Source organism: Triturus cristatus, chromosome 3_1 (assembly GCF_964204655.1).
Source record: "Triturus cristatus chromosome 3_1, aTriCri1.1, whole genome shotgun sequence".
NCBI lineage: Eukaryota > Metazoa > Chordata > Amphibia > Caudata > Salamandridae > Triturus > Triturus cristatus.
Window position 1 is genome coordinate 995,363,899 of NC_140583.1, and position 144,179 is coordinate 995,508,077.

The 144,179-nt window shown below is 47.3% G+C and overlaps 1 protein-coding gene across 1 annotated transcript; it reads right to left on the reverse strand.

Annotated features, from left to right (window-relative positions):
* Positions 1-33,237: 33,237 nt before the first annotated feature.
* Positions 33,238-91,876, reverse strand: LOC146861377 (digestive cysteine proteinase 2-like). Its single transcript, XM_085645681.1, has 11 exons — positions 91,741-91,876; positions 76,049-76,129; positions 75,503-75,595; positions 58,627-58,799; positions 50,782-51,022; positions 49,843-50,041; positions 49,218-49,411; positions 48,572-48,663; positions 37,445-37,606; positions 35,483-35,672; positions 33,238-34,280 (listed from the first exon to the last, which is right to left on the reverse strand). The coding sequence occupies exons 1-11, from the start codon at positions 91,790-91,792 to the stop codon at positions 34,093-34,095; spliced, it is 1,665 nt and encodes a 554-aa protein (XP_085501807.1). The 5' UTR covers positions 91,793-91,876; the 3' UTR covers positions 33,238-34,092.
* Between the last annotated feature and the right edge of the window lie 52,303 nt (positions 91,877-144,179).

Sequence of the window (144,179 nt, forward strand, 5' to 3'; positions counted from 1 at the left end):
GACAATTATGCAAGTCATGTATGTATGCGGTTCAATATGTATAAATGTAATTTTATCATGTTTTAAGATGTCACTCACCTTTGCACCATAACCATTGACGAATATAATTCATAAGTCACCACCCTCCTTTCACAAGCGGTATGCATAATCTCCAATAGACATAATAATTCTCATTTTCCTAAACAGACAGAATTTCTATATACAGGTTTTGCCCTCTTTAACCGGTATTTTGATATAAGTCCTGCAACCTCTTGGGCATTATACCTACATTTCTCAGGGCCCATGTATTCCCATTGTGAACAGAAAATTAAGGTTCTGGTCTCGATTTAACAGACCAAACCTGCATGATGACAATAGATATATTGCCTGTCAGCCCCTATTCATGTTTATGCTGACTACCTATGACGCAAATTTTAGATACTATACATAGCTGTCCTCGCCGATTTTCCCAATTTGCTCTCCGTGCTAACTGGAATTCACCCGTTCGAAGATGGCCGCCACTTCGTGGTATTACAAGATCCTAATACGTCGCGGTCATTCTAAATTACTTACTGGTTTGGCGTCATAGATTTGGATGTCGCCTACACATTACTGTCAATATTTACCCTTAGCCTATATCACTAACCCTAACCCGATAATTACACAGACATCTGACCAAACGCCGTGCGTATTTTTCCAGCATCTATAAGCACATATACACGTGACTCTTATAAATTGGAAACTAGCAACAGGACTGGTGTTAACCATTGTGTACCCCACAAAATACGGTGGGCATTACGTTAAGTAACAGCCTCAAAGATGGCGCCTACGTTGACGATGAATTAGTAATGAATACACATGACAGATGGTCACGTGTCCTCCGATCACGAGTTATAAACATGCCGCGCGAATTGTACCGGCAACTCGAATTGGAGCCAGACGCGGTTGGGGGCAGTTGCAGACTACGGACACACTCTCCTCTACTCGGAGGTAAGGAACACACCACGAATACTGAGGACAAACATATTTGTATCCTATCCACCGTCCCCTTTATGGGGCTTCTGCACACTGCTGTTCACACTAAAGTTCCTCATACGGAACCCTTCACTTGTCTTGTTGATCCTTAGATGGGAACCTCACACAAATACTGAGGACAGCTACTGATGATATACGTCTTCCTAACAAGGATTGGGCCCCCCCCGTCGATTGACTGTATGACCTGGAATTATCGTCATACATAAAGTATGTTCTTTTCGGCACAATGCCCGCAATGAGCATAATTACATCATATTACTTGTTATGTTCCACCTCGTGGTTACTAACAGTTACGTGTACAATTTCTTTCCTTTGTACCCCTTTTTTTATTACAGTGACTGTTAAATATACAGTGTTCAGGTCAGTTTATTTTCTCCACACTGAACAAATAACACTGTTACTTAGATGTTCTCACTGTACCCTATACTAGGCACCCACCTACGTACCACCCTTCTCAGAATTGGACTCTGCATACCGCATGACTCACTGAGTTTGTCAGCACACAATAAAAGGATATAAATCACATATGAAAGATCTCACAATATATTGCCTTCACGCTAGAGCTACATGTTTCTGGTTGGTCACTTATTGATGTAAGAAGAATAGTTCTCACCTGAACTCACGGTGCATGCTATATACCATAGCCTTGTGATAGCACCTCCCACGTAGAGAAATCATAAGTCTAACACCAACCCTGGGAGCACATTTGTTTATAGTATCAACAAATGTATGCAAACGTCTTGAGATAACAGCTGAACTAATGTAAATTTATCATATCAATTTGTACCTAGCCGTGAACAAGTCGCATGTACAATAATACTAGAGGCGACGAAACACGTGTTGGCTTGGGAACCACTGTGAAGACTGCAAACTTACTATGAGAACTTGAATATTAAATTGAAGAAAGAAACGGAGATTCACCCATTGTGTTACATGTTTTAATCAACGCATTAATTTTTGTAAACTTCATTTTTGCGTGTGCTTGGGTACCTTTGTTGTTGACTTTTGTGGCTCTGATCACAATCCTTTTGGGAGGCTAGTGGTTCTCCCCTACCCTTGAGCACCGCCACTGATTCAGGACGTCACTAATATTAGGTGTACTCGCTACTAGCGCCTAGTCTCTATTGAAAATACCACTGCCTAGTCGAAAACATTTCTATAGTTTATCAAGCTATGGCTGCGTCACGTCCTCTTGTGTTTGACTCTCCCCATAAAAATGGACTATGTACTTGTGTCAGGCGCGCAACATCCATTGGACTCACAGGGCTTCAGCCCCCCCGTCGCGTGTGGAAGCCCGGGATGAGACAGCCTCGCGGCGCACACACAGCCGCACCCGAGCACTTCACAGGTCTTTAAAAGACCATTTGCAGGTTAATGAGGCCTCGCTGTTGTTTCACCCCTTCTAAGAGCCCCTGCAGCTCCACTCTGCCTATGGCTTAAAAGATTCAGCCGCCCCCGAAATTTTTTCTTAGCCCCCCCCCCCCCGAAATTTGGCTCTAGTTGCGCCTCTGACTTGTGTCCTTCCACTGCTTATGTCTGGATCTACTTTTTAATGCTCCAGCACAGTACTCACATGAGTGGTTGAGTTTTCCCCACTGCCCGAGGCAGTTTCTTCCGATCTCCCCACCCCCTGCATTAGAACAGGGAGGAGGTAGTCACATGATAGTTCCTTAGTTTACAGCAGGTAGCAACTGCTACGAATTCGCTTTCACTTTTCTGCCACTGCCTGTCTCCCTCTACCCAGGGTATGGCATTCAGATCAAAGCTTCTAACTGGAGACCTAGGTTTGAGTCTCGACATAGGCTCAACATTATTTGAATATGGGCACTTCTTAATCTTCCCATGCCTACAAACAGAGGCGCAACTAGAGCCACATTTTGGGGGGGGGCTAAGAAAAAATTTCGGGGGGGGCTGAATCTTTTAAGCCATGGGCAGAGTGGAGCTGCAGGGGCTCTTAGAAGGGGTGAAACAACAGCGAGGCCTCATTAACATGCAAATGGTCTTTTAAAGACCTGTGAAGTGCTCAGGTGCAGCTGCGTGTGCGCCGCGAGGCTGTCTCATCCCGGGCTGCCACACGCGACGGGGGGGGCTGAAGCCCTGTGAGTCCAATGGGTGTTGCGCGCCTGCCTACAAACAATGCTTTTGTAACGTAACTAGTACTCATGTACCCAGTGGTCGAAGTGGGGGGAAAAAGTAGGGAAACTGTGGGCAGAGCATCAGAGAGCGGGAATAACCCAAGGATTGGATCAGTGGGCGGAGCCAGAGGTGTGGCCAGAATGCACAAACATCCCAATTTTTAGGTCTCGCCTTGCTATCGCATAAGCGATCGCAAAGCGAGACTACAGTCTCATTTAAAAGTGGTCCGAAAAACGGATTGCATGGCGAGCACGCGCACAATCACGCGCATCGTGCCGCCATGCAATGTGTTTGGCATCGCACTTCCAAGGGTCTGCTCCCCCGCCTGGAATGCGCTCCCCCGCCCCCGCCAAGCGCGCGCTCCATGCTCCGCCGGGCTGGTCTTGTTTTGCCTTTACTTTGGGTCTTCTAAAGAAGCCGATGGAGGTAATTCGCACCACTTTCAACCAGGGTGATATTTTATCGGGGAGCCAGCCGTACTTTCCTTTTGTAACCTTGCGCTCACTGTCAGCCTTTTATCTCTGGGCCTGTATTCTGGCTTAAACAAGATTGCTGCCATGCCCACGTGTTTATGATGTTTATGTTAAACAGCAGATATCGAACACTTAACAGATTTGCTTGTTTGCTCCTTTCTTCCATCCACAGCGAGAGTAAAGTGCACGGAAGTTCCTTTTCATTTGATGTCTGTAGTGTCATAGTAAGGCCACATCACCCGAGTGTGTAGGTAGCCTCGTATGACATTAAAATGGTGGTGGTTGTTAGTCTTTCAATAAACAGACATCCTTGGCTTGCGCAGAGCTGTAAAAGTTGTGGGTGAATGATGTTACTAGCCGTAAGTTTCAGTTACGTTTGTACAGAGATTTCGGCCATTACAATTCACATTTCTTTCCAGCAGCGTGTTTCCACTCTGGGATGGCTAAACCCATCAGTTTAACACCATTATTGAATATGGACAGATGTGCCTCAACAGTATAAAATATGATTTAGATCTCCAATCTTCACACATTCCAGCGGAAAGAAGTGACTTTTCTTACACACTTAACCTTCTTTCATCAACAGCACGTGTGTTTTTTTTCCTAGTTAAGTGCGTTTACCAAAAGCAGTGCTGGAGAGGTGTTTCCGCTGATCACTGCCCTTTTACAAATAGGACAGACTGTCCTGGAAACCCCCACCAGTTCACTTAAAATCATTAAGACCGACTCCCTTCTCGACTCTTGTTTAATTCTTCCGCTTTACCCATAAAAGTAATGCATCGGTTGTCTGAAATGCGTCATAGATGCCAAGCTGTGCGTGCATTCAGCACCACATGCACGCGGGTCTTTAGTTCGTACAGAGACTGGAGCGGAAATATGTTGAAGCAGAGTTTAAAATATCCAACTTGTGACCGACTTCCGATGTTTCTGCTTCCACGTCAGGCGCAGTTTATTTACTCCAATTGATACACTGTATATGTAGGAAAAATGAATGCACGCGCTTTAGAGATGAAATATTAGCAGCAGCAGATTTGTTTCTAAGAAGGATGTTTTCACGCCTTACACGTCTATAAACTGAACAATTCCAAGCCAAGAGTATCAGACTATTTCAAAATTAAATAAAAGGACTACCCTGGACTATTTTAGATAGATGTATGGGCAAGAGGCGACTTTCTGGATTGAAGCATGCCTCTTTTAACTTCTTAGTAGTGTTATACCAGCATACGACAACACCCGGTCCTTTACATGCATTCAAGGAAAACCTTTTCACAGCTCTTCCACGCTCTGGACACCGTTAGACCTGACAATGTGCGCGAGCGCCGCGATTTATCCTACATATAGCTTGCCGTACACCCATAACCCGCCCGAGGCATTTAGTGACTTTACAATTATTATTTAACATGCCACTAATGCGATTTTCTACCTACACTGAAATTGTGAGTTATTATTCACCAGCTTATTTCAACCATTGTCTTGACTTCTGCATTATGCTGCCAGGCTCGAACTTGTAACCTGCAGGTGCACTGAATTAACTGACCGACCCTACACAAAGGATTCCCAGGAAGGGACACCTCAACCCACGCCTGATCTCCTGACTTAATCAAAATGGCTGCCACCAGAATAACTTCTGATGACGCTTTCATTCATCATCACAGTGACCCCTAGCGACAGCACTGCAGAAGGGGCAGGACAGTCAGCGTCCAAAACCGATATTGTGGGATGAGAGGAAGAAATAAATCAAAACCACAACCCAGCTATGTGCTCAACTAGAAACACAGGCGAAAAATGGAAGGACTGAAGAAAGGATGAATGAAAAATTAAGAAAGGTGCTTTAGAATTTGAAAGAATGAATACACCCCTAACATCCCTGGTGAGGGTTAGACACGCTTGACACACAAGGACAGTATTGGACCATTTCATGCGCGCTCAATGGCATAACATAACTTGAGGGGAACCCCCTACAAAGTGCATAGAGGCCTTTCCAACAAACACTCTGGACCCAGTGAGGAGCTCTCAGGCCAGGTGCCTGCACCCTGTTCTCAGTACAGGAGGGGGCCCCCTGGAGCACATCTACACCACGGGATCTGTTGCTACGCCACTGTGCAAGCTCTTATTACTTAAGCCGGTTGAGGAACAAACTTAAATTCTTAATTGGCCCCATTTTAGCATTTTTTAAGGTTAAGCCTGAGCAGCGCATGCGCTGCTCTGCGAGGCATGCCGTGTTAAGGTACAGACATGAAGCTCCGCCCACTTTCTGCCCAGTTTTTTCAATGGCGTGTCATTGTCCATTGTAAACTGTGGCTTTTCATCAGTCAATAGGCTTAGTAGTCCCACCTTAGTACCACCTTTTCCCATTTTGTAACCTCCTATGAGGACACCCTCTTCTACGTGTGTTGCTCTGTAGGCTTTAATTACAGCCTCTGAGCACTATTTTCTCAAGGACCTTTGTCCTGCTTGCTCTTGCTGGCAGGAAAAAGCAGGACAGCTCTCTTCTAACGCATTTGCAATGCAATAGCTCTGACATTTGCGATAGTTCAAGCTATTGACATTGCAAATAACAATGCCTTTTGTTTTAAAAACATAAATAAAAGGTATTGTCATTTACAATGCCAATAGCTCAAACTCTCGTAAATGCGAGACCTATTGCATTGCAAATGCGTGTTAGTATTTGTTTGGCATTTCACTGATCAGTTTAATCAACCAATGGATACACAGGATTATTTAAGGTTACAATGAGTTATTGACATTAAAACATTCACAAAGGGGGATATGTTTTCAATCACAGAATGTCGCAAATATGATAAAATGTGGAAGCACAAGCCATTTGTCTCCGAGCCATGGAGTTTATCAGCACTTCTCCCTTTTTCCACAACAGCAGTTCAAACATGAATGGCAAAATATCCTAGTTTGTAAATGTTTTCTATATAATTATGGCTCTGCCATATTTGCCTCCTAATGCAAGATCTGCTGCATGATCTGACCATTTAAACTAATAAATTGTTTATAGCTCAAACGTATCAAACATTAATTAAAAAAAATTGACTTGTTTTGCTGCAGAGTGGATGGCTTATTGCAAAGGTTGACTGGTCACCTTTCTCACTGCTGCAGTTGTATGTTCCACTGGTACTAATAAGGCAAAATCTTTCCAGAGACCGTTACCCTGTACACGTCAAAAATAATAAAATATCAGAATATACTGCATTACTCTGCAGCTTTTTAATGAATAGTTTAGTCAACACTGCAGCATAATTTTGTCCTCCTTTGCTTGCTGCATAATTCCAGTGGCCCCACAGCAAGCACCACATGTTAAAAGTGCTTGTGAATAAAGCAGAGGGACTGGAGTTTGAAAACTTTATTTGGTGTGCGTGCAAATTCTGCATTGCCAATCCCTGGTGAGTAGCAGCTACTACCTCTGAAACAAGGCCAATAGAGATACCTATGGGTGAGGCAGACTAGCCTCAAGGGCAGGACCGGATTTAGCACTGGTGGTGCCCTGTGCATTAATGTTTGTTATTGCCCCCCCCCCCCCCCAATGACCACCTCTGCCTTGGATTCCCTCACTACCACCCTTTAACAGTGCCCCCTCAAGTCTCCATAACCACACTCTCCCTCAGATGCATTTGATTTACAGCGCCGCTCATACCAGTGTAGGGTGTCAGCACTTTACATCCCACACATTACACAGACAATCAATGTGTGTAAATCACTATAGAAAATGTTACACAAGACTAAGGACTACAAGGTGTAGGAGTCACATGACAACCATACTAGTAGGCCATATAGGTTAATAGTGATTGGTCTGGAGAAACACAAACTCAGAATTTAAAACGTAACACCGTGGTTGGGGGGGTTCTCTTTAATAATCAGAATTGATTTCTGCCCAAAAGAACACTTTTTGCAAAATTAGGATAACCAAAGACTGGGGGGGGGGGGGGACAATGCTCTAATTTATATCTTGCAGTTTGTTCGCAGCTCTTAGATGACAGTTAATAGCACACTGTTCTGTTAGGATTTTAACTTATAAACTTAAAGCAACAGAAGGATTTCTCTGACAAAATCAGTAGCCCACTGACCTATTTACATTATGTTCACTTTGTGATATGCAAGGTACATGTTCTTTGCAGCAGGCACATTAACCCTATGTGCTACCTTTCCAGGAGTCAAAACTTTCACTAGACAAAACTCTGATCTCTCTAGGAAGAACATTAAACACCAGAGTCCTGACATTTTTATTGTTGCCAAAATTGCTGAAGGCCAGGAAGGAGGCAGCAAGCGCTTTTAAAACAATACTTGCAAACATAATGCCTCCACCCAAAGTCAGTGCCCAGTCACACTGCCCTAGAGCTGGCCCTTCAAGGGTCCTGTGACCGTCACGGTTGCTCTAGGGTATGCTGCTTCATAGGCCTGATAGCAAGACTGGAGGTGAACTTCAGTATGGATTGTGGTGGACAAACCTTGAAGGTTAACCCAGACATGCCAGGGTCCACCTGCTGGTGCTAAGACACCAGCACCTCTAAGGTCTTGGAAGCCTTCTAAGGTCTAGCATGGGATTGTGCTCTCAGGAGAGTCGTCTGGTGGACTGGTTGTTAAGGCTGAACCTGGTTCCCCAGATCCAAATTCAGCAGCTCTGGCCATAGTGCCACATCCTCTCCCCCACTGAACACCATACTGCCTCCGTGAGAAAAACCTCACTGCCTTCAACTACAACCCAATTGCTGCCGGCTATAAACACCTGGATGAAGCTCAATTTAAATGAAGAAATAGACAAGAGCAATATGCGGCCTACAAAGAAAAGTAACATCATCCTGGAAAAAGCAAACAATCATAGGGAATGCATAATTTAGCAAACCATGTGAAATGTAAGCAGGAACATGGTTACTTTAACTCTCTTACACTCACTATTCAGAAATCAGTGAGTGCTCTTGCCTGAAAAGTTAAGGACATGACTACAGGGCCCTGAATGGACCCATTTCAATGTCCATTGCTTATATCCTTACAAAACGTAAGCAGTATGGTAAAAAGACCACATCGCTGGACGCAGAGCCACAGTACACATTTGGTTTTCCAACCCACACTTAGCAGTACCTCCAGGATTGGAGCACTAGTTCCAAGCCCAGGGAAAACAAAGACAAGAAAACAAAAATAGCGTTTCACTGGCAAACTCTGTAAAAGTGGCGCTAATGTGTTTGGGTGTGAATAAAATCAATCTGTCCAGTTTGCTACCACCCTGTCTTACTTTAGTTATCTTTCATATTTTTAACCTTTTATTCCAGATGCTACACTTTGGAATTAAAATACGACATTTCCAGCAAAAGTGTTTTTTTGGATCCATTTCACAGGACGAAATAAAAGAAAGGAGAGGAAACCGTGTGAGAACCTCGTCTTGAAGTCACGGTTTTCAGTAAGAGAAGAACTTCTGGACAGAAAGAAGGAAGAGGGGGGGAGAACAGCTGAAGCGGCAGAGCAGAAGTGGACGCTGTATTTTACTTCTCTGGACAAGAAGAAAAAGACAGAATCCTGTTACTTCTCTGCCGCCCGTCCTCGATCGCCAGGAAACGCCGAGCTTTATTTAAAGGCGATGGTGATTTCTTGCGTCCTGGGACGCATTTTCAAAATAAACAAGCATTTGCAATGCAATAGGTCTCGCATTTACGCAAGTTTGAGCCATTGACATTGTAAATGACAATGCCTTTAATTATTGTTTTCATTTTTAAAACCGATAAATAAAAGGCATTGTCATTTGCAATGCCAACAGCATAAATTTGCGTACCTGTGAGACCTATTGCATTGCAAATGCTTGTTAAATAAAGGTACTGCACAAGAAAGTGCATTAATTTGCTTATCTCCATTCAACTGTGATTCACAATTAAACACAAAAAAATCACATACGAGATCCTTGGCTCTGGGCCAGTGTGTTTTTGTATCCTGCACTTCATATGCAGAACTTAAATGATTGATCTTTCCAGGGAAAATGAAAGATTGTAGTGGCCAGGAAAAACAAACTCCTCAATTTAGTGGGAGGAAAAAAATTGCAAAAGATTCTAGCTTAAAGTATAGCAGCCGCATAAACCATGAAAATTACCCTTAAATCCTCCTTGAGAAGACTGTTACAATACATCGGCTCCACCTTAAATATGTCCTTCCGAGTAAGAGGTACAATTTTACTTGGCAGGCCAAGACCCGTTTCTCTTAGCCCAAACCTCAGACCTGAGCCTACCCTCTTAACATGAAACAAACTGTCTTGCTGGAGTCCTGCTCAGAAAACTTACACCTGCCAGCCAATCTTTTCAAAACAATTCACTCATTAGTTTCTCCAATTTCTTTTAAAACCGCTTTTGCTTCAAATCGTTTTGAAGAACCAAAAACGGGATGATGGTGGTGGCCAAAGTAATATCTAATACTGCGCCTGCTTCACCCACGTGCTGTCATTTTACAGTGAAAGAAATTTAAAAATGCACGTGATAAATCACTTACCTCCGGGTCAGCTTTATATATATATATATATCTTCACTGAAAAAACCATAGGTTTCACACACGTTATAGTTAGGAATTATCATTTACAAAACCTTGCAAATTCACTTAAAAAACCATAGGTTTCACACAGGTTATAGTTAGCTGTACATTTCACTCGTAAAAAACCAATGAAATTCCACGTTATAGTTAGATCAGGTAACTATAACTTGTGCGCCCACAATAAACTGCTGATGACGTCACATACTACATCACTCATGACATGGTCAGTGACATCACTCATGACATCAATGATGACATCTGAAATTACACATTGTGGATTGCGGTCGCGCAAGTTATAGTTACCTGATCTAACTATAACGTGGAATTTCATTGGTTTTTTACGAGTGAAATGTACAGCTAACTATAACATGTGTGAAACCTATGGTTTTTTAAGTGAATTTGCAAGGTTTTGTAAATGGTAATTCCTAACTATAACGTGTGTGAAACCTATGGTTTTTTCAGTGAATTTGTACGGTTTTTTAAATGCTAAGTTATGTATTTATTTTTTATTTTTTTTTCTGGTTTTTCACTATGCGCACACCCTGCGCGCACGTTTCGCGCACCGTGCTCGCGCTGTGGGCGCTCGGTGCGCTTCGCGCCCCAAGCACCCACGTTGCGCGGTCCATGCCGTGCGCGCCTCGCCTTTTTTTACGCCGTTACATTTGTTTTTTTCTCCCTTGTGGGTCCTTTAATTTATTTAATAAATGTGATTGTTACTGCTTTTTGTTTTTTTTTTGCCGTGCGCGTACGGTAAGCTTACCGTACGCGTACCCCGCGATTTTTTTTTTCAATTATTAAATTTATTTTTCTGACTTTTGGGTCCTTCTTGGACCCCCTGACAAACACCAGGGGGTCTGCAACTCTCTTCGTTGCCCCCGTTTCACGTTCTCCACCTTTGTTTCTCAGTGCGAGAGACAGAAAATGGCGGCCGACACTTCCTGATTTCGACCGATTCGAATGTTTACAGTCATGTAACCACCAATCAGAATTGAGCTCGCGCACGTCACCGTACGCGTACGGTAAGCTTACGGTAAGCGCACGGAGCGCGCTTACAGATATATATATTGATTTAAATGCTATTTTCTCAGGACCTACTGAACAGATTTACACCAGACCTACAAAAGGCACTTCCTTGACCTTATGGCTACCTCTCTGCCAAATTTCAAGTAATTCTGTTCAGCCGTTCGGGCTATAGCTGTGTCTAAAGGTCCTATGGAAAAATGCATGGGGAAAACGCGTTTTGGGACCCCCTTTTTTCTCAGCCCCCGCTTGACTAATCCCCCCGAGACTTTCAGGGTAGGAGCGGAGCGTAGCGCCCCATTAGTTAGAAAAATTTCGCGAGGATTCGTCGACCGGCGCCAAAGTTATTCCAAATAGAATGTTGCGGATTTCCTATGGAAACATGGTCCTAACTATAACTATCTACTGGCGACCGCCAGTAGATAATTCCTATATATATATATATATATATTCACTGAAAAAACCATAGGTTTCACACATGTTATAGTTAGCTGGACATTTTACTGATAAAAAACCAATGAAATTCCCCCGTTATAGTTACTGTAGGCAACTATAACTCACGCGACCGTAATCCTCTGCTGATGCTAATACTGTATTTAGACACTTATTTGCCCATGTCTTCTTCCATTAAATTTTAGCTATACATATATTACAAATATTTTTTTTTCATAAAGACACATATGTCATCAGCAGAGGATTACGGTCGCGTGAGTTATAGTTGCCTACAGTAACTATAACGGGGGAATTTCATTGGTTTTTTATCAGTAAAATGTCCAGCTAACTATAACATGTGTGAAACCTATGGTTTTTTCAGTGAATTTGCAAGGTTTTTTAAATGCTAATTCCTAACTATAACGTGTGTGAAACCTATGGTTTTTTCAGTGAATTTGTACGTTTTTTTAAATGCTAAGTTACTTTACGCCATTTGTGGCGTGCGCGCCCACTTAACGCAGTTCGTTCCGTGCGCGCACGGTGCGCTTCGCGCACCGTGCGCGCACAGTGAGCACGCGGTGCGCTTCGCGCACCGCGTGTCCACGTTACGCTAGATGGGCCCTGAACGCACGATGCGCTTTGCGCACCGTGCGCACATGGCGGAAACATATGATGAGCATCGTTGTGACAGGTAAAATATATGTTTTGTACTGTCTTCAGAAGCCATGCACAACTAGTGCCCTTCGGGCACAAGTTGCACACGGGGTGTGGAGAATGTGGATATTTTTATTTTTTTTTAAGATTGGCTACCGTACGCGTACGGTAAGCGTAATCGGCGAAATTTTCGAAAAAATTAAAATTGCTTTTTTTCACTTGGGGGATCGTTGAGGACTCCCTCGACATGGCGAGGTGCTTTGGAGCTGTCTAAACAGCCCCTTTACATGTTTTTTCACTTTGTTTTTCAACCCCCTGTCAGAGTCCGAGAGAGAAAATGGCGGCCGCCGCTTCCTGGTTTAGACCGATTCGAATGTTTACTAAGATCTAACGGCCAATCAGAATCGCGCTCGCGCACGTCACCGTACGCGTACGGTAAGCGCACCGTAAGCTGGCTCAGATATATATATTGATTTAAAGGCTATTTTCTCAGAATCTACTGAACAGATTTACACCAAACCTACAAAAGGCACTTCCTTGACCTGGGGGACTACCTCTCTGCCAAATTTCATTAAATTCTGTTCAGCCTACAGGCTGTAGCCCTGTCTAAAGGTCCTATGGAAAAATGCATGGGAAAAACGCGTTTTGGGACCCCCCTTTTATCTCAGCCCCCGCTTGACGAATCCCCCCGAGACTTTCAGGGTAGGAGCGGAGCGTAGCGCCCCACCTATTTTGAAAAATTCGCGAGGATTCGTCGACCGGCGCCAAAGTTATTCAAAATAGAATGTTGCGGATTTCCTATGGAAACGTGGTCCTAACTATAACTACCTACTGGCGACCGCCAGTAGGTAATTCCAGGAATTTTAAGAGTATGATTTAGTTGACCATGTCATCATTCAGATCCCATTCATACAGCTGTAGAACGGAGCAACTCGTCATGGCAGACTCGAAGTTTGAATGTTGAATTCGAGGAAGTGGAGGAAGACAAGGGAGCACTGTGAAGCCAGGACAGACAGGGGCGCACTATGAAGCCAGGGCAGACAGGGGCGCACTGTGAATACAGGACAGACAGGGGCGCACTGTGAAACCAGGGGTGCACTGTTAAGCCAGGACAGACAGGGGCACAATATGAAGCCAGGACAGACAGGGGCGCACTGTGAAGACAGGACAGACAGGGGCGCACTGTGAAGACAGGACAGACAGAGGCGCACTGTGAAGACAGGACAGACAGGGGCGCACTGTGAAGACAGGACAGACAGGGGCGCACTGTGAAGACAGGACAGACAGGGGCGCACTGTGAAGACAGGACAGACAGGGGCGCACTGTGAAGACAGGACAGACAGGGGCGCACTGTGAAACCAGGGGCACACTGTGAAACCAGGGGCGCACTGTTAAGACAGGACAGACAGTGGCACACTATGAAGCCAGGACAGACAAGGGCGCACTGAAGACAGGACAGACAGGGGCGCACTGTGAAGATCCAGTCATTCCTTTTCAAGGTCTTCAAAGTGCAAAGGCCGGTTGCTGCTAGGGGGTGTGGCATATCTACCGGAAAGTCCGTTTGCGTGCTCGTTCCTACCACTTCACTGTTAGCAGAAAGTGCCTTGACTTTTCTTCATTTCCGGTCATTATTCACCGGTTTGTATTGAGATAGCATTAGCCCTGCCCCGGGTGGCTGCACCGGACCCTGGCATTGTGGGCTCGGAAGGTGGGGGTGGTTTCACGGAATGTGGGGGCAGGTTTTGTTTTTGTGGGCCGGGCTGGCCACATTACCAGCCTGCAGCACTCTGACACTACATACAAGTCCAAGCATTCCCTTTACACCGCACTCGGATCTAAACTATTTGGTTTTGCACTGGGTTGCTTGCTTACACCTGCAGTGTTACCACACGCCGCGCGGACACTCGGGGCTTCAGGAGGAGGCGGGGCAGGGGGTGACTGGGTTCCAGAAAGTCCAGTGCATGCAACACATTTCAATTTAGTATATTAAGTTAGTGGGGTGGTAATTGTTATACGTGATAAATTGTAATCAGACTTCTAAACATGCATGTTCCTTCGACCACCCTGATGACGCATTAGTACGCAGATTAGAGGGGGTTGTCTTTTGCCCCCTATTTTACTATTGTGTAGCACACACCCTAAACTGATGTAATGATGAAGGAAAAGTAGACACTATGAAAACAAGCATTGGCCGCGCGGCCGTGAAAGCGAAAGTAATAGCGATCGCGATCAAAGTGAAACTGATCGCGATCGCTAGGAGGGGGCGCGCTGTGTGGCAAGCACGCGAGTGGTGCGCGTGCAGCAGTGATTGGCGGGTGCACGTGCGCGTGCACTCAAGCTTTAGGCCACAGGCAGCACTTTAGAAATCCCAAATACAAAATGTCTCTCCGAGCCAGCTCAAGCGCTGTGGCTCAGCGAGACCTAAAAAAGTAGGGGAATGGAACCCTTGGAATTGAAGTAGGGGCACGTCGTGCCCTGCCGTTCCCGCCCACTTAGACCACTGCATGTACCTCATGGCCGAAAGACTTATTTCCTAGCTGATTACTACAATGGAAAACCAGAAGCAAAACAAAATATAAATGGCGGCTTCCCTGCATAAATTGTGCACTCTTGGGCTACAGGAGTAAAATACATTGACAAAGCCAATCACTCTTGCAATGTTGAGACCTATTGGCTTTGCCGATGCTTGTTCTTGAAGCTGAAAACATTAGGTGGGCAAGCCACTTAAAGCTTGAGCCAGGCTAGAGCTTTAAGCCTGGCTCTGCTAGAGGTCCTGTTGTAACCTCGAGCCCATGATGAGCTGAGCTTTCATGTGGCTGCTGCCTCGAATTACCCTAGAATGTAGTGTTACAGCTGCAGACTTTGGAACTCGGAAACCGGGTTAAAGTCTCAGCGTCATGTCAACATTGTCCGACTCCAGACCAGTCACTTAATCTCCATGCCAATTAACACTGCATTAGATCTTTTGTAACGTAACTGCTGCTCACATAAAAGGACATTTGCGCTATATTCAAGCTGCAGACAAACGCACTAAGACGTAAAAATAAAAACATTAACATAACTACAGGAGTGGCTCGCTTGTTTGATTGGAGGAGCGTCGCTCCACAAAGAAAAGCCCCCAGGCCATAGCTGAAATCTATGGTAATAAGATGTATAACTATTTTATTTTTCAGCAACCAACCCATCGCAAATTGAGCATCAGGACAGGGCCATTGCTGCGGAGTGGCAGCAGGAAGTGCTCATTTGAAGTTTAAAATGAGCATGTCTTTAGCTGGCCGTCTTGCAATGGCCAGCCAGACATGCCCCTTTTAAACCTTTAGCTGTGTTAAGAGAAAGCAAAGGCCTCCAGGGCTTGTGAGCGCCAACAGAGCCCGCTCCCACCAATCCTGGAGCGGATCTCAACTGCATGAGAGAAGCGCCAGGATTGGCAATTTGGAGCCTCCGAGCACTCCCGTTACAGAGTACCTAGCGAGCAGCTCCAGACAAGTGTTGGCACGGGACTGATGACTCCGTAAAAAGGTTGGAACTAGGAGAAATGCGTGGAATTTGGGTACACCCAAAATGGCCACGCCCAGTGGGAGGATAAAGGGGCCTTCGTGAAAGACCACAGATGACCCCCTTCACTACCCAGAGTGCTTCTACCTGCTGGGTCTCCCTCACATCGCAGACGTGCACTAGTTTCCTGCAAAATATTTGTGCAGATTGCAGAACCTTTTTTTCTGGTGTTAGAGATATACGTATGTGAGACAGATTGTCACAAAACACCTGATTTGCATATGAAAATGACAGAAAAATATTTGCAACCAAAATGAGGCGAAAATGTCTGGAATTTAACAATGGTTGCAACAATCTACTACATGCACGTGGTTAAAGGGAGTATCAGATGGCTAAAAGCAGAGCTCACAACTGTGGTGGCCCGGTGCAGGCCACGCGTGTTGGAGCTCGGACAGAGGCACAGGTAGGCTAGTTGTGAGTTAAACCGGAAAGACCCCGAGCGGTCTTCCGTATCTTTATTTATACCCTCGAGGCGAGCCCGCCTCGTGGAGTGGGGATGCATGTATGGATGTATACAATGTAGTGTAGAGGCCGAGTGCCTCTCTACATCCCTCCAACATTTTAGATAGTCACCCATTAAAATTCTCCCTCAGGGCGAGGGGCACACAAAGTCTGAGTCTTTGGCTTGGAGCAGGATTACCTCACAGCCGGGAGCCTGCTCCTCTGCTGGAACCACCTCTGTCCTTCAGGTTCCGGGAGGCAGACTCTTCTCCTTGAGCTCGGTTTTCCTGGCGGCTTTCCAGCGGCAGGCTCTGGTTCGCCTGGCGGTCTGCCTTCGCTTCGCCTTTGGGATCCCCGCTCCGGGGCGGCCGACCAGTCTGGGGCCACGCTGTACTCCATTCCTGCTTCTTCGCTGTCCTGTTCTTCCGCTGGTTCCCCGTCAATCTTCTTGAAGTACGATGCATTCCTCATCACTCTCACATCGCCTCTTCTAGCCGTGATCATCGTTCCTTTCGTTGATAGCACTGTCCACACCTCTGGTTCGAAAGGTGTATGGAACTTCCAGCCAGGGTGCCGATCTTTTACTACCACCTTGTCTCCAGCCACTAGGTGGTGTTCTCGGGCTCTCCGGTATTCACTGGCCTTGTTGTTCGTCTGTACCCTCAGATCTTGCACCGCTTCATTGTCGTGTGCCGGTGGACTCCAGGACGGATCGGTCAGTATCCAGTCTCGCGGGGCTTCTTTGAAAAGGAGATGGGCTGGTGCACACTTCGTCGTGCAGTGAGGCATGTGTCAATAGGCGTCGAGGAACTTGGTCAACGCTATCTCCACATCTTGTCCTTGTTCGACCGCAATGTGCAGGGCTCTGTTCAGAGTGTGCATCAGCCGCTCGACGTCCCCATTTGCCTGCGGCCACAGGGGGGGTTATCCGCCTGTGTTTGATCGCTCGCTTCGCCATGTACTCTCTGAACTCTTGGCCGTGGAAAGGTGGACCATTATCCGATCGGATTACCTTCGGGTTCCCCAGCATGGTGAAAGTCTTTTTCAGAGCCATCCGTATGTGTTGGAACTTCGTGGATTCCACCACCTCCACCACCGGGAATTTTGTGTAGGCATCCACCAGTACTAGCATCTGTCTTCCATCCGGAAAACTGCTGAAATCCACACTCACATTGGACCACGGGTGATGGCATGGTTGCTAGGTGATGACCGGCGCTGATGGTGGGTCACCTCCTGTGATCGTGCATGCTCTGCACCGCCGTACTAGCTCTTCTACTTTTGCGTCCATGGTTGGGAACCAGACCTTGTTCTGAGACGCGCCTTGGTTTTCGCCATGCCCCGATGGCCTTCATGTGCCAGGTACAGACAACGCTCTTGAAGCGCTCTTGGGACGACCAGGAGGTGGCCTCTCAGGACTGCGCCACACTCCCCTATGCTTAGCTCATGACGAACTTGCCACATCTGCTGCTGCGCGTGTTTCTCTTCTCCCGTGAGCGCCTGGTTAACTTCCAAGAACCTCTTCCAGTCGTGAAATGCCAGGGCCTTCTTGACTTTGGTCAGGGTCCCGTCCTAGTCCGTGGCTTGACCAACTTCTTCCAGGGTCATCGCATCTGGGCAGGCGTCCCGGCCAATCATCTGCACGTAGGCGTCGGAGTATCTGACGTCCGTGGGGACGCATGCCGGCGGAAGGTCTTCTGGGTGCCTGGATAGGTAGTCTGCAGAGTTGTGTGCCCCCGGGCGAAACAGTACCGTGAACCGGTATTGCTGCAGCTGGACTGCCCACCGTTCAATGCGGGGCGGTGCTAGCTGCGTGGTGCCTCCAAACAGTGGGACCAGAGGCTTGGGGTCCGTGATCACAGTGCAGTCTTGTCCAAACAAGTACAAATGAAAATGTTGGCATGCCCACTTTATTGCTAATGCTTCCCTTTCAATTTGTGCGTACCTCGTCTCCGTATCAGATAGCGCACGGCTGGCATATGCAGCTGGTTTCCACGTCCCTCTTTCGTGTTCTTGTAGCAGCACTGCTCCAAGGCCCACCGGTCTGGCGTCCACGACGAGCTCAGTCGGCCTTCCGGGGCGGAAGTATGCCATGACAGTCTTATCTTGCAATGCCGCCTTGATCTTTGCAAACGCTGCATTGGCTTCCACCGTCCATATCCAGGGCTGGTCACTTCTTGTGAGGACGCGAAGGGGTTCAGACAGGGCGGCTAGGTTTGGGATGAACCTCCCACAATACGTTGCCATCCCGAGGAAACTCATCACTTCGGTGACTTGGGGATGCTTGCCGACCGCAGGGCAAGTGCCTTCTTCCGATACACCTTAAGACCTTCTCGCGTGAACGTGTAACCAAAGAAGTCAATCGATTCTTGATAGAACGCGCACTTCTCCTTGTGTAGGGTTAGGCCGTGGTCACTGAGCCGTTGGAGTGTTGCTCTCAGCTGGGCATGATGGTCTTCTAGCGTACACGAAAATACCAGGATATCGTCGCTTAGATTGATTACCCCTGTCAGGCCCGACAGGGTTTCCTTAATGGCGTTCTGAAATACCTCCGCCGCCGAGGATACTCCAAAGCTGAGTCGCTTATACCTTTTGAGGCCCACATGCGTGGCGAAGGTCGTAATGTACCTGCTGTTCGGTTCCAGCTGGTGGTACCCCGCATTAAGGTCTAATTTCGAAAACCATTTAGCGCCGTTCAGGTCCGCTACGATGTCATCCATGGTCGGCGTTACATGGCGCTCTCTTGACAGCCGCATTGGGTAGCCTCATATCGACGCACAGTCGAATCGCCCCTGGTTGTTTTGGCTTAGGGGCGACCACAAGCGGGGATACCCAGGGCGTGGGACCCGTGACATTCGATGACGTCCAGCGCTTCGAGTTTTGCCAATTCCGCTTCGACCTGGGGCCTAGAGTTGTACGGTACCCTTCGGTGCCGCAGGGCTACCGGTTTGACTGTAGGATCTATGTGGAGCCGAAATTGTTTTCCTTTCAGCTTCCCTAACCCTACGAACAGTTCGGGGAACTCCATCATGTCCTCGGCATGTGCTTCATGCACTTCTTTCGTGAAGAACACAGGTCCCAAGTCCTCGGCGGTATGGCAGCTCAGGAGGGTGCCCTTCCTTCTGTTACATGAAATCTGGCCGCGGTGGTGAGAGAACAGCTGGTGACCGTTGTCTCAAAGGTACCTCTTAGGGGAAGGGGGTCGACTCCTCCATAGGCGTATATTCTCACTTTGGTTGGTAGCAGGGGGGGGGGGGGGTGGTCGGTGTGCCAGTGCTTCGAGCTGTTGGGAGTCCATGATGTTCACCATTGCCCCGGTGTCTATGAGGGCCCGGAGATCAGTACCCAATATCCTGACTGAGCACATGGGTGGCGGCCTTCGGCAGCTCCCTGAGTGGCCCACAAAAGAGACATAGTAGACCTAGTCGTCTTCTTCTAGGTCAAGGTTCGGGTGGTGCGTCGCCCCCTTCTCTGTGTCACCTGGGTCGGCTATCGACAGTTGCTGGACTCGTGTGAACCCTCTCGGTCGTCTTGGGGCAAACTGTTGTTGACCACTGCGGCACACCTTGGTGTAGTGGTTCAATTTCCCGCAACGGGAGCATTCTTGCCCTTATGCTCCGCACGTGGCCGTGGGAGGGTGATCTTCTCCGCAATTCCCACAGAGTCCTCCCGGTGGCGGTCTTGCCCTGACTGGTGCGGATGGATGGATTTGTATCCCAGTATGGTCTGGCTTCTTATCTCCTCCCTCTGGTCAGCAAATCCACACGTGGCCGCTAGCTTCCGCAGGCGCGCGTGAAACATGTCAACGGACTCGTCCTCCAACTGAAGGGAGCGTCGAAATTTGAATTTCTCAAAGTCTGGGTTGAGTTGCGGATCGAAGTGTTGATAGCGCCACCACTGCCGCGTTGTAGTCATCCGCGGGACCTGTGTTCGGAAGAGTCTCAAAGAGATCATATATCTCTGGTCCCCCATAGAAGATTATAAACAACCGCAATGGACCGCACTCCGCTAGCTCCTCCCCCGGGTCGCCCCAAGGGAAGCTGGTACATGAAGTTCTTGAGTGGTTCACCCCAGTGGGTGCAAGTAAGTACTTGTTGAACTGATGATCTCTAGACCCGATACATGTCCCGGGTTTTAAAATATCGCCCAAGACATGGCTCGGGTTTCGGGATAACTTCCCTCCTCAGTAGAGAAAATAGTTAGGGGTGGAAGAGAGGGCCGCCAAGCAACCGTCAAGGGCCTCAGTGCCCGCACAGGCACGCAGGTCCGTCGTCCAGGAGCTCGTCAGCTCAAAGCTCGAGGGAGCCATTTTTAAAAACAATCGCAATGGAACGCACTCCCAAACAACCGCAATGGAACGCACACTGCGCTAGCTCCTCCTCCGGGTCGCCCCAAGGGAAGCTGGTACATTAAGTTCTTGAGTGGTTCACCCCAGTGGGTGCAAGTAAGTACTTGTTGAACTAATGATCTCTAGACCCGATACATGTCCCGGGTTTTAAAATATCGCCCGAGACATGGCTCGGGTTTCGGGATAACTTCCCTCCTCAGTAGAGAAAATAATTAGGGGTGGAAGAGAGGGCCGCCAAGCAACCGTCAAGGGCCTCAGTGCCCGCACAGGCACGCAGGTGCGTCGTCCAGGAGCTCGTCAGCTCAAAGGAGCCATTTTTATAAACAACCGCAATGGACCGCACTCCGCTAGCTCCTCCTCCGGGTCGCCCCAAGGGAAGCTGGTACATGAATTTGAGTGGTTCACCCCAGTGGGTGCAAGTAAGTACTTGTTGAACTGATGATCTCTAGACCCGATACATGTCCCGGGTTTTAAAATATCGCCCAAGACATGGCTCGGGTTTCGGGATAACTTCCCTCCTCAGTAGAGAAAATAGTTAGGGGTGGAAGAGAGGGCCGCCAAGCAACCGTCAAGGGCCTCAGTGCCCGCACAGGCACGCAGGTGCGTCGTCCAGGAGCTCGTCAGCTCAAAGGAGCCATTTTTATAAACAACCGCAATGGACCGCACTCCGCTAGCTCCTCCTCCGGGTCGCCCCAAGGGAAGCTGGTACATGAATTTCTTGAGTGGTTCACCCCAGTGGGTGCAGGTAAGTACTTGTTGAACTGATGATCTCTGATGGAGTTCTTGAGTGGTTCACCCCAGTGGGTGCAAGTAAGTACTTGTTGAACTGATTATCTCTAGACCAGATACATGTCCCGGGTTTTAAAATATCGCCCGAGACATGGCTCGGGTTTCGGGATAACTTCCCTCCTCAGTAGAGAAAATAGTTAGTGGTGGAAGAGTGGGCCGCCAAGCAACCGTCAAGGGCCTCAGTGCCCGCACAGGTACACATGTCCGTCGTCCAGGAGCTCGTCAGCTCAAAGCTCGAGGGAGCCATTTTTATAAACAACCGCAATGGACCGCACTCCGCTAGCTCCTCCTCCGGGTCGCCCCAAGGGAAGCTGGTACATGAAGTTCTTGAGTGGTTCACCCCAGTGGGTGCAAGTAAGTACTTGTTGAACTGATGATCTCTGATGGAGTTCTTGAGTGGTTCACCCCAGTGGGTGCAAGTAAGTACTTGAACTGATGATCTCTAGACCCGATACATGTACCGGGTTTTCAAATATCGCCCGAGACATGGCTCGGGATAACTTCCCTCCTCAGTAGAGAAAATAGTTAGGGGTGGAAGAGAGGGCCGCCAAGCAACAGTCAAGGGCCTCAGTGCCCGCACAGGCACACAGGTGCGTCGTCCAGGAGCTCGTCAGCTCAAAGCTCGAGGGAGCCATTTTTATAAACAACCGCAATGGACCACACTCCGCTAGCTCCTCCTCCGGGTCGCCCCAAGGGAAGCTGGTACATGAAGTTCTTGAGTGGTTCACCCCAGTGGGTGCAAGTAAGTACTTGTTGAACTGATTGTGAGAAGTTGGCCTGATGTATGATGTCACTAGTTCTAGTGTACACCTTATATCAGTCCAAACAACCCTTATGGTGATTGGTTGTAAAGTCAACCTTATAGACCAGCTATCCTAGTGGTAGCATGGACAAGAGCAGTCTTAGGCTAAACTCTGAATGGCATGTGAAGCCAGCTGTGATACCATATATAATCCCTTGAATACCAAATGAAAGGACACCACAACAGATACATATATATATATGAAATAAAGTGTATTTATTTCAGTCAAACCCTCAGCACTCTTTATGAGATTAGAGGTAAGTACAACACAGTCTTATTTATTGTTAGAAATGGGATTTCTGGTTGGATAGGGCTTGCGCCAAAGCCAGACAGAAACCACCACTCTAGTCAGGGCTGGGGAGTTACACGCCAAAGATAACCCCTGCTCACCCCCTTGGTAGCTTGGCACGAGCAGTCAGGCTTATCCCTGAGGCGATGTGTAAAGCGTTTGCGCGCGCACCCAGCAACAACACCCAAGGCCCACCACACAGGAAACTCCACACAAGGTATTCTATAAAAATAGCCTTTGTATTATACACAACACATTAGATAAAAACACACTCTACAATGTGCCAACAGGCACGGGCAGAATTTACAAGGGATTATATATACAGGGGACAGGGCCACCTGGACCACTGTCCGGGATTAGCACTCTTAGAACATAGGAAATAAAATTACTGTTGCACAAAATTACACCTAGCACACAACCAGTCACTACTGGTATCAGGTAAGTACCACCTACGCAATCCTAACCACCTTAGGAAAATATTGCGCAGGGAATCAGGACCTCACTGGCACCACCTGTACTAGGGAGAAAACAACCACCTAAGTATCACTATACCTGTAGGGGTCTAAGCACATAAACACATGATGCATAACATTCAGAGGTGTAAAGCAAAGCACATGACGCATAAAAACACATTTGGCGGTGCAGGTTAGGAAGAATAGCGCCAAACTCACATTAGCCACAACCTGTGGCAGTCCCTAGGCCAACTGGCCGTGAAGGGGCAAAGGCGCCCTGTGTCCAGCCAAGTCAGGGTGCGCCTGCGCAGGCTGCGCCAACCAAGGTGCACAAAGCACAACCTACACGTAGCAGTTGCCCACTAAGTGCTGGGCAACTGGAGAGATGCTGGGACACCACTGTGCCTTCCTAAATAAATATGGCAGGGGTTGGAGCCTCTCCTGGGCTCTAAGAAAACACTTGTGGCCCCCTGAGCCTCGCAGGCTCTGATCAATATTGTGGGGCAAGGTGGGAGTGGCCCGCTGCCATCTGGGGCCACTCAATCGCCAAGGAAATGCCCCCGTATGCGTTTGGAGCGTGCACTGCGCTCTCCACAACCAATGCGCTGCCGTTGGAGTCCCTCTGGACTCTGAACATAAATATGCCCTCTGCGTTGGAGCCTCGTGGGCTCGACAAAACACAATCCCCACGTTGGAGCGCCTCGCGCTCAAAGACAATCGCTGCCACAGTCGGTGGAGCCTCGGGGCTCTAGTGACCCCAGAAATAATGCCCCCGTTGTGGGAGGGGCCGAGCAACAGGACCAGCGCTGGGCGCTGCCGGGGAGGACCGAACCCAGGGCCCCGTCACACCCCCAGTAGCGGACACTCACCGGGTGAACACGCAGGTCCCGGCCGACGGCAGCGCTTCGTGGAGTCCCGCTCAGGGACTCGGGAATCCTTCGCCAGCACCGATCCCCGGATCCGCTGGCTTCCTCCGGCGATGCGGGACTCTCCTTTGCAGGCGGAGGCGGGGTAGGCTCCCGCCCTCGTCTTCTGGGTCTCCGTCACAGGAGCGCGGGGTAGGCTCCCGTCCGCTTCCTGTTTGAGGCAAGGCCCCGCCTACGTCCCTCACAGTTTTGCCTGACTTCCTGTGCGTCCCAAACCGGGCTGCAGCGGTGATTTTTCCCGTCACAAGAGGGGTAGGCTCCCTCGTTACAGTGGATGTACGGCGGGGTGGGCACCCGCCGTAAAATAAACAAATAAGCGGGGTGGGCACCCGCCAACGAGCACGGCAAGGTCCCTGGCAGGGTGGGCACCTGCCAGGGGATTTCAGGATTGGCACCGCACGGGGGAAATGCCGGGTGGGCACCAGCTTGCAGCAATAAAGCGCTCCTGGCGCTAGGACAAATAAAAGCGCTTCCAAGCGCTAAAGGAGAATAAAAGCGCTTCCAAGCGCTTAGGCCTAACAAGCACCACAAAGTCCAGCAAAAGTTCTTCCCTGCAGGCAGCAGGGCAGGGGTGGGGGGCAAGGCTGGACCCAGAGCCACCTCACTGGGCCTCCAGGCAGGGAGGTAGTCCAAGTGGCGGTCCTCTGGTCCAGCAGCAGCAGCAGCCCCCCTCAGGTAAGATCCTGGCAGAGAACAGTTTCTGTGGGGACACAGCCCCATTTTTATACAGGCAAACCCTTTGTTCTGGGTTCAGGGTGAGGGGGAAAACCAGTCGCAGCTGGTTGGGGAGCACCCTTGATGTGCTCAGCCCCTCACTCTATTCACTGGCAGGGCTAGGGTCGTCAGTTGCACCACAGGGGGCGGGGCCAGCATTGTGTGTGGAAAACCCTGTCCTATTCAGGACCCAGGTGTACTCCTCCCACCCATCTAGCTGCTGATCTCCCCATTCACCACTGGGTGACTCATCCTGACTCTGGGGAATCCCTAGCCCGTCACATGACATGACCAGCCAATCACGCGACAGACACACTGCACACAGAAGTGCCCACTTCTAGAAGTGGCACTTCCACACTAGGTACATGCACGCCGCACACATCATCGCGCAGCATTCACTCCGAGTCCGCACATACCAAACTCTGGCCTGCACACCCCACGCATCAGGAACTACTAGGGACACATACATTCCCCATGCATTCCTATGGGAGGGCAGGCCTATCTCACCACATGCACTCAGAGCACGCACGCACTTTACCCTGGAACACAGGGAAAGTGCGCAGAGACCAAACAATCACCACACCAAGTCACCATAAAAAGCCAAAAAGTCCAGGGGTGAACCTGCCAGAAGGGCCAAGTCCAACATTTATGCATACATTAAGTCAGTTAGGCCCTAGGGGCCACGCAAACCATATACTAAAGAAGTGGTATAAGGACCACTGTCACGGAAATGGGATAGGCCTAGGGAATCGCTGGGGCTACACTACACTATCAACAGTTAGGAAGTGGGAGGCCCACAGGATTCAGGTGCAGAGTGGAAACACTCACGCGTAATGCGTAAAAGTCGATAGAATTACTAGCAGTTAGAAATTAACAGTTTAAGGACACTTCTGAAGCAGCTAGAGAGTCGAGACTCGGAAACTAGACCCTAGGATAGTCACTACCCTTGTGAGCACCGAAGTACCCAAGTTACCTAGCCCACGGACTGCGGGTGCATAGGTGTGAACTTGCGTCAGGTTTCGTCGTGGACTTATATGGATGCCTGAAGGAAAGTTGCTGACAGGCGGTCAGTGAAGAGTGTCCGGTGGATCCCAAGGCTGGGATCAAGAAGAGAGGATACCTGCAAGCAGAAGGGACAGAGTCAAGGTCACTAGCCAGTGACCACGTGGAACCAGGAAGGAACCAGGCGATGTCGTGAAGATTGCAGGTGAAGGTTGTCGCTGCAGCCATGGGTACCAGGAGACGTCAAGGACGACCAGGACCAGAAGGCGAGCTGTCCCACGAAGGCTCTTGCTGTCAGCGGCGTCGAACTAGGACTCACCAAGCCTTGGCAAGCGGAACCCACAAAGAATGGAGGACTTGCTTCTGGTGCAGACCAGGGAGGTCTGGGGGTGCTTCTCTTTTGCAGAGGCGCGGGAGCCAGTCTGGAGGAGCCAAACCAGCAGTGAAGATTTCAGGGTGAGTCGTCACAAAGGCCACTAGCCAACGGGCAAGCAACCGGACAGACGCGGCAAGCAGGAAAATGCAGAAGGGCCCCACGCAGGACTCGTGGAGTGTGGGGGGCTGATCTTTGGTGCAGATGGTGCTGGGGTTGGGGCTTCTCAATCCCTGGTGCACAACTTCGAGGGTGCCTCAGAAGCTGCGCTGGAAGGTACTAGCCACTTTTCCCAGGTAGCCAGTCCCACGTCTCTCGTCGACTCCACGGATCTCAGATCAGCTGTGGACGTGGATCAGGGTCGGAGAAGTCTGGAAGTCAAGGCTCTGCAGTCGGTCCCTCGTAGAACTTCAGCAAAGCAAAGGGTAGTCTCTTGATGGTGCCTGTTTGCACACGGTAGCCACTCCTTGGCCACAAGGGAGATTCTTCAGTCTTCTTCTTTCGTCGAAGGTCCAGAGTTTCTGTTCAAGTCGCAGGTTCAAGATAATCTAATCTCCTGGGGCCCAGCTACCACTCTTATACTAATCTGAGGGGCTGGGTTACATGCTAGGTCACGCCTTATGGGTGGGACCTGGGAGGGGGTGGTTACACCCCCTTCCCTTTGTCCAGTTTCGCACCAGGACTGGGGCTGGAGTGCCCCAGCACCGGTTTGAACTGGACTATGCATGGGACACCTTGTGGGCCCCAGGCATGTCTCATTCCTTTCAGCCCTCCCTGCCCCAATATACTAAAGTCTGTCTGGGGAGGTGCTAGCATCTCCCCAAGCAGGAAACCTATTGTCCAAGCCTCCCTTGCCGGGATCACTCCCAGCAGCAGGAGGTCAGACTTGTGTCTGTGGCAGCAGCATCCATTTTGTGATGCTGAGGCTTTGGTTAGAGTTAAACAGCAAAGTAGGATTTTAACATGTCTCTCCCTCTAAAAGGGGGGAATAATATCCTCATCACCAGAAATGGTATGGGGGTATTATTCCAAAGTGTTAGACACCTTACACGACATGTTTTGATAAAGCCAAACCATAGTTACCATAACCGTTTAAGATTATAAGGCACTTTAAGAGTATATGGTAGGCTATATCATAGAACAGCTATAAAGACATGGTTCCGAAAGCTGCAGACAGGCTCAGCTCATGCTAGAGCACCATCTCACATGTTACCAAGCACTCTGCCTCCAGGATTGTTAAGGCCTGCCATAGGAGTGGCTGATAGGTACACATGTGTCTATATTAAGGGTAGATATAGGTATACTATATCTAAGCAAGGGGTGATTACACGACCTTGCCCCAGCTGGGTGATCAGCCAGTTGTGTCTGATTGGAAGGCCAGACCAGGGGTGGCATAATACATGCTGCAGCCCCTGGGAGGCCTAGGGTACACCTATGCCCTGGGTACCTAGGGTACACTGTACAGGGTCCAATAAGGTGATCCTTACCAATGGTGTATGTACCTAGGGTACATGGAGTCCATTTTAAAGAGAGCGCAGACAGCCTGAGACCCTGAATGGCAGGATCTCAGGCCAACTAAGTCGAAAAATCAGCTAGACACTAGGCAAAAAGTTGGGGGTAACCATAGTCAGATATCCACCTTCCTACACAGATCTCTGATGGAGTTCGAGTGGTTCACCCCAGTGGGTGCAAGTAAGTACTTGTTGAACTGTTGATCTCTAGACCAGATACATGTCCCGGGTTTTAAAATATCGCGAGACATGGCTCGGGTTTCGGGATAACTTCCCTCCTCAGTAGAGAAAATAGTTAGGGGTGGAAGAGAGGGCCGCCAAGCAACCGTCAAGGGCCTCAGTGCAATAGGTTGAGCTGGCTGACCCACGCTCTCCATCGGGGGCTGCAGTGGCTGGGTCCACCATCTCGCTGAAAGGCGGAAGTGGGTTGACTGTCGCAGGATTATCCCCTCCTCCTTGGGCCACTTGCTGGGGCGTTGTTGCCCGCTGCTGGTGGGTTGCTCATGCTCTTTGGCAGGTCGCGCCTGGCGCCGCGCACGTGCTGAGCGGCTGGGCTAGGAGATGCGGGCGGCTTCCGGGCGTGGCACGTGCAGGCTGGTTGTACTCACTCAGTCTTAGGAAGTTCCGAAGCCCCTCTATGCAGTCAGCTCCTGGCAGCAGGCAGGGAGGGTAGAACACCCCCACACCCAGCCGGTGACGTCCAGCCAACCAGAGGGATCTCACAGCAGCAGATGGGGATTTGCCGTTGCCAATGTTTGTTGGAAGCAGGGTTTCCAGCATTCGCCAATGCTTGTTTAAAGGAGAGACTGCACACGTTCCCTCAGGTCGTCTTGGCTGCCTGCCAGTCAGTCACCTCCCAGTGCGCTAGAACACGCGGCCTCCACGCCACTGACATCGGGGGCGGGGCACCCAGGCAGCCACATGGTGAGGCAGGCTCCTGCAGGAGAGGATCCCGGGGCTTCAGCAAGGCAGCCGGTGTCGCTGACGCAGCGCGCCGGGCACACCACGGAGCCAGGAAATAATGCGCCCTGCCCCCGAGCGTGTTCCCGGCAGGAAGAGAGACAAGTGGGTAGGCGTGAAGGAGCAGGACGGCTGGAGCGCCGTTGGTGGGACGCACAGCCAGGCCGGATGAGCTCCGGCCACGATAGAGCATCTCGGGTGGGCTCCACTGACGCCGCGGTAACAGCTGCACCTCGCGGGTGGCACGCAGCGGGACTTCTGGCCTAGTCGCCAGTGTGGTGGCCTGGTGCAGGCCACGCGTGTTGAGCTCGGACAGAGGCACAGGTAGGCTAGTTGTGAGTTAAACCGGAAAGACCCCGAGCGGTCGTCCGTATCTTTATTTATATCCTGGAGGCGAGCCCGCCTCAATGGGTGGGGGGGGGGGGATGCATGTATACAATGTAGTGTAGAGGCCGAGTGGCTCTCTACAACGAATTAGAATCACTTCCATAACATTTTCACGCAGATTAGTAAACAAGGACCTGTAGCCCTGATTGACAGGTGCTACTGGAGAGCTGGATGATGGGCCGCCTGAATTCAGCCCCGAGACAGCCATCTGCTGAGTTCTGCACGTGGTGAGATGGGCTAGGAGATGTGGTCCGTCGACTGGATTGCCGACTTTGGTGCTGAAACCAGAGTTCGAGCCTCGGGGTCACGTCCACATATTGGAATTCTGGGCAAATCACTTAATCGCCCCGTGCCTGAATGAGTAACAACCGGTGCTCATGTAAATCGCTCCAATACCTTCGGGTCGAGTTCGTGCTAAATAAAATCTGCAAAGACCACACCGGGCACCTGCACTCCCCTCCGTGCCCTGATGAAGTACACGTGCGACAGTGGCAGGAGCTGCTTTTCACAGCGCCCTGAGGCCATTGTGCGAGCGCTGTGTCTTTTGGCCAAGGGTCATATGCTAGCAGCCAGAGCCGGTGGCAACCGGGTCAGACCGGTTGTTTAACCGTAGCCCGCCAGATTAATGCCAGAGAGTTTGCAGCCTGGACTTGAAAGGATGCCACCTTTAATGCAAATTGCACCTCTCGCCGATCTCGTCTCGCGCACAGCTCGCATCACAGGTACTGCAAATCATGACATTTGTAACTAAATCCCCGCAGGTCCACACACGAGGAGACATCACTCCTTCCATCACTGGCCTCCTAGACTTCTGTGGGTACCCCCTCGTTAAAAGGTCATCGGTGATGCTTAAACTGGCATTACATGGTTTACTGGTGTTCAAAGGGAATTCATGTTGCTGCATACCCCTTCTGACGCCCTAAAATAGCCTTGAATAAAAGGCAAGGAAGTACACCTCTGGTGGGCCAAACACCTCCCCCCCCCCCTTTAAAGTCAGCATTGACTCAGAATACAAGGTAGTACCAGGGACTCCAATTCTGTAAATACACAAAAAAGTCCACCAAATAAGTGACCCTCCATTAGCGAGGGAGATAGCCCAAAACAGTGGCCCACATTTGAAAACCAGGCCAGATTAATTTGTAAATATGCCATACCATGAGGAGACAACATGCACTGGTTTGCTGCAGTCAATGCTTTTGGTACTATAATTGAAATCAGTTAGACTGGCCATAAAACAGGCACATAATCTGCAAAAACAAAAACATGCACTGACCAGACCATTGGGCACTGCCCAATTGCCCTGTAGGCCAGCCAGACTGACAGTCTTTTACACCTGGGACCAGAACAACTTCATTTCTGAAGACCTTCAATAACAAATTAGACCGGGTCAGCAGACTGACTGGGAAGTAGTTTTTGTGAAACCCTTTTAAATGCGACAAAACTTTAGTCAGAATACATTTATACTGAGTAGGCCAGCCTGAAGATGATGGCATGGGACTTTTCCACAGAAGCATTTCTCACAGAACACACATTTGCTTTGGACATTCCTAACTCCCTCGTTTCTGCTGTCCAGGTGAACATGTAACAAAACTTTACATTAGTAGCACAGGAACTGCAGGCGCGCGAGCGGATTCAATACAGGACAAGGTGTGAAGAGACAGCTAAAGTCATCAACTCTACCAGTGTGGATATGTGACTCTTAAGCACTAGGATGAGAGTCAGCCCTTTTGTTACCAAGAGGTATGTATGGACCTCAAAGTCCCCGCTTAACCATATCAGTTTGCTGCAACTTCGATCCCTTCAACTTTGTTGGAAAATATGGACTACCACGTCCTCAGGCCAGCGATCAGTTACCATCACAATACTGCAAGTGGCAGAATCATCGTTGAGACCTTTGAGCCACAAGCTTCCTCAATCAAAAGAGGGATGAACCACCTAAAGGTAAGCAGACAAACTCCTTGCTTTATTAGAAATGTTCTGCTTCAGTGCGCAACATCTTGTTATCTTGACAGAGGTTCTGCTAAATAATGAGCGATGAGGTATATTACTCCAATGAAAACAAATTCGAGGTTTAGCTATTTTAGGTCCTGTTTGGGGGACCACACAAAAAAAAAATTATTCCCGCCGAGGCTTGCACATAAACAAGACCACTAGTTGGTCCCATTCCACTGATGCCCACGTGGATCCTCACCTAAAGGGTCAATAGGATTTTTTTTTAAACTTTCTGAAATCCACTATAGTCAGGAGATGGGATGTCAGCACTCCACAGAGGCAGGAGGAGAGCTTTGCAACACGAGGAGCCCAAGGAGGGAGGCAGTGAAAGGGAAATCAAAGTTGTGATTGCTGGAGGAGGCCCACGCCTCAGGCTCATCATGTGAGCTGGCAGTCACTATGTACAATGGAGAGACATTGGGAGGGTCACTAAGGCACCACTGGTACCTCTAGGCATAGCAGGTGTACTCATGGGGAGGGTTGATCCTGGTCTGCAGTGAGACCTTTAGGTAAGAGTGGAACCAGGACCACCTTCCCTGCGCGGATCCAGCTAGCAGGATTAGTGCAGCATTCGAGTCTTGTACTATTGCGTGCTTCGAGATCTGGCAGCGATTGAGTTGAACTATTTGTTTTCCCTTATGGTGAAGGGTCCTCAAAGACACTCATTCCATGATGCTAATGTCAGTTTTTCTTGTGCTCATTAATACATAAGGCAGTGGCGGCTGCCTTCACTAGCAAGTGGTAAGGCAGGCATAGTAGTGAACTACATTAACTTCTATTTTGCAACAATCACGCTGGCATAGTATGTTAACATATGAAGCAGAGCATGAGGGGCGGCTTAAGGAGCAGTGGAAATGGAGTAGTGGCATTAAGATTACTTATAACCCATTTTCTAAAATGAAGATTTAAAAAATAAAAAAAAACTCTTCAGAACAGGAAAGTAGTTGTGTGTATGTAAAACAGGTGAGCCGCGACAGACCTCACAATACCGGCCTGAAAGCACCCGTACCCAACTATTTATAAAATACATTTATTGGGATGTGTAGCACCCCAAGCCACAACCCCCCCCCCCCCCCCAACCCATTGCAGCTACGCCCTGAGAAAAAGGGCTATGCCCAATAGACTATGATGAAGCTGCCATCTCATAGCCAAAGAGGCTTCTCTTTGAGCAGTGCAGCGGGGAGAGGGTCGGAGTGGAACACAGATTTCTAGGTTAGCATTTAGGGCAGACATTGTGGTACTTACTGCTTGGAACATGGTGGTCGGGGGGGGGGGGGGGAAGGTGTAAGATCATAACAAGGACCTTCAAGCAGTTTGTCAGAACCTGAAGCAAGAAGGATTTCTGGTGAACTGTACTTTCTTTGCTCATTCACAGCTGCAGTGCAGATGGTGCCAGTGCCACCCCCTTCCCTCATCCAGAATAAGGTGGGTCTCACCAAGGACCACCCCCCACCAAATCCAACCTCCACCTAGGAATGAAGGCCGTTGCCGACTGGATGAAGGAAAGCCGACTTAAGCTGAACTCAGACAAGACAGATACTCATCCTCAGGCCCAACCCCTCAGCATGGGACGATTCCTGGTGGCCCGCATCACTGGAGACACCCCAGCTCCTATCAACCACGCATGCAACCTGGGAGTCATCCTCTACTCGAAACTCACCATGACCAAACAAGTCAACGCAGTCTCCTCTACCTGCTTCAACACCCTCCATATGCTCCGCAAGATCTACAGATGGATCCCGACAGACATGAGGAAAACAGTTACCCAGGCCCTAGTCAGCAGCAGACTAGACTACAAAACGCCCTCTACACCAGAGCCCCGTCCAGGCTCATCAACAGACTGTAAAGAATCCAGAATGCCTCTGCACACCTGATCAACATCCCGCGCTGTGACCACATCACCCACCCCACCTGAGGAACCTGCACTGGCTCCCCGTCAACAGAAGAATCTCCTTCAAGCTCCTGATCCACGCACACAAGGCACTCCACAAAAACGTCCCAGCCTCTGTCGACTCTCCTTCTACATACCCAACAGGAAACTCTGCTCCACTGACCACGCACTGGCCATGGTCCCACGCATCCGTAGAACCACTTCAGGAGGCAGGTCTTTCTCCCACTGCACTGCCAGGTCTTTCTCCCACTGCGCCGCCAATATCTGGAACACCCGCCCCCCTCTACCTACAACAAACCAAAGACCTGCTGACTTTCAGGAGAAGACTCAAGACCTGGCTTTGACCAGTAGCAGCACCCCCCCACCTCCAGCACCTTGAAACCCTTTAGGGTAAGTAGTGCGCTTAACAAATTGATTGCATAATTGACCACAAATAAACTCCTGATCAGACATGTGCTAGGTCAGGAGAACCAGCCCTCGCTGTGAAAGGAGAAACGCTGACCAATCGGGGGCAGGGTTAATGCATTCCAAAGAGTCATAAGAATAAATACACAGACCAACTCCTGTTCAATCATGGGATGCTTTATTGCATGTCAAATACACATCCTTGATCAGACCAGTTGTGCACCACAATGCCCCTCGGTTGCTCATCCAGGTTACTTGCAACGCAGGTGTATGAATACTAGCAGACAGGATAAAGAAACAGCACAGGGATTGCCTGCATCCCCAAAGGCCAGTGGATCAATTTAATAAATTGATCTATTGGAGACACGTGTTTTTGTAGAAAAGAGCTAGCCCAATTTCTACTGTTTAATTGTAGGAGAACAGTGTGTACAGTGATATAACATGCAGCTTGTGTTAAAGAGCCATGTTGCAACACTGTGGCATACAATGCATCAGTGTGTTTAAGTTCACAATCCCCCCCCCACCCCCAAATGCTTCTCCAGACAGACCTACCAAACTATGCTCCTCTCAATAGTGCAAGTGAGGGGAGGTTTACATTCTGCACAATAAAAGCCAGACAGTTGATTTAAGCCTATGCCAACAAGGAGAAAGTCTGCCGTGTGCCACCCAAGAGGCTACCAAGGAATCCAATTTTCTTTGGAGGCTGGTCCACAAAAACAGAAGTACAAGTGCCACCTGAATTTACTACTCAGTGTAGTTTAAGTAATGGGAATCAAATAAAGTCAAAGCCGAAACGGGAAACTCAATGGGTCTCAAGTGCAGTTGAACTATGTGGTCAAATTCAAAGTATTCATAAAAGTTGCTCACACCACAGACTACCAAGTTCGGCCACATACTCATGGATTGAGGTGTGAATAACTCCTTCAAAGGAATCACCCCCTGCTTCCCGATCGGAAAGTTGTGGGAGGCTCCTGCCTCAAGCCTAGCACTTCATCCGTCATCCAGAGACGATGAGATCAGTCAAACGTGGGGTAGGTTGCATCAGTGGCCACACCACAGTTGTTGTCCTTCATGGACATTAGGATATAGCCATCATTGCCCCAGTAGGTGGACCAAGAGTTCTTCACCAGCCAGTAAGGATCTCCGTTCAGCACACCATATCCAACAGCAAGCACCGCATGGTCCAGGTTTTCAGTCTTGTTACCTAGAGGCAAGGAGACCATTCAAACATTTAACAGCAAGAACAGAACCGAAGTTGTTAAACCACACACTCCCTTTAAACATTGAGCATTAACTAGACACAATCTGGACTTAAGATTGACATGTTCACTAGCGTACACATCCCCCCCCCCTCCCACAAGAGGAGCAACAAACCAAAAACCCACCTTACTTCTTTCTAAGTGTCAATGTACCAAAAAACACTTTGAATACAAGGAACCATATGACATGCTACATTTATTTGTTTTCTGTAGAGCTGAGCAGAGTTCCCTTCAAATGCTGTGGAAGGAGTTTCAGGTTACTACAGTTTCCACAACTCACTGGCCCTCAGAATAGAGGATTGTACAGCGATTGAACTTACTTGGATCACAGCTCCCCAAAGTCTGCTCAATCCCCGTCCCTGCCACACACAATTAAGACTACCACCATGCTTGCAGACAGGGGCGTGTATGGCTCAGTCAGAGTTAAGCTTTTTCAGAGATCCCAGTGTCAGTGAGGGGTCCCAGGTGTACTGAACACCAGGCAAACCTGGCCAACCCATGAGGTATAGAAAGCATTTGCCTATGGCACTAGCGTTGGGGGTCACCATCGCAGCAAGTAGAACTGTGGCCTGAATGCCAAAGTAACAAAATCACAACAGAAGAACTTCTTGTACCATCTACATACAAAGTAAAGTACCAGAAGGCCTACGTATGATAAAGATGATGCCCTATTAAGCTTCCCGGTCAGAAACCATTTTAAATTACCCATCTGTTTCACCACTCCTGACAATCACGAAAACGATAGATTAAAGATTACAGGTAACCCCCGGAAGAGCTTACTCCTCAGACTGATTAGGACTGAATTATCATGCAATTTCCAGAAGCCCAGCATTCAGCCTTGTAACTGCGCCAAACAAGTCATTTGAACTGATGCCAAACTCCCAATATACAAGCAATTTGAGCTTTGTACCAGATCTATGCCATATGAGACTTGTGGCATGCATGCTCACTACACAGGCCATTCCTCTGCAATGGGCCATTTCAAACATAGGGGCGAGAACAAAAAAAGTTGAATTAAAGCCACTTTACTTTGGTCATGTTCTGGACCATTATGCCACTTGCACATATCCAAGGTGGCACCAACTAAGTAGATTTTTGGTGCTTCAACTGTACCATCTTGCACTTAAAAATGAGATCTGCGACTTACCACACTCCGGCTCGTAGTACACCCCATTGGCATAGAAGGAGAACGACTTGTGAGCAGCATCAATGCTAACAGCCACTGGACCCCTCTTAAAAATGGCAGTCTTCAAGGCAGTGATGTTGCCAGATGTAACATTAATGTAGCCGGCAATGTTGGCAGTCATCTCCGATTGGTTATAATGACAAAATCCATTCTAAGGAGAAACAAAGTAGGGTTACCCAACAAAATGATTAAGTCTCCAGTTCTAAAAAACACACTTCATGCACTCCTCCTCCATTGATGAGCAGCAATCAAACGTGTAGTCTGGGTGCTGCACCAACCAACGCCTGAGCCTTTGCAGGGCTTGTGATGTTGACATCAACTCAAGGGTGGCAGAACGTTTGTGAATGAGGAATGCAGAGAAAGATGCCAAAGATAGTATTAATTGGAGTTGGTATTTTCCAGATGGCAGCAACTGGTTAAACGCACACACAAGTTTGCTAAAGTGCTGAATTCAGCTGGGATCTACACTGTATCCTTCAGTTTGTATTTTTGCTGTAATTGAGAGCATACACCCTCTAAACAAGATTAAGACCTTTGGTTACAGTCTGGATTAATCCCCGCTAGTTCCATTTGTTGCACTAGAGGTACAGTACAACATGAACTGCTCAGGTGAGCGGTCCACGATATGCATGGCTATAAGGTATCCTGAAGCAGACAGTTTAAATGCACACAACACAAATACAACAAGGATGGTTGGTCATGTGAAAAAAAAAACCTAACATTTCCTTTAACGTTTACTCATTTGGAAGAATTTCAAACAACCACTGATCACCAGCTGTGCAAGGTCCTCACAGGCACAACACCCCGTCCACTTCAGACTCCCATCTTCACTTGGTCCGGTAAAGTCTTCAGCTTGGCCACAGGTGGAGACACTCCCGGCTCATGGTAGTCCCCAGCATCCTACAGTTTATTGGCACCTCCTAGCCATTTCCGGCCGAGGATCACTTACATTGAAACAATATAGCCCATGCAGTTCCAAGGTCGCATACAACATGTCTGCTGTAGGGGCCCAGATAATGTTCGGTTTCTTGTGAATCCTTGCACCTACTGTTAGGAGGCTGGCACGAGCTCTTGAAATATTTAGACCAGCCACACATGCGGGGCATGTGTGTACCCCAAACCATGGGAGAAGCAACTAGACCTCCCCTTTAACCTGCAAGGACTTTGGTAAGGGTCCTATCCTGGACATGCAAAGCTTTATAAAAGCAGCACCTAAAGGCAGTACCGCCACCCATTCTTCACATGCAATTTTTCCACAACACATGACCAAGAGCAGTGAACCTAAGCAGCTGCAGTCCTTAAAAGGCCAACAGAACATCTGAGTGATTGCTCACCGCACACAGCCAGCAGAAGATTCCTCCCCCAGGCCTTTATGCAACTTGGATAACAAGAACATTTATCAACCAGCCACTCGATTAAAATCTTAGTCCATTTGAGTCATTCTGCTTATTTTTGATTTTTCTGTAGAAAAATCACTGTCATATCGGTGTTCAATCAAAATGTACGTCTGTTGATTGTTCTCTTTTGTCCACCTTGTGAGTTAATTGTGATGTTACTGTTTAGCACTAGGTTTGTGGAATTATTTAGACATTCTCCATGATAATTGAAATGAATTTGTACTATCAATGGTTATAATGTATTTAAGTGTACACTGAGTCCCCAATAGGTCTGTTGGATTAGGTCTTATATATTGCTTGGACCAATTGTTGCCTAGGGGTTTTGTCTTCCATTATTGTATTTTCCCTACCCTAGGAATCTACATTAGTAGCAAGAGGTCCTTGTTTGACATTCTACAATATGCACCTTACATCAGTGCACAGCAACACATGGGTGGAGACTGAAGGAGCACTTCCATAGCCATCTGTGTCCCTCATTGATCTCAAGATACTACTTCATCTCATCCAGATCCCTGCTCCAGCTCACCTGCCCCATGTAGGAACCATAGGATTCTGCAGTTGCGATGCCGCCATGCTTCATGATCCACTCGTAGGCCCGCCACTCCTCTCCACCATCACAGGCATTGTTGCCAAAGCCCCAGGTGCAGTCTATGAGCATCTGCTGGGACAGGGATACCAGCTCTCCCGTCTGGATATAGAGGGTAAGAGAAAAAGGAGGTACAGAGTCACTTATGTGCAGCAGCATTGGCACAAACTCTGGTGAAATAACAGTTTGGAACCTGGACTGCCTAATCTGGCTAGCAGCCGAGGACAATGCCCGTTTACCTGACATGCAAATAGAAACCCATTCCTCTCATCACTCACTCCTGCCGGAGGATCATTGGTACCAGATACGCATAAAAACAGAAAATGACAATAACTGGTTAAAACCTGAACACCTGGTTTTGTTCAACCAGTTACAAGAATTGACAAAGCAAGCCGGTCTCATCTACTATAGGAGTGCCAAGCTGTGGGGTTAGCCAATATGTCTGTAAAAATGTTCCTCTCAAACCCTATGGGCACGAACATGTTATGCATCTCAAAACTGTACATAGACCAGGTTTATCAATTTCATAGCTTAGGTCGCAACCACGTTGTCACTCAAAACAGACGGGGGGATTTGGGGTGGTGTTTGGGGAAATGTGAATGTCAGAATAAAAGGGAACGGCTTGCCAAGGAATAACTTACGTTCCCTAGGTTTCAGCCATTTGCTCCCCTGTACTTGCCTAAAGAAGAAATGTATGGGCCTCCAGGTGAAGTGTCATGCTAAGTAGATCTTCTGCCTCAGTTGTCAGCTGAGAATGCAGCAGATGGTCCTTCCCTGTAATGCCATAAAAGCACGTCTGCCAAAGCTTGTGCCCCAAATGCAATATTTGTGGGTGATTTAAATGTAATCGCCTGCCTTCCAAAGTCTGCTCTTCAGCCATACAGGAGCAAACATTCCTCTTGCTGCACACAGTCAAGCTGGGTAGCAACATAGCACAGAGGGTGTGGACACTAGGGAGAGAGAAGCAATGCCATAAGTGTTCAATATTAAAACAAATCTCGAAATGTGATCAAAGGAAGGATACAAGTCAGCCAATCTAAAGCATTGTAAAGAGACAATGCTCCAGGGGCGGGACAAAAAGGGGGTAATGCAAGCTATCCAATAACCAAGGAAATTGACTACAGTGAAGCTACTCAATGGTAAGGCTGTAAGCTTACAATAAGTCTCATCCAACAAGACCGTGAAAGTGGGTAGAGTGCACTACTAGCATGTAACCGCACCATTACCCCATAGCAGCTTGTTAGTTTTCATTCAGTTTCACACAAAGTTCATATTTTTGAGCTAATGCAGTCTTTCAAAATAATATCCCTAAACACCAGTGTTTGGGGATTCCTACCTCAGTGCGCTCCTACCCCCTTTCACTGATTAAAGGCTCATGAGCCGCCCCCAAGCAGACAAGCTTTGGCACGCCTGCAAGCTATGAGTGGGATTATACCGGAGAAAATTGGCAGCATGTTCAGCAACCCATATATAGTCTGATGAGGGAGGAATCCCGAAACAATGGTGTCTAGAGATACGATTTCGAAAGACAGCATTAGCGGAAAAATATGAACTTTTTGAAAAACTGAACTACAACTACCAAGACACTATGGGGCAATAGTGCTGTTACATGCAAGCAGTGCGCTCCTACCCACTTTCACTTATCCAACAAGACAGCTTGCGGTCTCATTGGCTCAATTGACCAGGGTACCAAGCTGAAATAATTTTTTAAACCAACCACATTAAGTCCTCCTGAGTTGGGAAATGTAACAATCAGTAAGTGTACATATATGAATGTTACATTACAGATAATTCTTGTGCAGGGGCCAACTCTTAACTTTCTTTCCATTACCTCACCAGTGCGAAGACGCACGTCTCGACCAAAGCATAAAGGCAAAAATCCTACAGTTGCGGGCACCAGAGGGATTCTTTTGGCTTCAAGACAGCTATAAGGGAAGAGCTTCCCTCACTGCCAGAAATGTTTGGTTTTGCTCCAAGTGTGATATCCTTGCTGCTAGCAGGATGTGGTTCATGAGTGCTTGTGATGGTCACGGACACATGCTACAGTCCTAAGTTTCCAGTTTCTCAAGGACTAAGATTCAGTCTGTTAGTCCGTGACCAGTAGTTTAAGGGCTAGAGTACTTCCAGCACTGCAAAGCTCATCTGAGTGGTGGGAGTGCTGTTGGCATTTGTTTTTCTGCCATAAAAGCTTTGAGAGTTCTCGTTTACATGGAGGCAGTCGCTCAAGTCCCAGTTTAGGACGATTGCCTTGTTCTTGACAGAATGCTATAGCAATTGTTCTTAAGCCCGTTTGCTCTGCTGGTCAGCCTTTCTTCCATAAGGAGGCTTCTCAAACCTGGTTAGAGGACATTACGGACCCAGGTAGTCCATTTACGTTTGAGACTCCTCTGATAAAGGATTCTCCCTGATCCAGACAGACCCATTCCCGGAAAGGAAAGTGCAGAACAGTTTGATATCACCAAGCACCACTGAAAAGTCATGGCCTAGCCCCAGATCTCTCCATATTCTTTGAGAAGCAGCACCCCGGAACAGCACAAACGGGAGTTTAGTTTTAACCATAAATTAGTGTATACTACACATCACCAGCAATATGAAGATTAACTGCCTAGAGCTATCCGAATATATTAATTTCATTCTTGGATGCCCTGACAGAACATGGGGTCTATCAATTGATCACAAGGCCATGCTACATGGTGTACACGCTTTTTACGAGCTGTTGGTGAAGTCAGAAATCCCTGGACTTGGAGGGTTATTAAATTCTCAAAGTGGAACATCCACGCATCCCAAAGTTCTACCTTGTACCCAAAAGTACACAAAAATGCTGAAGTTTCACTAGGACGTCCGATTATATCTAAATAAGGTCTTCTGGAGAATGCATCAACTTCTGTGGTCTTTCCTGTTCTTCCGTAAGGAGAAAGGCTCATGACTCCATGATAATTGAGTCTATTCAATGGGAGGAAAAGTTTGTTGATAACCATGTTTATACATGTGTATTTTACATGATCAGGGTCTTAAGGCAGTAGATTTTTTTGGAACAGTGGTCCACTCCCGTACCAGTAACAACAATGATTTTAGAGAGGATTTTATTCTGCCTACATCAGAACATTTCGTTGCAGGACAACTATCAGAGGCAAGGGCTCTAAATAGTAGTGTGCTTTGACCCAGCTACTATTATTTGTGGGCTGGTGGGAGATGCGCGTGGCCTGGGTGGAAGAGAATGATGAATGGTTGAAAGCTTCGCCCTTTGGACACGCTAGATTGATGATCTGTTTTTAGTTTGGAGGTGCTCCCATGAAGCAGCTAAGAGGGGTACATTGGTAAATTGAACAACATCTTCAATCTGCATTTTACCAGCCAGATTAGCAATTATTCAGTACCTTTTAGACTTAAGCCCAAGTGCAGAAAGAAGGATTGTTTCCTAAAAAGCATGGTCTGCAGACAGCTGGGAATTCAATCCTGCATGCTAGAAGCCACCCATGCAGTCTGATCAAGAGTATACAGTATGGCAAGTTGTTGCGTATTAAATGCAACTGTTACTCGCCCACTGAACATGCACAGGCAGACGCACTAAGCAGGTTGAGTCGAGAGGGTACTCTTGTAAAATACCCAGCCAGCAAACAAGGTCCAGCCAATTGTTAGGTGAGAGCTGCTGGTAAAGAATTGTAGCCAGAAGGAGCAGAAAAGATGTGACATGGTGGATTACAAGCCTCAGTTCTACAATATTTTAATGAACTGTTAGATATTACAGATGATCAGGTTATAGGCCATAGTTAATTGGCTGCACCCCAGGTGACCAACAGACACCTCCCTTAAGGATCTGCTAGTTCATAGCCATTTTACAAACCAAAAAAACAGGATTCTGTCCTTGTACTTGCTGTAAAGCTTGTCAGTGTACCAAAGTAGAAGACTTGAGTTTCCAGGGCAAGAGACAAAAACTAATTTATAAATTTGCGGAACTGTATTGGAGTTTGTAGAATGTCTTATGTCAGTGCAACAGACAAAGCAGTGCATGAAAAAAAGAACAAAAAACACACAAATTACTGAGCATATACATGTGATAACCAATGGAGAGGCAGCATATTCAGTGGCAAGGCACTTTCAAACAGCTCATGACCACAATAGGAATCGGTTAAGATTACTTCGCTTAGACCAAGTCCAGAAAGCAAAGGAACAGGATCTGCAAGCTTTAGTCAACTGGACTCAAGATGCAAACCAGGACCCCGAGAGGGATGAATACGGAAAACTATGGACACATGGAACATTAACTATGGTCAGACATTGGTGGGTAGGCATCATACATTGGACCATACAGGGCAGGATAGCATACACCAGATTTGAAGCACATTGAGGACACCACTGGCCCTTCCATCAGTTATGGACATGTTCCCATTGCAGGGGGTAATGTTTTGCATGTCCCTGGTGCAAACACATGGCACCATTGGTTAATTGACAAGGGTATGCCTGAAGACGGCAGTAGGAAAAATCAGAGATAAAATGAATGATTCTTTGGAATTCTTATGCAACTGCCAAACTTCTAATGGGGAGCTGTAACTTATAAACAGTAGATTTGCCAACATACAGTGCAATTCACACCATGGTATATGATGCAGTGTGGGGAGATAGATTGCCTTCAGGACCTACAGTCTCTGGTTACTAAAATGCCATCAGCTTCACTACTAGGAAGAAGCTAAACAATTTGCTGTCTTCTGCAACCGTAACTAATCTAAAATTAGATACCAACGTAGTTACAAAAAAAAGTATAACTCCTTACATATCCTTAACCCAGATAATTCTCCATGGAGGAAAAACCTGATAAAATGCCATATAGGAATTCACTCTAGACAGTAAACATGACCTACAACATTGATACATCTCACTGATTAAGTCATGTTCAAGTGGAGTAGCATGCACACTCACATGTACTGGGAAAACTAGTCTCAGAAATAGTACAACCCACGACAAATTCAGAAGAGGCTGCAAAAATTCACTTCTGAAAAAACTAAAATAAAAAAATTAAATATAACTTGCTAAAAATATCTAGTTTTTTTGCTTGGATTTAAAACCAAACATGCATACAAGTAGTAAAAAAAAGTAGACTAATCTTACTGGGGTAGTTGCTCTGTTGTCACCAAGTGATTATAGGTACATAGATATTCATAGCATCTCCCATTGTTTTTTGGGATGGATTAATACTTAGATAATTCACTACCACGAAATTTGTCTCAAACTAGAGCAATGCGATAGTCTCCTTACTTGTACCCATACTTAAAAGAAAATGCCCTTCGCGTTACAACCTTGTATGGGTGGTAAAAACAATAAAGAGTATAATAAGTTTAGGGTCCCAACCCTTTTAAGGAATAAAAAGCCCTAGGTCACCCCACTTACAAATCCAGGAGTCTGATGCTGCCAGACAACGCCGGGGAGTTCCCGCCGCCAAAAGGTTGTGCTCGAGCAGCCATTTTGACTGCCAAAGCCAGAGGTGCATGCATCAGTGTGGGTAGTTGTGTATAGTCCAAGTCTCGTTAAAAGTTACTCAAGTTGTGTATACCCACCCCCCCCTCCAAAAAAAAAAAAAGAAGAAAAAAAAAAAAAAAAAAGACTTTAAGAGCCCTATATGATCTTCAAAATAATGAAAGCATAAGACAAAAACGCATGTATATAAAAGCAATAAGAGGTTTGAAAGTACAGACAGTCTAAAGAGATGTAAATCGGGGATTCAATCTTATTTCTGGTAATCCAGACCTTCTTGATGATTATAGGGAAAGTATAAACGTGACATGGTAGATCAATATCATGATGTATGGCATTGGGACCAGGAACAATTAGATCTCTGCCCTACACACAACAGAATGTGCATCACATCTAGTTGAGCTGGTGCCAAGGAATTTCTTCATTCAGCCCTTGTAAATGGGTTGAAGCGATTTGCCCACTCTTGTGCTCTGCGCAGTAGAATCTCCTACAGTCCTGAGCTTCCATTCAACCAGAGTTTGTCAATTACTATCCAGTAATTGGAAAAAACATTGGAAGAATAGGTTGATGCACAAGTCCCGGCACTGAGTGCACGGTTTACAGCGGCTATAAATGTGATTTGGCAAAATGACTCACAATGCAAAACAGTCAAGTGGGCTGAACCATCGCCTCATGATATATGCAGTGATGGGCAGGAGTAAAATATGAATGACGTGAACAGACCAATAGCTGAATGGCTGACCAAAAACTTCTATACATGTATAACCTTGTTTATAAAAACTTGATCTTGCGCCGTTTACACAAACTATGGAATGAACTCAAAAATACGAGTGATAGAAAACCATCTTAGCTGCGGAAGAGCCAATAGCTGGCTCTTCCCTACGTGACAATTCTCCTCAAAACACCAGTCTAGCACTTAATTATACTCAGACATGACCAACCATGCTTCCCACAATAAAGAAGTAGTGGTTACACATTAATCATAGTACATTGAACTATACTCCTCATTGTAAGGAGATCTATTCCTGAGCCAAGTAGGTTACACCCCAAGATATGTACAACAGTCATAATCACCGCTACTTGTACATATATAGAAGTTTACTCTTGCTACTAAAGCTTTAAAATGGCATGAAATATTTGCATACCTCACAAGATAAGTTTAAGACCATGTAAATATTACTGAGTCTGTGTATGTATGGGTATTTATATAGATGGGTTCTCTCCAGCCAATAAAACCTTAGCAAGTGTCATTCATGTAGAAGTGAATCTTATTTTGTTTAAGAAACCCTCAGATGAATCCCAAAGATTTGACTACTACAAATCCCAAGCATCCTTCTCAAACGTCCCCTCCCTTTTCAGCCACGTCACCCAGCTAAAAAGCACACAGCCACTACATCCCAATACAAGCATTGGCATAGCCAATAGGTCTCGCCTTTCGGATCTTATAAGTGTTCAACCATGCAACAGTTGAGGTTGCACCAAGGATATTGTGCTGGATAACTAAACACATAAGGTCTCAAAGGCGAGACCTTTTGCCTATGCCAATGCTTGTTCTTTAAGTAGTGTTCTCAAGGCCAGTACATTGAATTACAGGGGTTAACACGTGCATCAAGGCTTGTTCTGAAATTAGGCAGATTTGGGTGTTGATGGGGATAGTACAGCTTGAGTTGCATACCAGAAGTTGGAACAGTTGGTTTCTTTTCTCAAGGCTGGGTAACGTCTGTTTCCTGATGGCTGTATATTTTTGGGAAGGATCTCCTGCATGGTCTGTATTGTGTTCGAGCTTTCTAAAGGCCAGAAGGTTGAGTGTTGCTTGGTAACAGGTGTATCTCAAGTTAGTTGTTGAAGGCATGTTGCCTGCTTCAGAAGGGTCGGCTTTTCGCATGGGCAAGCTGGGTCCAGGCCAATGGTGACATACTTCAGAGAGGGCGTAAAAAGCTGTCTGCTTGCATGCAGCAAGCAGAGTGCCTAGCACCTGGCTTCAGGAGCTCAAAGCCTTTTTATAACTCATTCATACAGCTTTATCCTCCCTTCACCCTCTCACTCCCTGCTGCCACTCACCAGGGGTTCAACTAGAGCCACATTGGGGACAGGGGCTAAAAACATTTTTTGGGGGAGGAGGGTGACTCTTCCAGCAATAGTTAGAGTGGAGATGCAGGGGCTCTAGAGGGGTGAAACAATAAGGCCTCATTTACAAGCGAATGGTCTTTTAAAGAACTGTGAAGTACTCAGGTGCGGCTCTGGGTGTGGTCAGGAAGCTGTCTCAGCCTGGGCTGCCACACATGACAGGGGTGGGGTGGGTGGAAGAGGGCTGAAACCCTTTGATCCCAATGGGCGTTGCGTGCCTGCCACACACAACCCCACCCCCTCCAAAACACATGCTCCACCAGCGGGAGGCGCTAGCTATGTGTGATTCAGATAGGCGCTGGAGGTGCAGACGTGTTTGTGTTCTGAAGCAAGTAACAATTCTGGTGTAGTTTAGACATTCAGGGGCTGACCCCTGAACACAACAGTGCTCCGATGCTAATTGTATTCACAAGCAGCAGCGAGAGCACCAAATGTTTTTCCGCCCAGGGCGCTATCCTAGCAAAGGCCTACTCTGGGTTCAGGTGGTACAATACACTGGTCTTAAATAGTTCAGGCAGCTAGCCGGTCGTGTCTTAGTGTTACAGCTCCTAGAAAAGACGTTCCAAGCAGTAAGACATGTCCCCTGAAGGTTGTGAAAGTCAGGTTTTATGCGGAATGAAACTGCAGTTCTGTCACCACACAAGCAGACACGTGTTTATTTTGTAGGTTACACCATGTGGTAGAGATTGTAAGGTGCACACTGAAACAAGCAGTGGTTTCTAGGCTTGCGCGTTGTGCCTTGTTGAACAGCGCTGCGAGATAAGCGTAGTTTCGTGTGTGTTGCTATGCATTTCCTAGCTGCCCATTAGTTTTCTGGTTATCAGTGACAAACGCGGCCACGTAATTTGAAACAAGTGGTCCACGTGTGCGGATGCTCGCTACTGCGAGCAGGCAAACCGCTCTTCAAGCACTCTTGCTGGCATCCACCTTGCGGAAGTGAGCAGCAGCGCGTCGGTCATCTGTTTTCAATTAGCACACGCGCCGCTGCTCGCTCCCCCAAGGTGGATGCCAGCACAAGCACTTGAAAAGAGCTGACCAATGTCTAAAAGGTCATCTCCTAGAGCAACGCATGTGCGCTGCCTAGGCGAGACCTAAACAGCTTACTACGCTCCCCTTTAAAGTTAATTCCCATCATTCTAAACTACTAAACACATAAGAATTCAAGAGTATAAACCCAACTAATGCACAAGAACACATTCTAATCTACCACCTACTAACCTCAGGTTCTGGAGTAGCGTTCTACTCTTTAGAAAGCACTTCAATGTCAAGGGTAGGAAGTGCTATATATAACAATCCTAGCGGATGCATATTCACTCAATTCCTCATTGTCCAAAAACGTAGTATTATGTTAGGTTATTTAAATTTATTGAGCGCACAGATACTCGGGAGTGTCCCGGCGCTAGCAACAGAAAAAAGGCAACAATCCCACAAAATTCATCAGAACAGCAGGGTCTTCAAGGATTTCCTGAACAAGAGAGGATCACGAATGGCCCTCAAAGACAGAGGAAGGGCGTTCCAGGCAAGGCAAGCTCTACGGGCGAAGGAGTTGCCCCCCCAAGCGGGCCCGCTCAAATTTGGGGGTCTGCATAAGCAACAATGAGGAAGACCTCAGCTGTCTCCTAGGGATGTAAAAGGAGAATCGGACCTGAAGATATTTGGGGCCAAGACCATAAAGGGCTTTTTGAACAATAGACAGCATTTTAAATTTAAGGCGAGACTGAACTGGGAGCCAGTGAAGAACCCGCAGTTGGTCTCGGGCACTTTGCCGGGAGGACAGTCCGCCCAGAAGTCGGGCTGCTGAATTCTGGACCACCTGTAATTTCGATACAAGGTAACCAGGGCTCCCTACCAAGAGGGCATTGGCATAGTCTAAACGGGATAAGAGCAAAGCGCGCACCACCGTTTCTCTAGCCCTAACCGGGAGCATGGGAAGGAACTTCCTAAGACTCCGCAAAAGCCCAAAGCATGTGCCGGTAAGTTTAATATGAGAGGCAAAGTTTAGGTTATCATCAAACCAAACACCGAGGTTTTTAACGGCTCCATTAATCGCTGGGGGGCATGGAAAGCCCGAGGGCCAAAGTTTTGTTCTAAACTCAGAGGGAAAAGAGCCGAACTTCTGACTTAGCCTCGTTGCATTTAAGCTGTGCATTAGCCAACCACTGAAATACCGAAGACAGACACTGATGAGGTTTGACCATCGAGTCATCTGCTTTGCTCCAGGTAAACAAGCAGTTGGGTATCGTCGGCGTAGGCCATCACTTTAGCCCCCAGGGACTCCGCCAGGAAAACCAGTGGAGTCATAGATATTAAAAAGCAGAGGGCTGAGTGACGACCCCTGAGGTACCCCCGTGGTGACATTAAGGGGAGCCGAAGCGCACGGAGGGAGCCAGACCTGCTGAAACCTACCCTCCAAAAAAGACCTGATCCAGAGCAGCACATTCCCAGACACTCCAAAGTCCGAGAGGCGGTCGAGGAGCTTGGCGTGGGGCACCGTGTCGAACGCCGCCGAGAGATCCAGCAGTATAAGTGCCGCTCTCCCGCTGGCGTCCAGACACTCGCGAATTGACTCCGAGACCTCCAACAGAGCGGATTCGGTACTGTAGAAGGCCCGGAATCCAGACTGCGCAGAATGAAGCACGCCAGCCACCTCCACATAATTGGTCAGTTGAAATGTGACAGCCTTCTCACACACTTTGGCCAAACTAGGCAGGAGTGAAATAGGACGATAGCTCTCTGGGAGCAGAGGATCCAGGGAGGGCTTTTTAAGAAGTGGCAGAATTAGAGCACGTTTCCATGTTTCCATTATGGCAGCACATGCGAGAGAAAAACAATAGAAACCACGACAAAGGCATACAGTAAAGTGTTTTACATATTTGGTGCCTACAGTGGACCCAGAGGTTGGTACATGTGTCATACGACAAGATGATTCAGCTACATTTTTAAAAGCCCAGCCTGAATCCCTATTAACACGGAAAAGGTGTTTTCCAATGTACCGAGCCAGATCGAGCCTGCCCCCCCCACATACTCACTTTAAATACGTGATGTTTGAAACCCTAGTAGACTTCAACCATGCCATTGCTTTCTCCATAGCTATGCTGCATAATGCGCCCTCAAACTTTGCACCTAGGAAATTAAAATCTCAGCTCTACCTACAGTAACTATAGGTTACTCTGGGCGAGGGACCTCAAAAGAACAGCCTTTGAGTTTCTTCTGCTGTACTCCAAGAGCACAGTAGACGACATTCAATATTTTCCCTGTAGCAGCAACATGCAACTCCAAGAGCTTATGATCTTATCAAGCAAAAGTTCTCATGACTGGTCACACGTTCCAACTTCAAATGGGCATACTGATGTCTCCCTTGCTCCAAAGAGGTTACATGCAATATCACGTGTTAAGCAACTTCTGTTTTGTTGAAGTTTGTGGTGTCTCCTTATTAGATACTGGTCTTTTTTCTACATCCTTAGCACTCACCTTCATGAAGAGGGCCCCCTCCAATGCTCCAGTGGTGGCAAAGCTCCAGCAGGAGCCACAAACCGCCTGGTCCTTCACAGGAGTCACTGCGCCTGAGGTGTGGAAAGGAAAGCAATCATGCGTTATAACACCCAAGTAAAATGCTAGCCAAGAAGAGACAAAGACTAACAGGGGATGCAATTAGCACTCCACAGGTCTAATCAATATGAATGATTAAGGAAATTGCCACTCTTGCACTCCTGACAATCTAAGATGGACATTAAGTGTTGAAAAGTTGGAGGCCTGAAAAGCTGCATGGAACAGCGGTTAGGAGGTGAACGGGCAGGTAGGACTGCCCCCCTGGCAGATGGCCACATTCACACATCTCTTCTGCCAAATGAAGCAAAGTTAAACACCTTTACTGAATGGTATAACCAGCTAATAGCAAAGCCTTCCATTTCTCTACTCATGGCATCAGATTGGGGCTTCAGAACCATCAGCTGCATGTCAGGCCCCATCTCAGCCTACTGTCTTTCAAAGCTACCAACTCAGAAGTAAACCAACCACGCACCCCACCACTTCCTTTGATCATCTCAGCAAGTTAAGTCATAACACGAAGCAAAAACCCACGATGTACTACATTATGTACACCTGAATTCACACCTACCATAAAGCCTCCAGTCAACGTCATCAGGCAGGGTAACACCGTGGTACTGTTCATCGGGGAAAGGTTGTCCTCTGTTGGGGCTGCGACTGGGCTGACGCCCTCTTATCAGAGACATTTCATCCCAGGTGCGATCTGCCAGGTGGTTCAATGCCAGCTTGTAGGATAAGCCAGCCCGATTTTTAGAATGTACATATCTGGTAAGTGGAAGAGAAAAAAAAAAAAAAAAGTGTAAGATTGAGTGAATAACCTACTCTTGGAACTCCGGGTTGGGAGGGGAAGAAATAAACTTCAGCAGTACCCCTATAAACTTTGATCCAGTTACCTGCAGGCTACACACCTTGGTGGGTTTGATATAACTAGGCTGTTCTTGGAATACAATACATAGAATTCTTAGACCAGCCAAAATGACACTATTGCTAGGGCTCCATTTGTACAGCGAGCCTCCAATACCGGATACAGTTGGTCTTTAAGCTACAAAAAGGTTAGTCAACAGGAACACTAGATGCAGACAAGCTGGTTTAAGGCTTTTCTCCAGAGACCTAGAAAAACAGTGCTCAGACTCCCACCCGGTTGCACTGGTCTCCAGCTCGCTTGCTGTGCACGCTTGGCACTCGTCAAAACCCACCTCATGTTGTGTGTGAAGGTCTGCTTGCGGTGCTCCAGCTCCTTCTCCATGCTGTACTCCTTCCCATACTGCTCGGTATAGTGGCTGAACAGCCGATGTGCACGGTCAACCTCCTCATACTGGTTAAAGTAGTCCTGCATGGGATTGGCCAGGATCCTGTGCTCAAGTCCAGGCCCAGGAAAGCCTTCACATGTTAACTCTAGTAAGACATGTAACAAAAACTCCTTTCAGTCACAGCTCTTGCTCTCAAGCTTCTATTGCAAGTTGTAATCATTCACTCAACATGTTAATTATCTGCAAATGCCATACCTCTGCGACTATAAACCTGCTCCACAAACTCTTGCAATCTGCTCCACCTTTCACAAGGAAAATAAAGTTTTCTAAATTGAACCCCTTTTTTCACAATCCTTCGTGAACCTCAGATTTTCTCTTGTGCTCTATAGCCAGGCACATGTTCTTCCAACTTCTCATGGTGACATTTAAAAGCTTTGGAGAAATGGATACTGGTTGACTCCAAAGACTGCGTCTGCTGGCTGAGCATAACCACAACTAAACTTAGTTTGGTAAACTGGTTTAGGCATTTCTAGAGGGCCACCCACACTGGTCCCACACAGTGCCCCAAAGAGAACTGTAAATGCCAGCTGGCATGACAGACTCCTTTCCCCATTAGTGGACTCCTAACTTCACACTTTACATGTGGGCCCAGCCATACATATTGGCGTGTGCTCCAGATCACAGCCCATCTTACTGGAGGTCCCTAGTCATCCCTAACCTCACACAATGGCTAAGCTGCACAAGGAAGTGAAGTTGCTCACAGCCTCAAACCCCAATAATGGATTTCCCCCCATACAATCTACCACAAGACCTCTGGTCCTTCTACCCCACAGTTTGTGGTAGTTGCAACACCCTCCATGCAGAGGTACCCACAAGGATACTTACCCTCTGGCAGCTTGAAGACCTGGCTGCAGAAACGTTTGGAGAATTTGTGGTAAGACACCTCATACTTGTCATAGTGCGAGCCCAGCAGGCTGTTGAACCCCCTCATCTCATAGTGCACAGGGACTGGCCCACTGCTGCTGTTAGTCACCCACAGGGTGTAAACATTCCTCTTCTTGCCCCAGGTAGTCACGTTCTGCCATACCGTGCAAGGCCGCCTGTGGAAGTGCTCCTGACGGATGGGCTAAAAAAATAACAGTATGAGAATAAAGTTCCAAAGGACACTACATAAATCAAAATATGACTAAGTACCAGCCCTGGTAACCGGCATCTGTACATCAAATTCTAAACGACCAAAGCTAGTTTTTTTTTGATGTTTCCAAAACCTTTATTCAGCATGAATACGAAATACACAGCCCCACGCCTACAACCATCCTGTGGCCGGCGGCTTGATACGAGAAGGTAAATGAATGTTAAACACAGCTGCCTGCCTACAACCCTCCAGGGGCCAGCTGCGGCATAAGAAGCAGGATAATTAGCATGCCAGTATGAATGACCACCACCCATCAACCACTGAATACTTTGCAGGGAAACGGTCTACCCACAGTAACATGCATCAGTGGTATAGAGGTGCCTCGCAATGGCGCACAATGACCGTCTCATCTCCCATCCCCGTGTGCTGCCTGGCCGAGGGACAGAAGGTGTGCCACTACCGTAGGAGTGGTGTCTAGGAAGGTTAAGGGGTAAGCGGGTAGGAAGGCTCGCTATGTCTGTGGGTGTGACAACAGATATGCCTGTAAGGGACCCCAGATGTCAGTTGGCCTAGAAGCGGAAGGCAGAAGTTCAGCATATCGAAGTAAAGTATCCTGACAGTGTACCATATCACCGATCCAATCCTTAAATTTGGGAGCTCTGCCCCGTCCCCATCTGCAGGCTATCAGACGTTTCGCCATAAGAAGGGAGATAGTGGCAAATCTGCAGACTGGTTTTCGTATAGCCCAGGAGTGCCTGCGTCGGAGAGGGTGCCAGTGGGACATCTATCATTTCGGAAACGCCGGAATATACTTGTTGCCAATAGTCATCAATCTCCCGGCATCCCCACGTCATGTGAAGGAAGTCCGCCCGCGGCAGCGGCAGCGCCAGCATAGATGGTCCTCTCGAATGCCCACCCTATGCATGTGTGCTGGAGTACAATAGAGCCTTGGTAAAAACCTATAATGAATCACCCTGAACCTGCTACTGGAGGAGATCTGTTCGGTTTGTAAGCAGCAATAGCTCCAGAGTTCGTCATCTATGGGCAGTCCTAGGTCTTCCTCCCATTTGGTACGTGCCCTGCAAGGCAAGGAGTCTGGAGTAGTGCGTAGCGAGTGGTATAGGGTAGAGACTGCGTGTGCCGGAGTGGTAGCCTTAAGTAACCGATGCAAGGGTTCCAGCGTGGGTGGCTCACTAGGAAACTCCCCCGTCAATGCTCGAATACCACTACGAAGCCCGAGATACAGGAAGGTGTCCATGAAAGTGGGTGCAAAGTGAGCAAACATGTGAGATTGGGAACGGAATTGTCCCGTCATGATAGAGGTCCCCCCCCATGTAGTAATGTGGAATTTGGCCATAAAGTTTTTAAACAGTTGTTCCTGTAAAAGGGGCAACCGGGGATGGTATGCCAGGGGAAGCAGTGGAGAATAAAGCAGCGGTGTGCGGGCTACCTTCGCAATATATTGCCACGCCAGAATGGAACTCGAAATCGTGGAGCAGTACGCCGTATGCGTCTCTGGTGTACTGAGTATCGCTCCCTCCAGTGGGATAGGCGCAACCAGCCAATGTTCCACAGCAGTCTGCGGCAGGAAGGGAGGGAGTGGGGCGAATCCAGTGATGAATGTAGTGGGCCTGCGCGCTATGATAATACATCTCAAAGTCCGGGAGGTCGAGCCCTCCCTGCGCGAATGGACGAGTCATCACCTCCCAACGAAGACGCGGCCTCCTCCCTCCCCAGACCAGGCGAATGAGCTCAGACCTCAAAAGACGAAAGAAGGACTTGCCAGGGTAATATGGGATATTCATGAAAAGGTACAGGAGTTTCGGAAGAACCACCATCTTAATTAGGGAAGCGCGGCCCGCAAAGGAGGGGCAGCGTGATCCATCTAGACACGCATGCCCGGACATATTCAAACGTACGGCCATAGTTCATCTGCATTAGCTCTTCTCAGTCATGGGAGAGAAGTATGCCCAGGTAACGAACCTCATCCCTGTCCCACCGTAGAGGGTAGTCCAGAGGGAACGGCTGAGCGGCCGCAGTCAGGGGAAATAGTGGATTTTCCCCAATTGATATGGATACCAGACATACCCGCGAAGCGAATAAACTCACGGAGGATAGGGTTGAGGTTGGCAGCGGGATCACGTATGTAGAGCGTGATGTCATCCGCGTATAGGGAGATGAGGACCTCTCGCTGAAGACAGCGCAGAGCCTTGTCTCGGTGATGTTGACGGAGCCGGGCCGCCAGAGGTTCCATCGCCACCGCAAACAGCAGCAGAGATAGGGGCAACCTTGCCGGGTACCCCACGACACCACAAAGGCGTCCGATATTTGCCCATTCAACCCCACCCTAGCGACCGGCCGGTCATACAGGAGATCAATCCAGCGCGTGAAGCCCAGCGGCATGCCCATATTGCGCAAAATACAGTGGAGATAGTCCCATTCCAGAGAGTCGAAGGCCTTGGTGGCGTCCAAAAAAACCCGCCACCAATGGCAAATCCGGGTCTACATTATGCATGATGGAGAATAGCGTCCGGAGATTATTGGAAGTGGCCCTGCCAGGGACGAATCCCGCTTGATCAGATAACACCAGGCCTCCCAGTGACAACTGCAACCGGTTAGCTAGTATTTTAGTCAGGATTTTGGTGTCACAATTAATCAACGAGAGAGGGCGGTAAGAGTCGCAACACTGAGGCGGCTTCCCAGGCTTCAACAAGGAGGTAATCAGTGCCTCCTGCATTGACGGAGAAGTGTGCCTGATTCATGCGCCTCCAGGAAGACCTCCCGGAGCAAGGATATCCATATACGCCTTGTAGAAATCCATGGGCAACCCGTCCAGGCCAGGGGCCTTTCCCGGAGCCATCTGTTTGATCGCATCTCTAACCTCCTCCAGGCCGATCGGCTCCGCCAGGAACTCCCGTTGACGGTCAGAGCCATCCCAGTGTGAGCTCCCGAAGGTAGTCGTCCATGTCCAGTGCACCGACCCTAGTAGTAGAGTATAGCGTGGAATAGTGTGAAGTGAAGGCCGCCAGAAGCAAGTGAGTGTCACGTGCCTGGGCGAATTCCGCCGTCAATGTCCAGACCAGTACCTCGTTAACAGTAGGCGACAGCACATACGGGTCCCCAAACAGTAATGTCTGTTCACCCCTTACATCAGAGAGAGAGGGCGAAAGGCCAAGGCAGTCCTACACTGGGCAAACGGAGACGGTCCCTCCTAAAAGCATGATCCCCCAGCTCCATAGTCAAAGTACAGGTCACTCAAAGAGAAGAATCAAGAGCGAGGGGGGGGGGAGCAGGCAGTGCCGAGGAAGAAGGAAAGACACATGAAGGGGGAAAGATACAGAACATGAACCAGAACAGTGGTACTCAGTCTGGTGCAGATGTCGGAGAGCTGGAGCCCGATCCCGTCACAGGACCGCGTCACCGAGGGGCCGCAGAAGGCTGTTCTTTCAGAAAGTCCTCCACCTGTTGCGGATTGCCAAAGAAAAGGGGCTTGCCATGATGAGTGACCTTGAGCTTGGCTGGATATTGCATGGAGTAAGGAATGTCTCGTTGCTGTAGTTTCTTCTTTACTCCTGTAAACTTCCGACGGGCATCCTGCACTGCCTGGGTAAAATCCGGGTAGAATGAAATGGTGACGTTTTCATGCAGGATCGGTTGTTTCTCCCTGGCCAGGCGCAGTACAGCGTCCCGATCTCTAATTCAGAAATTTGATGATGACAGGGTGCGGAGGGGCCCCAGGGACCGGACGAGGCCCCAAGGAGCGGTGGGCCCACTCCACCACCAGCTGCGGCGAGAAAGAGTCCCTTCCAAATTTATCGATCAGCAGCCGCTCAATGAAATCCTCCATACGGCCCCCACCGCTGGACTCCGCAAGGCCAATCAGGCGAACGTTGTTCCGTCGGGAGCGTGCCTCTAAATCTTCATTTGTTGGCAATGACCTTGAGCAGCCGGTCCATCTGCGTCAACTTAGTTGCACCAGCCACTGCGCCATCCTCCAGCTCCGATATTCGCCCCTCCGCCTCTTTCAGGCGCTCTCCGTGTTGGTCCAGCCGGTGTACCACCGCCTCCAGGCGCGTTTTCATGTGGTCTATTTTGGTGTCAATGGATGTTAAGCTCTTCTGCATGCAGAGAAGGAAAGCCTTCCAGTCCACCTCCTCCTCCTCGCCGGGACCCAACTCTCCGCAGGCAGCGCGCGCGTTTTCTTTTTGGGGGGGTTGAACTGTAGCGTCGCTTGTTTAGCGTCCGATATGCCCATGGCGGCTTCAGACGAGAGCCAAGATCTCCAAGAGTTAGTCCGCCAGGTGAGTTCAATGTTGTGTGCGACTACGTGAGCACCAATTCGAGGGGCCACAACGCCAACACCAGCTCCCCAGACGATCAGTCCCCTCTAGCCGCCAGGATTCTGCAGCTCAGCTTGGCTTCAAGGCGCTCCGTGTAGCCACAGCACCTCCTCAGCCCCCGCAAGGACAGGGCCGCGCCACTCCGCTCCGTAGGCCACGAGGTTCAGACCGGGGGATGCACCAAGCCAGGCCCAGAAGAGACGTCCGTCAGGTAAGGGCCACTGCCACCTCTCAGCGCCAGTGGAGGGGCTCTGCCACCAGCCCCCACCTCGATGCAGCTCCTGGTGCCCCCGGCCACGGCACCCTCACGACCCCCGGGCCCAGAAGTGCGCTCCTCCGCCTCAGTGCGGTCCGGCCGGGCAGGCAGGCAGGGTACTTACACGCACCACGTCCGCAGCCCCGATGCAGCAAGGTCCCCTCCGCGTTCCTGGCACGCCCGGCACATCAGGTAGGCACCGGCACTCGCGATGCAGGGAGGGGGCCATCCAGGCCCACCGCGGCTGTCCAGCAGAACGTCCGCCGCGCCAGCCACAGTCCACGACTCCCCCGCGGCTTGCAGGGCCCGATGAATCCCCGGTCTCGCGTTGCTGGGAGCCTCCGCTCCGAAGGTCCGCTCCTCACGCTGCCCCGTCCGCAACGGGTAATATCTTCACCGCCAGGACGCCCACGGACTTGGAACTCGCACCGAGTGGACCCGCGACCTTTAGCTGTCCATCGGTATCGGTTGAAGGTTGGTAACTGGCCTGTAGGATGTTGTTGCAGGGTTTATTGTCGCCCGGCTGGCGAGAGCCACACTAAAGCGCGGCCATGACGGTCCAGCGCCACCTAGCGCCCCCAACGACCAAAGCTAGTTGAGACACTTACATCAAACCTCACTGCAATCTGAAGCACACTGCCATTCCAGTACAGACAACAGCACAACCCAATATTCCACAAACCAGCTACAGCACACTGCTATTCTTTTAGTGTTACCCACATCACAGCCATTAAAATTGTGGCAAACCTTTTTGTTTCACCTGGCAGAGGTGTAGGAGGGGTCTTGTTGCAAAGTTTTGGATAACGCAGTGTTTGGTTTAACTTGGGTCCCTAGCAAGTACTACTCCATTGTCAGTCTAGTACGTACATACAGTGTAGACCCTGCACCCTTAAAGCTTGCCTAGAAGAGGGAAATAAATTTGCAAGTGTAGAAAATGCTTCGTGCCTTACAGTACTCTTGGACTCAAACTTTTCCCTGCACAATTAAGTGAACTGAGGTGTACTTTGATGGGTGGGTACCCAGTCCACGCGGTCAGATAGGTTCCTCAGTCTTCACAGGTTTGGAAGAGCCAGCCTCCAAACCAACCTGGTCCATCTTTTGCTTTCCTCTTGCTTAAACCCCATACTTTTCCATTCAGCAATAGTCATATAAATTAGGTTCACATTTTATTTCAACATTAGTGCTGTTTATCAAAAACAGTCCATGCAAAACGGGATACCTTTCCTTAAATCTCACTCCTACCTAATGAAACCACAGGTCCGTACCAGAATAATTTTTATTTTAACAAAAAAGGAAAGCTTTAAAAAGGTTCTAAATGATTAATATATAACCAATGGTTCCACACAAACCCTTGTACATTTAAAGTATCTGGTGATTCAGTGGACTAGATTCTGCCTTTGCCTTGAAGGAAGTGGTAGAAAATAATCCTTTGGAAATACAACGTGTTTAACCGATTTACCCGTCTAGGATCGGAACACTTTTGAAATCTAAAATTATCGATCATGAATTGTAAGGGATACATTCTGGGACAGTGGTTCTCTTTTGGGACGTCATGTACTTTACATTTTTCATGCTTTTGAACACCTTTCCCTTACAATAATTTGTATGCTCTCTACAAGTGAGAGAAAAGCATATTGACTGAGGGGAGTTTCGAAGGTGTAAACAGACTGCCTAAAGTTTAGGCACTGAACAAGCTGTGGCTTTCTCAAATAAAGCGATACCAAGGGGGGGGGGGGGGGGGGGGGGGGGGATGATGGACGGAGCGTTTGAGGAAATCAAACACTCACCCCCTAGTCAACTGATCTGGGTTTAACCCATCATCATTCTTTAGCTCACTCCACCACCCCAGTTCAGACATGGCCATATGCAAATCAGTCTGACCCTGTGCCTCATGGGAACAGTCCAAATAAAGCACAGAGGCAGACACCGACCTCACTTGCTGCAGACTGAGAAACGTAACAAGGCTGCTTGTTTATAGGCATTTTTAGCGCACACACACTAGAAAGGAGTGCTTGTGATACAGATCGCTTCCATCAATGATTAGACTCCAGGATCACCATTGATTACAGTACCATTTGTTTCTCCGTTACATGCCTTGTACTTTTGTTTTTCGAAATTAACTCCCACAATAAAGCAGTCCTAATTTGCCCTAGGGCAAGGCTTAAAGATTAAAAAAACTACTCCAGCCGGGAGATGTTCCCATCTTTTGGGGAGATGGGTTCCAGAAGTGACTGATAGAATCCTTCAGTCTGACAGGAATGATCGTTATCCAACACTCATCTACAGGTAAGGCGTGGGCACAGCTAACGGGTCTTTGTTCGGGTTGGATCTCGACAGAGGTCTGAGAAAGTCCGACTGGGCTTCATTAAGACAGGGACTTGTAATATCCATCAACCGTGTGAAGACGGATGTGTGCTCTTTGGAGAGAAGCATCCAATTTGACACAGTTTCTGATAATCTATTTGATGCCATGCAACTGATCTTTAGTTAGAACATTTATTCATATAAATTAGTAAAGGAAAATGTGGTGTTGATCATTGCTTAGTTGGAATTCGATCAAATCTGCGACGTAAAGGGTGGTAAGGGCTAAAGGTTGTCAAGATGGTTTGTTTAATACCCCAGAACTATACCAGTGCACCTCAAATGTAAGAGCAGAGGAATGTGGCTAGGGAACAGATCACAAGGGTCTGACGTGTGGTGCTCAGTCAGCGTCAGACTTTAGGCCAGCTCAGCAAGTTTGGGTTCCTTGCTCAAACCACATCCTCAAATGCAGCCGGTCACTTCCTGAATTACTTCCTCAAAACCCAAACAAAGTGGACAGGAAAGGGACTCGGAATAATCAAGAGTAGCTGCAATTCATTCAAGCATTCAATGGTCACCACACTTTCTAAACAGCAGTTATTGGCGATTAAAAAATAAAAACGACCATTTAGTGACATAAATTCATCCAATTGCTCCTATAGGGCATTCAAACTTCAGGAGATCTTTTGAAGCCTCACCTTGAAGCCCTCCAAGTTGGGCAAAACTGACTGAGGCAAGACCGGATCCTGGCCAGTGCCATTGACCTGGAAGCATTTTCGGACATTGACCTCAGTTTCGGTTGTTTCGGGACTGATTTTGTAAGCAACGCCAGAGGGCACCTCGAATCCATGCTGGTAGGTCACAACTTGTCCTAAAGGAGATTGTGAAAATGTTTGAGGTAATATGCACATAACATACAACATATTGGCCTTACCAGAGATTCACATCCTGAGGGAAGGGAGGAGGTACCTATGGATTGTAACTACATTATGTTACTCAGTTGAGCATACAAACAGTTCTATTACAAATTGCCATTGATTAAACTAGAAGTGGAAACCAGGTTCAAATATGTAGTAACAGAAACCAACTTTTGCAACTACAACATCCACATACATCTCACTGGCATTTTCTGGGTAGGACTGATTCGCAAACTGTAGAAAAAAAATATTGTTGATTAAGGGCGATGCACGAAACTGACAAATGACTTATTGCGATCACTTCTGTGCACAGAAGTCAAAGCAGTGAGAATGAGTGATTTGAGGTGCTCCGTGAAGAATATTTGGAGCCCTTTCCTTTTGACACCTTCTCCCAGCAAGCATACAAGTGACTAAAGAGTGGTGGCCCATTTATAGAGGGACTTTGCATAATGCTTCTTTCAGCCAAAGCCTGCCGCCCCCCCTTTGGGAATCGCTGAAGAGTCAGCCCCACTTTGAAGAACCCTGCTTTTGCAGGTACTACTGGATGCCCCCTACACATGTAAAAGGAGTACCTAAATGCAATGAAAATAGAGTGGGTAACTCACTTTAGTCACAGGCCCCATTTCAACATGAGGCAACGGGGTGGAGGAGATTAAGAATACAGCTAAAGTCAATCTGAGTGCAGTGCACTGAAAAAGCCACCAATTAATAACTGGCGGGTCTGCATTTCCAAAGCCTTCAGCGAGCGAGGGACTGATTTTTCAACCAGCCAATTGAAAAGTTGACAAGTTTGTAGTAGTCTTAGGCAAAGTATGTGGTTCAGGTCAGCAGGGACAGTGGACTGGGTCTGAAACTGGCATCTATAGCAATGCTGAAAGGAAGCATTACAATAAACCCATATGAAAATACCCACTTTGAACCAGGAGGTCCTTGGACAACAATAACTTATAGGAGATCAATGAAAGATATGCGAGAGATGGTTTGGCGGGGAGAAATTGGTCTGCTAAAAGCACTGCATTGTTTTCCCGCAGTAATATCATGACCAGAGTCAGTCATGGAGAGTAAACAGACTAGTTCATGGTTAACCAGTCACTGCTGGTGGTACATTTTAAACCCTCCCCCACTGAAAGTCAAGGTTGCCTATCACAGCACAATGACAGATGAAAGCCGATTTATGCAAAACAGAAGTGGGGAAAAATTACCACATATTTAAAAACAGACCTATTTTATGTTAAAATTTCAATTTAGACCATGTTTAAATGCAAATGAAAAGAAAGTTTTAGAAAGTATAAAAAAAGTGACTACATCTTGGAACAAATAAATTCAATATATCAGAGTAACAAAGAGTAGTGAAAGGTTATTAGAACGGCTTCATTTGCAAGTTTCAGAATTTTGCACCAAACTATATTTTAGCCTGTGCAGTGACATAGGTTCACTTTTGGACCCTTGCTAATAGCAGAGTATTCTGTGCAACAGCCCGACCTTGAGGTCCTCCTAGAAAATTGGCAGATTCCAATATGGTGCTCATTTAGTTCCTCACGCCATGTTGGATCATTTCCACCAAGATTAGATCTATTGAAACTTTAGAGCGAAAATAAAATGATTGACGTCTGGTGCTTCAAATTAACTTGAAGTATGTTTGCCTACTATCCCTTGTGTGACACATAGCGAGTTTAGCTGAGGCAAGACTGTTCTCATGGGAACCTTTCCTCATGTAACAATTGCTAAAACTATCAAAGTGACGATAACGCAGACTGTGGGAAACGGAAGCAGCATTGCATGACTGACACCACCTTACGAGTTATTCTGATTGGAGAGTGAAGACTTTCGGAAATTGATAGTTCTATGAGAAAGTTAAATAACAAATGTTCCTGGGGACGTGGCCTGCGGAGCTGCGAAATGGCCACTGAGTGAGCTCCGCCGCCCGAGAATTAATCCTGCTGTTAACCGGTCATTTGGAGGGCTACTACCGCGCTGCACATTCATCCCCTGAAAGCGGACATTGAGCAGAGCCGATCCATGTGACCTGCGTCCCTGAGCTTTGCTCGGGGGCAGAGCTGTGGCACCTGGATGATTGAGGGCAGGCGGCGTGCACTCACCTTGCTGCTGCATGGGCGGGCTGTCATGAAAATGGACCCCACAGTGGCCTTCGTGCCGAGGGCTTTGGCTGGAGTGGCCGGAGACTTCTTCTGATCAGGAGCCTTGAAGGGAGACCGGATCCTTCTGCAGCGCTGCACTGACCAGCTAAAGGGACCTTGTCCGTGCTGCCCAGGAGAGGAGGAGACTGTGTGGAGTTAGGGGAGGCAGCGGCACCATCCGACAGTCTGAGGGAGTGTGGAGCCTGCCTGCTGTGTTTTGGTGGTACACCTTGGGTCAACCCTGGTGCCCAGTCTCTCCAAGGACGCCCTGACCACTGCTGCATTGGTTGAATCTACATTTGGGGAATGGCCTGTGCCGGCAGCACCTCATACGCCGTTTTGTCTTGGTAAGCCTGTGTGCATCGCAGCAGCCATTTTGATGCGGAGGGCTTGATGGTCTGCCAAGTTTGTGGGTCAAGCTGGTGAGACACTGGAGGTCTGATCGTTGCTTTGGTCAGCTGGAGGATCCTGGTAAGAGCAGTGAGTATCTGTATTCTGTAGTGTGTATCGCACCCTGCTGGTGCACTCATGGTCGGACAGCGGTGCGGGTGGGTCACCTGGCTGTTCCTGTAGATTGCAGCTGAAGGTTATCCCCAAAAGCTTGCGGATGACACCTAATGACTAGAGTGTGGGATCCCTGCTGATTGAAGGCGACATCCACTTGAGTGGTGTAGGGATCCCTTACTTTGCAGAACTGGAGTGCTCGGAGTGGCTGGGCACCTTGGAGTTTGGCACCAAGTGTGCACTCCACATGCCATCTTGGTGCCTGGGGCACACATTGGCTGTGGCAGCACCCGAGAGGGGTGCTTTTGTGGGGCAGAGACCCCTGGAGCAGTCGTGCATGAGGGGCCCTCCTCTGGCACTGTCGGAAACCCCCCCAGGCCGCTCTCTAGAGCAGAGGGTGTGTTGTAATGTTTTTAAGCCAGTAGGACACCATTTGGATCGATTGTTTGCACCTGGTGCTACAGGAGTATGTTAGATCACCCTTGTCTCACTATACCAAACAGTCGTTCACCGAGCTACCAGCTTGAACTTAACGTGGAACATTTGGAGGTTGAATGACGGTAGGAAATCAAGGATAGTGCATGCCTATTTGTTGTGGCACAACATAGACGTCTGTTACAAGAGACTCAACTTAATGCTGTACCATACCCCAGGCTGAAACATAATTGTTGGGGCTCAGTATACTCTTCAATTTACTCCTGGTAAACTTACTTTGACCCAGAGGGTAGGTTCATCGTCATTCTGGGCAATTTAAGTGGCATCCTGGTAGTTATATATGGTCCCAATGTGGACTCTCCTAGCTTCTTTCAAGACATCTGGGCCAGGGTTAAGGTGACTCGTTTTGACACCATCATCTGGGGTGGGGACTTTAATGCCATCTTAGACTATGAAATGGCTAGGAAAGACTTCCCCGCACATTACACCAGTCAGCCAGTGCCACTTTACACGGTTCCCATCTGAAAATATGGCTTTGACATTGAGGTGTAGATATCCTACGCGGGCACCTGTATATCAGACCATCATGGAGCATGGTCTAGGATAGACTGTCGCGTGATGTTGCCACTTGGACCAAGGAGGTCTTGCACCTCGCTAGGTCTATCAGATCACACCCCCTGCTGTCTGCAATTAACACTCCAACACCCCCACGTCTCTTCTCATGGCGGCTTCCACCACTCTTGTACGAGGCATTCAAGGAAGGAATAAGGAATGACATTACTGACTATTTCACCCTAAACTCTAGTTCGGTGGATACGGAAGCCTCTCTGGGAGGCATTCAAGGTGGTGATTCGGGGTCAATGTATGGTCTGCCAGGCTGGGGTGCTAAAGGCAATCCGGGGCTTGCTCCTCTAGAGGCTCAAATCAGAAGTCTGGAAACAGTATTACTCCTCTGATTATCCCCAGACGTTGGCTCTTTTAAAAGAAAAGCTGCTGTAGGAGGTCAAGTTCTTGGGGAATGTGCAGAGGCGTGGAGATACGGGGAGGGAGACAGGCCAGGAAGGACTTTGGCAGCAGTGATCTGTGCCCCCGCTCCTCAGCCTACATCCCTGAATTGATCTGCGAGAATCGAACGGTCATTAGAGGCCAAACAGGCATATTAGGTGAAGTCTTCACTTTCTACTCAAACCTATACACCACGACTCAAGAGTCCAGCCTGGAAGGACTCCTGCCATTTCTAGACTGGTTAGAACTGCTCCGGTTAGAACTGCTCTGGTTTAGTCAGAGATATAGGATTACATGGACTTCCCATTTACAGCAGAGGAAGTCTCCAAGGTCATTAAAAGCCCGCCACTAGACAAAGCCCCAGGGTCGGATGGCCCAACTACTGCCTTTTACAAAATGTATGCTGAAGAACTCGCACTGCACCTTATTGCGCTATATGAAGAGGCACAGGCCTCTGGCATTTTACCACCAACCATTAGAGGAGCAATAATCATAAGTGCTAAAACCTGGGAAGCTGGATAATGAAATGGACTCCAATAGACTGCTATCCTTAATAAATGTAGATGTAAAAATGTTGGTGAAGCTGATCTCTAAACGGCTACAGCTCTACTACCTCCAATTGCCCATCCGGACCAATCCGGTTTCATCCCAGGGAGGTCCACCTCTCTCTCAGGTCTTAGTTCTCGGTTTTACATCATCTCCAAACGTAAGAGCGTCAGCGGTTTTGAGACGTTACAAAGCATTCAATACACAAGAGTGGCTGTATCGGTTTGCCATTCTTGATCATATGGGGTTTAGCCCATTATTTATAAAACTTAATCCGCCTCCTCTACACAAGACAGACAGCTCGGATCCGAATGAATGGTCTGTCAGCACCCTTCTATTTCATGGGGTACGAGGCAGGGCTGCCCGCTGCTTCACGATAGCACTGCTGGCGGTGTGTATACAGCAGTACCACACAGCCAGAGGTATTGGCTTCAGCACCAGAAGCCTTCTCATATCATATGCCAAGAACGTTACGCTATGTGACCCAGCAACTTAGAACCACTCCTCCGAGAGTGCATAAAATTTGGAGGCCTATCTGGTATATCCATCAACTGGGCCAAATCCGTAATCTTCCCATCGACGGATTCTACCACCCCGTCATCTGTGAATACCCCCTAAAGTGGGTGGATGAGCCACTAAAATATCTGGGCATATGGCTTAGCAGAAATCTGCAAGCTATTTGGCTAACGGAGAAGGTCACAGCATGGGCAAACCTCACACTTTCTTTAGCTGGGAAAATTGCACTAGCTAAAATGGCAGTACTGCCGAAATTTCTCCATTCGTAAATATCCAGATTCCCTTACAAATACCTTCTTTAAGACCCTCAAATCTGTTTGGCTCACTGGTGTGGGCAGGAAGGTCCGGGTGTCCTGGGATTTGTGGACACTCCCACTTTGTCAGGGCGGTTTGTGGGCCCTGGACATGCCACTATGTCTGGTGTGCTCAAGCTCAGTTTCTCCACCATTGGGTCCACCCAACACCTTTTCAACCCCATGTAGCAGTGGAGGCAAATGCGGCCGCTCCAGTCCCACTCCCAGTGGCCCTTTATCAACCTTACAGACATCCCATGGATGGCATTGACACTGTGGCGACACGGAGGTGGGCGTGGAATGAGCTGTAGAAGAAATTTGGTGCCCCTATACTGTATGCCCCTGCCATACCATTGGCACACAACCCAATGCCTTCCATCATAGGTGAAGTTATTAGTAAGTCTGCAGCGACAAAGATGAAACTTGAGTACCTTTGCAGACCTATACACCGGGGACACATTTCAACCACCTCCAGTCGCAGAAGGTCAAACAGTACCTTTTGCTGACCTTTTCCTTTAACACAAGCTGAGAGCCACCTGCTGTACTCTACATGAGACCTTCCCGAATCCCCTGCCCACCATGTCTGCATTGGAGAAGTTGTTAAAGGTCGCTACGCCTTTTACTTATTAGACGGCTTTATGCACACATGCAAACCTCGGCTCCCCTGACACAGCCATGGACATTCCAAGCGTGGAATGACGAACTCTCCATTCTGTTGACAGAGGACCAGTGGCTGTACTGCAGTCGCCAACTCACCGACTTATTCCCCCCCTCCCCTCCAACTATAAACTTAGACTAATACATTTCAAGTTCCTTCACGATTTTCAGGACACCTGTTAGTTTACAACGTATGGGACTGCAGGACGACGGCTGTTGGAGGTGTAGTTTCACCCCGGCAACCTTTACACATGGCATGGAACTGCCCACAGCTAAAGTAGTTGAGCCACAATTTTTATAATTCACCAGCTAATCTGCATACCTGTTGATCCCACTCCTTCACTGGGTCTGTTGAGCTATGTAAAAGACAACAGTTAAGGTTCGCAAATTGCACACACTGCTTCTCCTTTTTGCCAAACGCCAAACTGCAGTACACTGGGGGAGGAGGGTGCCTTCAATTAAATAATGGATCAGGGATGTCATGTATGGGCATTCCCAATTGTCGACTTTCTGGGAGTTAATGCCTGCTGCCGCTAAGGCCAGCGACATCTGGGAACCCTTTATCACAAGGGCCAGGGAAAGACAAGGGGCAGATGAGAATATGCCACCTGACATGGGGGCTATTGGGTAGTGCGGGTGGGACAGAGCTGCTAGGTTGAAAACAGAACGACCAACAAATAATGCACTACATGGGAGGAGCTGTCCTGGATAGCGACTGTCATTGGTTCTCCAAGGATCGGATTTGCTGAGTGGTGAACATTGCTCATTTGGTGTGGCTATGGGTGGGATGGGTACGCTTGCAGTACCAACTGCAATGTATATGTGGGACAATCTTGATTATGAAATGAATGTTTACTGGCTAGTAGTTCAATTCTTATTATTGGCATTTCAAAAAAGAAAGAATGTTCCTAGTTAGACACCTCTACATTCCCTTTACCCAACCAATGGTCCTGTCACTGGCTTTCCTCTGCCAGAGACTCTTCACGGAGAGTTTAGATGTTCGAGGAGATTGCCTTTAATAATTTGGGACTGATGCTACTGCACAGAGCGCTATTCTATATGCAGTTGCTACTGCAATTGTGGGAAACTTGGCGGAGTTTTCCAGAACTACTCAGTATGAGATAATCGTTCATATTACTGCTCTTTCCAATGCGACTTTATGGGTTCTTGACTGAATAGATCCCTTAGCTAGTTCACTGGGTTCCTTTATGGAACACATTTTGATTACCAATCTTTGTGATCACAGCCTGATCGGTGATTGGCAGGCTCCCCTATCCAGTACTTTAACCCTGCAGGGTAAAGAGGCTGCCTAAAATGCAGTACAACCTTCCTAGTTGCCATTGGCACTGTACGCCATTAACCAAGAATGACCGCAGTCATCTGAGGAGTCCCATCACCCTCATCTTCTATACACATTGCACTCTGCTTAGCAGATGATGCAGCAGCCAGGAGAAAATTGCTCTTGGGCAGCCCCAGCAGAGCCAGTCACAGACCAGATGATGCGAATCTGGGTGGCGAGAGTGCAGGTACCTGTCATGTACTGATGCCCGTCACTCACTCCTGTAGTGTCATGCACGGCTGAAGGTGCTCTTGGGTGATTAGCCCCATCAGGGACCACCATGTCTAAGATTCCAGCACTGTTTAGTGGAGCCTCTGTCAAGTGAAGGGGGCCTGCTGCTTGGATCCCTGGACTCATTGCAGGAATGGCATCTGGCTTTGCTTTTTTACCCTTGGCATGGGCCCTCTTCTTACAGGACACTTGAACATCTCCACCCATGACATGAGTCCCTCTAGCAACCCACGACCAATGGCTCCCGTGATCCTGGAAACGGGCACTTAATTTCACCAATGGTACAAGCCGTTTCACTCTAGGGCACAAGGCACCCTTCAAGAGGGCATGAACTTCTCTTCAGCCAATGGCCTATAGCCAAGCCGCAGCAAAGTCAATGCTATGAAAGGCTACCTTTACTTCACTGGCTCTGCTACGGGGGCGATTATATAAGAAGTCACTTAGTAAGCCTTGGCATCGCAAGTAAGTTCGTTTTTTTCTTTGCAGGCAAGTTTTTTTTTGTTAAGTGACTAAAATCAACATATGCACACAAAGTATGCCTTTATTGTTCTGCAATAGTAAACTACAGATAAATTTAATACAAGTTAAAAGTTAGTTAAAATGATTAACACAAGTTAACAGAAATAAAATGATATTCTTTGTAGCTGAATAAATTAGCACGTTAAAAGTCTATGTAGGAATATGCTTAACTTTTTTTTAAAGAACGAAAAGCATTCACACTAAGATTTGATACAAGTGTAGTAAAGAGATTAGGGTTCATGAGTTATTAAAAAAAAATGTTAATATGCACTAATCGCAAACTTTTAAATGCAAAAACTTTAATTAGTGATTAGGGTCATTAAGTTACTACTTCAATGTCAAAACTTAGATATTTTTAAATTATACACAATGGTTTACCATGTAATATGCCCAATATGGCCATCAAGAGGTCTAGTAACTTGTTACACCAAGAGGCCAAAGGCAGAGTAGTTTGTAGAGGTCACCAGAACCCCGAGATGGAAATTGACCAGATGACCAGTTTAAAAATGTTTTGGGCAGTAGTTATCTGGACATAGCGATTTGGTATCTTGACACTGCATGTAACAATGGGCACGTGGTATCCTGCTGCTCAGCCAGAATAACTGTGTGAGAGAATGTTGGTATATGGGATGTTGGAGTGCCTAGTCAGTTGGTGGATGGGCCGAGCAGCAGGGAGGCTGCTCCTGGTGGGGCTCTTGCTCGGAGGTAAGGACTCAGACTTAAGAGCTCTTTCCTATGCAGCTTGCCACTCAAACCTACATGAAAACAACTTGGATTGGACTACTCATACTACATTTTGGTACCAGGAGTGGGGTGACTACGGTCTGGAAGAGAACTTCTGATAGTTCAATCATCAAGCCATTCCTAAACTTGAAGAGGCTGATGAAACCAGCAACCCACGAGCAAGCTAAAGAACTTTCTTTGAAACTAATGCGGAGCACAAAGTTAACTGGCGCCTCTGAGCCCCACCAGTGACCTTCCATCAGTTGCCCACAACCCAAACGTGCCAGTTACAGCTCCTACCTGCCAGTTCCTGCTGCCACTACATTTTAATGCTTCCTGCCCTGCAGAAGTGCCACTACCAAGCACTTCTTTACTAAAGGACCATCTTGTTGCCCGCCTTCAGCCTATGAGTACCTTTGTGCCAACGTGACTCGCCACTGCTGTACTGAGTCCCACCGGACCTGCTTTGCCGCTTCGACTTATTACCCTTGAGTCAAAGTAAGCAGCACACGCAGATAATCATGCCTTTGTTTGCTGGAGACAAATGGATGCTGGTATTTAGAACTTAGGCTGCAAGTACTTTATTACTTTTCCAATTTGCGCATTTGTGTGCGTGCCTCCGAGTGGCAGTTGAACAGCTACCACACATTTAAAATGCATCGCACACAGAGCTGGCGCAACCTTACCTTCCTGCTGCATGGTGACTTACTTTGCTTCACTGACATCTGCGGCTTGCTTCTTGTTGCTCAGCGTGTTTGGTGCACAGCGACGCCAGGAGCCATCCGGCACAGTGTCACCAGTGGGTGCCGCCATTTTGAGCTTGGCGTGTTTCTTCAGGTCATCTGCAATCTCCAACATACCTCGCACTGTGCCAACCACGATGTCATTGCTTTTTCAATAAAGTTCTCATGAAGAAGTCTCCCGCGCGGTTTCCCTGTCACGCCTTCAGGGTTTTCTACCACACGTGGATTTGCTTCAAAAATATTGCAGCGCCATAGCAGATCATTGTATTTCTCTGCAGGTACAGTTTCCCTTTGTAAACCTGCTGCCCCTTCTACATTGATCTTTGAGTCAAGTCTTCTCTTCTGGGAATTTTGAGCATCACAAGAATCTGCGGTTTTCCTCTGGGAGTCCAGTATTGCTTTGGGTGTGGTTGATGGAACCTTGCACTTTAAACTCCTGCAATTTATTCAACTGTATTACATTTGGTGCAGTCCAAGTACTGGACTTTCATTTCTCCACTGCCACCTAGTACATTAACTTTGCCTACTGCATTATTTGGAGTTAACTCCGTCATCCTGCAATCTACATAACTTTTGTGGGCAACCTATTTACTTTGTTCAAGAATTCCTGGTTTGACTTGCTTTCCTTTTCTCCTCAATGCGTTTTAGACCATTACGTTACCCCTACAAGGACTTATTCTGGGCAATTTATATTCATGTGTACTTGCTGCTGCCCTTACGGCTCACGTTTGTTTGCTAAGGAACCTCTTCACCGGTTTTGCAGAAGTACAAAAGACGTATGCTCTGTTCTTGTATGTTCGGCCGTGTGGCCAATTGCTACACCTTACACCCCAGCTTTTGTTGGGTGCATTTTTAACGTGTGGTATTTTACATCACACCTACTTCTAAGGTTTCTGCGTTTTGCACTGTACTGGGTGCAATTTCCTACCACTCCTACTTTGCTATTCCTACATTACACTGTACTGCGTGGTATTTTACGCCATACCTTGCACTTTACTGTAGTATTTTATGCACACCTTGCGTTGTACTGTGGTATTTCCCACCACACCTAGTTTTAGGTTTCCTGTATTGCATTGTACCATGTGGTATTTTACACCAAACAGTTCTGTATTGCATTGTACTGTGTGGTTCCCCTCCCCCCCAGCGGGTTCTGATGTTTGTAAATATTGCATTGTACTGTGTGGTATTTTCCACCACACCTATTTCTGCTGTTCACACATTGCAAAGTACTGTGGTAATCGCCACCATACCTTGCTCTTTATTGCATTATCCCGCGTGGTACTTTCTGCTACATCCAGTTCTGCATTCCTGTATGTTGCAATAGACAGTGTGGCACTTTGCCACACCTAGGATTTGCTGCCTTTCTGGGGATTTGTCCCCTCATGCTTTTGCATGAGTGAATGGCAATTATCCTTTTGATTGTTCTACCTACAGCTGTCTTCCATCCTTTCAATGTTATCTTGCTTGTGTTTTGTTCTCTCCTTCACGTTGCTTATGCCCTTGTATATTCTTGTGTTTGCCTGGCCAGCTTGCATGATGTTTGTACTTTGGTTGTTTTGGTTTGTGAGGGTGTGTGTGTGGGTAGTTTGTGTGAGAAAGGGTGTTGATGCAAGAGTCGTTTGCATTTTCTTTTCCTGTTTGCGTTGCCTACTTTTCCACCTTTTATTTCCATGCCTTGTTGAAGTGTATTTTCTTGCTTTTGATATCTCCCTCCTTTACAATGGAAAGGAAGGAACTATGTGGTATCTTTCTGCTCAACCAGAAAGACTGAGAGAATGTTGGTATGTGGGATGTTGGAGTGCCTAGTCAGTTGGTGGATGGGCCGAGCAGCAGGGAGGCTGCTCCTGGTGAGACTCTTGCTTTCTCTGATTTAAGGACTGACTTAAGGGCTCTTTCCTGTGCAACTTGCCACTCCATAAACCTACATGGTAAACTACTTGGATTGGCCTACTTTCATTATACTACAGGGCACTTATTGGTTTAAGTTTCAGAAATAAACTATACCAAAAGGTGAAATCCAGATGATTCATGAGATTCTAGTGTTACCATCTAGCACAGTTATGCATTCACTATACAATTTGCTGATGTCACAAGATGTTTCTACCTAAAAATGTATGAATACTGACCAAATGTGATGCGTAATTTGCTTCCCTTGGCACAGGATTAAGAAAACCCTCTCAATCCAAGCCTTCCTGCTGCTTGAAGCAATTAGCCCAAACAATGTTAAAGTTCAGCTCTTCAGGCGTCATGACGAAATTCGCATTTCACGAGGAACCATAATTTATTTGGCTTAGTTCTGGGCACCGTGCAATGTTAAACCACTGTATTTTATGCAATATAAACATCCAAACATGATTTACGACAGAGGCGTGGTCTAGAAAGAATACCAACTACCCTGGGAAGTAAAAGCACTACAGATGCAAGCGAGTTAGAAGCAACAAGCTATATTCGGCTTGTGCTTACACGTAAAATGCGAAACTACTGGATATGCCAGTCCTGGTTAGCTCAGGCAGGTCTGCAGGAAAATAGAACTATTCTTTAAACAAATACCAGAAGAGCTTCTGGCTCCTAGCAGAGAAGTAAGACTTTCTCTCATCATAATACTAACTATATGATGCATCATTCTGCTTGCGAGAAATTGCTTCCATTGGAATACCCGAGGGGCTATTTTAAAATATAAAGTTAAATCACATTTTATTTTAATCTCCGATACAGAAGGTAATCACCCCCCACCCTCCTTTATTTACCAGTACTGGCAAAGCATTAATGTGATAAACATTTGTGAATGCTTGGATTTACATGCGTTGGCACATTAAAGCCAGAGCCACCGACTTTGCCAATGCTTTATAGAAGATGGCAACATGTCCTTAAACTAGTGGTCGGAGTGCAAGGGATCGTCAGTGCACAGTGTACCCCTTCTTTAATTCTATAGATTCCGTTCCCATACTAATTTTAAGCAAGGGTCCCAGGGCAGCAGAAAGAGCCAAGGCCTACAGCCAATGCTCCGTGTTCGTGGCCGTCCTGGGAGGACAGAGGGACAGGGACGGTCTTTTCCTTCTTGCCCAGAGACGACCAGGACAGTGTCCTTCTGCTCTACCGCTAGGAGCTGCCCCTCTTTCTTCGCTTTTTCTCTATTGGTCTAGTTCCTCCTCCTCACTAACAGTGACTAGGAGACACGGTTCCCACCCCTTTTGTTTAATTGTTCCCCTGTGAAATTGATCCAAAGAAAAACACTTGCTGAAAAAGTAGTCTGACATTTTCTATTCCGAAGTGCATCTCCTGGAATAAAAGGAGAAAATAAATGAATCATAATTGAATGAATCAAGTGGTCGCAAAGGGGCCAGATTGATTTTATTCACACCCAAAACACATTAGCGCCACTTCAGAGCTCACCAGTGAAGCGCTACTTGTTCAGTCTGATCTCTGAACATCATTGTTACTCCCCACCCTGTGTGGGGACGTGCACCAATCCTGGAGGCACTGCCATGCCAGATTGATGGGTGGATTGAACGCAATGCGTACGCCAGCTCTGTGTTCACAGATGTGGTCTTTATACCATACTGCTTACGTTTTGAAAGGATATAAGCAATGGATATTGAAAACGGTCCCTTCTGGGCCCTGTAGTCATGGCCTTAACTTTACCAGGCAAAAGCACTCACTGATTTCTGAATAGTGAGTGTAAAAGTGTTAAGGTAACCATGTTGTTCCTGCTTACATTTCACATGCTTTATTAATCTTGCAATCCCTATGAGTGTTTGCTTTTTCCAGGAGGAAATTAATTTAAGGCAGCATATTGCTAGTCTAGTGCGTAATTGGAATGGAGTCGCATCCAGGTGTTTATAGCAGGGCACAATTGGGTTGTAGCTGAAGGCAGCGAGTTGCTCAGTGGGGCAGTATGATGTTCAGTGGGGGAGGAGGATGTGACACTATGGCCAGAGCTGCAGAGTTTGGAAATGGGGAACCAGGTTCAGCCTTAATAACCAGTCCTCTGACGGAGCACATTTGTACTAGACCTTAGAAGGCCCGCAAGACCTTAGAAGCCCTGTGTCTTAGCACATGCAGGTGGACCCTAGCAGTGGCAAGTGTGGGTTAACCTTGAGGCCTGTCCACCACAATCTATATTGAAGTTTCTCCAGTCTTGCAGGCAGGCCTATGAAGCAGCACACCCTAGAACAGTGACTGTCACCGGTCCCTTGAGAAGGGCCAGCTTTAGGGTGGTGCGACCACACCGGGCGCTCACTTTGGGTGGGGGGCGTCCTGTTCGCAAGCATATTATGGTTTTAAAAGCGCTTGCCACCTCCAGCAACAATTAAAATGTCATAACTTAAATGATTAATGTTCTTCCTAGAAAGAAGTGTCTAGTGGAAGTTTTGACTCCTGGAAAGGTAGCGCAGAGGGTTAATATGCCTGCTGCAAAGAACATGTACCATGCAGATCACAAAGTGCACATAATGTAAATAGGTTTGTGGGTTGCTGCTTTCGGCAGAGATCCTTTTGTTATTTGTAGTTTATAAGTTCAAATCCTAACATAACAGTGAGCTATTGCTGCAATCGAAGAGCTGCAAGGTATAAATTGGAGCATTCCTCCCCCCTCCCCCGTTTTGATTACCCTAATGTTGCAAAAGGTGTTCATTTGGATATAAATAAATTCTGATTATTAGAGAACCCCCGATGTAAAGTGCTGACACTACACTGGTATGAGTGAAACTGTAAATCAAATTAAATGCGTCTGAGAGGTTATTAAGGCTTGAGGGGAACTGTTAAAGGGTAGTAGGAGGGACTCCATGGCGGAGGTGGTCATTGGGGCGCCAACAAACATTGTTGCACAGGGCACCACCAGTGCTAAAGCAGGACCTGCCCTTGAGGCCAGTCCACCTCACCCATTGGTACCTCCATTGGCCTAGTTTCAGTAGTAGTAGCTGCAACTCACTAGGGATCGGCAATGCAGGATTTGCATGCACACCAAATTAAGTATACAAACTTCAGTCTCTCCGCTTCGTGCACAAGCACTTTCAATATATGCCGCCTGCTTTGGGGCCACTGGAATTATGTAGCAAAGGAGAACAAAATTATGCTACAGTATTAACCAAATTATGCAGCAAAGAAAAAAAAAAAGCTGCAGCGTAATGCAATAGGTTTTTTTGCTACTTTAAATTGACATTTTTACACATGCCAACAGCCTCTGGAAATATTTTGCCTTAGTATCAGTGTAACATACTAATGCTGCAGTGAAAAAGGTCAGTCAACCTTTTCAAAGGGCCGTGCACTTCACAGCAGCACAAGTCACATTTTTAGTAACTTTTGATCCGTTTGGGCGACAATCAGTTAAAATTGTCAGATTATGCAGCAGATGTAATGTGGCAAATATGGCAGAGCAATAATTATATAGAAAACATTTGCAAACTAGGATATTTGCCAGTCATGTTTAAACTGCTCTTGTAGAAAAAGGGAGAAGTGCTGATAAACTCCATGGATCGGAGACAAATGGCTCAATTTAAGCGTATTTGGGACATTCGGGGATTGGAAACATGCCCCACTTTGTGACTATTTTAATGTCATCAACTCATATTAGAACCTTAAATAATCATGTGTATCTATTGGTTGAATTAAATAACACAATCTGTAACTGGCCAGTGAAATGCCTAACAAATAAAAAATGATGTTTTGCACCTCCTGGCCACACCAGATTCCAACCACTGATCCAATCTCTGGTTATTCTCACCCTCTGAGTCTCCATCCACAGTTCCCCTACTTTCTCTTCCCTTTCCCTCCCCCGCCCCCCTCCAACACTTCGACCACTGCCTTGCACCCAAGCACCAGGCCTATGTTGCCCAATCGTTGTGGGTTAAATATTGAAATTCGTGCCTCCAGCCTTTCGACAATGGCTGGAGGCACGAAACAGACCAGAGTGACTGGAGCGGATGAAGGTGACGTGACGGATGTGGCTCTGGAGACTTAAGTGGAGCCCTTCACAACACTCCACGCTTGGAAGCATGTTGGAGAGCCTTGGGATGGGATCAAAGCTGGTTAACGAGAACTCACCCAACCGAAGACCTAATGTAATGGACCAATTTTGATTAAAGGAGACCCTGTGAGTGCCAGGCGCAGATGTTGGGTTACGCATGCATCAAAGCAGGCTTTGGAGGGGGAGGGCAAGAACCTGCAGCCTAGCTTGGAGCAGAAAGTGTGAGCTCAAAAAGCAGGGTTAAGAGGGTGGAGGGGGGGGGGGGGGGTAGGTGAGATTCAGTGGAGTCAAGTGCAGAGCCTTGCACTCAGGACCCCGACTAGCAGCACTAGTGGTGAGGGCAGCTTATTGGCTTTAAAAGCCAACTGATGGAGGGGCCAGTGCTCCATGACAGCTTAACCAGTTTGCCAGGCACTTGAAATATCAGTCAGTGGAGGCTATGAAAATAAGCCTGGACTTCCTTGCAGCTGCCAAGGGCCAGCAAAATGTCGATCTACGCCAACTTGGGTCGCTGCCGGAGCCTCAGGTGACAGGCTAAGGGGTCAACCAGCAACAATGAGCCGAGACGAGGAGGACTGATGAAAGGGCCTTTCAGCAACACAAATCACTCGGGAGTGTTCTCTCGAGTGCTATGTGCCATTCCAGGACATACCCAGAGTACTTTGCGCCACTGAAAAGGACGAATTTCTCGCTGCTTTACCTTCTAGAACAGGAGACCAGAAAAGTGACAAAGAATATATATTACCTACAAGAGTCTAGACATTTTCTAGGTGGCACAAGGTATGGGAAAAAGTCATGAGGAAAACCAGATGGAAAGGCTGTAAGCAAGGCAGGCGCAGAAGTAACCGGCAGGGCCTCCAGCAGGCGTGGTGAGGCTAAAAAACAAGGGAATGCGAAAAAGAGCCCAACGGAGGGGGGAGCAAAACCGTGTTGAAGCTGAAAAGTGTAAATGGACACCAGTCATGTGCCTCAAGGCTGGCCTCATCTATGATGAGGTACAAGTTAATGAACGCAGCGTGCGAAGATTAAATGTGGAAGCTTACCATCATAGTACTGGATGCGGCTCTCCCGGCCAGAGAGGTTGTACCACGCCTCAAATGGCTCCACAATCTCAGCATAAGGCAGGTAGAGAATCCCTGTGTGGAAAGAGATGTGCATTGAGACAATAGCTGCCCTGGCGTTCCAGGAGCTCCCCCGCCTCTTCCCACGAGAGGGAGCCATCTATCCAACCTTCACCAGATGCCTACCCCATATGCCTCATCTTGCCTTCAGAGATGCTAGAGCCGCGCCCTCCTCCCCTCAGAACCAGTGACACCCACTGCATCTAGACCTGGCCATCACCTCCCCTTCACAGGTAAGCTAGATAACAACCTCATCCTCCCCGCCCCTTCATTAAAGAAAGAGGGGACAGAGGAACTGGCCTGTATTTTTAGAGCAGGAGTCTCAAAAAGGACGGCCTACCAAGCCAAAGTGACTGGGACAAATTCAAGCAGCATGAGCCCATGTGTGACTGGCTGTGAGGGGCCTGAAAACGTACCCTGGGGTGATTCCAGCCCTTCAAGTGTGTTCGCCTGCTCTAGACCCCTTACCTGACACATGATACAAGTCACCAAAGTCCGGCAGCTCCCAAGTCGTCGAATCCTCAGCACGTGAAGTCCAATCCTCAGCACCTGCAGAAGAGCAGACATTTAAAACAAGCATTTGCAATAGGTCTTGCATTAGTAAGTTTGTTTTGGGCGTAGCAAATAATGCAACACTAATAGCTCGCATTTTTAGTAATGAGACCTATAGAGGGTAGTGTATTATGTAAATAAAAGCGGATGTGTGAATATGGGCCAAATGAGAATGGTAAAAAATATGAAAAAATGATCTTAAAATGCAAGATTGAATGTATAGATGGTGACCACCTCCAGCACCTTGGGGGCCAGGGTAGGCGCAGCACCTTGGGTGCCATGGTAGGCGCAGCACCCCCACCTCCAGCACCTTGGGTGCCAGGGTAGGTGTCCCTGGGAAGGGAGAGGCTGGTTGAGATTGTGGGGCGACTGGGGATGTTTAGGGGAAGGCTGCTGTCCCTGGAGAGGAAGAGGCAGCAGGCGGAGGGTGTGGGAGGGAGTGCCGGAGGAGGCTGGCTGAGGATGTGGGAGGAGAGCACATAGCATCATCATGACATGACGCCCCCCCCCAGCAAAATAGCCTGCAAATGAAACACCACACATACTTGGAAACAACTGCTGCAGGTTTTTTTATTTTTTTTTTTATTTTTTTTACATACAACGTTGTGTAATCTGGTGGGTTAGCTTACGGGTGATCCAAGGACAGGCAGCATTCGCCGCCTGCCCGCCCGATGAGCCTAGCAGCACCGTGGCAAACCACTTAGTACTGCACCTTTTGGTGATCCCTTCCTGGATCACCTGACCACTCTAGGTCCATTATACTCACGCCCTTCTGGGTGGAGCGTAACTAGGCAAGCCCCCAGTTGCTCAGGCCCACAACCGCCCAAAGGGCTATGGGCACCGACATAGAATCCGTGAACCTCCCGCGAGGCTCCTGGGGTTCGGCTCTGGCACCGTGTGCTGCGCAGCAGTACAGTTCTGTACCCATATACTTCCAGATCACCCTGTAACTCCACCACAGCCCAGGAGGTGGCCAACCGTCGCCGCCGAGGCCCCCCACCAACTGCTCTAGTCCATTACCTGCAACCTTTGTGTGCTAGTGCCTCCTCCAAGTCTAGCACGAACAGGTCCATCCCCACCGGAGTAAGGTGTACCCCGTCAGACTCGGAGTATCCTTTGACCCTTTCCTGAATCATTTAGTGTCTGATAAATCCCAGGCCCCTCTGTTGAGTGAACTTGCGCATGGAGCTGTTCACCAGTTTCCTGGACCGCTCAACTGCCTCGCCAGACTTAACACCCTGCCACACCCTCTGCGGCAAAATGACCACCAGAGCTTGCACTGACCTGGGCATTTGCTCAGTTCCCCCAGGTCAGTCTTCATGGCATGCAGGAGCAGGGTCCTCCCCAATGCAGTCAAGTCATTGCCCCCAGGTGATCACCAAAAATTATGGGCGGGGCACCCAACATAGCTAGTGAGTACTCCAGTCTGTTCATGAGGCTGCACCATCTCATCCGTGGAAACCCAAAATTTGTCTGCAAGACGCGCCGCATCCAGTTATTGATCAATACCCAACGGGCTAACCGGGAGATGTCAGAGTGCCCAATGACCCACACACGTGACCCTGAAGAAACATGATTCTTCATTTCCACTCAACTGTGGCCAGGCATCCCAGAATCAGAGCCGCCTGAAAATGAGAGAGAGAGAGAGAGAGAGAGACAGCCGCAACATTCTTTAACCCCCTCAGTGTCGAGCCCTACACCCGAAGTTGCAGCACAGGCTCCCTCTGGCGAGCTCCTGGAGCAGGCAGAGCACCAGCGGGCACTGGGCGGTCTGCCCATTGATGGCCTGCACGACCGCTATATTGTCTAACCAGAAAAGGACCTTCTGATCAGACAAGATCAGAAGGCCACAAGTGGAGGGATATGACGATAGGGAAGAGTTCCAGAACAGTGATTTTGGAAGAGATGCCGTGCTTGCGCCATGCGTTGGGCCATTCCTGTGCGCACCATTCCTTGCCCAGGATTGCCCCAAAGCCCTCCCTCCCAAAGGCGTCTGTGAGCAAGCTGAGCTCGGGACTGTCAACCCAGGGGGCCCTCCAGATAACCGTCCCATTGACGTGCAACAGGAACTCCCCCACATGACGAAGTCCTTCTTCAGGCCTGCCCCCAACTTGGCCAGGTGGTGTTTTCTAGACACGTTGGCTCTGGCCCTGGCTAATCTCCTGGCGAACACCCTCCCCACTGGGATGACTAGCTGCAAAGTTTAATTTGCCCAAGAGGCTTTGGATGACACCCAGGGGAGCCTTGTCTTGCCCCAGCAGTGACTGGAGGTCCTGCCGCAAAACCTGGACCTTCTCTGCAGGGAGCCTAGACACGCCCATCATTGTCAAGCTCGATGCCCAAGAAGGTGAGAACCTGCGCAGGACCCTCCCGTCTTACCAGGTGCTAACAGCACCCCTACGTGTCTGGCTAGGTCCTGGAAACATTGAAGCCCCCTGCTGCACTCCTGTGTTCCCGCACTCCGAAAGAATAAAAAAAATCATCCAGGTAGTGGAACAACCCCTCAACGCTGAACCTTGCTAAGGGGGCCCACTGTAGGAATGAGCTGAAGGCTTCAAGGCAGGCGCACAAGACCGTACACCCCATCGGCATGCACCTGTCGTAGAAGAATTCACCTAGCCACTTAAACCCAAGGAGGTGCTGGCTCTCAGGGTGGACCGGGAGAATGCAGAAAGCGGACTCAGTATCAGCCTTAGCTAACCATGCTCCCCTGCCCCCACTCCTGACCATGTCCACTGCCATGTCAAGCGAACAGTACGAAACAGAGCATGAACCCTCCAAGCCAGTGGTTCACTGAATCCCCCTCCGGGCAGGACAAGTGCTGAATCAGCCTGAACACCCCTGGCTCCTTCGAGGCCACCCCCAAGGGATTGACAACAAAGCTCGGAGGGGGGGGGGGGGGGGGGGGGGGGTGTTGTGCCAGAAGGGCCCCGCCACCCTCCCCAGGGCCACTTCCTTCTTGATCTTAGTCCCTACTACATCGGGATGATCCCTGGCTGACCTGAGGTTTTCTGCATCCCATTGACCAAAGGCACCAGATAGGGAATTCTGAAGCCCTCCACAATCCCCTGGACCAGTGACAGTCTGTTCTTCGCATTAGGATACTCCCTTAGTAGTGGTGGTATCAGGTTGGCGGTGACCACGGGGGATGGGCCCTTGGCCAGGGGCTCACAGGTTGAGGGATCGGGGGCCCCCCAAGTGGGCTGTTCGGGGGGGGTAATTTATATTTTTTATCAGGCCAAGTTTGGAAGCAAACCTTGTTTTCTTTACTGCTCATTTTCCTGGTTTCAACCCCTTCAGCCCCGTGCATCAATAGTGTAAAGAGGTCAATAAATTCCCTCTTCCAAATCCCTTCCTTGGCCACCAGTGGCACCTTCCATGCTAATGAGCATCAGCCAGACAACAGGGGGGCCAGCGTGACTAGCGGCGCGGGGCAGGGCAGGGAGTGCAGGAGGCGAATCTGCAGGGGAGAGGGGGGGTGCAGGTGGAGGGGTGGCATTGGCGGCAGGGACTACAGGGGGAGCGCATGGTGCTGTGGGCGGGATAGCGGTCTCTGCTCGTACCTCGCCGCCTAACTCGTGGGAGGTCCCCCCAGGCAGAGAGGGGAGAGGACTCGATGGTCCCAGGCTCAGGCGTGGGCCCTTGGACTTCTTACTGCATGGTGCCCTGCGGCAGCACTGGTCAATGGCTGCCCTCCCAAACGTTTGTGACTGAAGGAGAACCTGGTGCCTGCCCAGAAGGTGGTGGGCTAGCTACCCTAACTCCACAGTTGGATATATTGCTGTTGAATGCCAGGAGACCAGCTCTGATCTCGGACAAAGTTAGTTAGCGTGTCCGTGAGCTTACCCATGTCGTCACTGGTGGCAAAGTTTGTGGGCGGTGTTGCGCTTAACAGGGGGGGGGGGGGCACTATTCGAGCTGCAGGAGAGCTTCGGCCGACAGCACAGCCAGGGTTCGCGCTGTGCTCGTGGTGCGGCTCCTAGCTACCAGCTGGAAAGTCCTTAACTGTGGGCCTGCAGACCCTCTGATCTGGTGGGACTGTTCTCAGCGGCTTCCTGACCCGTGCCTGGTGCAGGCATGGCGATACCAGAATCATCAGGGCTGTGCAACATCAACAGCTCAGTGGCCCAAGCCACTCCTTTGGCCCTGACCATCTTATGGAGACAGCTGGAAAGCACTCATGGAGCGAGTGTTCAACCGAAAAGTAGTGTTGGTGGGAGGGAAAACCAAACATGCAGTAGAAACAGAAGCCAGAAAGTCAAGAGATGGTAAAGAGGCCAAGCTCCATGGAAAGGACAAACCTAGGACACAAGCAGGCAAATGAGTGACGGGGAAACCCACCAACAGTAAGAAATGGTTAGTCTCCAAGCCCCTGTATGTTCTTGGTGAGCCCACAATACATATTTTGACACCAGACAGCTGGACCGGTTGACCTCAAAATTAAACAATTCCAGTTGAACCTCTAAGGCAGTGTAGTCCTAATTAGTTTTGCTAATCCTGTCTGTAGAAGAGACTTAAAATGTACAAATATAATTTAAAAAACTAGATAAAAATTAACAAAAACACAAAGTTGCACACCTTTGAGAAGTGTTGCTCAGAACCCTGGCAGCAAAGTGCACAGTTAAGCAAAGTGCAGTCACTCATCACAAGAGAGCCCGTGGCTCGACTCATTGTTCCGTCCAAAGATTGGAGCAAGCAAAAAGTGAATGACAGTTAAACCAGTTACTGTTTAAGAGCATTGACTAAATATGCATTTATGATTCCCCCCTCCCCCCGAGGTGAGGATAATACTGCTAAATGAAATCAGTCTCAACCATACCTAAACACTTGAAAGGAAGCAAGTATGGTTCTAAACTACTAGTAAAGCACAAAATCCACACTTCAGTCACAAGGGTGAAGCATGCTCCTATAAGGAGGAGTATAAAGTTAACTGTACATTCATATTTTGAATGAATCAGGTGTAGCTGATTAAATGTCAGCCATTTTTTTAGCTCTTCTCATGGAGAGTGGCTCCGTACAGGTTTTGGGTAGTCCCTCTGCTACAGGTAACCAGCCAATTGACAATGGAGTGCACGTACAACTACAGACCTAGCGTAGTGTGTTTATTAATATTAATGCGCCCCTCCAGTAACATGGTTAAGTCGCATATTACTATTCGGGTGCCCTGCAGTTCTCAACTGACCAGTCTATATATAAAAAATTAAAAAAAATAAAAAAAAAGTATTTAAGCAGAAATTCCAGGACGAGACCATCCCCATGGTCTTCTGCTTCCAACCATTACAGCGAGCCATGGCTGGCTCTCACCCGGGTCAGACAGAGCTACCTCACCCAAAGTTTTAGTCAGGGGGGACTCCGTTCCATGCACATTTTTCCTTCCACCCACTGCAACGTGCACCATGTGGCAGCCCACTTCAGTCATCGGATACATGCACTGCAAGGGACTGTACCCTGCCCTCTCTCAGAGCCCATCAGTTCAGAAGTGGTTCTCTTCAGTGCCAGGGCTGCAGTGGGTGCATGTGGGACCAAACAAATACCTTTGGTTTTCGCCAATTTTAGTAATAAAAAAAAAAGCCCCGGTGGCTCCATCATTTTACGAAAAAAAAAAAAACGGACAAAACAGACAAGCCTCAAAGTCCAACAGCTGGTGGCCAATGTCAGACCAACAAGCATTGGAAGATCGCATTTCCAATTATTTTTCCCGACGTTTTGACATGGCCAGGGTTTTTGCGGATACTTTTCTGTGTCGCCAGAAATAAAATGCTCATTTAGCAACGTAGTAGGGTATTAGTTTCATTTGAAGTTAGATTTACAATAAGAATTTTATGCAAGCATTTTAGAAACGTGCAAAGGCGCCAACGTAACTGAATTGGGGTAACAAAACTAATAACTTAACATTTCAAAGCACGGATGTGCAACTTAACCATGGACAAACAAAACATGCACTATGTCTTGTAAAGGGCAAGTACGAAGATTAGGTAATTAGCAGGACAAGATTAAACCATAAAGTGTCAGCCACCTGTATGCCTCTGGTTTACAAAAATGACAAATTTACATATCTAAGTTTGCTTTAAGATAAACTTTTATTCCTTTGGCAAGTAAAATTCCTAACATGCCTAGGCCTGTTATGGACCTTTTTTCCTTATGGCCCATGGCCAACAGACAAGGTGTGGAGGCAGAAGGGGCACAGGAGCCGCAGACAACAGGAGGAAAGAAAAGTGCAATGTGTCCAACAAGCACTAAGAGGGCTCTACCCTGAAAGAAGGTCTATTTAAAGAGACAGTGCTACGCTGTTCAGTGAATGGACGACGACATCCCCCGAATAGCCAGTCCTTGGCTGGTCATTACATCTTTGTAATTACGAAAAATAAAGCCGTGGGTTATATATGCAAGCGGGGGTTGTCACGTTTTAAGTAACAAGTTTTGTCTCACGAAAGCTCACACTGCCCATCATTCCGTAACTTAGCACCTCATTCCAGTGCACCAGAACGACTATCAGGCAAAGTGCATTTATGAAGCAGCCCATCTATTAGACAGGGCCGGACAGGCCTGAAGGACAGTCGGGCAGTGCCCAACGGGCTGGTCTGAGATCAGTGTTTGGGCAGCTTTTATTTAGTAAATAAAAAGCAGCTTAGAGCCAGGTGGGGCTTTTTTTTTTACTGTTGATTTCACCGATATTACAAGAAGCATTGCCTGCAGCAAACACGTGCCTACAGTCCCCCAATCCTTGGGAAAATACCCACACAGCGTCTCTTTACAAGTTCAAAACGGGTGTGGTTTGCAAATGTGGGACACCTTTCCAGCCATCTGGTTCGCCGATAAGGGAGGGGGGAATACTTTGGTGCCCAGGCCAATTTTTTTGATCCAGTCTGACCCTGCAATACAGTTCCACATACACGAGCCAAGCCTTGAACAGAAGCCAGCTGAAAGGTCTCTGCAGGCGAAATACAACTAGATAATGCACAGAACTTTCAAAAGTAATGTTTCTCTTTTGCAAAAGCCCCACCCCACCAGGTAATTGAGTGATAAATGACCTGAACGTGTTTAAATTGATAATGCCAGGATACCAACACTGATAAGAGTGAGGTGGCCGATTTGCGGCCATCAATGTTTCACCTGTAACCTTCAGACATGCCATGTAATCCACTAATCTAACAAGTTCTTTCCGAAAAGTGGCGCCTTGCAATAGGTTTCATTTTGTCTTGCTTGGCTGTTTCAACCCTGGTTGCCTCTTCATTTACGAATTACAGGAGGGGGGGGGGGCAGGGTCACTAAAACCAGTATCTGGTTGAGCACAGGGACTGCTCCTCCGTTAAAGTGTCGCCCCACTCAGGGCCGTTTCTAGGTGTTTTGCCACCCTAGGCGAGAATTGAAAAATGCCGCCCCCTCCCTTTTACTACCATCACTCTCTCCCCCTGTCATCCAGGCTAGAGAGGCACACCCTCTACTGCCGAACCCTTCTATGTTACTCGCATTTACTATCAGGAAACATGATCACAACAGTCAGTCCTGCAAACGGCCTCAACGAAAGGACCGGCCAGACCGTTACGGTAGCCATACACTCACAGAACTATTTACACAGATGCCCAATAGAGCCTTGTGTTTAAATACCATCAGTGCACCTCGTTTTCAAAACCAGAAACAACAAAAATAGTAACTTGCACCATCTTCCAAGGCCAGACCCAGTGGTTTTGCCAACGCTTGTTTTTTTTCACTGAGGCACCTGAAATAGTTATCATCTCCATTGTATCCATTTAATAGAGGCTGATCACAACAATTAAAAGATTTCCACGTCAGGGAGATTATATTTCATGATACTCAAATCTGCGCTAATCAGATACTATGGCAAGACGTTAATAAAGTTTGGCATACAACACAGAATGAACTGCTTCTTGGCGCTGTGAATAGAAGTTATTGACAAGATTGTGCATGTTACCACTATGAGAGTAATCCTGACCAGAATTTGAGCCGGTGCAAGGCAGAATGCACACTTCACCATAGTTGAGAAGTGGTTCCATGTTGTGGAACACCTTCAACCAATCCTGGGTTTGCGGCCACCTGTGTGTTGCATTCTGGGATTTGTAGTCTTTCTTTTAACAGGGTAAGCACTGGCTCAAAAATCCCAGTGTGGACATTGACGTTGGCCTAAACAGTCACTACCGGATGACGGTATCAGACATGGCACTAGGCTAGTGGTTCAATTCTTTTTTTGTATGGAGTTTTATATAGAGCGATCTTGACCCGAAAGTATCGGGTATCAGAGCACTTTACACGAACACAAGTTGCGTTACATCATGAGGACACATTCATTTTTGTTAGAGACGAACAGCCTATTATTATTACAACATGCGCAAAGTCATGTTGAAGATGAAGCCAACTAAAGTGCAAATCTCTAATCATTCAGTTGTTAAGCCATTAACCAGTTACCAGTAACGAAATTCGTAAAGGTTATATGTGATACTTACAGGATAAGAGGCAACCGCCACGCAGTTACTCTGCTCAACTTTCCAACAATGTCTTCAAAAAGTTACTGAGCGGTAAAAAAAAATATGAATTTTTTATGAGGGTCAAATGAGACAAAATGTGCTTTTTTATTGAAAAACATGAGCGACATTGGGGTCTAGCCCTCCATTTGTAAGTCTGTTAACATCCATTCTCGTTGACAATTGCCGGGAAGTGAGCACTGCCACTGCTATTGCAGCCTTGGGCAATTTTGCGTCTTCGGGTGTGCATTATGCCAACAGGAATCATATGAAGGGTATTTGATTCTATGATGAGAAATAACTAAACCCGGTCTGGAGGGTCTGTTCAGCTCTGTGCACGGTGTGCAGACTGCGCGCAGCTGGTCTGTGGCTGGTGCTGAAGACGCACAGCCCTGGAGTGGGGGTGCCTTGAAGTAGCAGAGGATGGCCCCCTTTCAAGTAGAGGGCTATCCGCTTCCATCCTGTGTTACCTTGCATATTATTTGTACAGCGCCTGTGACATCATAAGGGCGCCTCAAAGCACTGAAATCAGTTCTCACTACACCCGTCTCTATGAGCTCTCGGTGTTTAGGAAAGCCGTGGTGAGCGGTTTAAAACAGTCTACATTCCCTGCACTGCCAGCCCCTTCTCTTGTACAGGCCGAGACGCTGCTTGTTTGTGATTCCAGCACTTTTCGCGCGCATTAGAAAGAGACGAAAGGCCCGGGGTGGGGATTTGGTGCACGTCGCCCTCTCTGGCTGGATCCGGCGAGAGACAGTCTGCGCCCCCTGAAGGGTCCTCAGAATCAAGGCCGTTTCTATTAGGCAAGACTAGGCAGCTGCCTAGCTTTACGTTCGTAGGATCAAATTAAAAAACAAAAGTCTCCCTTTTGCCGCCCTAGCTCTTTTGACGCCCTAGGCGGCTGCCTAGTCTTGCCTAATGGTAGAAACGGCCCTGGCCCCCACTTAGACTTATCTCCCCCCCTCCCCCCCAAAAAAAAAAACGATGAATACATTGATACTACATTACCATTTTATTTTCCGTCCTCCTGTCTGGATGCTTGCTATAGGGCGGGCTGATGCTAAGAGTGGCAGGCGTAGGGTGGGCTGGGTTTGCACTTCAACGTGCGCGTGTCTTTCTGGCTGTCTTGCGATGAACAGTCACACATGCGCAATTTGAAACATCTAACCGAGCTGGCTCAGAGTAAGCGCAGGGCTCCAGGGTCCTTGGGACTGGAGAGTGGGGCCGCTAACTCCAAACATGTCGCTGTTCACAGCGCGAGAGCAGCACCAGGATTGGTGCCCACACTGCAGTATCTGGTTGAGAACAGGTCCGGAGCTCAAGTCAGAGGATGTCGGTTAAGTTTAATATTTTTTTTTTTAAATTAAAATGTTTGTGTGCGCTCTCCCCTTCCCTGTAGATGCCAGCTGCCACTGGATGAGCAGGGACTGGCCTCTGAACACGAACATGCCCAGCATACCTAAATCACATAGCTTAGTTGCCTCAAGCAGATGTGTTGACATGTGCCAGCAGGGGTCAGAGGATGAAGGAAAGGGGCGTTAAAAACATTGCCTGCCGTATGATAGCGAAGGACCCAAAGCCACTTTAAACTGAAAATCAGACAGAAATGATCAGGTAGGGACAAGGTCTAGGATAGAGCAAGAGGAGAAGGGTGCTGCTGTTGGTATAACCTTAATGCACACAGCTCCATGCGCCCCCAAAAAATTGGCACCCTGGACCCCTCTCGCTCATGCTAAAGGCTGGCCCTGCAGGCACACGCCAGGAAGCTTGTTGAGGCTACTTTGTATGGTAGTAACAACGCATCTTTCCGCACCTACTATTTCTACAAATAACCTCAGTGAACGGGTATTTGGCTTTTAGGGACTCAGCCACCTTAGATTGTGCCAGTTTTCCCAAGTTAGGGCAAATGTTGGTATCTAGAGGATTGGATGCAGCACTTGGGCACTTCCTTGCTTATTTAACACCAATATGAGAGTCATGGTTAGAACTACTGAAAAAGGGGTGTGACAAAGATCAGGAGAGGGGTGAGGCAAGGTTGTGTGTTGGCTCCCCTTTTATTCATCTTATATATTAAAATGATCTGCATCCCTCTTTAACAGGAATTACCAGTGATTTTCTGCAATTTAAGGGTGGCCTTCTACCAATGCCGTGTTAATGGCCCGCACCTCAAAAGCGCTGCGCCCGTTAGTGCACACCTTTGTTGACTTTCGGGCCACCTGGGACTTGTGGCCAAATTTTACTAAGTCATTATGGCATGTGGGCCCCAATGCAGGAAGAGGGAGACGGCTGGTCTGTCTACCCCTAGTGACTTCTAACAAACAAAATGGATGAGCTAATGGAAATCTCAAACCACCAGCATCCTGTTGGTCAGACAGTTGTCTCCCAGGGGGAAGAGCCATTAGGTTTCTTAAAGTACCCTCACCCATCAACCTAGTTGGGGGCATGCTTCATCTATGGGGCCCATCTGCCTCCTAGGTATGTTTTGACAGCCGTTTACATCAGAGCAGATTTTTTTTGGGGGTGAACAGGAGAATTTGGGCGAGTGTGAGCCTTAAAACTAACTCCATGATACTCAGTCAAATCAGGCTAATTTTAATAAAGAGTTCCTGGGGCAGGATTTAAAAAAACAAAAAGCAACAAGGGTGGATGTGCAAGGGGGAACCCCACCCAAAAAAAAAAAAAAATCCCATGAAGGTGAAATGGTCTGCATGTTTTTAGCCCCTCAATTGAGTCAGAAGGCTTTCTTCAGGCCCAGACGCGACCCTAAGCAGGTCCAGGGCCGTTTCTAGGTGTTTTGCCACCCTAGGCGAGAATTGAAAAATGCCGCCCCCTCCCTTTTACTACCATCACTCTCTCCCCCTGTCATCCAGGCTAGAGAGGCACACCCTCTACTGCCGAACCCTTCTATGTTACTCGCATTTACTATCAGGAAACATGATCACAACAGTCAGTCCTGCAAACGGCCTCAACGAAAGGACCGGCCAGACCGTTACGGTAGCCATACACTCACAGAACTATTTACACAGATGCCCAATAGAGCCTTGTGTTTAAATACCATCAGTGCACCTCGTTTTCAAAACCAGAAACAACAAAAATAGTAACTTGCACCATCTTCCAAGGCCAGACCCAGTGGTTTTGCCAACGCTTGTTTTTTTTCACTGAGGCACCTGAAATAGTTATCATCTCCATTGTATCCATTTAATAGAGGCTGATCACAACAATTAAAAGATTTCCACGTCAGGGAGATTATATTTCATGATACTCAAATCTGCGCTAATCAGATACTATGGCAAGACGTTAATAAAGTTTGGCATACAACACAGAATGAACTGCTTCTTGGCGCTGTGAATAGAAGTTATTGACAAGATTGTGCATGTTACCACTATGAGAGTAATCCTGACCAGAATTTGAGCCGGTGCAAGGCAGAATGCACACTTCACCATAGTTGAGAAGTGGTTCCATGTTGTGGAACACCTTCAACCAATCCTGGGTTTGCGGCCACCTGTGTGTTGCATTCTGGGATTTGTAGTCTTTCTTTTAACAGGGTAAGCACTGGCTCAAAAATCCCAGTGTGGACATTGACGTTGGCCTAAACAGTCACTACCGGATGACGGTATCAGACATGGCACTAGGCTAGTGGTTCAATTCTTTTTTTGTATGGAGTTTTATATAGAGCGATCTTGACCCGAAAGTATCGGGTATCAGAGCACTTTACACGAACACAAGTTGCGTTACATCATGAGGACACATTCATTTTTGTTAGAGACGAACAGCCTATTATTATTACAACATGCGCAAAGTCATGTTGAAGATGAAGCCAACTAAAGTGCAAATCTCTAATCATTCAGTTGTTAAGCCATTAACCAGTTACCAGTAACGAAATTCGTAAAGGTTATATGTGATACTTACAGGATAAGAGGCAACCGCCACGCAGTTACTCTGCTCAACTTTCCAACAATGTCTTCAAAAAGTTACTGAGCGGTAAAAAAAAATATGAATTTTTTATGAGGGTCAAATGAGACAAAATGTGCTTTTTTATTGAAAAACATGAGCGACATTGGGGTCTAGCCCTCCATTTGTAAGTCTGTTAACATCCATTCTCGTTGACAATTGCCGGGAAGTGAGCACTGCCACTGCTATTGCAGCCTTGGGCAATTTTGCGTCTTCGGGTGTGCATTATGCCAACAGGAATCATATGAAGGGTATTTGATTCTATGATGAGAAATAACTAAACCCGGTCTGGAGGGTCTGTTCAGCTCTGTGCACGGTGTGCAGACTGCGCGCAGCTGGTCTGTGGCTGGTGCTGAAGACGCACAGCCCTGGAGTGGGGGTGCCTTGAAGTAGCAGAGGATGGCCCCCTTTCAAGTAGAGGGCTATCCGCTTCCATCCTGTGTTACCTTGCATATTATTTGTACAGCGCCTGTGACATCATAAGGGCGCCTCAAAGCACTGAAATCAGTTCTCACTACACCCGTCTCTATGAGCTCTCGGTGTTTAGGAAAGCCGTGGTGAGCGGTTTAAAACAGTCTACATTCCCTGCACTGCCAGCCCCTTCTCTTGTACAGGCCGAGACGCTGCTTGTTTGTGATTCCAGCACTTTTCGCGCGCATTAGAAAGAGACGAAAGGCCCGGGGTGGGGATTTGGTGCACGTCGCCCTCTCTGGCTGGATCCGGCGAGAGACAGTCTGCGCCCCCTGAAGGGTCCTCAGAATCAAGGCCGTTTCTATTAGGCAAGACTAGGCAGCTGCCTAGCTTTACGTTCGTAGGATCAAATTAAAAAACAAAAGTCTCCCTTTTGCCGCCCTAGCTCTTTTGACGCCCTAGGCGGCTGCCTAGTCTTGCCTAATGGTAGAAACGGCCCTGAGCAGGTCTAATGTATGCACACGCCCTAAGGTGTGCTCAAGTGAGGGTGACTTGATAATTTATGATAATCACCTAAAACGAGATGATTAGAGTTACAATATGTTATCGTAACATGGATCCCGGCAGGAGGAGGTGCCTGTAATCATTTTCCTAAAGGCCTTCTGCAATAAAGCGGAACAAAATGGTACCACAGTAATAAGTGTGACATCCAGGTCTCGCGCAGGTATCGGGCCAAAGCGCTCGTATGCTTCGGCTGACCAGGCTCCATTTTGTCAGGACGCCCGGCCTTGGAGTTATGTTAATGGCCCTCAAATCTCCATTACTTATTCGAACGAGGTTTTGCCCATAAGAGTAATGCATAAAAACGTAACAACATTTGTTAAAATTAACATGGCAACATAGTTAGGAATATAAAATGTTACTGCGTAGTGCTTCGAGCCCTGACAGCACGTCTTGAAAAGGCACTTACATGTAAATTAACGTATTCATCTGATAATTGTAGGGCAAAAGGAAAACGCAGCTCTAGCGTGCCTAATATGGACTTTATTTTTAAAAAGTGGGATTAAAAAACACCTTGTACACAACGCATTGCTCGGCCTGTTTGTCCATCCCATGGACTAGCAGCTAAACTAGGGTTAAAACCTAAGGGGAAACGCAACAAAGATTAGACAGTATCCGCTCTAAATCGGAATAATAGTGTTCTCAGTGCCCCTGCCAAAGATGGTCCATTTGGAATTATCAGGTAGAGAGATGCCATGATTTGCACTTTCCCTTGTGTTCTATTTATACGGCGTGCCTCCTCGCAGTCATGTTAATGAAACGTTTTTCTTTTTTAGGTCGGTACATACCTCTGGCTCTACAAAAACCCCCTGTCAAGTAACTTTGCCCAATTTGGCATAGATTTTTAAGACCCTTATTGCGAGGGAGTCAGTCCAAAATAATTCTAGTTAGAGCTGCATAATTCTTCCAGAATGTTTATGGTCTAGCTTTAAACTGGATCCTGCTCAGGGCCAGAGTAGGTAATTTCCCCCCTTTCCCTACAACGTCGCACCAGAAGTTAAGAGCGAGTTTCGAAGGCACAGTTTGAGGCTCGCATTAAGCAGATCGCTTCTTGTTTTGAATGCTATTACAGGGCGCGGAAAGAAATTGAACCGAATTTATAAAAGTGTGAAATTCAAGAGGTCCGAGAGCGCGGAGAAGCTCCTTCGAGTGGAGTACTCACCTAACTGGGGACTACACGCCCCAGAATGCACATCGTCTCAAAAGTACAGAAGACTCACTGTCTTAGCAGAGCTTACTGAAACTTGCAATCTTGAGTGACATGGCAGCAAGTAAGCCGTTTAACATTTTTCCTCATGCATTACAACTATTTTGCCAACGCGAATCCTTTAGTCTTGTCTAGTATAAAGGATTCACAAATAAGTAGAAATGCAAGCTCACCCAACACATTGTGTAAAGGAGTGGCACTAGCAGAAGCCATATCACGTGGTTCTCACAAGTACCGCAATGCTGAACACTAAAGAGGGAGTAAAAAGTTAAAAGGCTTTCAAGTGACCCGGTTTGAAGAGGTGCGGCACGTGCTGCCCCGCGAGGGCAGACATGGCTCACAGTACGGGAAACAGCCATTACAACGAAGTAGAACCTGTAACAACTCAGACAGGCAGGACTGGATGAAGTTAGATAATATGTCCCACAACCCTCTGGATGCGATGTAAACTCCCGACATGCCCTAGACAGTCTGTCCAATCAAACAGCGATTTCCTGGGAACACATACCTCACAAGACTAAAAAACCCATTTAAATCGAACGGAATACAATGAATGTCTTTCAGTACATTCAATATGGAGGTGCCAGGACTTCATATCCCAGAATGAACCATGCATCCTTGCTAGAGCGTAAATATATTCCGAAGACTGTGTTAGTTAGGATCATACAAGACGGGAAATGACAAGTCACGACCTGACACCAAATACCACATAACGTGTAAACTCTCCTTTTCTTCGGGCCACCCAATTATTACACCGTCTCTGGCTGTTAGGGACAGCCCTCTATACTCCCCAAAACAGCAGAGAGACTACACATAGAACGGTTGTAATATGTCCACCCCGCCTGCCTTCCGCTTCGCACTGTTGTAGAAAGGCTCAGACTCCGGTGCTGTCCAGAGCCATGAATCCGACCCAGACCCATGCACACACCATTCCCCGCTGAGCACCTAGAGGTGATTGTATAAGCAGTGGGCGCTGGTCAATGCCACCGCACACTTACCTCCCTGGCAGAGACACAGGGCGAGCAGTGAGACCAGACAGAGACGATCCATGACCCTGCACTACCCACTTCCACACCCAGGATCGGTCACGGTCACAAAACAACACCACCTTTTAAGGAGGAGCGTCCGTGACGGGCAAACGGCGGAGCCAATGGGGAGCGCGGATTCCCCACCTTGCGCAAGAAGAGGCGGCTGATTTCAATCTGAGGCTCAGCTGACCGCGGCTGAGGGCACGAGAGGCTCCTCAGAGAGCACTGCGTGGGCAAGGAGCCTCACGGTGCCAGATAAGGAAGTGCGGAAAGCAGCCCAAGCCGAGTGTGCAACAGCGACCGGCCCACTCCATGTCTACTGTCATAGGCTTTCGTTTACGAGATAAGGGCATTATGGGAGCTGTGGTCTTGGTTCTGTTTCGATTGAACCAGTTGGGCATTTAAGCCTGGGCTGGTGACACTGTTAAGATAAGGGTACACACTATCCTGCCAACATCGAGCCGTCTGATTGCAATAAGTGAAGGAGCACAGCTGTTTCCCCTTCCCCAAACCAACCCCCACTCCGACACTTTATGAAAGCATGCGCCCATTCTGCACATTTTCCATGACCTTCTTTCTAATATTTATGCTAAAAACCTTGGCCCTGAAAGCTCTTCTGAAGGTAAATTTATGGTATAATCGCATTGTTTGTAACTGCTTCAGAGTAGAGTGTCCTAGTGTTGAATAGAGGGAATTGAGTTCTGTGGTTCAGTGGCAGAGTGTCGTAGAGTGGAGGGGCATAGAGTGGAGTGGTGTGGAGTGGCAGAAAGTGGAGAGGAGTGGAGTAGAATAGAGTGGAGTGGGTTGGAGTGGATTGAGGTAGTGGGGTCGATTGGATTGGAGTAGATTGGGGTGGATTGGATTGGGGTAGAGTGGGTTGCATTGAGTGGAGTGGATGGGATGGATTGAATTGGAGTGGGGTGGATTGAAATTGGGTGAGGTGGATTGAATTGAGGTGGATTAGATTGGTTTGGAGTGGGATTGGTTGGTTGGATTGGGGGGTGGATTGGATTTGAGTAGGGTGGTTTGGAGTGGGGTGAATTCCAGTGAAGTTGAGGGGTGAATTGAACTGAATTAGAGGTGGTGGATTGGATTGCAGTGGGGTGGACTGGAGTGTGGTGGGCTGGATGAATTGGATTGAGTGGGGTGGACTGAGGTGGATTGGATTAGTGTACAGCGAGTAGATTGAAATAGAGTGAGGTGGATTGGACTACAGGAGAGGGGGGTAGACTGGATGAGTGGATTAGATTGTCTTGGGGTGGATTGAAATGGGGTGGGGTGGACTGTAGGTGGGTGGATTGAAGTGGGGTGCAGTGGTGTGGGGTAGATTGGAGTGGGGTTGGTGGAATGGAGTGGGGTGAATTGGAGTGGGGTGGATTTGATTGGTCTGGGGTGGGGTGGATTGGAGTGGATTGGAGGAGATTGGATTGCAGGGGGGTGGATTGGTGTTGGAAGGCGGACCCCGAGGAGTCGGCGAGACCACTCAGGGGGGGGCCCCCACACTGTACGAAGTAGCCGAGCGCTGCAGAGAAGCCTCCTGAGAGATCCTTCTCCTATTATGTACTAGCACAGTAACACCACCACACCGGACTCAAGGAGGTTGTCTCAAGATGAGCAATTCTTTATCAGCACGTTAAAAGGTTACGGGTGCAATATTACACAAAAAGGGGATCGAGGGATCCGCAAAAGTCTCAGTGTCTCTTTAGAAGGGAAGGGGTAGCGGGACAGTCTTTGGCAGGAGCTTGGTACGAGGGTACCTGGGGCCCAGTTCTTATCCTCAAGCTGGAGGACCTCCGGATCTCGGAGGGGTCGAGCCGCGACGGCGTCAGCAGGGCTCTGGCGTTCAGTTCGTGGAGAGCCGCGATCAGGTCAGCAGGGCTCTCAAGATGGTTTCTGCTCAGCTCGAGCCGCGACGTCGTCAGCAGGGCTCCGAGGGAGGTTTCAGCGAGGTTGGGCCACGACAGCGTCAGCAGGGCCCCGATGTTCCGGGGGGGCTTCAAGGTTTCAGCAAGAAGGAGCCGCGACGCAGTCTGCAGGGCTCGTGGTGGTTTCAAGCAAGAGTTCTTCTCCGTAGGGTCGGCCGCGATTCAATCAGCAGGGCTCTCGACTCCGGGATACAACTGCCAGTCTGTGGCGGGGTCGCCCCAGATTTAGGTCTGGGGCCCTTTGATGTCCGGACCCTTGCGCCCGGGGGGCGGAGAGGCCGGGTTGGGAGCGGCCAGACGCCCAGCAGGAGAGGCGCCCGGCTCAGGAGAGATGGAGGCCAATCGCACCTTGGTGTGTGGGGACGGTTGGGGGTCCCATCGATACTGCCCTCCGCCAGGGCGATGAGGTGTTCACGTGACACCCCCTGGCCAGTTCTTGGTGCCTCAATGTCTGGGCCTTGCTGGGGCCGAGGCCGGGTTGAGCGGGGTCAGAAGGACTGGCGTGCAGGGTCACGTGGCAGGCAACAAAATGGTGGAGCCCCGAGGTGTATGTGACCTCGTGCGGCCCGAACGGGTAGCTCGTGGAGGCTAGGGCGGGGAACGGGCCCAACCCCCGGGAAGTCAGGACCACGCCACGAGGCCGGGTCCAACAATTGGATTGAGTAATGGGATTAGATTAGGGTGGTTTGGATTGAGGTGAATTGGATTGGAGTGGGGTGACCTGGATTGAGATGGGTTGGATTGTCTTGAGGTGGGGTGCATTGGAGTGGGGTGGGGTGGTTTGGAGTGGGGTAGATTGAATTTGGCTGGATTAGATTGGTGTGGGGTGGATCAGATTGGAGTAGAGTGAGTTGGACTGGGGTGAGGTGGATTGTATTGGAGTGGGGTGGATTAGAGTGGGGTGGATTGGAGTGAGACGGATAGTTTTGGTTTGGAGTTGGGCAGATTGTTTTGGATTGGAGTGGGGCGTTCTAGCGCCGGGACACCAATGTTTGGGGTAGCTGTCGCGCTTTATAACCTTCGGTATTAGATTGCAGCAGGGCGAATTGTTTTGGGTTGGAGTGGAGCAGATTGTTTTGGATTGGAGTGGGGCATATTGTTTTGGATTGGAGTGGGGCAGATTGGTGTGAGGCAGATTGTTTTGGATTGGAGTGGGGTGGATTGTGATGGATTGAATTGGAGTGGGGTGGATTTGTGAGGTAGTGGGGTGGATTGGATTGGAGTGGGGCAAATTGTTTTGGATTGGAGTGAGGCAGATAGATTTGGAATTGAGTGGGGTAGATTGTTTTGGATTGGAATTGGGCAGATTGAAGTGGGGCAGACTGTTTTGGATAGGAGTGGGGTGAATTGGAGGGGGCAGATTGGAGTGAGGTGGGTTGTGAGGATTGGAGTGTGGTGGATTGGAGTGGGATGGGGTGTATTGGCTTGGTCTGGGGAATTGGATTGAGTGTGATGGATTGGCGAAGGGTGGGTTGGCATGGATTGGAGTGAGGCAGATTGGAGTGGGGTGCTTTGGGGTGTACTGCATTAATAAGTGTTAAAACATCATTTCAGAAATTACACATGAGAAAGAAACAATGTCACTTTGCAATAAGATAATCCTCATCTTTTAAGAACAGAGCACATTAACAGAAACAAAAGAAAACACAAGTGTAAAGTGAGAAAAGAAAACTTGACAAAATAAAAAAAAGTTAACTATAGAAAAATAAACCTTTGAAATTTTGTTTGTCCAGCTGGGCACATTTTTGCCAGTCACACATTTTTGCCAACCACCCGCCTTCTGTTTGCAGGGCACTTAAGCTTAAAAAGAACAAAACAGTACCTCAATTGCATCAGGAGCAGCAGGCATGCACTGATTAATTTGAATCAATCAGTGCTTGGTCCCTGCTCCACAGAGAGGAAGGGAAATTATGTTAGGTCTGCCTTGACGAAAACAAGGCTGCAAAGAAGAGTGCCTTGCAAGCCAACAAATGGTAGGCAATGTGCAGGCTCCAAGCCCTTTCTTAGGTCTCGGCCTGACGTAGGCAGTGCATGTGCTGCCCTCGTCATACGAGGCTTCTTGGAATTGATCCGATTCCAGAGGCCTCATCCCAGCTCCGCCTTCAGTTGTGATTCGTGCGCGTTGTTTGGCGTCACAAATTATGCCAAAGGCAGTGCAATGATTGCACTGAAGGCATGTCAGTCACTGCTTGTTGCCACCCTGTATCCTTTTATTCACGCCCTGCGGGATTGGATCTCTTACCGGTGGCGTGACACAGTAGGTTTGTTTTAAGCTTGCTGCACTTTTTTGGTCTCGCCTACACAGCACGCATACGCTGCCCTGCGTAGGTATAAAGACCTTTAGCCGTCACTTTGGCTTTTCAGCCAAAAACGTGCACGCGTTCCATTGCCTTCAATGGCAACGTGTGCACGTGTGGAGATTCACTTGCGGGAGCACGCGGCGACATATGGTGGCAATTATCGATCCTGGCGCTGCTTGCTCTCGAAAGTGAAACGCTTTCACTTTTCCCCACTCTTTTTTTCTAATTTACTTTTAGCGCGAGCGCGCTTGTTTTTCTTAAATGTGCAAATAACGCAGCGAGGTAATTTTTTTTTTGTAGGGCTTTGGGGTACTGACTTCACATTTTACAAACTCGGTATGAGACCCTCAAGTGATGTATTTGTAAGAAAAGTGTGAAAATAAAATAATATGAATTCAGTTGACTTGAACCTACAAAGGGGCTACTGCTGATCAAAGAGTAGACAAGGTGGAACAATTCAAAATCCGAGTTGGCAAGTCGAAGACATGAATGCAACCCAGAATAATTTATCAACAGTTATGTACGGCGAAGAAGCCAGTTCAGATGAAGTAGCGGTACTACGTTAATCGGAATAAAGCGATTTAAGCCTGCTGAATTTGCAGTAATATGCAAATGTCATAAGCACTGCATTGCGAGCATTCCATTATGGAAAACGAAACCATTTAGGGCACGTTCACTTAGTCAAGAGCTCCCCCTAGAGCACAAGGCAAGAATATTAAACTAAAACTGATCTGCTCAGACTCAAGAATCTTTAAAGCCATAAAAGAGCGGCGGCCGTGTACAACCAAACCGGCACTTAATTCTAGGGCGTTTAACTTCATTTTACACTAGCCCGCCTGAGATGCTCGCCTCACGTCTGCTTCCTACGACGGCTAGATCTCCGGAAAAAGGAAGCACTTGAAGTTTTGAGCAGATGCTATCATAAGCAGGGCCGGACTGGCCGTAGCGGGCACCGGGCAATCCCCCGGTGCGCCGCACGGGTGGAGGCCGGTTTGGGGCCGGTTTGGGCCATTTTTGTTACAGGGCCGTTTTTACAGCATAGCTGCAAAATCGGCCCTGTAACAAAATCGTCCGAAAACCGGCCCTGGCAAAGAGCTCGGCGGCACCCCCTACTGGGGGGGGGGGGGGGGGGGGGGGGGGCTTGCCAAGCCCTTTGCCAGGGCCTGTTTTGGTTCCCAGTCCGGCCCTGATCATAAGACCAAATGGTCGCCACCAGCACTACTGTGAGATGCTTTTAAAATATTAACGATTCTCGGATTAGTTTAAACATTATTCAACTCTATAACCTTTGTGACCGTATCCAAGTCGCTGGCACGAGAACAGTTAGCCATTTATTTTAACTTTTAAAATGCAAACTTCAGAACGCGGTACAAAGCCAAGAATATGCAAAGTAATTGCCTTATATTATGAAACACAACCTTTTCATCACATTACTTGTATAACACATAGGCCGTTATTATTTGGTTGGCCCCCGCCCTACTGAGCTCCAATCAGAACCGCTATGGAACCTGTCATGATAAAAAGGCGGAAGAGACAGATTAAAGTAATCCTCCTTTCATTAGCATAACAGAGGTGGTGTCTAGAACACAGTATGTGTTAAATCGAGATCAAAAAAGATGGCATGATGGTTTTGCTGTTAGGGGACACTGGGGAAAGGTTAAATCTACTAGAAAGCATTATGGTTAGGTAAGGGGGAATTAAAGGTAGCGAAGATGGGTCTACGCACTGCCTGGAAATGGATGTGGGTTTTGTTTTGTGCAGTTGTATATAGCGCAAACTCGACACGACGGTTTCAGAGCGCGTTACACGAGCACCAGTTGCCTTAACGACGGAAACATTCACTTTGTTAGGCCTGGGGAGATTAAGCGATTTGCCCAGAATCACAGGATGTTGAGTGTCCCTGCCGAGACTCGAATCCAGTTCCCCGGTTTCAAGGTTGACCGTTCTAGCTGTTAGGCCACATCCTCTCTTCCCTTAGACCAGAGGTCTTCAATCTGTGGGGCGTGACCCCCAGGGAGGCCCTGGAGTCCTGAAAAGGGGGGCGCGCATTCCAAAGCTTCACTCACTTGTCTCTGCAATCCAAAAGGTTTGCTTTCCTTTTGGAAAAAGACAGCTGTCCTGGGAGGGCTCATTTAGATCCTTATCAACTGCTTGCCTGAATAAAATGCAAACCAGTTAATCTGCAAGTGTAAAGGATGAGTAGTTCTGTCTTTAATTGATCAAATGACTCCAGGGTTTGTGATGACAAAAAAACATATCTTTGAGTGGAAGTGCAATCGGGCTAGGAAGTGCTTGCTTTTAATTTTACTGCATTTACACAGCCCTTAGTACCCCTGCAGACATGTTGAAGGGACCCTTATGTAAAAAAAAGAAAATATCATTACATACGCTCTAGTATTACTAAAATCTACATTTTGGAAGCACCGTTTTATAGTAAAACCACTTGCACGTTTTGCAGCATTTTATTTTATACTGTGTGTAATGCAAGTATAAAATAATGACTTGCATATTTTTTACAGTGCTTTCTGTCACAGGCTGGGACCTCTTTGCACTAAAAATAAACATCACTATTATCCACTACACAAATCCAGATTTAATTCTGTGGATCTCTGGTTACACACAGACCTCTGCAGCGCATTAGCTAGTAGAAGTTTCATAATGTACTGCAGAGAATTTCCCACTGAGTAACAACTCTTTTATTTATTTTTCATTTACGCTGCCCATTATTTTATATGTAGATAGCTGATGGTGAAAGACCTAAAAACCTACAGAATATTTTTGTGCTTATTTATGAGAGGCTTGCATCGCCAGAGCATCGCTTTTTTTACGCTCCAGTGGCACAAGCGTATCAACCATACCTATGAGGCGGTGCATGGCCTCATAGATATGGAGTAAGACATAGCAGCGCAAGCCACTGCGTTGCCTTATTCTGCGCCAAGGAGGTGTTCCATGGAACACCCATGTATTTTGATGCTACCCCATATTTACAAAATCACATAAACCTGGGTCAGCTCCAAAAACGGATGCCTCCCCAGTGGAGGCGTAACAAGGAGAAATGTTGTCTTTTCTCCTCGTTTTTCCTCTTTCCATGTGCACTGCATTCTGCAGCTCACACAGAAAGAGGAAAACGTCTCTCGGGAATGTTTTTGTGAAGAAAGGTGCCCCATCCTGAACATAAACAACACTGCCTCTGTTGGTGCTAGGCAGCAATTTGTGCAACAACGCAAGGGAAAAGGATAAGAATGTACCGTATTTCATAAATATGGTGGATTCCTGCCCTTTCACATTGGCACAGGGCAGCGCAGCAAGAAAACTTGCGGCACTGCCCTAGGGCAATTCCTCATAAACGAGGCCCTTTGTTTTTAGCTTCATCTTTGACTACCCCCCCCCCATGCTCATTGACCTTAGGTTTGCTAAACACTGCTTAATATTATTGCCCCACCGTAAACATTATTTGCTGTGGGAATTGGGGCCTTTTATAGTTGTTGATGATGAGGAGTGCCAGGTTCTAGAAATTTTTGTCAGAAGGGGATCCTTACGTCTAAAAAGTTTTGACAGGGGGGTCTCGACATCAAAAACTTTCAAGACCTCTGCCTTAGACCATAACACTGGAGACAAGCATGATAATGATGCTCAGCAATGAGCGGAAGAGAGAGAACGTCGCCTGTGGGGTTAATCTTGTATATAACTAAGTTGTTAGCCCGGTGTGTTGCAGCACATACACCCACCATGTGGGCAAAAACTTCAGTGAAGTCCGACGATAGGAGGAGGCCCCTATACCTCAAGCAACTCCAGACTGGCTGAAACCAGTCAGGGATTGCTTGTGCCCCTGTCAACGTGAAACCTGGCCTGGAAGTTCAGGCTGGACTGTACTTTATGGAGCAGGACCACGACTAATTTACATTGGACTGGTCTCTGTCTACAATGGCACAGTGGGTGAATAATGGTGAATTGGGATGCAGCCTCAAGCGATTGCAAGTGATTGAGATTTAGTCAAGCATTCCACCCATCACATTGCTTTTTGCTGCAGTTGAATCACTAAGTGCAACAGACAAGCCCAGACCTTAGTCCTGTGTTCGCTGTGCCACAGGAACCAAGTACAACATCAATGATGATGAATGGAATGCTTGAATTAATCTCAGTCACTGGAAATCGCTGCAGACTGCATCACAATCCATTGTTTCTCGACCACCATGCCACCTCAGTTTGGATCCAGACATATGCCAATCAGTCATGACCCTGCACCAGTAGGAAGAGTCCAACCTAAACTGCCAGGCCAGGTCGTCAATGAACCAGAACACAAGCAACCCAGTGGCTGGATCCAAACTAAGGTATGCAAAATAACAATGGATTGGGATGTAGCTTCAAGTGATTACTAGTGGCTGAGATTGATTCACTGGTGAGATTTATAGACTAGTCGCCAATGGCATGGAGGGCCTGCTATCGCTGGACTTGATAGAGGGCTTCTGTGAGTGACTGGCGGTAGTTTTCAATGTCACAACCGGATGTTCCAAAACCTGAGGAACCACTTCTTCTTTAAGATCAGGTGATCGTGGAGAGGAAGCATCCCCCATCTTGGTACAATAAGCAATGTAGAGAACCAAGACATCATTGGTTGATCTGCTAAAAAAGCAAGATAGACCCCAGATTCAGGTTACCACGAGGACCTATAAAAAAAAGCATTAATTGATGCTAAAGAAGACTAGTAGCAGAGAAAAACGGAGGGCCTCTAGCCGCTGCTAGATCAAACCATCATCGCTCCGACTGGAATTTGATGCCCTACAGTAGCAGGGATGGGTTTTCTCCTATTAGAATCAACATTTCAGTCAGCGAATGGGTTGCCCATTTCTCTAGTATATACATGCAGAAGGGAGATTTCACGGACCCTAAATGTGAGCAAATGGGCATGGGGCCAACACAACAGATTTGTGGAGATAGAGTGGAGGAGGTTGTAAGCCCTAAGGCAGAATGCACCAATGAGCAGAAAGCCCTGGAGATAGCAGCTCATGAAATAAGCCTGGCTATTAAGGGAATTGTCCCCAATTAGCCCCTGGGTTGGATAAGATCTCTAGAGATTAGTTTACGAGCGAGATAGGTTGTCTGGAGTACCTATTTCTCAGTGGTAATCACTGCTATCATGAAAGGGGCACCTATCCCACCGACTTGAGCAGAGGCAAAAATTATCCCCATACTTAACAAGCATTGGCATAGCCAATAGGTCTCATCTTTGGGACCTTATAAGTGTTTAGTTATCCAGCACAATATCCTTGGTGCAACAACATCAAGTGTTGCATGGCTAAACACTTATAAGGTCCCAAAGGCGGGACCTATTGGCTATGCCAATGCTTGTTTTATTTTAAGACATTGCATGCGTTTGTTATCGCGGCAGCTTCAACTAGCCCTTTCGTTTGCTGTAAGCTCTACTTCACGGCGCTTTGTTTTCCGTCGGTTTTCCTCTAAATGTGCACTCACAAACGTATCCTTATTAAATTGTTTAGCTTTGGAACTTCACGGCCCTTTGTTTTCCGTCGGTTTTTCTTTAAATGTGCAATGGAACTTCACGGCGCTTTGTTTTCCATCGGTTTTCCTTGCACACACAAACGTATCCTTATTAAATTGTTTAGCTTTGGATTGTATGTTTCAAGCTAATAAGTGTTAGCTTTCACAGCTCTTTGTTCTCTGGCGGTTTCATTTTAATGCCCGACGGGTTTCCTTCAATGCGCACACACAAGCGTATCTTTTCCGGCGGTTTTCATTTTAATACCCGACGGGCATTTAATGCACCACCATCACGAAGTATAGCTCCCGAGCCTAGCGCTGTTCATCAGTTTGCACAAATAGCGCCATGTCTATTCGGTGCCCTTCTCACTGTGCAGCGCGGTATAGCCATGGTCGTCACTATGCACCTCACTCTAGCCAAGCTCACCACTGTGCAGTGTGCCGTGCTATGCTAATCGCTGTGCAGTGCACCATCACAGCCCTTCTCGCCTCAGTGCTCTCAACTCCAGTTGTGTTATCGGTGTGACTCTTCCACAACACCTCCACCCCTGAGGGCCTCCATTCAGCCCAAGGCCAATGAAGAGCTTTGAGATATGGGGGGCGGGGCTTCTTTGCAATCTGCAGTGGCAGGGGCATTTGTTTTCGTGACGCCACTGTGCAGTGCATTAGTCTGAACCTCAGTTCTGTTAAGAGTGTGCAGTGCACCCAGACCGCCTCGTCGTCATGCAGTGCACATTATGCCACTACAGTGCACTGGTCTGAACCTCGGTTCAGTTAATTGTGCAGTGCACCCAGACATCCTCGGCATCACGCAGTGCACATTAAGCCGCTGTGCAGTGCACTGGTCTGAACTTCAGTTCTGTTAAGAGTGTATAGCGCACCCAGACCTCCTCGTCGTCATGCAGTGCACACCAGGGCCGTTTCTAGGTGTTTTGCCACCCTAGGCGAGAATTGAAAAATGCCGCCCCCTCCCTTTTACTACCATCACTCTCTCCCCCTGTCATCCAGGCTAGAGAGGCACACCCTCTACTGCCGAACCCTTCTATGTTACTCGCATTTACTATCAGGAAACATGATCACAACAGTCAGTCCTGCAAACGGCCTCAACGAAAGGACCGGCCAGACCGTTACGGTAGCCATACACTCACAGAACTATTTACACAGATGCCCAATAGAGCCTTGTGTTTAAATACCATCAGTGCACCTCGTTTTCAAAACCAGAAACAACAAAAATAGTAACTTGCACCATCTTCCAAGGCCAGACCCAGTGGTTTTGCCAACGCTTGTTTTTTTTCACTGAGGCACCTGAAATAGTTATCATCTCCATTGTATCCATTTAATAGAGGCTGATCACAACAATTAAAAGATTTCCACGTCAGGGAGATTATATTTCATGATACTCAAATCTGCGCTAATCAGATACTATGGCAAGACGTTAATAAAGTTTGGCATACAACACAGAATGAACTGCTTCTTGGCGCTGTGAATAGAAGTTATTGACAAGATTGTGCATGTTACCACTATGAGAGTAATCCTGACCAGAATTTGAGCCGGTGCAAGGCAGAATGCACACTTCACCATAGTTGAGAAGTGGTTCCATGTTGTGGAACACCTTCAACCAATCCTGGGTTTGCGGCCACCTGTGTGTTGCATTCTGGGATTTGTAGTCTTTCTTTTAACAGGGTAAGCACTGGCTCAAAAATCCCAGTGTGGACATTGACGTTGGCCTAAACAGTCACTACCGGATGACGGTATCAGACATGGCACTAGGCTAGTGGTTCAATTCTTTTTTTGTATGGAGTTTTATATAGAGCGATCTTGACCCGAAAGTATCGGGTATCAGAGCACTTTACACGAACACAAGTTGCGTTACATCATGAGGACACATTCATTTTTGTTAGAGACGAACAGCCTATTATTATTACAACATGCGCAAAGTCATGTTGAAGATGAAGCCAACTAAAGTGCAAATCTCTAATCATTCAGTTGTTAAGCCATTAACCAGTTACCAGTAACGAAATTCGTAAAGGTTATATGTGATACTTACAGGATAAGAGGCAACCGCCACGCAGTTACTCTGCTCAACTTTCCAACAATGTCTTCAAAAAGTTACTGAGCGGTAAAAAAAAATATGAATTTTTTATGAGGGTCAAATGAGACAAAATGTGCTTTTTTATTGAAAAACATGAGCGACATTGGGGTCTAGCCCTCCATTTGTAAGTCTGTTAACATCCATTCTCGTTGACAATTGCCGGGAAGTGAGCACTGCCACTGCTATTGCAGCCTTGGGCAATTTTGCGTCTTCGGGTGTGCATTATGCCAACAGGAATCATATGAAGGGTATTTGATTCTATGATGAGAAATAACTAAACCCGGTCTGGAGGGTCTGTTCAGCTCTGTGCACGGTGTGCAGACTGCGCGCAGCTGGTCTGTGGCTGGTGCTGAAGACGCACAGCCCTGGAGTGGGGGTGCCTTGAAGTAGCAGAGGATGGCCCCCTTTCAAGTAGAGGGCTATCCGCTTCCATCCTGTGTTACCTTGCATATTATTTGTACAGCGCCTGTGACATCATAAGGGCGCCTCAAAGCACTGAAATCAGTTCTCACTACACCCGTCTCTATGAGCTCTCGGTGTTTAGGAAAGCCGTGGTGAGCGGTTTAAAACAGTCTACATTCCCTGCACTGCCAGCCCCTTCTCTTGTACAGGCCGAGACGCTGCTTGTTTGTGATTCCAGCACTTTTCGCGCGCATTAGAAAGAGACGAAAGGCCCGGGGTGGGGATTTGGTGCACGTCGCCCTCTCTGGCTGGATCCGGCGAGAGACAGTCTGCGCCCCCTGAAGGGTCCTCAGAATCAAGGCCGTTTCTATTAGGCAAGACTAGGCAGCTGCCTAGCTTTACGTTCGTAGGATCAAATTAAAAAACAAAAGTCTCCCTTTTGCCGCCCTAGCTCTTTTGACGCCCTAGGCGGCTGCCTAGTCTTGCCTAATGGTAGAAACGGCCCTGGTGCACACTACGCCACAGAGCAGTGCACTAGTCTGCTCCTCTAGGCGGGCAGTGTGTCGCAGTTCCGCTCCATACTGTGAAATGCACAGTAGCGCTGCGCACCAACTCTTCTCTTACAGACAGTGCACCCTCCCTCACCCTGCACAGTGTGCACTGCGTTGTTCACCTGCTTTTTACTCTCCAGTACCACGCACTGACCACCAGATGGTGCTTACCGTGGCCTTCTATAGTCTTCAGCTAATGCCTCTCTTACAGTTTCTGCTTTAACTCGACAAAAGTATTGGACAGTTTGAAGCCTTGAAGCTCGTAACCCCAGGGGCAGGATTCTTCCAGGCCCGGCTAATCATTTGTTTAAGGGGGGTTGGACGCTTTTATCTGGAAAAAGGCCTTCTAACCAGGCCCCCCTTATCATTGGTCTCGCCCGACTACGTGGGCCAGTGAATAAACTATGCCAAATGATTTAGGAAGGGCAACTGGAATTATGCGGCACGGGAAGCCAAATTATGCGCCAACGTAGAGTCAGTTATGCGGCAAGAAAAGGCACATTATGCGGCGTAATGCGGCACATTTTGTGTTAGCATCTCTTCATTGTTCTGTTATTAGGTCTTGGCCTGACGTAGGCAGCGAATGCGCTGCCCTCGTCATACAAGGCTTCTTGGAATCATTTTAATGCCCGACGGGCATTTAATGCACCACCATCACGAAGTATAGCTCCCGAGTCTAGCGCTGTTCATTAGTTTGCACAAATAGCGCCATGTCTGTTTAGTGCCCTTCTTACTGTGCAGCGTGGTATAGCCATGGCCGTCACTATGCACCTCACTCTAGCCAAGCTCACCACTGTGCAGTGTGCCGTGCTATGCTAATCGCTGTGCAGTGCACCATCACAGCCCTTCTCGCCTCAGTGCACTCAACACTAGTCGTATTATCGGTGTGACCCTTCAGCAGCACCTCCACCCCTGAGGGTCCCCATTCAGCCCAAGGCCAATGGAGAGCTGTGATATATGGGGGGGCGGGGTTTCTTCGCAATCTGCAGTGGTGGGGGCATTCGTTTTCGTGACGCCACTGTGCAGTGCATTAGTCTGAACCTCAGTTCTGTTAAGAGAGTGCAGTGCACCCAGGCCACCTCGTCGTCATGCAGTGCACATTATGCTACTGCAGTGCACTGGTCTGAACCTCGGTTCAGTTAATTGTGCAGTGCACCCAGACATCCTCGGCGTCACACAGTGCACATTACGCTGCTGTGCAGTGCACTGGTCTGAACTTCAGCTCTGCTAAGAGTGTATGGTGCCCGACGGGTTTCCTTCAACGCGCACACACAAGCGTATCTTTTCCAGTGGTTTTCATTTTAATGCCCGACGGGCATTTAATGCACCACCATCATGAAATATAGCTCCCTAGCCTAGCTCTGGTTATTAGTTTGCACAAATAGCGCCATGCCTGTTCGGTGCCCTTCTCACTGTGCAGCGCGGTATAGCCATGGTTGTCACTATGCACCTCACTCTAGCCAAGCTCAACACTGTGCAGTGTGCCGTGCTATGTTAATCGCTGTGCAGTGCACCATCACAGCCCTTCTTGCCTCAGTGCACTCAACACTAGTCGTGTTATCGGTGTGACCTTTCAGCAGCACCTCCACCACTGAGGGCCCCCATTCAGCCCAAGGCCAATGAAGAGCTATGAGATATGGGACGGGGGGTGGGAGTGAGGCTTCTGTGCAATCTGCAGTGGCGGGGGCATTCGTTTTCATGACGCCACTGTGTAGTGCATTATTCTGAACCTCAGTTCTGTTACTACTCACTCTCTACTACTCACTCTGTACTGCTCACTCTACTACTCACTCTCTAATACTCTCTACTACTCACTCTCTACTACTCTCTACTCACTCTCTACCACTCACTCTCTACTACTCACTCTCCACTACGCACTCTTTGCTACTCTCTACTACTCACTCTCTACTACTCTCTACTACTCACTCTCTACTACTCTCTACTCACTCTCTACTACTCACTCTCTACTACTCACTCTCTACTACTCTCGACTACTCACTCTCCACTACTCACTCTTTACTACTCTCTACTACTCTCTCGTTACTACTCTCTCTCTACTACTGTCTGTTCTACTCTACTACTCACTCTCTACTACTCTGTACTACTCAGTCTGTACTACTCACTCTCTTCTATTCTCTACTACTCACTCTCTACTACTCACTCTCTTCTACTCACTCTCTACTACTCACTCTCTGCTACTTACTCTCTACTACTCACTCTACTACTCGCTACTACTCACTCTACTACTCACTCTCTACTACTCTCTGTACTACTCTCTACTACTTACTCCCTACTACTCTCCCTACTACTCTCTAGTACTCGCTCTCTACTAATCACTCTCTACTAATCACTCTCTACTACTCTCTACTACTCACTCTCTACTACTCTCTACTCTCTACTACTCTCTACAACTCACTCTCTACTACTCTCTACTCTCTCTACTCACTCTCTACTACTCACTCTCTACTACTCTCTGTACTACTCTCTACTGCTCACTCTCTGCTACTCTCTACTACTCTCTACTACTCACTCTCTACTACTCTACTTCTCTCTCTCTACTACTCTCTGTACTACTCACTACTACTCTCAACTACTCTGTACTACTCACTCTGTACTACTCACTCTCTACTACTCACTCTCTACTACTCACTCTGTACTACTCTCTACTACTTACTCTCTACTACTCTCTCTCTACTACTCTCTCTACTACTCTCTACTACTCACTTTCTACTACTCACTACTCTCTACTACTCACTCTCTACCCACTCTCTACTACTCACTCTCTACTACTCACTCTCTACTACTCTCTGTACTACTCTCTAATACTCACTCTCTACTACTCACTCTCTACTACTCTCTACTACTCACTCTCTACTATTCTCTGTACTACTCTGTACTACTCACTCTCTACTACTCTCTACTACTCACTCTGTACTACTCACTCTCTACTAGTCTCTACTACTCAATTCAATTCAATTCAATAGTTCTTTATTCGGTGGTTAAAAACCATCATAAAAGAATACACATATATACAGTTAAAACAGTATTAAATCAGTATACAGAACATTGAATGAATCTATGTACATACAAATAATTCATTAATCACCGACAATCCTTATAGGTAGCTTGCTAAAACTAACAAGTTGGCGAATCTACAGTGTTCATAATTAATGCTGGCCTCTAGTTACCCTGAGTCTGAGTGCAAATTTCAAGAAACTTATCACCGTACATAATGTTAACGGGTCACTAGCCCTTTGTAAAAAGGTCAGTGCCTCTTTGGCTCGAGTGAACCTTGCCTTTTTCAGAATATCTTTTAAGAATCTACGTCTTGGGATGGTGTATATAGGACATAAAAGTACAAAATGAAGGGTGTCCTGCGGAGACCTATTGTCGCAGCCGCAGGCACCCTTCTGCTCAATTGAATTGCTAAAACCAGCTGGATCAGCTAATAAATAAGGTAGAAAATTGAGCCTAAAACGTGACATTAAAAACCTCTCTTGGGCATTGTAGAGGACACAAAGATACGGTTCCATCCCTGCAGTGGTTTCAAGCCTACTGTAAGTACTCACTGTAGGTTTGCTCCCTTCTATTGTAATCCTGCCCGATACTCTTGATTCCATGAAAATTCTCTTCAGGTTAAGCTTATCCTGAGCAGTGATCAGTGAGGGGTTTAAGTACAGCTCTTGGTAACCCATACTTTCCAGGCTAGTCTTAACATAATTGATCCATGGGATATTCAGATGTTTATCTCTACCAAGGCAATCTTGTATAATCAACCTGCTCAGTGCAGCTTCAGGGTTCGTCCATATTTTAAGCCAAGCCAGGATTGGTCTAAACTTAATCAGATCCTCTAAGTAGGGTCTTCCTAGTTCTTTGTGGACTATGAGAGCTGGTGTGCAATTAGGGACTTTCAGTACTGCACGAAGTATTTTGTTTTCTTCCCTTTGTAGTCCGTCAAGATTTATAAATCCCCATACTTCTGAGCCGTACATGGTTTTTGGACAACACATTGAGCCATAAAGGTTCATTGTTTGTTCCGGACTCAAGCGGCCAACTCTCCTCCCGTAACCAGAAATGGCCCCAGATGATGCCACCAATTTACCACACCTTTCCTGCACGAGGGGTGTGAATTTTAGTGACTCATCAAAGAGTACACCTAGATACGAGAATGTTTGCACCCTTTCAAGTATGTGGGTGCCAATTCTGTAAGTGGAGCCAATCCGTGGCTTGTGGCCTGCTGTCATTACATATGATTTTTTTAGATTGACAGACAGGTCTATTGCCTCCATAAATTTGACAAACCCATCAATAAAGATCTGCAGACTTTTAGGGGTTCGTGCCAGAAGAACCGCATCATCTGCGTACAACAGCACTGGGATGTTAGGTGTCCCTACCCTAGGACAATCTGTATTTAGATTATTGAGAGATTGTTCCAAATTATTAATATATAACGAAAACAAAAAAGGAGCTAAAATACATCCCTGCCTCACGCCACTTGTACAGCTGAAGGATTCTGTCAGTCCCCCATCCTTGTTATAACGTACCCTGGCGGAGGTTTCTCTATGCAGTTCCCTCAGTATGCAGATTATCCCAGGATCGATTCCGAGTTGGGTCATCATTACCCATAACTTATTCCTATTGACATGGTCAAACGCAGCGGCCAAGTCCATGAACCCCAGATACATGGCTTCGTTGCTGGTTTTGGTGTACTTTGCTACCAGCATGTATAGGTTCAGGCATTGATCGCTGGTGGACCTACCGGTCCGAAAACCGTACTGGGCATCTGAAATGATGTTTTTATCCTCGGCCCACTCGGTCAATCGATTCAGGATTACTCTTCCCAGGATTTTGGCTGTGACATCTATCAAAGAGATAGGGCGGTAGCATTGAGGGTCATCTTTGTTGCCTTTTTTAAAAATGGGTACAATAATGGCCGTTGACCAAGACCGAGGCAGACCGACCATAATGGCCGCGTTTAATACTCTAGTTATAATAGGGGCCCATAAATCCACGTGACTCAGGAACAGGTCTGGGGGGATCCCATCTGGGCCCGGGGCTTTGTTTTTGGTAAGTCCCTCAATGCCCATTCTAATCTCTTCCAGGGAGAATACCACCCACTTTCTCTCTATGTTCATCCCCCTCTCCTTTATCGTATCCTCCTCCCCGTGGTTATACAGGCCCTCAAAGTGAGCAATCCACTGTTCCGGGAGGATGTTTGTTGCGACCTCAGGGGCGTTGCTATCTTGAAAACAAGGGGAATTTATTAATCTCCAGAATTCTGTGATATCCCTATTTTCAGAGGCCTCCCTCAAGGTCGCCCATGCTTCCCCCTGCAGTGTAACTTTCCTTCTTTTTAGCTCCTTCCTATATATTGACCTACATATTTTGACTTCTGCTTGATCCCTAGGTGTGCCGCTCAGGGCTATTTTTAGGTTCTTCAAAGCGCGTGTACAACCCCCATCAAACCATTTCGGTGAATTAGAATGAGTTTTCTTGGGGGCCTTGGCCAACAATAACCCGTCCACCAAGCTAGTTATTTGTCCAAACACACTTATTAGGCGAGCCCCTACCACCAAGAGATCTAAGCACTCGTCAATGAGTGACTTGCCTCTTTCCATCAGGGACTTGTAAAATCTAGCCCCATCTAATTTTGCCCACTTGAGTCTTCTGCCCTGGGCCGTCACGCATTCAATGGTGCCCTCAACAGGCTTGTTTTTTTGCTTGCCCTGATACAGAAGCTCCATAACCAGAGGGTTATGGTCGCTAAACGGACTCCACTCGATTCCAACGTTAATAATCCGATTTTTTAGGCCTCTCGAGACAAAAATATAATCTATATAGGACGAGCACCCTCTCCCTTTAAAAGTAGGGGGGAGTGTGCCATCCGGTCCCAGTGGGATCATATCAACTGTATGCTCAAGATCATGAGAGTGGATGAGCTTACCCAATTCGATACCACTTGGGGAGTGGCTGAAATGGGGGCCTTTTTCTAGTGGGCATTTTGACCAGTTAACACTGATTGGAAACAGCCACGGACATAAGTGACAGTTCAAATCACCCATTACTAGTATCGAGGGGGCCAAAGCACCATGGGCGGGAGCGAGTTCTTGTTTCAGCTTAGCGTCCAGTTCCCTCATAGTAGTGGAGTCTTTTTCCGGGAGAATGGTATTATACACATTGAACAAAACAAGACCCAACCCTTTGTTCCTGAATCTCAGGGCCTGGATGTTCCATGCGAACCAGTCCACATTAGACCATTTGCCTTCTATATTTAGGTCAATGTATATTATCAAACCACCCTTGGCCCTCCCTGAAGAGGTTTTTTGTGCGGGTGTGAAAAAACATTTATAACCAGCTATTTGAAGGTGGGTGTTATCCAATGCCCAGGTTTCTTGTAGGCAAATTATATGGAAATGGGCCATATACTGACGCCAATCCTTGTTGTCAAATTTCCCTGCAATACCTACTATATTCCACGAAATAATTTTCAGGCCCTCTTTCACAATAGTAACGGGCCCTGCCCCTGCCATTCCTTGAGTAATGTTAGCCCGCCCCCCTTTCTTCCTGGAGGATAATTTCTGCAGATCACTATCCTGCTGTCTTGGTTCTGGGGCTATGATTCCTGTCCCTAAGGGTGTTTGTGAAGAACCCCCAGCGAGAGGGTCTGGGACTCCTATGGTCCTTGCTAGAATCCTGCGCCCACCCCCCCCTAAGGATTACTGTCCAACTTCTTTGGTCAGGCAATGAATGGGTAAGGTTCCTTCTATCGAATCTACCCGATCAAGTTTTGTCTCATCCGTGTCAGCCTGCGCTAGAGGGGAATGGGAAATGGATAGTCAGTCAATCTCCTCCAGTGACCTTAGTGGGGTGAACCTGTTTGCCCAACATGGGTGTCCTCCTTCCCAAATCCCTGTCGCTTGTCGTGAACAATTTGGGCCTCTATTTGAACTAGGGTTTCGTCCCTCCACGCATCTCCATACAGTGTGCTGTCCCTCTTTTGGTGCCTGCTGCCTCAAGTAGAAGTAGCTAAGTGACAATGGCCTTATGCCCGTCGTGCATCCAGGTGGTCCCTGACTTAAAATATGCTCAACCACCCTCCTGTCCCTAAAATTAGCAATAATGCAGTTTCCTTCGATGTTTTTAGGTCTAATCCCTATCCAATTCACTCGTCTAACCAGGAGAATTTCCCCATCCTGGTTATTAGATATTGGTCTGTTTTGAGTCAGCCAATAAATGAGCTTATTTTTTAACTCCTGGTGTGATTCTTTCTGGGCCTCTTTTAATTCTGGGACCCCAGCAAAAACAACGACCAATGGGCACGCCTCAGGAGGAAGGTTTATGGTAGGGAGTCTCTTGTGTATTAAGGTAGACCTATCTTCGTGGTTTACTGCATTTGATATGGGCTCAGCAGGGGGTTGGGGCTGTTTGTCCAACTTCTGCTTACCTGGACCATTGTTGGGACGCAGTTCACTCTCACTAGGATTGTGATTACTGAGCGCTTGTCCAAGGGGAGCCGGGGCATCATGGATCTGTGCAGATGTTATTTGTACGTTCCTACTATCACTGAAGTTATTCGCCCTTTAAGTTGCTGGATTAGTCTCTAGGGTGCTAGTGGAATTGCTTAAAGCCCCTAATGAGCTACCTTTTGTCTCCCTGTTCTTTAATTCACTTAAGATTTTGTCCAGCCTACTTGTCACCGGCTTAAGCTGATTTGTGATCAGTATTTCTATCTGGGCCTGTAGGTCTGACATGATCTTAGTTAACCAGATTGGGGGATCTGTTTGAAAAGATCACCACTGTGCAGTGTGCCGTGCTATGCTAATCGCTGTGCAGTGCACCATCACAGTCCTTCTCGCCTCAGTGCACTCAACACTAGTCGTATTATCGGTGTGACCCTTCAGCAGCACCTCCACCCCTGAGGGTCCCCATTCAGCCCAAGATCAATGGAGAGCTGTGATATATGGGGGGGGCGGGGTTTCTTCGCAATCTGCAGTGGTGGGGGCATTCGTTTTCGTGACGCCACTGTGCAGTGCATTAGTCTGAACCTCAGTTCTGTTAAGAGTGTGCAGTGCACCCAGGCCACCTCGTCGTCATGCAGTGCACATTATGCTACTGCAGTGCACTGGTCTGAACCTCGGTTCAGTTAATTGTGCAGTGCACCCAGACATCCTCGGCGTCACGCAGTGCACATTACGCCGCTGTGCAGTGCACTGCTCTGAACTTCAGCTCTGCTAAGAGTGTATGGTGCCCGACGGGTTTCCTTCAACGCGCACACACAAGCGTATCTTTTCCAGTGGTTTTCATTTTAATGCCCGACGGGCATTTAATGCACCACCATCATGAAATATAGCTCCCTAGCCTAGCTCTGGTTATTAGTTTGCACAAATAGCGCCATGCCTGTTCGGTGCCCTTCTCACTGTGCAGCGCGGTATAGCCATGGTTGTCACTATGCACCTCACTCTAGCCAAGCTCAACACTGTGCAGTGTGCTGTGCTATGTTAATCGCTGTGCAGTGCACCATCACAGCCCTTCTTGCCTCAGTGCACTCAACACTAGTCGTGTTATCGGTGTGACCTTTCAGCAGCACCTCCACCACTGAGGGCCCCCATTCAGCCCAAGGCCAATGAAGAGCTATGAGATATGGGACGGGGGGGGGGTGGGAGTGAGGCTTCTGTGCAATCTGCAGTGGCGGGGGCATTCGTTTTCATGACGCCACTGTGTAGTGCATTAGTCTGAACCTCAGTTCTGTTACTACTCACTCTCTACTACTCACTCTGTACTGCTCACTCTACTACTCTCTACTACTCACTCTCTAATACTCTCTACTACTCACTCTCTACTACTCTCTACTCACTCTCTACCACTCACTCTCTACGACTCTCTACTACTCACTCTCTACTACTCACTCTTTGCTACTCTCTACTACTCACTCTCTACTACTCTCTACTACTCACTCTCTACTACTCTCTACTCACTCTCTACTACTCACTCTCTACTACTCACTCTCTACTACTCTCCACTACTCACTCTTCACTACTCACTCTTTACTACTCTCTACTACTCTCTCGTTACTACTCTCTCTCTACTACTGTCTGTTCTACTCTACTACTCACTCTCTACTACTCTCTACTCACTCTCTACCACTCACTCTCTACTACTCTCTACTACTCACTCTCTACTACTCACTCTTTGCTACTCTCTACTACTCACTCTCTACTACTCTCTACTACTCACTCTCTACTACTCTCTACTCACTCTCTACTACTCACTCTCTACTACTCACTCTCTACTACTCTCCACTACTCACTCTTCACTACTCACTCTTTACTACTCTCTACTACTCTCTCGTTACTACTCTCTCTCTACTACTGTCTGTTCTACTCTACTACTCACTCTCTACTACTCTGTACTACTCAGTCTGTACTACTCACTCTCTTGTATTCTCTACTACTCACTCTCTACTACTCACTCTCTTCTACTCACTCTCTACTACTCTCTACTACTCACTCTCTGCTACTTACTCTCTACTACTCACTCTACTACACGCTACTACTCACTCTACTACTCACTCTCTACTACTCTCTGTACTACTCTCTACTACTTACTCCCTACTACTCTCCCTACTACTCTCTACTACTCGCTCTCTACTAATCACTCTCTACTACTCTCTACTACTCACTCTCTACTACTCTCTACTCTCTACTACTCTCTACAACTCACTGTCTCCTACTCTCTACTCTCTCTACTCACTCTCTACTACTCACTCTCTACTACTCTCTGTACTACTCTCTACTGCTCACTCTCTACTACTCTCTACTACTCTCTACTACTCACTCTCTACTACTCTACTTCTCTCTCTCTACTACTCTCTGTACTACTCTCGACTACTCTGTACTACTCACTCTGTACTACTCACTCTATACTACTCTCTACTACTCACTCTCTACTACTCACTCTCTACTACTCTCTACTACTTACTCTCTACTACTCTCTCTCTACTACTCTCTCTACTACTCTCTACTACTCACTTTCTACTACTCACTACTCTCTACTACTCACTCTCTACCCACTCTCTACTACTCACTCTCTACTACTCACTCTCTACTACTCTCTAATACTCACTCTCTACTACTCTCTACTACTCACTCTCTACTACTCTCTACTACTCACTCTCTACTATTCTCTGTACTACTCTCTACTACTCACTCTCTACTACTCTCTACTACTCACTCTGTACTACTCACTCTCTACTAGTCTCTACTACTCACTCTCTACTACTCACTCTCTACTACTCTCTCCACTACTCACTCTCTACTACTCACTCTCTACTCTCTACCTCTCTCTCTACACCTCTCTACCTCTCTACCTTTACCTCTCTACCTCTGCCTCTCTACCTCTACCTCTCTATCTCTACCTCTCTACCTCTATCTCTCTACCTCTCCACCTCCACCTCTACCTCTCTAACTTTACCTCTACCTCTCTCTGCCTCTACCTCTCTACGCGCACACATATGCATATATGTATATATATATATATATATATATATATATATATATATATATATATATATATATATATATATATATATATATATATATATATATATATAAATATGTATATATATGCATTTATATATGTATATACATACATATATAAACATATATATACATCTGCATATCTATTTAAATACATATATAACTGCATGCATACATATACATATATGCATACATATGCATGTTATGTACATGAAAGTTTGAAAAACACTAATAAAAGCAAAGCTAAAAGCCACCTAATTACAAACAGAATTGCTTTAACTTAAACGAGGGCGAGACCTATTGCATTTTCAATGCTTGTTGTTAACAGCAGTGTCTCGCAAGCGAGACAAATGCACTAGAGCATGCTGTTGCAGGCTCAACCCTAAAAAGTTGCCTGGTACCTGCCTAAAGCTTTTAGAAGTCAATTTGCAAGAGCTTCCAGCTGTCACCCAGGAGGTGAATAGCCCCCTTAATGAGGTGTGAACTTGTTCCCAGTGCTGAGACGAAGGTCTTGGGTTTTATGAGGTATTCTGCTTCTCTGGCAGCCTGACCATCTGGGCTGTGCCAAAGACATTAACTAACTTCAAAGGGGCCTACCCTGTAATGGGCAGATGTAGCTAACACTTGGCCCTGCCCCATTCCTTTGTCCTCCTTGTCAGTCAGGCACCATGCCCAGAAGAAGAGGAGCTCCTCCAGGAACCAGCTTGGAGTGACCACAGAGGACCACTTCGCTAGCCATACCTCTACAGTGGGCATATGCGCTCTGCACAAGTGAAGAAAGGCTCTGCCATGTTAGTTTTGAGCAGAGAGCCAGAGTAGAACCTTCACTGGGCGCAAAAATTAAAGTTCTCCCTTCCGGAGCTTTTCTGGCAAAAATTAACAGCTTCACTGAAGCCTCGTCCAGCACCTATTTGATGATGGCTTGGAGCCCTCTTTGGCCACACCTTGCTGTCTTGCCCCACTGAGCCTTTTAAACTTCCATCCCATAGACTAAGGACCTGATTATTATCTTGGTGGATGGGATACTTCGTCACAAACATGAAAGATACCCCATCCACCCTAATACAAGTTCCATAGTATATAATGGAATCGTAATATGGTGGACAGGATATCCTGTCATGTTTGTGATGGAGTATCCCATTCGCCAAGATCATAATCAGGCCCAAAGGTAAAACTTTTAACTGGGATGACGCCTGGCTGACCTGTTGGTGCGTGTGGAGAACTGCTGCCCTGACTGCTGCTTTCCTTGCAGCGCCTCGCGGAACCCGCTTCGCGGGTCCCGCTTCGAGGGGTGTGCTGTCCTGGACCTTTGGACCCCTGGAGTTGTTTCCTTGCCAAAGCGGAGCCTGCAGTGGGTGTGAGTGCGCGTGGGCAGGGCTGCGAGCTGCGGGACCGGGACTACATCTCCCAGGAGTCCCCGCCAGCCCTAATTACAATCATCTGGGCCGCTCTCCCTGCCTGCCCCGCCCCCACCAACGAATTTAAAACCTTTGGGACTCCGTTATACTTTGGGACGCCTGGCTGACCTGTTGGTGCATGTGGAGAACTGCTGCCCTGACTGCTGCTTTCCTTGCAGCGCCTCGCGGAACCCGCTTCGCGGGTCCCGCTTCGAGGGGTGTGCTGTCCTGGACCTTTGGACCCCTGGAGTTGTTTCCTTGCCAAAGCGGAGCCTGCAGTGGGTGTGAGTGCGCGTGGGCAGGGCTGCGAGCTGCGGGACTGGGACTACATCTCCCAGGAGTCCCCGCCAGCCCTAATTACAATCATCTGGGCCGCTCTCCCTGCCTGCCCCGCCCCCACCAACGAATTTAAAACCTTTGGGACTCCGTTATACTTTGGGACGCCTGGCTGACCTGTTGGTGCGTGTGGAGAACTGCTGCCCTGACTGCTGCTTTCCTTGCAGCGCCTCGCGGAACCCGCTTCGCGGGTCCCGCTTCGAGGGGTGTGCTGTCCTGGACCTTTGGACCCCTGGAGTTGTTTCCTTGCCAAAGCGGAGCCTGCAGTGGGTGTGAGTGCGCGTGGGCAGGGCTGCGAGCTGCGGGACCGGGACTACATCTCCCAGGAGTCCCCGCCAGCCCTAATTACAATCATCTGGGCCGCTCTCCCTGCCTGTCCCGCCCCCACTAACGAGAGTCTCTATTTTTTTAATCTGCTATTCCCGCTGCGCGGGAGCGCACGCGGGAGCGTCCCGGGAGAAGCCCGGGAGAAGGGCGGGACCGTCTGTGGCCGTCAGAGGCCGGAGTAGGCCGGGCTGGGCCTACTCTCTTGGATCGTCCATTCGACCCCTGGTCCTATTTTCTGTCACAGCCCCTTGCCGATTATAATCCATCACTCACATTATGCCGTCCCCGGCAAGGGAGAGTACCCCATTGAAGCCGGGAGGAGTTAAAAATAGGACCCTAGAGAATTATTTCTCCCGGGCGGTGGGGGAGGGGGACAAAGAGTGCAACCTGTCCCGGTTAAGGGCAGAATGGAGACGCTCAATAGATAACTTGAAAAACACCCCCCTTGGAGAACAACCCACTACGCCCAGGGAGGAGTTGTCCCTAATAGATGATGTCCCACTCCTGCTGAGGGATTGTATAAACACTCCAGCAGTTGCAGCCATGAGTATAGTCCCAGCTACCTGTCCAAGCCCTACAAGGGTGACCATTGATTTAGTCTCCCAACCCCCCCCAGCCTCTAAGGCTAGGAAAGCTAAACCCAAGCCAGTTACTACACAAGGAGCACCGGGGCCCCCTCCTAATAAACGTAGGAGGAAATCGAAGGGAGCCCAGGGAAGGAGTAAATCCAAGATCTCTCACTCGGACTTTGGGAAGTCTTCTAAACCCCCCGTATTAGCAGCGAAATTACAGGCTGAATCACACCCCAAACCTATTGCCCGGCAGGATCTAGCTCCCGCCCTGATAAAAGACATAGGAACTAGTACCGCTAATGTCCCCCTCTCTGTTGTCCCGCTTGGAAACCTGGAATTCTTGCTAAGGTCTCTATTACTACCGATTAGCGAGAGTATAAAAAAGATTGAGATCAGACTAACTATTCTGGAGGCCACACTAGGTAGTCTGAAAATCCCGGCTGGTCATCAGGGAAGGCATCTAGAATCTACCCCTGCCACAATAGCCCCTCAACAGCCTGTAAATAGTGCAGCAAACTTAGTCCCTCTACAAGCCGCAAATGCGGCGGCCCCGCAAAAACCCCTAAGGCCCAAGCCTGCACCAACTAAGCCCCTTACCTCTAACATGCCTACTCCTCCTTCAGGCCCTGTTCATCCGGCACAGCCGGCAGATAGTACCACACCGACTCCCCTAATGAAGCTTCCCTTGAGACCACGCAGACCTAACCTACCCCCAGATACTAATGATCTCACTGTAGTCATGGCGGGTGTCCCCTCACTCGAAGAAGGTGAAACTGAGGATTTTTGTGCCCTGAAAAGTAGGGTAATTAAGTGGTTAAACATAAATAGACCCCTCCCGACACACCTTAATAACGAAATCATAATGGTAAGAAGGGTGCCATGGGTGGGGAGAACATACAAATCTATTATAGGGGACTGCATATTGGTGAGTTTTAGGGACACAGGAACGGTGTCCTACATATGCCAAGGGAAGAATAGATCCAGAGAATCCACTATCCAAACCCTTCGTGTATCTTTCTTTTTCCCCATTATTCCAGTCCCATTGCAGCCGCCCCAAATTCATGATAACTGGGAGAGGGTTGGCAGGAGGGGGAGACACTGGGCCTTCAACCCTAGGCCATTATTTGGCCGACCAGAACCACCCTTGCACACCTATAACCGGTTTACTTGCCTGAACGGTCTAGAGGGGGTGGATTGACAAACAGATAATGTCCCCCAGGGTCACATGGATAAGGGCGTTTTGGTAGAGGTGGTGGAGGAGCAAAACTCTCAGGCTCAGCAAACTCTACCGAGTGGTGTGGGGATTTCCATGTTTGCTGAACCTAATGCTACAGTCATAGAAGGTATAGGAGGGGGACATGGGCTGGCTACGCAAGGGTCATTACAGGAGATACCATCAAGGCCCCAGGGGGGTTCAAGACGGAGGGGAGAGGGAGTGAGATTCATCTCCTGGAATGTAGCAGGCATAGCGGGCAAATTTAATAACAAGGAATGGGTTGATTTTATTAGAAAATTTCAAGTTATATATGTACAGGAGACATGGGCCTTGGTGAAAAATTACCATCTACAGGGGTACAAGTGTTTTTTTGTCCCCGCCCGAAAATCCAGATCAGGGAGAGCAATGGGCGGCTTGTCCATCTACGTAGATTTAGACCTCCCAGGCTCCTGGTCCTCCCCAGATTGGAACTCACATGGGATTCAGGTAGTTCGGTTCCTCGGAAAGGGGTTAAGATTTTCTGTTCTTAACATCTATAACACTGAGATAGTAAACAATCATATCCCGCTACTAGCTGAACTAGACCATAGGCTGGGACAAGAAACAACATTCCAAAATAAGGGGCCGCCGCACGGGCTGCTTTTAGTGGGAGACTTTAATTGCCACCTCTGTCCGGCACTGGTCAAGGTAAACACAGACTGGTCACAATGTCCAATGGAGAAGGGTCCGCATTTTTCTCATACGCCTACTGGGTTGGCTCTTAGGTTGCTTCGGCTTAAGTACGACCTAGAGCATACCATTAATATGATAGACCCACAGTCGGATGGTTCACTCCCACCAACTTTCAAGGGCAGGGGTTGCTCATCTATTATAGATTATATTTTGGCCTCGAGATCCCTGATAAACAAAAAAATCAGTGTAGGGATAGATTGGAGCAGTTTTAGTGACCACAATCCCCTTGTTTTGATGCTCTCGTATAGCATGGGTGCTGGAACTAGAGTCCACCGCTCAATTGAGGAGAGGGTCACAGATCAAGGTAGGAGACTGAAATGGTCCAAAATAGATGGGGTAAAGTTTTATAAAACTTTGGGCGACAAGGGCCGACTAGCCATTAACGACTGTCTAGATCTAGAAGTCCAGGGACCAAGGGTACTGGAAGCATTTGACCAGATTGCTAACCTGGTCGATGGCCTACTTAGGACCAGTGCGCCCACATGTAATCTGGTAAATCCCCGGTGGTTTGATAAAGACTGCTCTAAGGCACTGAGGGAGTTGAAATGCTCCCTTAAGCTAAAACCAAGGGACCCTCAAAAAATCAAGGGGTGCAGAGAAAAATATAAAAAAGAGACCAAAAGGAGGAAACTTGCCCTGCAGGCAGAAGCTTGGGCAGACTTAAGAGAGGCAGGCGAAAGAAGGGATCTAGCGGGATTTTGGAGAATCATTAATAAACCGACCTTTCAAGAAAATGATTCCCCAGAGATAGGGGTTAACATCCTCCCGGAGCAGTGGGTCACACACTTTAGGGGTCTATATAACCATGAGCCCGGTATCCATGTAGAGTCACCCGTAACCACAAGTCAGGTTCCCTCGGTAGTATTCACTCTTAAGGAGATTACTGCAGGGATGGAGGGTCTGACTAAAAATAAAGCCCCGGGCCGGATGGAATTCCCCCTGACCTGTTTCTTAGTAATATAGAACTATGGGCCCCGCTGATGACCAGGGTCATAAATACTGCGACCATTTGCGGCCTGCCACCATCCTGGTCTAAAGCGATCATCGTGCCAATCTTCAAAAAGGGCAATAGGGATGACCCCAAGTGCTACAGGCCCATTTTCCTGATTGACGTATCGGCGAAACTTTTGGGTAGGGCAATCCTCAACAGACTGTCCGAGTGGTCCGAAGAGAATAACATCTTCTCGGACACTCAATACGGGTTTAGGACAGGGAGGTCCACCAGTGACCAATGCCTGAACCTTTACATGCTGACTGCCAAATATACTCTGGCCAGTGATGAACCCATTTATATGGGATTCATGGATCTGGCAGCAGCATTCGATCACGTCAATAGAGGAAAGCTGTGGGATATGATGTTAAGCATGGGGATTGAGAGTGGCTTAATTACCATATTAAGGGAATTACACAGCGACACCACGGCCAAGGTTCGATTTAATAGGGAGGGAGGATTGTCTGACTCTTTTCCCTGTAAGAGTGGAGTCAGACAAGGTTACATTCTTGCCCCTTTTTTGTTCTCCCTTTATATTAATAACCTGGAGCAGTTTCTCTTGGGGTTAAAGGCAGATTCCCCAAGGGTCGGGGCGCGGCATATTCCTGTTCTGCTTTACGCAGATGACGCGGTTCTGCTTGCACGCACACCTCGAAGCTTACAAATCCTGATAGACGGGTTTGTTAGGTTCATGAGTACACTGGATCTATCTGTCAACCTGAGCAAATCATATGTACTCCTGGCCGGCAAAAAACCTTCCTCTAAATTTACTTATACAATAGGCACCCATACTTTAGAGGAGGTCAAAACGTTCTCTTATCTTGGAGTAACCTTTGATGGTGCTTTGCAGTTTAACTCGTTAGTGGTGGAACGTTGTAGCAAAATGATTGCCTCTAATGGGGCTATAGCTGGATATGGCAGGAGGCTAGGTAGATGGAGCCCGGAACAGGTGATGAACTTGTATGGCTCCGTATCATGCTCCAAAGAAATCTATGGGGCAGAAGTATGGGGCTTTGTGAACACCACTAGAATTCAACAGGAAGAAAACAAATATCTGAAATCTATCCTGAGGGCACCACCAAGTACCGCTGGAATCATAGCTCATAGGGAGCTAGGGAGACCATACTTGGATGACCTGTTAAAACTTAGGCCAATTGTGGCCTGGCTAAAAATATGGGTTAATCCAGATGCGCATCTAAGCAGAGAAATTTTATTGGACTGCTTAGATAGGACCCATTGTATGCGCATCCCCTGGCTTAAATATGTAAGAAACACCCTTGAAGATTTAGGCTTTGGAAACCTCTTCACGAACCCCACATCAGTTTCAGCCCAGCACAAGAAACAAGTAGGGGAAATTTTCCTAGAGCGGAAAACCCAATGTAGAGCTGAGGCTGAAGGTGTTAAAAAGACTGTGAGGGCTCATAATCTGGTAAAGAGTGTGGAGGGTATGGAGCCTTATCTGTATCTTGTGCATAATGCACAGGATAGATTTCTTATGTGCCGTTTTAGACTGAATTTACTTCCTTTTATGTTGGCCTCACCAGCAGGTTTCACCACGTCAATTGAGCAGAAGGGACCCTGCGGCTGCGACAACAGGTCTCCGCAGGATTCCCTTCATTTTGTTTTGCTCTGTCCCTATTTCTCTATGCCCAGGCGCAGATTTCTTGTAAATATTTTTAAAAAAGCCCAACAGGAACGTGCCAGGGACGCATTAGTCTTTTTGCAAAAAGCCTCTGATCCACTAACATTGTGCTGTATTATGAATTTTATTAAGGTTGCGGTCCGATTAAAGATGACTAGGGGAGAGGAATGAAAGACTTTGGATCTTCCTTTTTTATGATCCTGTATGTCGGTATCTCTATTTGCACTAATTTTGTATAAGGATCTTGATTAATGTTTAATGACTTTTTATCCATGTATATATATGTGCTTTTATGGTGTTTTTTAATCACCGAATAAAGATTTAAAAAAAAAAAAAAACTGGGATGAAAAGTTTCTTGGCTCTGGTTCTACTTATTGAATTTCCGTCATTATGGTATCATTTTCTTTATTAAAAATGTCTTTATTTTTCCAAATTGATTTAGGATTTTTCTTGTGTTGTGTTTTGACTTTATTACTATTTGGGTACTGCATAAATACTTTACACATTGCCTCTAAATTAAATTAAGCCTGTCTGCTTTCTACCAATGTGTTAAACTCTGGTAAATGTAGTGACTTTAAGGGTTTACCCTGATAAGAATTGTGGTTATCATCTGAGATGGGTACTCACCCCTCAGCTTATTCCCAAATTTCTCACCAAGCACTTTTGGGTTACAACGGAATAGTTACATTTCAGTTCAATTGAAACTCCTGCTCGGAGAGGACAGTGACACTATAACGTGCATGGAACAGACCTTACAGTTGCCCAGCAATGCATGCTTTTGTTCTTGTTGTTGTTTTTCTGCTCTCCTTCAGTTCAATGCACTCAGCATTTGTGTCCTTTCACCTTTTTTGTGTTCTTCTTCCTTGTTTTGTTATTTTAATCATTTGGCTCTTATTTCTTTCTGGATTGACTATGGTAACTTTATATCTGGGGATCCCTCAATATTTCATACAATATTTGTAGATTGTTGATAATTTGGCAGTTCTACTTATTTTTAACATGCCCAAATGTGCTTCCAGCAGATCTCACTGCAAAAAACCTACATTGGCGTTCGGTGTGTAAACATATCATGTGTAAAGCCCTTTGCTTCAAACATAAAGTATTGCATAATACAGGCCCTGCTTACATTGAAAATAAATTTGTACATTACCAACCCCTTACGTCTCCTCCATTCTGCTTCACTAGATCTAGTGCTCAAGATGAAGCTAAGGAGGGGTCGTTTTTAGGTCTCGCTGAACCCAGCGCATGCGCTGGCTCGGAGAGACATTTTGGAGGTGAGTTTTCAAAGTGCTGCTGGCTGGCCTCGCGCTTGCGTTCAAGCGAGCGTGCACGCGCGAACCGCTAGCCTTCAGCAGCACTTTGAAAATTCGTGCTTGCTTTAGCGTGTCATCGCGATTACTTTCGCTTTCAGAGCGATCGCGATGACTTTCGCTTTTATGGCCACACGGCGTTACTTTTACTGCCGCGCGGCCAATTCTTGTTATTATATTATCTTGCCTTCCATGTTTTCCTATATATTTTAAATGAAGCTTCTTCCTTGAGTCCCTTTCAACGTCATTATTCCTGTTAACTGTATTTCACCATCCTGTTTTCATTATTTTTGCCTCACACCCACAGTATCCTTTCGAACCTTCCAAATGTTAATGCGAGATTCTCCTTTTTTATTTGTTTATCTTTACACCCTATATTTGTGTTTTTCGTCTCTGAGGTCAAAAGCGTGTCTGCTGCCAAACTTGGTTGTGCTTTCACCTGTGTAAGTGTAGGAGACTAACCTAACCTTTGGTCTTCCACAGTGGGATGCCAGGTATCACTTTTCGGGAGGCGTGCCACCATAAAAGTGGAAGGGAGTTTGGCTGTTGTTTGGGACACTGTGGCGCATTTTTTACCCTGTTTCAAGTCATGAAACTCAGATATAAAGTAGGTGTTGGATATTTACATATTAGTGGGTAGTGCAATAGTCTGGCAGAGAGGTGCTTGGCTTCTCCCCTGCTTGTTCAGGCTCGATATGTTCAAAATTGGCACCCTTATGGTGTGGCTGCGAAAAGTGCAAGCAAACTGTAGGCAGACGTGGGTCAGAGAATGCATGGCCTAGCCAGAAAGCTATTCTGAAAGGTGGCTTGATTAAGTTTCATGCTACTTCTTGGCTTAACCTACTCCTTTTTTTTAAAAACAGTAATTTTCCGTGGCCCTGGGCTTTTCCTATAATCTTACACGCAATACGCACACTGCTGTGCTACGTCACGTTACCGTGGTAACCAGCGCAGCTTGCCATTGGGTGCACGAGGAGTGTGAGAAACACCAGATTGCATCTGCCCGTTCCAGTGTTTGTGAAGAGCTGTAGATATTTTTTGACGAACCTTTGGAACCACGCTGAACATGCACAGGGGGTGCAGCAGGTTGACACTGCAAACACAATGCTCATGATGTATAATCAAACAACAGCACCGCCGTCTCTGTCTCATCTAGCAGTGATCACCCCCCACGTATTGCGCCCGTTCTCCTGTTTGCTGACGCACCACCTACGTAGGCCGGGCCAGTTTTTGCTCTCAGGCTACCCCTGCATCATATGTGACCAAATAGTGAAAGGGCGATTGAGGATAGGGAAGCCACGCGTGTGTATACTGGCTTGTTTTTTTCCGTCTGTCTGTTGCTCCATCATAGACCTTGTATTTTGCTATTTGAACTCTTATTTCTATCATTTTTACTCTTCTACAAAGATTTTTTGCTCACACACAAACGGAAATATACAGCCCGACACCAAAGTACGTAAACATTGGCATCGGCATTGGCTTAGCCAATAGGTCTCGCCTTTGGGACCTTATAAGTGTTTAGCCATGCAACAGTTGTTGCACCAATGATATTGTGCTGCATAACTAAATACTTAGAAGGTCACAAAAGCGAGACCTATTGGCTATGCCAATGCTTGTTATTTTTTTCTTCTGTAGAATTCTCTTCCCGTTTTATACCATAATATGTTTTTTTTTACCTCCTTGTTTGGATTTGAGTCTAATAGTGCCATGGTGACCTCTGGGTAATAGCTGTTTTCAAGCTCAGTTTCATTCTTTCATATTTACTATTACTTATTCTTTTTAAGGGTTCACTCTGGAGCAAAAGTTAGGCACAATCCTCCATTATTGCTGATGTGAACACCCTAACTGAATTGATCTTCATGAACTGAGATCAGAAGAGGCAACACCTTTTCCTTTCTGCGTTTTCTCTTTCCCTTCCCACTGGCTTTGCTGTTTAGAGTTATTATCACTAGTCGGGTTCCGACAAAAGTACAAACAGTTCCTGAAAATGACATCTGCATCCTGCTTGACACATTTGAAGACCTTCGAAGACTGTGCCCTGTGAGTTCTGGGGCAGTCAGACTTATAGTTATGTTCTGACTCTAAGGCCACAGGGCACAGCCGAACGCCATTAAAACAGACTCTAGACACGAATGCACTAATTACAATCCAAATGGCGCACTCTACACTAAATATTAAAGGCCAATCACTATGAGCACTCGGAGGAAATGGCTTTTTGCAAGTTCACCCCCACTTTTTTCCTACTTTTTGACTATTAGGTACTGGTGAAATGACTCTGTGATGCAAAGGGCCCTGCAGACCAAGCCTTAGTGCATGTGCTCTAATCCTTAAAAGTGTGTAATTATTTACCTTATACCCAATTGGAATAGGTTAACTAACTTATAAGATCCTAGTATATGGTACTGGGGTATCCAGGGCCTGTATGTTTAAGTGTCCCTCATGGGCTGCAGCACTTATTGTGCCTAAATATCAGGTAGAGAGTGGATCACTGGTCCTGAAAGAACCAAGGCTAGCATCAACAGTTCAAAGAACTGTTAAGAAACCCTCAATCACGTTTGTCGCAGATGGTATTGCAGTGGTATGTTCGATTATCCGCTTATGCTTAACAACGTGACAGCATCATCATCGGGTTAATGTGTGCTTCCTCCACCCGGAGGTTTTTGCCTCTGGTTTTTTCAGTAGTGATCGTAGTAGTGAGAATGTGGAACCGTGTGTGGTGAGGTGGTTCAAGTGAGTGTAAGTTAAAAAACTCGTAAAACCAGTCAATAATTTTAATAAAACTGGGTTCGAGTTTGTTAAAAACGCTTTTCGTGCAGAGGCAGACACTTTAGGGTCTGATGCACTATGTGAAAATGTCCAAAGGAGAGGTCGACATGTTTCAGCACTATCTCGTGCCCCTAAGGGTCAGGTGGGCTTTCATCAGGACCTAGTGTATGTGTGGAGGACCCTAATATTCATGGGACTCCTTGAAAAGGATGGAGTGAGTTGTTCCACCAACACATATATGTTCAATTTGAACCTGTTTAAAATTAGCAAAAAAAGGGAGGGAGAAAGAATAAAAATGATAAAGACTATATTCAGTCAAGATGTATGCTGTAGCTGTGTTCAAAACTTAGAGCATCAATCGTTGTTGCAACTAAAAAATGACAATACTTTAAATGTAATAATGCCAATCGACAAACAAGCCCATATTGACATTAAGTAACGGCAAAATTAGCCCTCTTTTTTATATTAGAATCAATTTGCAAGAAAACAAGAACACAATAACACAAACCAATATCCATTTTGTCATGAAATGATAAACACAAGGACCGTTCGCGTTAGGCTTATAAAGCGCGGTGCAACGTCTTGGCATAACGCTATCATTTCTGATTAGGTGGTGTTATACTCATAGGGGGAAGAGCTGGTAAATTGCATCTTTACAAGACATGCTCTGCGTTGCGGATATCGCTTAATGGAGGGAACTGAAATACCATTGTTAATGCCTGTATAGGTATTCGAGTGTTACACTGCAGAAGAGAGTGTTGCCATAAGGGAGTGTTAAAACAATATGCGCACAGCTGTAAAGTTTAATAATAGCCACTAGGTCTCGCACAGTATATTAGAAAGCTGAATACCACACAAAAAGGAGTTTCTGGTTGCTGGCGTATTGACTCTCGATAATTCTCCATTGTTAGTATTGCGTGCATTATCAGACATTTATACACAGGATTACGAATGTATTCTAAACGTTTGACTAATGTGGAATGAACTAACGGTTGCGCTATATATTGGAACGTTAACCCCGTATATACACTTACGGCGAGAAAAAATTTAAGCGTTTTTCATTCAGTCAGAAAGTAAGAAAGAAGAGAATACCTTGTATACTCAAGTTGAGGATACCATCGGGTACAGGAGGCTAAACCCCGCTCTTAAAATAAGGGGAGAACAGAAAAAGTATTAAGAGAAATTATACATTACGTTCCTTTATCGGCGTCCTCGTGTGTATTCAAGCCGGTACCTTGCGCTGGGGAGTTAGTGACTTGTTCTGCCGCCGCCTCTCATTACCCGGTATGGAAACCAGTAAAACCGGATCAGAATTTAAAGAGGCAGGGCCATCACACGAAAAACCAGAAAGAACGGACAGAGTTATTACTAGCTTGTGTTTAAAATGAGCTTCGCTAACAAAAAAGTTGTAGCAACGTATGGGCTGTAACGTGATTGCACACAAGTAGCATGAAATCTATCCTATCATCGCTCGAAACGGAATGTTCATATCACCCCGCAACTATCTTAATAAAGTTTTATGTGATGCAGAAGTTCCTTTTCATCCTTTCGAGTATACTTTCTCTTCAAAAAACATATCATGGAGCTGTACAATGAGGCTCGAAGCTTTTGTAAAAAGGAGGGTGTTGGTCTAGATCGTCTAGGGTTCCTGTCAGGGTAAAATAGTAGATTACTCGACCTGTGATGTGGCCAAGATCATTTGTAGTCGAATACTATCACATGTGGCAATGCTCATGTAACCGGATTAAGAGAGATGGTAAAAAGTTAATTCTGGTGTTGTCGTGGGACTCATCATGGTAATCAGGTGCATCCTTTTTCCACAGTGTGGTTCATGGTTCATTTTCCACACTAAAGATGTCACTTGTTAATGCTTAACCACGGGATGTTATCATTTAATCCATGTACATGAGTACGTAAACGGTGGACCCACCTTTGTTCTTTTTCTAACAGAATGTCTTCTGCGTTATGATTTTTGGTGGTTAGTGTTTCCAAAATTACCCACTGAAGGTGATTGATTGTATGTCCTTTCTCCAGATAATGGCTACTCATTTTGGTGGTACTTCTTTTACATTTGACATTGCTCCTGTGTTCGCAGAGTCGTTGTTTGACTCTGCGGCATGTCATCCCAATATAGCGTAGTTCGCAAGGGCATGTAATCATGTAGATCACATGGGTAGTATTACAATTGGTATGGGTTCGGATTGTCCATTTTAGATCTGGCGATAGTTGTAAGGTTTTGGTTGCCGTAGTGAGGTGACAAACGGAACAGGTGCCGCATGGGTAATGGCCAGTTACTGGTGTATTATTCCAGAGACTCAGGGTTGTTTCCAATCTTGGTTTTGATGGAGGTCTTGTGTGTACCAGTATGTCTTTTAGATTCCTGGTTCTCTTGTTTGAGAACCTTGGTTTTGGCCATTTCAATGCACCTGATGTTTAGATTTTCCAATTCTTGTTACTGATTTTCTTAACGTCGTTGGATACCGGGCTGTAAGTGCTGACACAGGTGACCAGATCTTTCATAGGTTCTTTCACAGTTGTTTCCTTGAGGGTCTCTCTCTGTTGGTTTCTAGCCCTCTTTTGACATTTTTTGATGGTGCGTAGTGGGTAATCTCTGTTCTTCAGTTTCTCGCTAAGATCTTTCGCTTGTTCTTTATAGTCCTGAATATTACTGCAGTTGCGTCTTAGTCGGAGAAACTGACCATACGGGAGGTTCTCCCTCATTGGACGTGGGTGGAAACTTTTAAAGGAGAGTAAGCTGTTCTTAGCAGTGGGTTTGAAAAAAGTCTTTGTCTGGATGGTATTGTTGTCAATAAAGATTGTGACATCCAGGAAGTCGAGTTTGTTTGGACTTGCTGAATAGGTAAATTTCAGCCACTCATCTCTGGTGTTCAGCCACTGATGGAAATCGATGAGGGTTCCCATGTCCCCTTCCCAAATCAACAGGACATCATCGATGTAGCGTTTCCAAAAGATAATCTGTTTGAGGAAGGGATTAGTAGGACTCTGTACGTAGTTCGCTTCAAAATCGCTCACGTATAGTCCGGCCACGCTCGGCGCGAAGGTACTACCCATGGAAGTACCGTGGCATTGTCGGTACATGGTGTTATTATACTCAAAATGGTTCTCGGTAAGCGCTAGTCTGCAGCATTCCAGAATGAAATGTCTAGGTGTCTTATGATTCCACTGTTGATTGAACAGTAACTCTTCAAGGGTATCCAGTGTTTTTTTCTGTGGGAGGCTGGTGTACAGACTTTCGACGTCTAAACCAACTAGTAACATTCTTCCTTCTGTGAATTGTTGGTCTCTTAGGAGGTTAAGGAGATCTTTTGTATCCTTAAGGTAAGTGGGCGTCTGTTGTACTAGCGGTTTTAGATAGTGGTCCGCAAATTGTGACAGAGGTTCCAGGACAGATTCGATCCCAGAGACAATTGGTCTTCCCGGCGGTGGTCTTCGTTCCTTATGAATCTTGGGAAGGGAATAAAAATACGGCATCCTAGGTGTTCGGGCTATCAGGAACTCTGCTTCGCTCTTGGAGATCCAGTTGTTCATTTCAGCTTCATTAACCATCAATGTGATGGTTCTTTGTAGACGTTCTGTAGGATCTGTTGTAATAATCTCATAGAACTTCCTGTCAGATAAAAGGTCCGTACATTGTTGATCATACCCTTCTCTACTGAGCAGTACAATCCCTCCGCCTTTGTCGGCAGGTTTTATTACCAGGTCACCATTTTTCCGCAGTGTATCCAAAGCTAGTTGTTCGGCTTTGAATACATTCACAAATGGTCTCTTTGTTCGGTCTTTAAGACCTTCTACTTCTCTCATAATAGCCTGTTCGAATGCCAGAATCTCCACTGGGACTTGATGGTTTAGAGGGCAAAATTTAGACTTACGGCGTAAGGTGGTATCGCCGTCTCTCATTGGTTCTTCTTGTTCCTTAAAGAAGGCTTTGAGCTTGATTTTTCTACAGAACTCCGCCATCTCGCATTGGAGTTTAAAGATATCCACGGGAGGAGTAGGGACATAGCTCAAGCCTTTATTTAGAATGTCTGTTTGTTCTGTTGTAAGGGTAGTGTTAGTTAAGTTAAAGACGAGGTTGTCGCGCTGGTCCCTGGTTTCGCATTCGTCATGCTCCTGGTGTGTACTTGGCGCTGTTGATCTTCCCAGGTTACTCCTTTTCTTCTTGTTCTGTTGTTGGTCTGGCCTCTCCCTAAAAAAGGGGGTCTGTGTGTATAATTTTGACTCATATTAGGTGGTGGTGGAATTCCCATCTGTGGAGGGCCAGGGTAGAAGGGAGTGGTCCAACCTTGAAAAATCGGATTGAATGTCTGAAAGGAGGCTGGATGTGGCGGGGCACCGAAATATGGATTATACCAATTGTTAGACCTTCTTCTGTTCTGGCGTCTATATTGTCCTCTATTTCTCCTGGGTGTGTAGGTCTCATCACCACTCCAGTCTGAACCGTTGGAAGAGGAACCTATACTAGAGTTGCTAGAGTTGTTATCATAGTTGTCTTCTGGGACTTTATAGTCATCAGCACTGTAAGGGTGCATTCTTTCCATAGAAAATTTCTTTAGGTCTTGTCCAAGCTTTTGGATTTTGTTTTGTGTAATGTAATCTCTGGTCTCGTTAATCTCTTTATTAATCTCCTCAAGTCTTTTTTTATATACTGTTAGATGTACCGTGTTCTTGAGTTTAGTCTTGCTCACCTGGATCTTGATGGTGAGTTCTTCAGTCAATCTGGTGGCTGTTTTTATGATCAGGACAAGGTAGTCTCTCGTACACTTCCACGAGATGGAGGACCAGTCTTTACGAAAAGTCAAGTCGTGGAGGAAGATGCGCGGGGCATTGTTCACCCAGAGTCCTCTTGGGGCCGCGTTAGCGCGGAGGTATTCAGTCATTATGATCTCATGAATGGCAGTGCGTACCTGTTCTTTTTTCAACTCGGATACTTCTTCCCAGTCTGTGGTTTGGGCTAAGGTTTGTGTTAAGTCTTTATCTTGCAATAGTGAGGGAAGTCTTATTGTGCCACCATAAGTGTGACACAGTAAAGCATGTCTCCAAACTGCTAACACGGCTTTGCCATTTGAAGTAATGACAAAGCCCAACCGTAGATTTTATATATATATATATATATATATATATATATATATATATATATATATATATATATATATATATATACACATGAAACGATCTCTTCACGAAGAAAATATCGGAGGGACACACCAAGGAGGTCAGGAAACGACGTTTATTTCAGCAATGGCATGACGCGTTTCGGCGAGTATGCCTTTATCAAATGCCCTTGTGAACGCGGTCTCTCTCTTCAAAGCTGCATAAAGTAACCCTTATTGTTCTCCCATTGGTGGCAGTCCAGGTGGGGCGTGTTGGAAGTCCAATTAGCACTGCAGCCCACATCGGTGAACTACAGCTTCCAGCAGGCATCAGTAGCCAAATAGGTGAGTGATTGAAACATCCCCATATATCCCTTCATGGGCACTGGAAAATTTGGAAAATCACCTATTTGGCTACTGATGCCTGCTGGGAGCTGTAGTTCACCGATGTGGGCTGCAGTGCTAATTGGACTTCCAACACGCCCCCACCTGGACTGCCACCAATGGGAGAACGATAAGGGTTACTTTATGCAGCTTTGAAGAGAGAGACCGTGTTCACAAGGGCATTTGATAAAGGCATACTCGCCGAAACGCGTCATGCCATTGCTGAAATAAACGTCGTTTCCTGACCTCCTTGGTGTGTCCCTCCGATATTGTCTTCGTGAAGAGATCGTTTCCTGCATATTTTAGCGCGCTGGCCCTCGGCGCGCTTTGGGGGACCCGCTTAAACAAGTGTCCGGAGTCAACAAGGGCAACTGGTGGAATGATTCAAGGTATTGAATGCACCCCGTGACCGCCGCATCCCCTGAAGGCTCAGCATAACTGCAACCGCAGACCGTGACTGCACGGAGGGACACGATAATTGTATCTACGTTCCAGAGCTTGGCTGGAAGAGGACCTTTGTGGCTTAAGCGTTGGGGGTCAGGGAAGGAAAAGTTGTTCCGGCAGACACACGGTGCTGTCATCAAGACTGCAGTCATCACGTTTCTAACCATTTTCCAGTGCCCATAAAGGGATATATGGGGATGTTTCAATCACTCACCTATTTGGCTACTGATGCCTGCTGGGAGCTGTAGTTCACCGATGTGGGCTGCAGTGCTAATTGGACTTCCAACACGCCCCACCTGGACTGCCACCAATGGGAGAACGATAATGGTTACTTTATGCAGCTTTGAAGAGAGAGACCGTGTTCACAAGGGCATTTGATAAAGCAATACTCGCCGAAACGCGTCATGCCATTGCTGAAATAAACGTCGTTTCCTGACCTCCTTGGTGTGTCCCTCCGATATTTTCTTCGTGAAGAGATCGTTTCCTGCATATTTTAGCGTGCTGGCCCTCGGCGCGCTTTGGGGGACCCGCTCAAACAAGTGTCCGGAGTCAACAAGGGCAACTGGTGGAATGATTCAAGGTATTGAATGCACCCCGTGACCGCCGCATCCCCTGAAGGCTCAGCATAACTGCAACCGCAGACCGTGACTGCACGGAGGGACACGATAATTGTATCTACGTTCCAGAGCTTGGCTGGAAGAGGACCTTTGTGGCTTGAGCGTTGGGGGTCAGGGAAGGAAAAGTTGTTCCGGCAGACACACGGTGCTGTCATCAAGACTGCAGTCATCACGTTCCTAACCATTTTCCAGTGCCCATGAAGGGATATATGGGGATGTTTCAATCACTCACCTATTTGGCTACTGATGCCTGCTGGGAGCTGTAGTTCACCGATGTGGGCTGCAGTGCTAATTGGACTTCCAACACGCCCCACCTGGACTGCCACCAATGGGAGAACGATAAGGGTTACTTTATGCAGCTTTGAAGAGAGAGACCGTGTTCACAAGGGCATTTGATAAAGGCATACTCGCTGAAACGCGTCATGCCATTGCTGAAATAAACGTTGTTTCCTGACCTCCTTGGTGTGTCCCTCCGATATTTTCTTCGTGAAGAGATCGTTTCCTGCATATTTTAGCGCGCTGGCCCTCGGCGCGCTTTGGGGGACCCGCTCAAACAAGTGTCCGGAGTCAACAAGGGCAACTGGTGGAATGATTCAAGGTATTAAATGCACCCCGTGACCGCCGCATCCCGTGAAGGCTCAGCATAACTGCAACCGCAGACCGTGACTGCACGGAGGGACACGATAATTGTATCTACGTTCCAGAGCTTGGCTGGAAGAGGACCTTTGTGGCTTGAGCGTTGGGGGTCAGGGAAGGAAAAGTTGTTCCGGCAGACACACGGTGCTGTCATCAAGACTGCAGTCATCACGTTCCTAACCATTTTCCAGTGCCCATGAAGGGATATATGGGGATGTTTCAATCACTCACCTATTTGGCTACTGATGCCTGCTGGGAGCTGTAGTTCACCGATGTGGGCTGCAGTGCTAATTGGACTTCCAACACGCCCCACCTGGACTGCCACCAATGGGAGAACGATAAGGGTTACTTTATGCAGCTTTGAAGAGAGAGACCGTGTTCACAAGGGCATTTGATAAAGGCATACTCGCCGAAACGCGTCATGCCATTGCTGAAATAAACGTCGTTTCCTGACCTCCTTGGTGTGTCCCTCCGATATTTTCTTCGTGAAGAGATCGTTTCCTGCATATTTTAGCGCGCTGGCCCTCGGCGCGCTTTGGGGGACCCGCTCAAACAAGTGTCCGGAGTCAACAAGGGCAACTGGTGGAATGATTCAAGGTATTAAATGCACCCCGTGACCGCCGCATCCCCTGAAGGCTCAGCATAACTGCAACCGCAGACCGTGACTGCACGGAGGGACACGATAATTGTATCTACGTTCCAGAGCTTGGCTGGAAGAGGACCTTTGTGGCTTGAGCGTTGGGGGTCAGGGAAGGAAAAGTTGTTCCGGCAGACACACGGTGCTGTCATCAAGACTGCAGTCATCACGTTCCTAACCATTTTCCAGTGCCCATGAAGGGATATATGGGGATGTTTCAATCACTCACCTATTTGGCTACTGATGCCTGCTGGGAGCTGTAGTTCACCGATGTGGGCTGCAGTGCTAATTGGACTTCCAACACGCCCCACCTGGACTGCCACCAATGGGAGAACGATAAGGGTTACTTTATGCAGCTTTGAAGAGAGAGACCGTGTTCACTAGGGCATTTGATAAAGGCATACTCGCCGAAACGCGTCATGCCATTGCTGAAATAAACGTCGTTTCCTGACCTCCTTGGTGTGTCCCTCCGATATTTTCTTCATGAAGAGATCGTTTCCTGCATATTTTAGTGCGCTGGCCCTCGGCGCGCTTTGGGGGACCCGCTCAAACAAGTGTCCGGAGTCAACAAGGGCAACTGGTGGAATGATTCAAGGTATTGAATGCACCCCGTGACCGCCGCATCCCCTGAAGGCTCAGCATAACTGCAACCGCAGACCGTGACTGCACGGAGGGACACGATAATTGTATCTACGTTCCAGAGCTTGGCTGGAAGAGGACCTTTGTGGCTTGAGCGTTGGGGGTCAGGGAAGGAAAAGTTGTTCCGGCAGACACACGGTGCTGTCATCAAGACTGCAGTCATCACGTTCCTAACCATTTTCCAGTGCCCGTGAAGGGATATATGGGGATGTTTCAATCACTCACCTATTTGGCTACTGATGCCTGCTGGGAGCTGTAGTTCACCGATGTGGGCTGCAGTGCTAATTGGACTTCCAACACGCCCCACCTGGACTGCCTCCAATGGGAGAACGATAAGGGTTACTTTATGCAGCTTTGAAGAGAGAGACCGTGTTCACAAGGGCATTTGATAAAGGCATTCTCGCCGAAACGTGTCATGCCATTGCTGAAATAAACGTCGTTTCCGCACCTCCTTGGTGTGTTCCTCCGATATTTTCTTCGTGAAGAGATCGTTTCCTGCATATTTTAGCGCGCTGGCCCTCGGCGCGCTTTGGGGGACCCGCTCAAACAAGTGTCCGGAGTCAACAAGGGCAACTGGTGGAATGATTCAAGGTATTGAATGCACCCCGTGACCGCCGCATCCCCTGAAGGCTCAGCATAACTGCAACCGCAGACCGTGACTGCACGGAGGGACACGATAATTGTATCTACGTTCCAGAGCTTGGCTGGAAGAGGACCTTTGTGGCTTGAGCGTTGGGGGTCAGGGAAGGAAAAGTTGTTCCGGCAGACACACGGTGCTGTCATCAAGACTGCAGTCATCACGTTCCTAACCATTTTCCAGTGCCCATGAAGGGATATATGGGGATGTTTCAATCACTCACCTATTTGGCTACTGATGCCTGCTGGGATCTGTAGTTCACCGATGTGGGCTGCAGTGCTAATTGGACTTCCAACACGCCCCACCTGGACTGCCACCAATGGGAGAACGATAAGGGTTACTTTATGCAGCTTTGAAGAGAGAGACCGTGTTCACAAGGGCATTTGATAAAGGCATACTCGCCGAAACGCGTCATGCCATTGCTGAAATAAACGTCGTTTCCTGACCTCCTTGGTGTGTCCCTCCGATATTTTCTTCGTGAAGAGATCGTTTCCTGCATATATATATACATATATATATATATATATATATATATATATATATATATATATATATATAGATATATATATATAGATATATATATATATATATATTACCTACTGGCGGTCGCCAGTAGGTAGTTATAGTTAGGACCACGTTTCCATAGGAAATCCGCAACATTCTATTTTGAATAACTTTTGCGCCGGTCGACGAATCCTCGCGAATTTTTCAAAATAGGTGGGGCGCTACGCTCCGCTCCTACCCTGAAAGTCTCGGGGGGATTCGTCAAGCGGGGGCTGAGATAAAAGGGGGGTCCCAAAACGCGTTTTTCCCATGCATTTTTCCATAGGACCTTTAGACACAGCTACAGCCCGAACGGCTGAACAGAATTACTTGAAATTTGGCAGAGAGGTAGTCCTCAGGTCAAGAAAGTGCCTTTTGTAGGTTTGGTGTAAATCTGTTCAGTAGATTCTGAGAAAATAGCCTTTAAATCAATATATATATCTGAGCCAGCTTACGGTGCGCTTACGGTGCGCTTACCGTACGCGTACGGTGGCGTGCGCGAGCGTGATTCTGATTGGCTCTTAGATCTTAGTAAACATTCGAATCGGCCGAAACCAGGAAGCGGCGGCCGCCATTTTCTCTCTCGCACTGAGAGTGTGGATTAAAATACAAAGCACAAAAACATGTAAAGTGGCTGTTTGGACAGCTCCAAAGCACCTAGCCATGTTGATGGAGTCCCCAAAGATCCCCCAAGGCCAAAAACGGAATTTTTATTTTTTCGCTAATTTCGCCGATTACGCTTACCGTACGCGTATGGTAAAAAAATATTTTTAAAAAAAAATTATCCACACTCTCCCCACCCCGTGTGCAAACGGTGCCTGAAGGGCAACATTTGTGCATGGCATATAACAGCTTGTAAAAAATTAAAATATTACCTTTCAAAACGAAGTGCATCATATGTCCTCCATGTGTGCACGGTGCGCGAAGCGCATCGTGCGTACATGGCCCATCTAGCGTAACGTGGGCACGCGGTGCGCGTAGCGCACCGCGTGCCCACCGTGCGTGCACGGCACTAACTGCGTAAAGTGGGCGCGCACGCCACGAATGGCGTAAAGTAACTTAGCATTTAAAAAACCGTACAAATTCACTGAAAAAACCATAGGTTTCACACACGTTATAGTTAGGAATTAGCATTTAAAAAACCTTGCAAATTCACTGAAAAAACCATAGGTTTCACACATGTTATAGTTAGCGGAAATTTTACTGATAAAAAACCAATGAAATTCCCCCGTTATAGTTAGTGCAGGCAACTATAACTCACGCGACCGCAATCTTCTGCTGATGACATATGTGTCTTTATGAAAAAAAAATATTTGTAATATATGTATAACTAAAAATTTATGGAAGAAGACATGGGCAAATAAGTGTCTAAATACAGTATTAGCATCAGCAGAAGATTGCGGTCGCGTGAGTTATAGTTGCCTGCACTAACTATAACGGGGGAATTTCATTGGTTTTTTATCAGTAAAATTTCCGCTAACTATAACATGTGTGAAACCTATGGTTTTTTCAGTGAATATATATATATATATATATATATATATATATATATATATATATATATATATATTCACTTAAAAAACCATAGGTTTCACACACGTTATAGTTAGGAATTAGCATTTAAAAAACCTTGCAAATTCACTTAAAATACCATAGGTTTCACACAGGTTATAGTTAGGTGGACATTTCACTCGTAAAAAACCAATGAAATTCCCCCGTTATAGTTAGTTCAGATAACTATAACTCGTTATGTTATGTTATTTTTCATTTATAGAGCGCACAGCTACTCGGAAGTGTCCCGGCGCTATAGACCGCTGGGGAACCCGTCCTGGCTATCCCTGTGAGATGGTCCCTTTCTGGGTATCTCCATGGTGAAACCAGGCATCCCTGGCGTCTGTGGGGGGCCGTTGTAGAGATGAGGCAAACTTAATGCCCAGAGTTGCCGAGTGTGTTCCTGGTTAGAGTAGGTACTGAGGCGAGAATTATCGAGTCCGTTTTGACCCTGGTCCACGACCCTGCCGCGTCGGGAATTGAACCCTGGTCCCTGGCTGATTCTCTGCTTACGGATCTGCCACCTCTAACCAGTGAGCCACACCTCTCCACAACTCGTGCGCCCGCAATCCACTGCTCATGACGTCACATATTACATCAATCATGACATGGTCAGTGGCATCACTCAGGACATCACTGATGACATCATCCTTGTGATAGAGTGGCGGTCGCGCGAGTTATAGTTATCTGAACTAACTATAACGGGGGAATTTCATTGGTTTTTTACGAGTGAAATGTCCACCTAACTATAACCTGTGTGAAACCTATGGTATTTTAAGTGAATTTGCAAGGTTTTTTAAATGCTAAATCCTAACCATAACGTGTGTGAAACCTATGGTTTTTTAAGTGAATATATATATAGATATAGATATATATATATTATCTACTGGCGGTCGCCAGTAGATAGTTATAGTTAGGACCGTGTTTCCATAGGAAATCCGCAACACTCTATTTGGAATAACTTTGGCGCCGGTTGACGAATCCTCGGGAAATTTTCAAAATAGGTGGGGCGCTCCGCTCCGCTCCTACCCTAAAAGTCTCGGGGTGATTCGTCAAGCTGGGGCTGAGAAAAAAGGGGGGTCCCAAAACGTGTTTTCCCCATGCAATTTTCTATAGGGACCTTTAGTCCAAGGTACAGCCCGAACGGCTGAACAGAATTACTTGAAATTTGGCAGAGAGGTAGTCCTCAGCTCAGGGATGTGCCTTTTGCATATATGGAGTCAATCTCTTCAGTAGTTCCTGAGAAAATCAAAAGTAAAATCATATATATATGTGGGCGGAGCCTAACCACACATCTCATCCTGAGATCTGATTGGCTGTCAGCACTTCATCCAAGAAGTGTTGGCAGCCATCTTGGGACCAATATACATGATAGCACCTCATTAAAAAGCATTGCAGTTAATAGACGGTTTTAAGACTTTAGTTACATTATAAATCATGTGTTGATGGTACCATACTCATTTTAGGAATTGTGGTATGTTCTAAGGTGATTTCACCATGTGAAAAAGCCTTCTGCTGAGATATCATGATTGAGAGAAACATATTTTCTCATGCTTTTCCCACAGAGGTTTGGTAGGTGATCTATAAGCTAAACTGAGAGCTTATTTTCTGTAAATTCACATTATCTTTCTCAGTCATGTGAGAATGAAGTCTGACATTCTCAGTAAAACATGTACATCCAACAAGGGCAGAGACTGTCAGTTGATTCCTTTGTGTTCTACTGCAGCTTCCCAGAGTGTTCCAAAGAACAACTAGAGCGCTAACAGTCCTACTTATGATAAACGTATGGCACACCTGAAGCCATCTTGCTTGGATTAAAGTGGTAACTCTTTAAACATTTAATTTAAAAAGGAACAAAATGAGGGGGTTCATTTTTCCATAAAAAGTATGATTAGTGCTGCAGAAAGAAAAATTAGGGCACATTTTGAGTGACTTCTCAAATCCTCTTCTATTTCATTAAACAATTCTGACATGCAGACTGAAACATGCACTTTCAATACCAGCAGCAGTTTTCCCTGGTGAGCAGTAGCTTTACTACAGTGATCTAATGAGCAAAAAAAGTGCTAACATTCTGAATTTATGGCAAATGTGTGACACATCTGAATGCCTTCTTGATGGAATCAAAGTAAAAAACTGAAAGTATTTCCTACTGAGGAGACTGCAGTAAATGAGGAAATTAGGAAACTTCATAACAAATAAGTCTCCCAAGATGACCACCAGAGACAAAAGAGCCCAAATGTAGCCCAAATATCACCCAGATGTAGCCCAAGTATAGCCCAATGACAGAATGTCCCAGAGTGTTCTTAAAAACAACTAGAGCGCTTACTGTCTTCATTATGACAAAAGTATGGCACACCTGAAGCCATCTTGATTGGAATAAACTGGTAACACTTAAAACATTTAATTTAAAAAGGAACACAATGAGGGGGTTCATTTTGCCATAGAAATTATGATTAATGCTGAAGAAAGAAAATGAGGGCACATTTTGAGTGACTTCTCAAATCCTCTTCTATTTCATTAAAAAATTCTGACATGCAGACTGAAACATGCACTTTTAATACCAGGAGCAGACTTCCATGGTGAACAGTAGTTTTACTACAGTGATCTAATGAGCAACTAGAGTGCTAACATTCAGAATTTATGGCAAATGTGTGACATATCTGAATACCTTCATGATGGAATCAAAGTAAAAAACTGAAAGCATTTCCTACTGAGGAGACTGCAGTACATGAGGAAATTAGGAAACTTCATAACAAATAAATCTCCCAAGATGGCCACCGGAGACAAAAGAGCCCAAATGTAGCCCAAAATCACCCAGATGTAGCCCAAATATAGCCCAATGACAGAAGTGTGCAAAACACTTATTATTTTGGGTTTTTGCAGTGTTATATAGTGCAGACTTGTCAGGTATTGGAGTGCTTTACATGAGCATTGGTTACATCACACAAGAACAAATTCATTTTGGTTGTAGACACGGGGAGACTAAGTGATTTGACCAGAATCACAGAATGTCGAGCTGAAGCAGAAACTCCAACCTGGTTCCCCAGTTGCAAAGTCTGCAGTTCTGGAAGTAACACCACATCCTCTCCCCTAAGTGCAACATTTAATCAAGTGGTCAACTGGATAAAAAACATAAAGATAACAAATAATTTAAAAGTGCTTTGTCGCTATTTGAAAACTCAGAAAATATGTCCTTATTTTAGTCTTTTAGAGCACTAACCATGATTTTGATGCCAATAAGACCCTCTCATATATGTAATTTCTAAAGGAAATGCTCTAGGTATTACAGTTTTGATTACATCAAGATGACGTCAGGCGTTCCACACTTTTGTAATAAATATAGAATGTTAGCAATCTAGTTGTTCATTAGGATACTGTTGAGAGGCAGAGGCCAGGGACACGGACTCTTAAAATTGAAGGCAGGTAGGAGGGTGCAAAGGCAACAATTTAACCACACTGAGCAGGCAGGAAGGGCCGTGGCAGCACAACAGACTATGGAGGGCAGTGGAAAGGGGGGCAGGGGCAACAAACCAATAATACGGGACTTGCAAGAGAGGCTGTGGCAATGTAATAGACCATTGTGGGCAGAAGGAAGAGGCAATGGTAGTAAAACCATACATGCCAACAGACTCGATTCAGCCAGGAAACGTCCAATGTTTTTAAGCTCAAATGGGCTTTATTTGATCTGTCTCCTGTCTACAATCTCCTCTTGTTCAATGTAACTCAAAGGGGAAAATCAATACCCCAATTTTTTTTCAAAATCTCCCTCTTACCAAGTTCAAAATGTTCGCAAGTATGGTACATTGGATCATGGAAGGAAATGGGGTAGGGACATGGACTTGGATAACAGAGGACAGGAGGGACATGGAGAGGTGCACCAAACTGACCCTGCAGGGCAGGCATCAGGGTTTGCAGCAACACAATACACCACACAGGGCATGCGGGACGGGAGTGCAGCACAACAATCCATAGAAAGCAAGAGGGAGGGGACAGGACCATGCACATGGACAACAGAGAACAGAGGGGCAAGAGGCAATGGTAGCTAGCTGACCATAATGGACAGACAGGAGAGAAAGCTGCAGCATAACAGACCATAAAGGGCAGGAGGGACGGATCAGGGGCATTACAATGGAACAGACAAGCCAGGAGGGAGGGAGTAGGGGTCTGCACATGTAAACAGAGGGCTGGGGGAAAGGGGGCAGGGCAGGAGCAGCAAGATAGCCATGGAGGTCAGGCAGGATGGGCACTAGAAGCAAGACACACCATGAAGAGCAACAGTGAGACTGTGATGGCATACACACAGACCATGGAGGGAAGGTGGGAGGGGGTCAGGGGCAGCTAACTGACCACACAGGGAAGGTGGGAGGGGCCATGGCAGCACAGAAGACCATGCATGGCAAGTGGGAGGGTTAGTGGCAGCACAATGGCTATGATGGGCAAGAAGGAGGGTGCAGGGGCATGCACAAAGGACGATGGAGGATAGAAGGGAGGGTCAGGACCTGTGCACAGACAAGAAAGTTCAGGGGAAGGGGCCTCACAACAGACCGCACGGGGCAGGCAGGAGGAGCAGTTGCAGCACAACAGACCAGGGAGGGCAGAAGGGTGTGGCAGTACAATGGACCATGTAGGACAGGAGGAAGAGGATATGGGCATGGCATGTGGACAGGCAGGGTGGAGGTGGCAGGGACAGGTTACAGTCATCTGACAATGCTAGGCAGGTGGGAGGGGAGTGGCAGCTCAACAGAACACTCAGAGTAGATAGGAGTGGCAGGTCCATGGAACATGGTGGGCAAAAAGGATGGAGCAGGGACATGCACAAAGACATCGGAGGGCAGGGGGAAGGAGAATAAGGGCAGCAAGCTAAGCACAGAGTTTAAGCAGGAGGTCAATGATGGGGCATAGAATTGGGCAATGGAGGGCAGGAGGGGTGGACTGGTACATCATACTAAATTGAGGGCAGTGGCAGCACATCATACCATGCATGGCAGGAGGGGAGGCTAGTCCATGGATTCACACAGCAGAGGATAGGGAGGAGGGGGATGGGCAGCAAGCTAACTGTTCAGAGAAGGCGGGTATTAGGAACTTTATTGTTTTTAAAACGTGTGTCTGTGTGAACTTCTTAAAATATGAACAAGTATGCAGCATAATCTCACTTTTATTCAGGAAGAAGAGGACGTTTGTGACTGTGACTCCGGGCTCACTTGGCAGAAAGACCCCCTGACCCTCCACCCCCTATCGTAAAATGTAATGCCCGTGAAAAGGGTAGGTGAACACAGTGTTATATAGAACATAGTCCTGAGAGCACGATTGAAAATGAAAACTAGATATAGTGTATGGTATAAACTATGCACCAAAAAGTGTGATATAAGATGAACCGGGCGTGAAATATAATATGCAATACATTGTGCGTAATGACAGATTCATTGGAGAGCGCGAGATAGCACAGGCACTAGCGCGTGCTATGCGATATGCGCCTTGGAGTGTAATATGCACAGGGCAGTGTTGTGTAACCTAACTAGTCTCTAAAGTTGTAATATAAAATATGTGCTGGGGAGTGTAACGTTGCATATGCACTGTGACAAAGATATGGATCCCAGATTGTAATATGTATGGCACTGTGCGTTATAACATAGGCATCGAAGACAAGTGTGGTATGACATATTCACGGGGTGGTGTTACAGTGCACATGGGCTAGAGAGTGTCATAGCATATGCACTAGCTAGTGGAATACAACACAGAGGTGTGTGGCACTCAGCAGGCAATGGTGGGTGTAACACAGCATTGGGCTCTGCCAGGAGCGCGCTGTGACTCTCAAGTGATGTTCGTCCCCTTTCCAGAGAGTAAAATAAAAAGTATTACACATCCGGCAGTGGATGTGTGTTTTATTAACCGTGAGGGGGGTTTCTTGCATAGTTTTGGTCGAATTTTTGTCGAATCCCCTTTGAATGGCTTGGTGTGCATGTGTATTAAATGTGCCCGTCAATAGCTACCCATGTTTGTATAAATAAACGACAAGGGTGTCTACCGGGATTAGGCATGGTAGGGCATCAGACATGTCAGAGCTTCACTAGTGGTGTAAATACATTCCACGTGGATTCATTGTATGCATAGTCGCCTTTTAATGAATATCACGCAAATCGTCATGGTGATAGGTACGTACTGTTTGTCCAGCATGTCCTAGGTGTGTCTATAAATATATATTTTTTTTAAATAATAAAAAACAGTGGCCGGCCCTGGGGATTGGGGTCAAAAAAATATAATTAGGAGACAGGCCCTGGGGGATGGGGTCATCAGGGCCAATAAATTAAAATAAGAAGGGGAACCACACAACCCCCCTTCTTAAAAAATTAAAATAAATAAAAGACTGGCATCGCTCCGGAGGCCACGCCCCCTCCTTGCAGCACTCTGCAAACGCGCCCCCTGGCGAGTTGTAAGTTGGGGAATTAATTCCTCTTCAATACTGAGGGTCCCTGAGGGCCAACTAGCCCAACAGGCATCTCCAGTATGCGCCAGGGAGCTGCGCTGCAGACAGGTGTTCTGAGGCCAAGCCCCTTTTTACACCTCTCTGCAACGCAGCTCTGTGGTGCTTACTGGAGGTACCTAGTGGTCTAGTTTGA

Excerpts from the sequence above, each read along its gene's own strand:
- LOC146861377 (XM_085645681.1), bottom strand. The coding sequence starts at position 91,792 with ATGGATCGTCTCTGTCTGGTCTCACTGCTCGCCCTGTGTCTCTGCCAG. Across the intron at positions 75,596-76,048 it reads TGACTTGTATCATGTGTCAG|GGATTCTCTACCTGCCTTAT; the intron begins GTAAGGGGTCTA and ends CTTTCCACACAG. Across the intron at positions 48,664-49,217 it reads CGTTGACTGGAGGCTTTATG|GCGCAGTGACTCCTGTGAAG; the intron begins GTAGGTGTGAAT and ends TCCACACCTCAG.